The sequence below is a fragment of the Balaenoptera physalus genome (genome assembly GCF_965194825.1).
Source record: "Balaenoptera physalus genome assembly, chromosome: 4".
NCBI lineage: Eukaryota > Metazoa > Chordata > Mammalia > Artiodactyla > Balaenopteridae > Balaenoptera > Balaenoptera physalus.
In genome coordinates, this window is record NC_138891.1 from 134,558,149 (window position 1) to 134,674,590 (window position 116,442).

Below are 116,442 nucleotides of genomic sequence, written 5' to 3' on the forward strand. Positions count from 1 at the left end.
TTTGAAATGCTCCAACTAAAATTAGTCGCCAGCCAAATACAACAAAGGTTCTATTTAAAAATTAATTTAATGCTTGGCTAAAGCTTAATTACATATATAATTATCAAACAATAGTCCTTAATTTCCAAAAAGTTCCTCTTTTGAAAATCACAGAATCAGAAAGCATAAACTTTAAAACAAGTTCTCTGAATATTTACAACATGGTATAAACATTACAGAAGACCATGGATATTAAACTGCTTGGGTGTAGCTAATCAGCAAGGCGTGTTCTTTATTGCATATCATAACTCACATATGTGAGATTTAAAATATAATGCTAGATTACTAAAATTCAAATGCATGTATTTTTTTAAGCTGGTCAGGGAGTAAAATCATGAATGAGACAGGACAGTCAGCCCCAAACCATGCATTAGGTTGTGGGTCTATTATTTCCAAAAATGAAACTTCTACGTTCTTTTCAAAAACCTACGTTGCATATATTTATTTAGAGCTCACATTAAACGTACAGTTGACTGTAATGCTAATTCAAGGAAGAAAAGTTCACCATTCACCAATGACTAAGTCCACACTCAACTCTCAATTTTAAGGCAGCACAGCTACAGTGATAGCAACTGCTAACCAAAAGGTGACGAATACTTAGTCACTTGCCAGCCCTTTTGTTGCAACAGTGTAGTAATTTCCCTAAGACAATTTGCTATTGAATAATTTTCTGCTGTTAAAAGGCTTACTCTGTAGAAAAACACCACAAATTTCCAGTGTGAAAGTAACTCCATGGTGGTATAAATATATATATATATATATGCATAATTATACACTATACACTGCACACATTGTTTACAGAGAACAATTAGCTGAGAGGGTTAATTTAAATGACCATATAAAATACTTCTGTAAACAAAGTATGACAGGCAGTAAGGAAACCATTCACAGACTTCCTAGAAATGATCTGAATTCCTTTCATTCTGAAGAAATCGCATTTAAGGACACAGTATTGAATATTAATAATGTTCTTTGTATTAAAACAAGAGTCAATATTTTACAGTTTAAGAAACTTTACATATATACAAAATTTTTACATTGGGAATGGTATTAGAACAAATAGGCTTCTTTTCAATCTCATAGATCTATTTTCCTTCGATCAAAGACTTAAATTCTTTCACATTGTGGTCACTTGCAATAGATATAGCGTGATCCAGAGCTCGAACACTTGCAAGGAGTTTTACTATCTGTTTTATGTTTTCCCTAAAAGAGAAAAAAGGAAACACAGATCAGCAGGTTACAGCATGTGGAAAAAATGTCCATATTAAAAAAAAAAACCTGCCCATGTTTAAATGCCCAGAAACAGAGGACCCATTTTCAAAAATAAAAACACCCCAAAATCTCATTCAGGTCCATGATTTTCATTAATATCGAGAAAGGAGAGAAAGCACTCTATTGCCTAACTTAACTACTTCAGAGCCCTGCCTCCCATTCCTTCCCAAACCAGAGTCCTAGCTCTCCTAGAATACACCTGGAACACAAATTATATTCGTGGGTATTCATGACCAATCCATCAAGATCCAGAGTAATTTCCACTCCTCCAAAATTCACTAATAAAGTGTAACCTGGCTTCTTTTATCACCCAGCTAGAAGTCATTCTCAGTAATCCTCAAATTTTAGCATACATCAGGATTACCCAGAAGTGTTCTAAAACACAGATCACCAGGCCCCACCTTCAGAATTCTGTTCAGTGGGTCTGGAGCGGGGCCTGAGAATCTGCATTTCTAATACAGCTCCCAGGTGATGCTGCTAGGAACTACTTTTAACATTTACAATAGTTTGAACCACTTGTGAGAAACAACACACAATGTGACATTATTAGCTGTCTCTTCTCTACAAAATTGTAGTGGGGCTTCCCTGGTGGAGCAGTGGTTGAGAATCTGCCTGCCAATGCAGGGGACATGGGTTCGAGCCCTGGTCTGGGAAGATCCCACATGCCACGGAGCAACTGGGCCCGTGAGCCACAATTGCTGAGCCTGCGCGTCTGGAGCCTGTGCTCCACAACAAGAGAGGCCGCGATGGTGAGAGGCCCGCGCACCGCGATGAAGAGTGGTCCCCACTTGCCACAACTAGAGAAAGCCCTCGCACAGAAACGAAGACTCAACACAGTCATAAATAAATAAATAAATAAAAGAACGTGAATTTCTTTAAAAAAAAAAAAAAAATTGTAGTAAGCACCTTTTAGGGAAGGATTATAATTTTTAAGATTTTGTGACTCACGTGGAACCTACTTTATGTGCACTGCACACAGCAGGTGCTTAAACAGCTGCTGAAATTCTTTTCCATAGAAAAGTAAATACTGTTTGTTGATATTTACTCCCAAACAAAAACACTGTTACATATATAAATCAAAATTTTAAAAAAAGTGAAGTGAATAGGATTTATCTAGTAAAAAACAACACATTGAGAAGAAATATTAGTGCCAATAAATAACAACCAACACCAAAATGACATGTTAAGGACGAAATAAAAATATAAACCAGGGAATTCCCTGGTGGTCCAGAGGTTAGCACTCTGAGCTCTCACTGCCAAGGGCCTGGGTTCGATCACTGGTCGGGGAACTAAAACCCCACAAGCCACACAGTGTGGCCAAAAAAAACCCCCAAAATCACCTGGCAAAGATTTTTTTTAACCACTGAAGTATTTACTATCTACTTTGCTTTTAATTTTATTATAAAAGATAGCAAATTTTCTCTCATGAAAATAAGGTTCTTTTTCCTGGAAGGGGAACAGGGGAAAAGAAAAAGATTTTGTTATGGGGTATGACTAATGGTGTGATCAAAATGAAAATGAAACTCTGACATTAGGAAGAATATATGAAATGAAACTTTAAAAAATAAAATTCGTCTTTGGGAATTCCCTGGTGGTCCAGTGGTTAGGACTCGGCACTTTCACTGCGGTGGGCCTGGGTTCAATCCCTGGTCTGGGAACTAAGATCCCACAAGCCATGCAGCGTGCCCAAAAAAACAAATAACAAAAAACAAAACAAAAATAAAAATTCTTCCAAATGGTACTAGTTGTTATTATTACTATTACTTACTTTTTATGCTAGAGATCTACCCCCAAATTCCATGAACACCCAAGACAATGTACTGAAAATGGGGTAATGGTTTGTTTGTTCATTCCTTCCGTGAAACCTTGATAAAAAATATGTGTAAGCTGCTCCCCATAAATCATGAGTGATGACTTAGTCCATGAGACGGATACAGAAAAACTCAACACAGAGCACAAACATCTCAAAACTGAGATATAACCTTCAATATACTTTGGGTTTCAGTGGCTATCTTTTCTAGGGTTTGTATCTGTAAAATGAACCTCCAAAGACCAAGATCCATGACATTCTAAGAGCCTGAGATTTCCCCAATTATTCAAGGGAGGAGACAGAAAAAGCAATGATTCACTTACCGAAATCTTCCCTTAATATCTTCATAAATAACATATTGAAAAAAGATTAGGTAAAAGTTGCAAAAATGAAAAAAATAATGTGTATTTTTGGTAGGTTTATCAATACTAAGTCAATGTTTACAATTTAAAGTAAAATATAGGGCTTCCCCGGTGGCACAGTGATTAACAGTCTGCCTGCCAACGCAGGGGACATGGGTTCAAGCCCTGGACCGGGAAGATCCCACATGCCGCGGAGCAACTAAGCCTCTGCGTGCACCGCAACTACTGAGCCTGCGCTCTACAGCCTGCGAGCCACAACTACTGAAGGCCATGTGCCTTGAGCCCGTGCTCTGCAACAAGGGAAGCCACCACAGTGAGAAGCCTGCGCACGGCAACGAAGAGTAGCTGCCGCTCTCTGCAACTACAGAAAGGCCGCACGCAGCAACAAAGACCCAGAGCAGCCAAAAATAAATAAATAAATAAATTTAAAAAAAAAGAAAGAAAAGAATCAAAATAAAATAAAAATTAAAGTAAAATATAAACATGTCTCTACTGAAAACATTTTAATAATACTAAACCTAACAACTAAAGACTCTAGATCACTGTTTCATTCAATAATTACAAATAATTACCTTGCATTTCTTTTTTCCACATCAGAGCACCCGATACTGTTTCTGTAAATTGTATCTGCTAAGTGTACAAGGTATCGACAGAAGTTTTCTAACTGAGAAATAGTTCTTTCTCCTTTCAGATTCATGAACCACTGCTTGGGGAAACAACTGATTACCTATGAAGAAGAAGGATGTAAACAGTTAAAACAAAAATAAATTAAAGCATCTAAAAGCTGAGTCTAGATAATGCGTATCATGTATTTAACTAGAAGACTTGCTATTGAGCAACATATAACTAATTACTTAGAAGGGATATTCTTTTAAACCTGATTTTCTACATAAACCATACAAATACACCTAGATATACCCTAATTTTAAACTTCAATATATAGACACTCAAAGCAAAAGATAAATAATTTCTCCAATATTTAAGTAAATTAGGGACATAAAATTGATAACCAATTGCTTCATTTTCCAGTCTTCCAGAAAGCCCTAAATGAACTCAACTGTCCTTTGATCAGCAGCTTTTGATGTAAAAACATGTATAGCATAAGTACCAAACTGCAGCCTCTCCCCATGCTGAACAGTTCAGTAAGTAGGCATCCTTGCTGGCAGCAGGAGCCGTGCTGGCCCAGAATGGAGTGAAGAGAGCATCACATCGGAGGGGCACCCTAGGGCAAGAGCCCGAGCAGGACATGAACAGGGCATGGTGGCAACCTAGCATGGGGTACCAAAACCCGAGCAAGGGGAGGCTGTTTCCCACCCGGGAGAAAGCAGCCAGTGGGTAGAGATAGCTCCCCACCAAAGAACCCAGGGATGCTTGGAGAAACAACTGATGCCACAGCTGGGCCAAGCAGGTACAAGATAAGCCTGGAACATCGTGTGCCAGAAAGCAAGAAAGTGCTCCCCCCAAATTAGAGGACATGCCACAAGGTCGCAGAGGTCAACTTGAAGGGACTCACACTAATAAAGTCTAGGACAATTCCTGACAAAGATGCAAAATCTGAATCTATTCATGAGAGAATACCAGACATACCCAAATTGAGGGACATTCTACAAAATAACTGGCTTATCATCTTCAGAAGTGTCAAGGTATGAAGGTCAAGGAATGAAGCACTCTTCCAGATTAAAGAAGGCTAAAGAGACATGACAATTAAATGCAAAGGATGATCTGGGAATTTCTTTTGTCAGCTCCTTTGGATATTACTGAGATAGCTGATAAAACATGAAAAGGGGCCTAAGGATTAGGTGACAGTAATATATAAACGTTAATTTCCTGATGTTGATGGTCATATTGTAATCATGTACAAGAAAATCCATGTTTATAGGAAACAGACACAAAACTATTTGAGGGTGAGGGAGTATCATGTCAGAGAATTACTCTGATGTGGTTAGGTTGAAAAACTGTACTGTACTTGCACATTTTCTTTAATCATATGACTGTTTAAAAAATTATCAAAACTGTGTAACTCACGTATATGAAGTAAAAAAAATTAACTAAAATTATTTCTTAAATGAGAAAAGAGACCATTTCGTTAGTAACACTTAAAATAGCATTCATTCAATTGTTAAAAAATTATCCCCAAATTAAAACTTTTATTAATACCTATAAAAATATTGATATAGATAGACTGATAGAAGGACAAATATACACATATATAACAGTACAACTTTTTATGTAAAAAATGCTAAGGGGAGATTGTCAACATTACACCAACTTCGATAATCAAAGGGGTTTTCATGAAATTCTCAAATCTCTTCAAACAAAGAAAACTTAATCCATCTTAACTCGTATGCTTTAAAAACTACAATATGTGTCATTTAACTCACATTTTGGGCTTTTTTGATGCTGTCATCGCCATATTCTGAATTCTGAAAAGCCATGAGAATGTATCTATTTAATAAACCGTCTATTGATAATTCCTGAAGAGTTTTGTTTGAGAAAATGCCATACCATTGAAGAAAATTCCCTAAGAGCTAGAAAGAAGAAAAAAATTATTTTTTCCCCAGTTTTATTGAGATATAATTGACATGCAACATTGTGTAAGTTTAAGGCATACAACACAATGATTTAAATATATATTGTGAAATAATCACCATAAGTTAACATCCTTCCCCTCACAGTTACAAATCTTTTTTCTATTCTCTTAGCAACTTTCAAATATACAATACACTATTGTTAATTACAGTCATCATGTTGTACATTACACCCCCAGAACTTATCTTATCTTACAACTGGAAGTTTGTACCTTTTGATCCCCTTTATCCAATCTCCCCACAACTCCCCACAACTCCCCAACTGTGGCAACCACAAATCTGATTTCTGTTACTAAAAGTTTGGTTTTTTGAGAAGGAAAAAAAATTGAGAGGCAATGTAAAGCAATTAAATTAAGTACAAAGTAAATTACTTACACAATAAAACACCTTATGAAATACCCTGGACCATGTCTTGCCAAAGCACTAATAAGCAGTTTTGAAGGGTCTGAATATTTCTGATAATGACTGAGGTTAACTAAAACTTAAATAGCCACATGGAGCTAGTGGTTACTATACTGTCCAATGCAGATACAGAACATTTTCCATCATAACAGAAAGTTCTGGTGGGCAAATGATGGTTCTTAGATAAATGTCCTCCCTTGAAAATCATGCCTAAACCAGTCCTATGACCCTGCAAAAAGATGGAAATTCTCTTTTTGACTACCACATTGCATGTTCACCAGACTTCATGAATCTGGACATTGGAACTACTTAAGCTCAATACATATAAAATGGAAGCCCTCGCCCATTCCACCATAAAATTCTAAGTTCCCAGTATTTCTCATCCTAGGAAATGGCAACACTATCCAACAAGTCAATCAAGCCAGAGCCTACATGAGCCTTATCATTCTTGACCTCTCCCTCAAGTTGTTGAACCCCACCTCTTCCCATTCTGTACCCTTCTCTCAGTCCTTGCTGCCATGCCCCTGATCGAAGCTGCCGTCATCTCTTTGTGGACCCTGCAGTTATTCAACTGACTACGAGCAACAGCTCTGGTATAGTTTTTCTCAAGCAGGGCTCTGTGAGAAAACTAAAACCTACAGAAAATGATTTGAGTGACTCCTTACATAATTTTCCCAAGGATGGTACAAGCTAGTACCATTCTAGTTGCATACACAATGGAGGCCTTAGGGCATCAGGTTATTAATTCTTCCACAGAAACCCAGTTGAGAAGAGCCGCTCAGGAGTTTGAGTGGCTGAGTTAGACTCCCATCTCTACCACTTAACAAAGGGATGAGCCTGGGCAGGTTATTCTGTGCCTCCCTGTCCCACCAGCAGAGTCAAGCTCCTAGGGCTGCTGTGAGGATTCAATGAGATAATCTATGTAAGAGGGTGTGCTACAGTGCTTGGCACACAGTAAATATGTAATAAGTACTAATTTCCGTTTTCATTGTTACTATCTTCACCTACTTCATTTCACTATCCCCACACAGAAGCCAGAATATGTTAAAAAGGGCAATATTTTCATGTCACTTCCCTACTAAAAACCCTTCCACAACCCATATAAGAGCAAATGATTCTCAGCAAAGGTACAAAAGCAATTTAATTTTAAAAAGGATAGTCTTTTCAACAAACTGTGCTGGGACAAAGGAACTTCAAGGCCTCATGCCCTATATAAAAATTAACTCAAAATGGATCACAGACTTAAATGTAAAACCTAAAACTATGACATGTCTAGGAGAAAGGATAGGAAAAAAACTCTGTGGCCTTGTATTAGGCAAAGATTTCTTAGATGTGACACCTAAAGCACAACTCATAACCGGAAAAAATAATAAGTTGGACTTCTTCAAAATGAAGAACTTCTGCACTCTGAAAGACTGTTAAGACACAGACTGGGGGGGGAAACTCTTTGCAGATCACGTATCTGATAAAGTACTTGTATCAAGAATACAAAACTCAAAGCTCAATAATAAGAAAACCCAATTTTTAAAAATGGGCAAAAGATTTGAACACATACTTCATCGAAGAACATATACAAATGGCAAGTAAGCACATGAAAACATGCTTGGGCTTCCCTGGTGGCGCAGTGGTTAAGAATCCGCCTGTCAGTGCAGGGGACATGTGTTCAAGCCCTGGGCCAGGAAGATCTCACATGCCGCGGAGCAACTAAGCCCGTGCGCCACAACTACTGAAGCCCGCGCGCCTAGAGCCCATGCTCCACAACAAGAGAAGCCACTGCAATGAGAAACCCGCGTACCGCAACGAAGAGTAGCCCCCGCTAGCCGCAAGCAGCAACGAAGACCCAACACAGCCAAAAATAAATAAATAAAATAAATAAATTTATTAAAAAAAAAAGAGGGGAAAAAAAAGAAAACATGCTCAACATCATCAGCTGTTATGAAAATGCAAATTAAAACGATAACAAGACACAACTATACACCTAGGAGAATGACTTAAAAAAAATAAAAACCCTGAAGATACCAAGTGTGGTGAGTGGTGAGAAAGAATAACTAGAACGCTAATATATTGTTGGTTTAGAAAACAGCTTTGCCTAGGTATTTACCCAAGTGATGAAAACTTATATACCCAGAAAGACCTGTGTGCAAACAGGTTTATTCATAATTACTCCAAACTGGAAACAATCCAGTGTCCCTCAATTGGGGAATGGATAAAAAACCAAACAAAAACACCTGTGGTATATCCACCATACGATGGACTACTACTTGGCAATAAAAAGGAGTGAACACAAGACAACACTGATAAATCACGAATGCATTCTTTCAAGTGAATGAAGCCAGACTCAAAAGGCTAGTTAGTATATAATTCCATTCCTAAGACATTCTTACAAAGAAAACTACAGGACGATAAAAAGGGGTGGCCAGGCTGTAGGGGTGGGCTTGACTACAAATGGGCATGGGGAATTTGGGGGAGATGATGGAAGCGCTATACATCTTGATTTAGGGAGTGATTACACGTCTGCGTGTAAATGAGAGCTCCCATATCATCTGAACTGCTCATCTCTTCCCTAACTCTAGCCATCCTGGCCTTTTCTCCATTCTAGTGTACCCTGCTCTCCCTTACCTCAGGGCCAACTAATAACGTAAATATCACTTCCTCAGGGTGGAAGGGAATCTTCTGTGACTCATCCATCAAGGTATCTGTGCCCCTTGTCATACGCTCCCATACAACTTTGAATTTTTTTCAAAATTCATCACACCTGAGATTACTTATTTGCTACTGTCAATTGAGTTTGGTTATAAACACCATGAAGGGTCTACTTCTACCTTAATTCAGTGCTATATTTCCGCAACTTAGAAGAGTGTCTGGTACTCTATTTGCTGTGGCTTAGTAAGGCATTTTGTTGGCTAGTTTGGACCTTACTGGAACTCAGAATACATCTTCACCTCTGCAAACATCAAACCTGAATAAACTTTTGGAATAAAATTAGTTTGTATGAAGTCAAACAAAATCTGAAGTCTTTTAGACAGCCTACAGACACATACCTTAACTGAAGACCAAAACTGTCGTTGAAAAAACAAGTAAGGCCCAGAATTTTTATTTTCCAAGACACTAAGAAAAAAAGAGAAACACATCATGATCAAAGTTGTATGTTAAATGCCATCTGATTCCTAGAAGATTTCTGTAAGTAAAAGAGGTGAACATAAGAAGTTAACTAATTTTTCAAATTTTCAAACAACTGTATTCCAGAGGATAATTTTAAAAGGTAATGGCAATTTATTGTGAGATACTAAGGGAGGACTATTTGCGTTATGCTGCTTAAGGGAGCAATTTCCCCACTGAGCCACTCTCTTCGGGCTACAGGTTTACACTATGTAGGTAAAGCTTGTATTTCAAGCTATGCTTAGTTTTCCGGAGTTTAAGAAGTCTTCTCTGAAAGATAATGGAGAATATTACCATCTTTAATGTTCTCAGGAGTTACTTACTTTTTGGGATACAAGGGCATGAATACATCATCATCTAAAGTTCTCCTCATTCTCAATAGAAGCGCTTTTAGGTAAACCTAAAGAGTTAAAAATAGATCATGCATTTTAATAAGGGCTATGATAAAAGTTAAATTTTAGTAAATAAAAATAAGCAATATTCCAAATCATATAGAGTGTTCAATTTTGAGTGAACAGCATCTCAAATTTTTTAACTTTCCCCACTGAAGGTCCTAAGGTCTTTAATATTTACTACTTACTCTTCGTTCACCCCTCATCAATTACCAAGCAATAAAGCCATTTAGAAATCTTCCAACCTCTTAATCTACTATATAAAGATTTAAGATCAGACCTATAATCTGGTTCCTCTCAAAATGAGGTCAGTGAAAATAAAACAATGATAAGGAGTACTTTCTCATACCTAAATAGCTCATAAGAATGTTCAGTGCGGGCAGTGGCAATCTGAAGTTTTGAAACTTTATAAAACAATACCTAGTTATTTTACATGCTATTTAAATGTTTCAGCATTTAAATTATCAATTGTTATCCATTCCAGTAGTTTTTCTTTTCCCGAAAAAAATAGTTCTTCAAGGGATGTCTGATTAGTCCGATTGAGAATGGGGGTGGGTGGTGAGGAGGGTGAAAACAGTACAAATGAGAGGCTATCTAGACTAATTACATCATCCTTCCCAATCGATATTTTGAAACTAAAAACTACTATCTCATATTTTATATATTTCAGGCTATAAAGGACAGATGCCTCAAGTGGGAGAATCAGATTTTCTCGTTGGCTCAGAATATAACCACTCATTCTCTCAACTCTTGCTCATTTTCAAAGGGAAAGGAGAAGATAAAATAATACATTTTAAAAAATTTAAAAAACCTTTCATAGATAATAATTAAATTACCTGTGTATTTTTGTTTTCTGCATTCACTACTGAAGGATATCCATTTACTAATTTTAGGGTAACTCCAACCATTCTTGAAGTCTGTGTTGTAGAAAAGGGGTCCCACATATTTTCAGCTATCACTATTAAGAAAATAAAAAGTAGAATGTACTGAGATACAGAAGTAAATTGCTGCTGACTTAAATCTGATGTCAAGCAGTCCCCAACTTAGAAATGCCAATCATGATTTTTTTCTTCCTCTAGTGTAAGCTTCAGTCTTCTTTGTCCTCTTAACCGTGGGAATGTTGAGAAGATTAGGCACATGTGGCGAGGGGACAGATTCCTATTATTTTCTGCTGCTTGGTGAAAATAAAGATTGGGGAAAGCAGGATTTCTATATCCTAGGAGATGTTGTCCCAGCATCAAGAATTTCTAACTGAACTTGAGCTTTATTTTTAATATCAATATTTTAAATAGGTCCCTATGTCAATGATTCCTCATTTTTTTGTGAGAAATTGATGAAAGTAATGAAACTGCTCCCCAGAAAAATGCATATTCCCCCTGAAACTATGTATTCAGTTTTGCTTCAGGCGGTTCTTAAGAGCCTGAAATTTGCCTGTGGATCAATTACTGCCCCCAACTCCAGGCCCTCCCCAAGGTGGTCTTTAAGTCCCAAGTTAAGAGATAGGTACTCTTTAGCCATCTCTGGGTCTGGTGGTAGCTTTATTATTAATAATGTAATTTCTATGAGAAAATATGCTCTGATTAAAAACTCCTAAAAATAGATGTGAAAAACCCAATGTGTTTGAATGTTCAATTCAGTAATCTCTACCTGTTAGTTTAGGGAGAATCACCTTTTCCACAATGGTCGGTAACAGTGCAACATCTACATCATCTTTTTCTTGCTCTCGCTCTTCACAACCGTAAAACAGCAAAGATTCAAACCACAGCATATTCTCAAAGTCACGACATTTTGCCTAGAAAATATTTAAAAGGTTACCCAAACATTTAAAATAGTGGCTATTTCTGCTTCTAGCCATGAAAAGAGTAACAGGAACTGGATTTAGCCTTCAGTCATAAACTAAAAACTGGACAAAAATATGAAACATCTATTTTCAGACAATGGACCACAGGCAGTACAGGACCATGACCCTGAAAGAACGGAATCAAATGAGGTGAGCTCCTGGCCAGAAGAGGAGATGAGGGTAGGCAACTGCAAGCAAAGCAGTCCTGCTGAGTTAGGAGACAATCTAAGTTCAGGAAGGCTGGAACGCTAGAAGCTGTGGGGCAGAGGAAGGAGCTACACAGAAGGAGAGCTCCCAGATGCACACAAGTGTCCCCAAGCCTCTGCTGGACACTAAGAAACACATGCCCAGGGCGGGACTCCACAAGGTCTGGCAAAGAGCAATCGGGAGCTGGGAGCTGAATGGTTCCCGGAGCTTAGATTTTTTCCTCTTGTTTTCAGGGCTTCAACCTCAGCCTTCTTTTTGTTACAGTTTACATATTCAACCCAGCCCATCTCATTCATGCCCACGGCTCCGTCCATATGTTGGTAACTTCCAAAACCATATCTTAAACATGACCACTACATGTGTACAGACAATTTGAGTTTCCTCCCTTATGTAACAGGCAACGAGGTCCTATTGATTCCACCTCTTAAATCTATCAGTTTATCTCATCCTCCTGATTTCCATCACCACTGACTTAGTTCAGGGTCCCATTTCACATCTTCCTCATTGAGCTTTCCCATGATGTTCTGTTTTTCTGGAATCAAAGAACCAAGTTCTTATTCATTCATGTTCATATCTCAGCGTCACTACATGTAATTTTAGTTGACTGAGAAAGTGTATAAAAATCGAAAAGCAAGAGACAGTTCTCTTGAGAAGGGACAGAACATAAAAGGAAATATCATAAGATTATACCCAGTGATAATGTGTCAATTATAGCCCTGTGGGTGACCTATCTCTCCTGAAAAACACTTTGCTGAGGCTTACATCTCTAGCTTTGAGATTAAAATTGCCCAAGGCATCATGGTATATTGCTTTTTTTTTTTTTTTAAGAAGAAAGTGTTTTTTGTTTTTTTTTAATTAATTAATTAAATTTATGGCTGCATTGGGTCTTGCTGTGCGTGGGCTTTCTCTCGTTGCAGCGAGCGTGGGCTACTCTTCATTGTGGTGCGTGGGTTTCTCATTGTGGTGGCTTCTCTTGTTGCGGAGCACGGGCTCTAGGCACACGGGCTTCAGTAGTTGCGGCACGCGGGCTCAGTAGTTGTGGCTCGCGGGCTCTAGAGCGCAGGCTCAGCAGTTGTGGCGCATGGGCTTAGTAGCTCCGTGGCATGTGGGATCTTCCCGGACCAGGGCTCGAACCCATGTCCCCCACATTGGCAGGTGGATTCTTAACCACTGCGCCACCAGGGAAGTCCAGTGTATTGCTTTTCAACAGTGATAGAAGCCACTCACCTCAAGAGGAGTCCAAGTGAGAAGCTGCAGCCTTATGAGGGGATTGAACAACTTTGGCAAGCAAAGGCCGATGTAAGCATCCTTGTAGGATGTGTAGTATTTTGAACGCCATGCTTCAAACTGGGATTTAATACAATCGATTGAACAGAAACTTTCAAGGACATCTTCAAAAACCTTGCTGGACTCTTTTGAAATGCGATCTAAAAACAACAACAACAACAAAAAAACCCCACAGAGAATCAAAACTTAGTATGCAGTAGAAAAAACACAGTTCAAATATTTTCAGTGTTTTCTTTGTAGCTTGAGTATCAATAAGATAGGCTCATTAGCAAAGGAATAATTGTTAACTGCAACTTAAAAGAAAAGAACCAGAGGTAAGTTTAGGTTCCAAACGTCTATCATGCAAACCATAGTGCAGGTAGTCTCCGCTTTGCATAGTTCCAATATGTACTATTATCTGTCACCACAGTCTAAATAACACCTGTCCCCAAAAACTCAGTTTAAATTTCAAGCACCATGGAATAGTAACTGTGAGTAATTGCATAAAGTACAGACTCTGTATCTAGCTCTTCAGCCCACAAATCACCACGTAAATAACAGATGTGTATCATGATCAGTGACCAATCATTTCTCTTCTTTCAAAGTCTGTTGGTGATTGCAATAACTGACATAGACAAGAATCAGCAATGGATGCTAGGATTTTTAAGTAAAAGGTTATTTAATGCTCCATATGACTTGGAACAGCAGACTCTTTATAATGAAGAGACCTAGTCATGACAACCTACTTCTCAAGATCCATCTTAACACCACTAATAGTGGGCAACCTAACATTTGCCATCTGGTATCATGCTGGTAACAGCATCTTGTGTGAAGTATTCTTGCCAAAAAAGCTTTAACCTGAATCTAATCAAGACTTAACTTCCAGTTTACAAGAAATATAGTGACTGGAAGAACAAGTTAAAACCATGAGGAAACAGACAAATTTAGAATGTAGGACGTTTTACAAGATAAGTGGCCTGGTCTCTTCAGAAAGTTAATGCCTTAAACAAATAAAGAATACGGGTGTGTGTATGTGTATAAGGTATCATGACATTCACTAATTCTACATAAAAAGATGTAACAACCAAGTGCAATGCAGGAACCTTGTGTGGATCCAGGTTTAGAAAATACAGAGTAACAGAAACAGTCCCAAGAATTCTGGGCGGGGTGGCGGGGGGCTGTTACGGAGGAAAACTGAATGCAGACGTGATACTAAAAGTTCTAGGTAATTTTCACAGGTGTGAAAATAGTGTGGCAGTTAGGTAGAAAAGCATCCTTTTTTTTTTTTTTTTAAAGAAGACATTAAAGATGTTAAAGTTTTTAGAGGGAAGTGCCATGATGTCTGTAAGTTAATTTCAAATGTTTCAGCAAAACACACACATATCCAAAGCAAACTTGGCTAAATGATGGTTAGAATTGCTGAATTTGGGTGACAGGTGTATATGGGTGGTCACTGTGCTATTCTTTCCAATTTTCCGTACGTTTGGAAATGTTCACTGTAAAAAGAGTGGGAGAAAAAAATAAGCTTATCCAACTAAGTTCCAAAGGGCTCGCAGTCAATATAATTCCAAATAATCACAGCCAGTGGTGGGGAATAAAGACTTTTACTTGGGGATCCTTCTGGAAATGTCTTCATGTAACAGAACTAACTATTCCTTTTGATTGAATTATTCGGGGCTCCCCAAATCAGGAATTTCCTTTAGGGCTGAATGCCCTACTGCCAACCTTTACCTTTCTAGACCAGACAGGCTGCGTTACGGCTGCCCCTGGGATCTGAAACATTTTCTTGTCACTTTTAAAATTCTGTGATTCAAAGAGTAATATCATTTATAATGCAAGTACTAGATGAACCCCACAACAAAGTGTTACCACTAATTTTGAGAACTCATCAATAAAAATGGGTGCAAGTTTTTATAATTAAACCAAAGTGCCTAGTTCTAAAGCAGAGGCCACAAAACTTCAAATTATTTCATGGTAGAAACCACAGCCAAGGAGAAAGCACATTGACAATGAATCTCATTTCGAAATAAATGTCTAACCTTTTTCCAGATTGAAATTTGTAATATCTGTAGACGTTTCTTCATCATCACTGGAAAGGCCTTCAAGGTGATCTGCCATCTTACCGGTTTGCTCTCTGGCTTGTCTACGACGAGTCCTAAATAACAAATATCAAGTTCCCAAACCAGATAAAAGAGACTCCTCCCTTCACAAACAAACCAACAGCAAGCATCTGTAGAATTACCTTCTCGCCTCCCGTTCTGCAATCCGACGTTTTGCATGCTCTTGATACAGTGCCCGATCTCGTCCAAAGGAATCAAGATTTGGTGCCATCAGAGCTTTATCTGTAAAACAATGGTTAAAATTAAAAGCCTTCCTTCAACAATCTTGAGGAAAGAGTTTGCACAGAATAAGCCATAATGATAGACTGCTTTCTAATCTCAACAGCAGGATTCTGCAGTAACCGATAAACCAGCCAGTTTTCTAGTTTAGAGCAAATCTCAATATTAATCTGTGTTCCCACAAAAAGGAAGAGAAAAATAAATGGAGAGTTCAACAACACTACACAAATGCAAATGGGCTTAATCCCTGTTCTTATGCCTAAGTAACAGAACTAGTTTATGCTATCATGATGACCAAATAAATTAAAAATCTAAATTACTTGTGTAAAGGGAAAAATAATACATTACTTTTTTAAGGACGAACTTAGGCATCACATGTTAAATGATAGGACAGCAGAGACATAAGTAGGAAGGATGAAAAAACAGCTTTGTTGCAGGAGTTTAATCATTTATTCTATTTCATTCTAATTTTTCTTTGTAGAAATTTATTCTCTATTACTACTTTAAGAACAAGGGCAGAATCAACATATAGACTGAAAATCATACCTGACAGGACCAAGTTGTGCTTTCTCAAACCCTACTTTCAAAGCACAATTCCCTTATTTCTTTTTTCCCCTATTTTCCATCTCTCTTTTTTTAATTTCTAGGGCAATTTTCTAGCTTTAGCTTTCAACCTTCCTATTTAAATTTATATCTCAGTTACCGTATTTTTAGTTTCTGAGATACGGCTTTTCTTCTTAGAACATTCCTTTTCTATAGCATCCTCTACTTGTGCTACGTGTAGGATCCCTTCCAACATCTCCGAGGACAGCAATTATGTTTAAAATTTTCTACTGTCACCTGCATTGTCTTTGTTTCCTCAGTCCCTTTGGTTCTATTGCTTGTATTGTTCACCACGATCATTAACTACCTCCTATGTAAGAATGAGGTTGGAAATTTCGTGGATGTAGGTGGGAGCTGTCTAACAGAGGCATCTCCATCAGATCCCTGGGTACAAGTCAACTTTCTGTTGGGGCCCCCAGACGTTATAGTGTCTCATGGTCTTTTCGCTGGACCCACTCTCTTTCTCCAGAGAAGAATCTTCGAATCTCTTGCCTAGGGTAGAAGGAAGAGTGGGGGAAACATCTCTCTGTGATGCTTCCTCATGTCTACATTTAAGTTCTACACTATGGAGATATTCTGTATTACACGGGATAGTAATGAGAAGCACAAAACCCAAAGGGTGGTGGGGGGGGAGGGGGAGATCACGTGCAAAACGAAAGACATCAATTTAAGGCTTTTCCACAGTTTTTTTCCTGATATCAAAGATGTGTCACCGATAGCAGCAACAGGAAAAATAAAACCAAAACTGAGCTGGTATCCACTTCAGTGTATCCTAACTATCCTAGATCCTACTACTTTTAAAAGTTGACTCTTTTACTGAATTTTTCATTCATATTTCAAAATAGCTTGGATATTAGGAAGTATGTTCCCGAGTTCAAATTACAAAAAAAGATCAGTATAGTAAACAAGATGCCCCAGCTCTACCTCAACTGGAACTCCACTACACACCATAGATGAACTGGCTAAAAAGTCCTAAACTACAGAAATGATTCCTGCCTCTTTATAGAGCGACCCTTCATTAAAGAAATATTTTAAAGAAAATTCTCTACTATAATAAATACTTAAAACGTTATTATATTTACAGATTTTGTAAAATATATATTGAGGGAGATATAAAAGAGTAGATGACTCAAGAGATAGCCTCCTTCATCTCGGTAAGAATTATATGCAGTAACTCTGATAAGTGTTTACAAATCTAAACAAATGAATTTCTGGCTGTATTTTTGTTTCTTTAAAAAAAGATCAGAAAGAGAATTGATACTTCAGTACCCCATGCAATTTTTCTCAAATGTTCAGCAATTAATGAATACTCCCTCTAGGACAATACTTTGCACTTTCTCATTACCTTTCACTTCTTGCCAGCTATCAATCTAATTAACACCCATCATTCAATCCTTACTTCAAATTCCATATAAGTAAATACCTCCAAATTATAAAGAACAGATTATAGGCAGGAAAAAGTATTTGATGAAATGCATAGCTCACCCAACCATTTAACTTAAAAGGAAATTACTTCTCGTCATAGGTATAATGATTACCTGTAATTTGCCCCAGAAATCTGGTTCTGTCTGGATCAAAAGTGATTTGGGCGGGATGCATTAGTTATTTAGGTGCCCAAAATGGCATTAATCCAATTTAAACGTGTATGGCAAAAACAGAAGGTCAAAGCCATTCATGTGGCTTACATCTGAGTCTGACTCATCTGACGGCTATGTTACCACCTCTTTATGATGCTCCAAAACCCATCCAGCACACAGCAGAATGCTTTCTCAGGGATTCAATGTCTCTCTAATTTAGAGGACACACTATATGACAAAGCATGGTTTTCAGAAAGAATAACAGGGCCCTTTGCACTTGGAACACCTGGGGTGGTTGTTTAATATGCAGATTACTGGACACCATCCAAGACCTGGCAAGAATCTCTGGGGACAGGACCAAGAAATCCGCATTTTAAATTAATATCATGGGTAATTCTGATGTACACTTCCATTTAAGAACTGCTGACATAGGGCCCAAAGAGATGACAAAAGAAGCCACGAGAAATCCAACGTAGGAAAATTCCTATTACAGCACCCAAGAATATAGAGGGCAATGAAAAAGCGGAATTAAAATGTTTAAAACGTCTGGTTAAAGAATTTCAGCTCAACTATTTAATAAGATGTTTCCAATTAATTTTGGTTTTCCATAACACACATCATAATGAAAGGAATATAAATTCAATTTCCAAATTTTTACACTACAATTTCAAGAAGTGTAGGCACCAAATGACTTACTAAAAAAAAACCCACTATATGAGGCAAACTAGAAAATACAAAAAAATTTTAAATACAAAAAATTTTGCTTTATCTAAGGGGTGAAGCTCAAAACTCCCCTAATCTTGGAGTTGTATCATTTGTTATGTAATAAAGCCCCCTCCTCTCCCATACAAAATCTCCCAGCCCCTAACTCAAAACCTTTGTTGTGATCAACAACAGCATTTGTATTGGTGTTAAAATGGGGGAAAATCAATTAAGGCCAAATAGATATGGTTTTAAGATAAAATACTGATGATGTCTTTACTATAAAGAATGAAAGAATATGCCCAAAGAAGAATAAGATCGATAGAATATTATTAGTACATGATTTGAGTTCCTTTGCAAAGCTATATTTTCTTAAACACAATCCAAGCACATGCTAATTTTAGATCTACCTGACACAAGAGCAAGGAAATTTGTTTCTTTAAAAAAAAAAATGCTCTGAGACGTCTAATTTTCAATTAGGATGCACTAAGTAAACAAGGTTGTTTAATGAATAATAAAAACCTTCAAGATGGACTGACTTGAATGGCTTGAAAACTCCGAAGATTCATCTTTAATATCATCTTGTCGTCTTTGGACAAGGCGGGAAGCTCGCTGTTTGTACAGCTGATGTATTGCTGATTCAAGTTCATTAATCAGTGGCACCTGTAAAAATACAACACACTCCGTAACACCAAACTCCTCAGCTGCTTATATATTTGAGGGTTCCATATTATTTCCGGATTTCTGAAAAAGTACCCTCTGGACAGAATAATCATGAATTCTCAATGAAACACAAATAGTAATTCAGTTTTATGATTTCTGGGAAACACCACTTCTTCTTTTATTCCATATATGGAGCTATAATGTCCAGTGCCTAGTTATTGGAGCAAAAGTTTGGTTAGGTTAAACACTTTAACATTAGTAAAGAGAGCGAGTAAAGAATTGTCAGAAATTTCAGTGCTTCTTTTAGAATAAAGTACTTGAAAGTCCTTTTGAAAAGTCCATTTTTAACTTTCTAGCAGCATGATCTCCCTTGCCAATTTTTGTAGTTTAAAATAAACCATTATTGCTGTGTAATACCAAAAGATGCAATGGCATCTCTGTGGCTTTATTACACATTTAAAACGTGAACTGCATTCATTTACATTAATACAGTGAATAAAATTTCTAGCTATCACTAACCTGTCTAAAATCAATCTATCTAAAACTCAGAAAGTTCTTCTCTTCCTATCAAATGTTTAAATTTTTCCATATTTGTAAGTAAAATAATAAAATTCTTTGTATAAATTGTCAGCTTACAAAGTCAACAAATTTTTCCAGGTTAATAGCCACAGCTAAGCATTCACTTGGTTCATATGGAATACGAAAAGCTTACGGAATGAGACCTAACTTAAAAGGAAAAACCAGAAAACGTTCTCTTTATGCTATAACCAAATGCTATGAAACTTTCCCAAAACGCTAACAACCACTACACATACCTGAGGAAACCAGAAATTCTAGTTTCCTGACGGTTAGTGCAAATGAAAAAACACATTATTGAGAGTTTGGGAACACTGGCACCAAGTGTTATAGCAGCGTCCTGAACTGAACAGACTGTAAATGGAAAATAGAAAAAGGCAGGTGGAATACAAAGATGTCTGTAATAAAAGCAATTTTACACACTTGCATGATCCCATTGCAAAAGCAGCAAATGTTCACAGAAAGGTCAAACTGATGGAGTTATTTTATTTTTTAATATGCCACACCATGGGCAACAATGTCCCCAAATCTGCACTGATTATCTTGGTGATATGAGCTGAGCCCACAGACTCTAAAATTAACTAGAATCGATTTTTAAAGCAATTACTGTCATATTATTGTGACTTACACTTACCTACCCCCTCATTTTTTCAAACTGTGCAGGACTAAAGACAAATGTACCTAGGCATTCCTTTAGTCCTGGAGATTATTAACACTCCTCTACTGTAAGAGCTACACGCCTGAGGTTGCATCAGACAGAACCTTAATTATTCAATTTATAGTTAAAATTCCGATAACGTAATTTTCCTGTTTAGGTAATTAAAATGCCTTTTAACAAAGCCCAGAGAAAATTCTACTGAGAATAAAAGCCCTAAAACACATTTTCAGCTCTCATTCATGTTTCTTAACAATACTGATTTATCTCAAGAGTGCACAAGAGCGCACCATGACAATTTCTTTACCCTCTCCAAACTGGAAATTGTTATTGACTATCATTATTTCAAGGCCAAATTTAAGACAAAGAACACAAGAAGGAAGATGACTGCAGGAAAACAAAACAATGTAAAGTTAAAATAATCTGCAAAATAATTAAAAATCTAAGTTCAAAACCACTTAAACTTTTATAACAAAAGAGAAAAAAAAACAAAAGAATGTTTATATTTTGATGGTCTTACCCTGAAACAATATTTTTATAGTATAACTGGAATGAATATTCAAATCTATCCAATTATTCCTCAGTATTTCCAAAATGACAACTTATGACATTATTAACTCAGCAGCAGACTCAATAAAATCAAATGCATATGAAAATGTCAAAATAAAATACTCATACTTAAAAGGGAATTATCTACTTCTCTTTTAATTAAAATGTAGTCACTATATAATAGATACAGTTTAAGATCTGCTCCATAAACATTTATCTAAGTGACTCTGTAAAAACGTATTAGCACAGTCTGAGGGATACCTCCCTAGGAACAGGGTAATCAAGGAGAGAGAAAGTACACTACTAAGTGTTTTTAAAATTGTAAGCAATTGAAAACTTTATGAACTAGATATTCTACTAGTCTCTTTAACTCAAGAATGGTACAATCTAGTTGATCATATTACTGTCAATATTTTTTAAGAGTTCAGTTTGCAATTACAAGCGTGTAAGTTTACTCAGTAAGTTCCAAAGCAAAGACCCAGATACTTCAAGAAAAAGCTCCACAGGGACAAATCTCACAAAGTGTGGTTTAAGACAGAGATCCTTTCTCTAGTCACAAAAGGTTATTAGACCTGCTCCCAGCACCATGTCCCCTGGGCTCATAAGGGCTTTATTAGTAGGAAGGACACTACCGCCAGCTCCGACATTTATGTCCACTTCCCCTCTTGACTCTAGCCCCTCTGCAGAGTCAAACTTATGTTTCTTTCTCACCCCTGTACTTGTCACCCTAAGCCACAGATCTGCCACAAGGGATATCACAGCTTAGAATGTAGCTGCTTCTCCACAAATCAGGTGATAAGGACAAGAACATGAATTCTTCAGAGACTTGGTGGATCTGACCAGACTGGCTGGAACCATTAAGATCCACTTGGGAGACAGTTTGGCACTGTTCTTTAGCCAGCCTTTGGCCTTAAGATACTGAAGTAATCAACGGAGATAATAAAAAGTTAAAATACTGTATGCTTACTGATTCTATGCTAACTCATATGGCCAAGAATAACAGAAAATGTGCCTTCTAATCCTGTATCAGTTGAAAGTTTATGGAGACAGGATATTCAAAAGCACCATGATTCTACTTTTTTTTAAAGAAAAGGCTGTGAAGTCCACAAATGCCTATAAACCAATGCATCAAACAATAACATTTATCTTCAAGAAAAATCAATTAAAAGGCTGTTTCAGAAAAGGATTCTGTGTGCAGCTAACAAAAAACGCAAACAAATGGTACAATAGGATGCAAATAATTGTGCCAGCTGACTGTCATACTAAAAAAAATGAACTTGGAAGAAATGAGACCTTAACAGAAATTATGGCCAATGAATGGTTTCTGAAATGGATAAAGCACAGGCTTATTTAGATGAAAACTATTAGCAGCAATGGCAATCGACTTTATCTAGGGTAAAAAAAAAAAGCTAATAAAATATTGCAACTTTATATGCATATTTGGAATTACTTGTAGAAACAGTTTAAAGATAAGTTTAGATCTGAACCATAAAAAAGAAAATTTCATGAGTCCCTTATATTTTAATAATTCAGGACAGGCCAATAATCCACCATTAAATTAAGGCAGGATTTGCCAAAGTCTTATTTAAATATGCTTTGAATTATCTTTTTTTGTTTTCTACAAGGCACTAGATTACCCCAAGATAGAAGGTTGTTAATGAAGTGGAGAAAATGAAGCATGACTTTTCATCACTTCTAAAGTTGAATTCAGTGGATATTTTCTGAGAAATATAGAAATCTAGACCTCCTTAATTTTGCCTTATTCAAAGAGATTAATATTTTTGCATTCTTACCTTTTCACTGAAACACTCAAGCAAGTCTTGGACATACCCTCGCATTTCTTGCAAAAATTTATACCGTTCACCAATACCCCCAGAAGACCCTTCTAATCTTTCAATAGCCCTGGTGGAGTCCACTCGGCTTTGCAGATGTTTCTCATGCTGCTGTCGATTTGTTTTGTGCAGTTCTTTCATGGAGTCCAACCTTAAGAACAGAAAAGGATAAATATAACACATTTACATCTGGAAGTCTATGCTGTCAGGACTCTTGCAATATTTATAATAATGCATTTAGTTCCACTATTAGAATATAAAAATGCTTGGAGTGGATCTTTTCATCTGTACTGCTTTTTTCCTCAAAAAACGGCAGTTTACAGACTTCATATAAAGTTATTTGGTGGGCTAACCAAAATCTCACTGTTTTGTTTCTCCCCCCATATCTTGACTACACTTTTTCAGAGTCCAAGAGGTGCAAATTCAGAACTGTCTTCAACAAGATCATGGAGTGGTATTTTTAAAAACTTTTCGAGGCTTCCACAGAAGTAATCCAAGAAGGTAGCAGAACAAAGTATGAAGTCATCTTCTGTTTAGCTTTTGAAGATAGGCCAGTGAATCTTCTTTGCCGATATTCTGCATCTGCTACCCCAGACTACATGTTGCCTGAGGGAACGGAAAGCTAGAGGACAGGTCTTTAAGAAGTTGATCTGCCCTACCTGTCTTTAAGCTGTTTCTTTACCAAATCAATAGTAACGGGAGTCATCTCATTACTGGGAGTTTTGAAAGGGACTGTATTATCTGTTTTTTGAGATTTGGCATCGGATGATCCGTAGGCTGTGTAACTATAAGGAATGCCATAGGATGAACCGTAAGGCATCGTCTGGTAAGTGTTCTGGTAGTACATGTTCACTTCAGTGGGCTGACTTGCTTGAACCTAGAAAAGAAATGGGATGTATATTAAAACTAGTAGCTGAAACTATGAAAAGAAAAATCTCATGCCTTTAGTGTTAAACAAACAAACAAAAAAACCACTAACAATAAACATTATACTCATTTTCCAAATAGTATGTAATTAAAATAAGTAATTGCAGAGCTCCTCAAAATCAGGTAACAGTAGGGCTGGATTCATTTCTAATTCTTATGGGATTACTGGATTCATTTCTAGTAACTTTCGGGAAAACAATAACAAAGAAGTTTAGAGTTAGAAGGGACATTAAATTGTGTCAAAACACGAGCAACCAAAAAAATTTTATGTGATATTTCCACTGTACTACTTACTTCTATAAAATAAATTGTTATAACTATTTAGGAAGATATTTTTCATATACAATAAGATTTTTGCATTACTGAGAAGTTCATCTTCTACAAAATAATTTTTAAAGTCGGAAAAAAATAAGCTCTATAGGAAAGAAACACCTTATCTATACAGTGGTTCCCAAACTTTAGGAGCAACAGAATCACCCAGAGGACTTGTTAAACAGATGGCAGGGCCCCACCCTCAGGGCTTCTCATGCACTAGGTCTCACTCAGGAGGGTGAGAATTTGCATTTCTAACAAGCTTCCATATGATGCTGCTGCTGCTGGCTGAAGGACCACTTTGAGAAACACTTACCTAGGAAACCAGAAAGTCTCCCATCATTTGGATGGTAAAAAGCAAAATTTAATATAGTTTCCTCTAACAGCTTACTGGATACATAACTTTATATAATTTTCCTCATTATGTTACTTGAATGAATGACAAAGGATCAATTCAATGTGCAGTATGTTTTTACTTCAACAAGATAGGCTAAAAATGTTTTTAATTTCTTTTTTTAATTTTCGAAGTTTAATCCTTTGGTTCTTACCTGAGGGATATTAATTCCTTTTCTTATCTGCTCCTGTTCCCATCGGCTGAGCTCTTCATCTTGTTCTCCAGTTACCAAAGCCTCATCATCACTCCCCTCAATACCTACAGCCATAAGCAGCAAAGTAAATCATTCCAAAAAAACAGCGAGGGAAGAGATGCTACCCTGATATTTCACAAAAATCAAGCAAAACTATTGGCATTAACTCAATCGTACTAAAGTTAAAACGTCTATTATGATCTCTCTCGCATTTGATACTTCTGCTTTTGCTTGTCTTAACACACAGCATACCTTAAGCAAAAGGCAGTATCAATGTAACGATTAAAACCTTAGATAGGTTTCCTAACCTCTGGAAACCTAATGCCTCCTAAGAATGAAGAGCCAATTACATATATTTATGTACGTTAGGTGCTTAGCACAATACTGGTCACACAGTGCTCAATAAACACTAGCTGCCAAAATCATGCTACACTTTTCAAAAAGTTCCAATAAGACACTTACACCCAAGCAAGAACAGTTCTCTAACATTAAACACAGTTAAATAAGTATAGGTACTTTTTATTTGATTGTAGTATCAAATTATATTTAATCGCAATGAAACAGGCTCACTGTCCCATTAAATCAAGTTACCTATTTCCTCCGCGATTTTCTGTCTTTGTGATTTTTCTTTCACAGAAAAGACTATACGGCGTTTCTCATCATCATCTTCATCATCACTGGCATCATTCTCATCTTCTCTAACAAGGCGGCCTTTACCAGGCTCACTATCATGAGGAGTGAAATCTCCCAATTCCCGGGCCATCTGACGCTTTTTCCTTGCAGCATGTATAAAAGCTGCATCTGGAATTTCTCCTGGAAGCAAATGCAATATTAGGGAATAAAGTTTCTATTTTCTTGAAAATATGAAAGATAAGTGAATCTCGTCAAGACAACCTTGTCACGGTGATGTTCTAATGTTATCTGCTGGCATCCCCGCCCCCCTTCCCAAACTGTGCCTGCAAAACAACTGATTTATTTTCAATTTAGTTTAAATGAAAGTAAAAGTCGCTAGGGAAACTAAAAAATATGTATAATGGCAATATGTACAGGAAGGGGGGGAAGGGAAAATCCACCAAAGCAGTTTTATTTTAATGGTATATTTTTTCATTTTTAAGAAATAAACAAAAGCAATAAAATCACAATTATTACTAAACCAGAAAACAAATAAAAACAAAAAAGGAATCTACAATCTTACAACCTTAAAAAACACTATGAGATTTATAGTATATTTCTCTTGCAAATAGTTTTCAGTTGACGTGTAAGCACACTGAATATATAATTCTGTATCTAATTTTTTCTTCATATTAAAACATAAGCTTTACCCCATATTGTTTTGCATAAACATAATTTTTAGTGGTTTACAACATTCACTCAATAAAGCATAATCTACTACATAATCAAATTAATTGACATGTTCACCTACAGTAAAAATTAATGCCTTGCTACTTTTCTAATTGTTGTTTAAATAGCTATGTAATATCCCATCGTGTAAATGCACCTTAACTTACTAAGCCATTTCTCTCCTGCTAGACATTTTCTAAATGTTGCTCATTACAAATAACGTTGCAATAAAAACATTATTTCCTTGGATAAACTTCTAGCTATGGAATTACAGGGTCAAAGACTAAGAACTTTTGAAATCTACTGATTCATATTGTCCAACTGCTTCCCATAAAGACTGTACCAATTAGAATGCTACTAGATCTATGTACATAACTTTTCACAACTTTACAAACCCAGAGTAAGCATTTTTATTTTTTTTTAATTTATTATTATTATTTTTTGGCCACCCTGAGCAGCCTGTGGGATCTTAGTTCCCCGACCAGGGATTGAACCGCGGCCCACAGTAGTGAAAGCGCTAGGGAATTCCCATTGAGTAAGTATTTTTAGATTTTATAATGAGTTAAATGGTTTCTCTTCATAATTTAAATTTGGCTACTAAGCATTTATTTATTCAAAAGCTGATTAGCCAGTGAATAGATCTACAAATAATTTCCATAAAAAAGTTAAAGAAAAAAAAAAGTGTGAATATAAAACTAGCAGCAATTTTGCTTTTGGTAGCAGTTCTTAAAAAAGTTAAAATCTTAATCTGAAATACATAAAAAAAGGCCTTTAGTACCACTTACTTGAAGCCCTACGTTTGCTTTCATAATAAAACTGCCTGTCTGAGAATGAACTTGGAAAGTTGGGAAGTTTCTAGTTTTCTTACTTTCTGTATTTGCAAAACGAAACAACCTGGCTTCAAACAGGGATGTCATAAGAAACACCACTTAGCCAACTCCTTCCTTAATGACCATCTTTACAGACGGCTCATTCTTGAGGGCTTACTTCAGTTCTAAGGAGAATTTGCAACTACACACCTGGACGGAGAACATTCAAAGAAGATAAAGCATTTGAAAAGGCTCCGGCAGCCTTTGGCTTTTCTTCCTCCTTCTCGCTTTCCATATCCATTTCATCTTCCCCGTGTTCACTGATGATAACTCCATCTTCTTGACTGGTGTCCTTAACATGACCTGTTTTGTCCAAAGGAGGTTCATCTAATTTTTGAAAAAAGTAATAAAACAAGATCCATAAATTAAGGAGTCACTTCTAATGCAATTATGGGCTCAATTCATAAAAGCTTGAACTATTTTAATTGTTTATAAAAAACTAAAACCACTGATGTGTGAAAATGAATAATCACAATAAACACAATTGGGAGGTAACAACAATACAGGGGACGCAGGGATGCATGAGGCCCTTCCCAATCGCTATCTTTATCAAAATTTTACTAGTTTATCAAAACAGTTTCTCCCTCTAAACTCCCATAGGTTAACTGTTCAAACCTCTTGGAAGCATTATTTCACTTTACATGTCAGTGTTTCGTTAAACTCTAAGCCCATTTGAGGCAGCTTTCTATCAAGAACAAAGATTACAGACCAGATATACCTCTCTGTAATGAACACTTTATGCAACATCGTCTTAGTTCACAGCCATTTGTCACCCATCATCTGAGGGGTTGAGACCCAGAAGTCACATTTACACTGTGTAAGCCCCTGACCCCATTGCCATTACTGAACGTTTAAGAGTGGATGTGTGACTAAACTTGATTTTTCTGGCAATCTGGAATCGGGACACAGAGACAAGTCAGAGACTAGGTGGCACTAAAAACCACATGCAAACTAGGAAGGGAGTTGTGGAGTAGCCGTACTTGGCCACGTGGGCAGAGAAGAGAGCTCTCTAGTTCTCAGGCCATTCCCGAGGCCAGTTTCAAGACTACTTTCCTGCCACAGGGTTCCAGAAGGCACCACTGTTACAGTGGTTTACTTTGCACCAAACGGTTTACTTTACTTACAACTAAATAGTCCTATTACACCTTCCATCCCAGGCAAAACTCAGAAAATCAGTGTTTTCACCTTGAAGCACTGAACCTGGCAATGCACACAAGAGGCACCATGAATATAATGGAAGAGTAAAACAAAAGTTCATTCTAAATATGAAAGGTAAACTTCTGTTGTTTCCCTAGCATGTTCCCCTCCCTCCCCAAAACTGCTTCAAAAGTTCTTAATTCTTCTCAAACCATATTCTACTTCCCTAAAGAAGAGTGCTGGGGATAATGACTCCCCACCCCCCCAGCTTTACTGAGAAGATTTAGGTCATTCTGCTTTAAGGCTCTTTAATTTTTTAAATTTACCATCCTACCTCGTTAGCCACAGACTCCCTCTGAAGTGACTTCTGAGGCTGTGAGATTTTAAAACTCAGTTTAATCAGATATATAAAGATAGATGTAGTCAAGAACTACCCATTTCCTTCTGCTCTCAATCTACACTACATCAGTGGCTTTTTATAGACAAAACAGAACTACAAGAAGGTTTACTAGATCAGATATGCCCAGATAAAGATTTCTGCAGACTTCAAAAGGTTCAGTGTTTCAATAAGTTGTTAAGTATTTGCTTGTGATTGAGCAAATACAAGTCCAAAACATGGTTGACAGGTGAATTTTTGTTACTTGGTCATATATTATCCTTCCAGACAGCTTTATAAAAAGAGATGCTAAATAACCTTTTCTAGGCTCCTCTTGTGCCTCAACTTCTTTGACTACTACTTTAAGAAACTTGCTGTCACAAATATTCTCTCTACTTTGAATGTTTTTTGTTTTTAGATTTGCCGCTATTTTATTTATAAGTATACATTTAACACAAGGAAATAAACACTGATATATGGAAGTCTAGTTAATAGTAGTGTAACTATGTATCATTTGGATGATTACATGATTTTAAACAACAAACTACACTGAAAAATTAATGCGATAAAATTCTTGGTCATAATATTATTAAGAATATATAAATTGAAATTATGATTGCTCCAAATTTGAAAATGGAAGTGAACTCATTTGGACAGAGTCGGAGTTTAACATAATCTGAAAGGAGGAGGTGGGGGTCAGGCTCTCCCTCTCCTCTCTTCTGTCTACAAAGACACACAGGTTTCTCTTTAGCAAAAGAACTTCTACTTGATCCCAATTGTTTCTCTACTGTCCTTTCCTTCTCTCTCTGCCAAACTTCCCAAAGCAGCAGTGCAGACCTGCTACCCCCCCCCGCCCCCGCTTCCTCACCAATTTGCGTGCCTCAACCCTGGCAAACAGCCTTTGATCCCTCCCATTCCAAGCTCACCAACTAACCCAAAGGCTGCAGCCACAGCTAATTCATACAGTATCACTGAGCAATTTAGTAAAAGATGTTCCTTCCTCCAAACAGGCACAGAGCTTGGCAAGTAAACTAGTCTCTTTTGCCAGATGCCCTCCTCCAGAAAAAAACACAGCAACCCTGTCAATAGCCCTTCCTCAGCCCTTACTTTTCCTGACCCTTCTGATACTATTTCACACAACTGACAATCATCATCTTGAAACTCTCCCATCTTTTCTCCTTTGGACTTTATGATTCTTTTTATCTCTTCAGTAAACCCTCTTCTCTATGTGTATGCTTATTACAGGTAGAAGTCTTTGGTCCTCAGGAATTTTTCCTTTATGCTACTCCCTCATCAATTCCATTTACTCTTGGTTTTAATTATCACCTCAATGAGCACCATATCTAAATCTACATCTCCAACTCTTCACTGGCCATTTCCACTCAAATTCAAGTTTAAAGGTAAACTCATTATTTTAGGAATATCACAAAAGTAGATTGATACTACCCTTGTTTTCAAGTTAATGCACCTCTGCCTGTCTAAGGAGGGCTGGGGTAGGAAAAGTCTGGGATTGTGATTTGATGAATGAAAAGAGCTACAGAGCACCATCACTTCAGGGATGACGACCTATGTAACACAGAGGCTCCACCTTTGGGGAGGACATTAATTGAGTTATTGGGTGAGTAGGAAATCCGTTATATGAAAGTAGAAGATAGAAGAGGTCACAGAAGGTGGCTTCAAAAACCTTGTACTTGCTTCAATTTCTTAACCCAACAGTAAATGGTCCTTTCTCAGTTCTCACTTTTCCTGACCTTCCTTGTTCGATTTCATCGTACACAGTTGGTTCTCAAGAGATCTGGAAAAAATGAAGCAGCTTCCTAGAGTCCAAAATAATCAGTTCCCCTAAAAACCCTCCTCCTCCCACCTGCATTCCCTATTTCTGTATATCATACATAATTATTCTCTCAGTCACCTGGCACAAAAGCTCAAATCTGACTATTTCTTTTAAATCCAATAGCTGACTCATACATTAGGTCTACCAATTCTTCCCTTGCAATACTTCTCAAATAATCTTTTTCTATTTCTTTTCCCACACCCACAGCAAACATTGTTAACTCATCCACAGTTTCCCACCGACTCAGGAAAAGCCTCAGTCTTGCTCAACTGAGACCTTTTTAAACCCACTATTAATGGATCAAGGCTGGCCCTTGTATTTAAACTGCTTTAGGCCTCCAATCTCTCCCTGTGCCAATCCACGCTGCATGCTAATACCAGGTTAAGATTTCAAAAGGCATTCATCATGTTGGCATCTTGCAGGCCACTGAAACAGCTACCCTAAATCCCTTACTAGATACTAAACATCCTTCACAATCTGTCAGCAAGGTACCTTTCACCCTAAACCTCCGCTTCCTCCACAAATCGTCTACTTTGGCCTATCAGGCATACTTGCTCTTTTCGAAAACAGCCTAGGCCACATTAATCTTTAATATCCCCATACCTCCCTTAGCCTTTGGTATTTAAATTATCAAAAAGCTGGCTTCAAATTCCACTTTATCTATGAAGCATTCCTTCACCCACCTCTAAAAAAAAATGTAGTTAACCTTCATCGGACACTTTGCCAAATACTGGGTCCAGTTATACATTTAAGTGATGCTGTCTCCAAAATAAGATTGCAAATTTGAGATATAAGGACATACTTTTCCACATTAAGCCTATAGTGGAGAACTGGGAAATAATAATTCTATCTTTAATTCCATAAAATAAAAAGATTTCCCTAAAGCACTTGCATGAGAATAACTCATATTAGCATATTATAATGGAACCACTTTCCTAAGGACAAATAACTGCTTAAAAATTTTAACTTAGATTGTGAGAGGACATGAGAGATGCCTGTACAATGCAGGCAGGGGCCACACACTGAGGAGTCTTCATCTGTGTAGCCGACAAGGCTGCTGAATGGGAGTATTATCAACATTAGACTTAGGGCATTCCTAAAAGTTCTCTAAGAATTAACTAACTGTGTAAATAACACCAAAGGAATCAAAAACTTGTCTCTGCAAAATACAAGTACGGGAATTTGCACAGTACTCCTTCAAATAGGAATAAACCTGTATCTCAGGTTTAAGTCGGAAACCTCCCTTCTCTGTTCAACAGCAATTGGAAAACTAGTAGGAAAACTGGGAGACAATTTAGTCACTGCAGCAGAAACATTCCAGTGGCAATGGTTCTGTCTTTTTAAAAAATGCATTTACAATGCAACTGTGTTATAATTAAACAAAAGAACTGTATCGGTACTCAATTTGTACCCTTGACAACGACAAAGTCAACTGAACAAGTTCACTATATATACCAAATCCATTCAGTCCCTGTGAGAAAAGAGTTTCATTTTGTCATTTCAAAAGAATCGTATTCGTTTGGTACTTACTGTCAGCTGATGAGTTGATTTCTGTCTTAATCTTCGATTTTTCAAGATCTTCTTTATATTCTTTCTTAAGCAATTTTACTATCTTTTTGCTATAACTTGATTTCTTCACTTTGAAAACTTCTTCATTTTCTTAAGAAAAGAAATTAAACCAAGTCTGTAGTAACCATTTTCAGACAGTATTTTCCATTCTAACTTTCAAATTCTTCCAAATATATACTCATACACGCCAAATCATTACATAACTTGAAATTATTTCAAATCTGTAATAGGTTCTCAAAAACTGAGTCAACTTCATAAATTAATCTGGAATAAGGCCAATTTGAGACTTTTTAAAAGGCAAAACCCATGTAACTGCAAAAAATTTTCCTGTGTCCTACTGTCTTCCTTGAATCATCTATTTCAGGAGTAAAAAAAAAGTCATTGAAAAAGCACCTGATTATCATATTATTAAGGTATCTGAAACAAAATATCCAAAATCAAAAGGTGCTAGTTTACAGAGCTGTCAAATCTGAGTAACTCTATATCCATCACAAACTGGCATACTGTTATTTCAAGACTAAGCTGAGAGCTAATCACTTTTCAAAAATAAGTTTTGATAACGTATCCATCATCCTTGATTTGAAAACTTTAAAAGTCAAACGCAAACACTTTACCAAGTTGTCCCTGTATCATTAAAAACAAAAATGTGGCTGTACTCCTCTCAAACGTAAGATAAAAAACAACAGGAAAGCCAAAGAGAAACTGCTTATTACTGGAAACAAGAAAGCATCCCGCGTCGAGATGCCTCATAACATGGACTTAATTGGGTTATATAAACACACACTCAACAATTCGGGATGTAAACTGGTTTAAGATTTAAGGCTCATTTACGATCAGAAATCTAAATCCACTGCAGCCTGGCCCCTCACACCAGATTGGATAAACTGCCCTGAAATACCATTACATTGTCTCTCTTCATTGTCCAAATGTCAATGCGAGGAAGGCCGCACATCTGTACCCCTGTTTACTTTTATGGGTAAACTGAGGCTCCGCGATCGCAAGGGACTGGCCCAAGGTGACTCAGAACCAGAGCTTCAACTCCGGGCGTCTGTTCCCAGACCGAGTACTCCTCCTTACACACCCGGCCTTCCTGGTCAAGGATGTCTAACCAGGACGAGGATGGCAAAAGGCGTGGGCACGGTGACCTACAGAGGGCTCAGAGAACGTGCCAAGAGCAGTCTGGGGACCTGACTCGAGTTCTCCCTAAAACACACCCGCCAGTTAAAAGAGGCAGGACAGGGAACACTGAATTTTCACTTGAAAAACTCAGAATGACTGATCTGAGATCCAGGAATAGAAGATGCACGGGAGGACGATGAAGAGGAGGCGGTAGTTAAGAAAAGGCTGGTGGCGGCGCGGGAACACGTCCCCAGCCAGAGCAGAAGGCCGGAGGCGGGGACAGTGTGCAGCGGGTCGGGCGGGAAGGGGCTCCGTTCCCGGGGGCTGAGGCTGGGAGTCCAGGGAATGCGGGGACTCGAGGTGGATGCGCGGGGTAGGAATGTCGGGATCAGGGAGGTCGAAGCGCGGCGGTTACCTTCGTCCTCATCCTGGAAGCTGAGCAGGCTGGCCCGGGGCACCTCTTTGTTCTCTCGTGGCCTCTTGCGAGGCTTCAGCCCGTTACCGGGCTCCGCGCCTCCCGGGAAGCAGCCCCCGGCTTCAATCCCGGGGCCCGAGGTCAGCGCGGCAGGAGGCGGCAGCCCCGGGCCCAGTAGCGACTCCCCCCCGGGGGCCCTGTCGCCGCCGCCGGGGCCCGGCTCTTCGCCGGTGCCCGGCGGCGGCAGCAACGGCGGCGGCTCCTGCTCCTCATCGCGCTCTCGCTCCTCCTCCTCCGAGTCATTCCGCTTACGCACGTTCACTCGCCGGGCCTTTCGGAACATTCCCGCGGCCCGCACGTCGGCCTCACACCGGCTCTCACACGGCGGCCCCTGCAGCGCAGGACTGGCGAAAGCGCACGCGCGCTCCCCCAAGCTTCAGCCGCGTCGCGTCTTCCCTCCAGCGACAGCGCACCCCCTGAGCCCTCTTGCGCTCACGCTCTCAGTACTTGGAGAGAACTCCGCGCCTCTCGCGAGAACGTCAGCTGTTTGCACTGTCCTCTGTCGGCGTGGAGGACTATCGGCACGGAACTCTGGGACTCCGGTGCTATCCGACGGGTCACAAAGAGGATCATAGAGATGAGAGGACAGAGTAAACCCTGCCGTCCCTCAGCCCAGGGAGCTGCAGTGCGCCTTCCGCACTTACGTAGTCACGCGAGGAAACCTCCCGCCAAGCGCTGGGAGGGGCAAATAGAGAAGGAGGAGGAGGGGAAGGAGGAGGAGGGGAAGGAGGAGGAGGGGAAGGAGGAGGAGGAGGGGAAGGAGGAGGAGGGGAAGGAGGAGGAGGGGAGGGAGGAGGGGAGGGAGGAGGGGAGGGAGGAGGGGAGGGAGGAGGGGAGGAGGGGAGGGAGGGAGGAGGGGCGGAGCCAGAAGGGGAAGCCAGGTTTGGCGAGGGAAAGTGCAATCCGGAGGGTGAGATGTTACTCTCGAGACTGAATTGAGGTGTGGTATGATAATTATGACTAATTCTACTGAGTAATACTTCGTATGTCTACAGCTTTATGGCTACCGAGCACTTTCAAAAACACTGAATCTCATTTAGGATGAAATGTTCCTTGGCCTGATATTTTAGCCACCTTCCCTCTGTTACAACGAAAGCAAAAGTGTTTTTGGTGTTTTCGAAAGAATGCCAGGTTTGCTAGCAGTTCCGAAACCTGTCTGATTTCAGAAACAAACGGAAGGAAAAATCGACTTGAGGGTTGGAGATGGTTGTGACACATTTCAGACTTGTGTCACAGAGTAACAATCTTAACTGCCAAGGGCGGAACCGGGTATTTGACTTTGAAGTGGAACTCACCTGCTTTCTCATTGTGCCACCAAACGTAGGGCCTTTTCCTTCACCTGTGTGCATATATGCGAATTTTCTTGTCTCACAATTCAAAAGGTAACAAGGGGCATTCATTCATATAGTGAAAAAAAGCCACCCATCCTTAGAAGCCTTCCAGTTTGCCGGCAATGTTAAAAGTTTCTTATGATCCTCCAGAGATATTCTATGAACATAAAAGCAAAGATGTATATTTTATGAATTACCCTTTTTACACAATGTGCAAACAGTGCATTTTTAGTCTAACATAAATTGGAGATCAGTTCATATCTGTTCTTAAAACGTTGTCTCTTCTAATACCCACCTGCATAGTGATCCATTATTAGATTGTACCATAATCTATTTAACCAGTCCCATTAAAAAATTGGTATTAATGTTATTTCCAGTCTTGCTGTAATAATCAATGCTGCAATGAGAAGCTTCGAAAAATGGTCACTAGTAGGATGAACTAGTAGTGGAATTGCTAGATCCAAAGGTGTGCGTTTGTAATTTGGCTAATTCTAAGTTGTTCTTTATAGCAGCTGTGCCAGTCTGTACTCCTACCAAAGTGCCTACTTGCCTACACCATCCTGTCAAAATTTCACTTGAGATTTAAGTTCCAAGTTGAAAAAGATCCCAAGCTCAAGAATTTCTATGTCATACACATCTGCCTCTGGTTTTCTTTGATTGGATTTGAGATCTGCCCACCCATGACTCACTTTTGGAAACTGGCAAGATGATCTAGGCTGAGAGCGTCCTCTGTAACATTTTCTTCCAGTTAATAGGGAAAGTTAATAACATCTAGCTTCCATTCTGCTCAAATTACTCTAAGTTCTTATATTCTGGCTATTCAGCATTGATTTAAGTTCTGATTCCAACAGTGTTTCGTTGGTGAAATTGAACTCCAATTCCTATCACAAAAGATTCAAATTGTGCCTGGTCAGCCTCTAGACACCAACTCCAGAGCCAAGAGACAGATTTGCAGTAACTTGATTAGGGTAGAGGTAACAAAGACAAGGTCCAGAGGACTTAAGGACTATTTAATATTTTGGCCTAAAACCTCAAAAAGATCTTCCACTGGACAAGTGGTGATTGAATATGGGGAGACCAGAGGAGAACACTGGTCGTTTTAAAGCAAGCTAACAAATTAAAAGACAACATGTATTTATAACTTTGACAATCTACCTATTCAGGTAATTGAAGGGCAAAGTTAAACTGTTAGAAGTTACCTTGCTGCCAAAGCAAGCCAAAGGTCCTTCTAGAGGTTATAGACCCTGTGGAAATTATATTCCTGAAACTGAGTAGCTGCTTTAATTGCCTGTCATCCAGTATGTTACCTGAAACTAATTATTTTATAAAATGCTCTGTGCTTTGAGTATTAAACTGACTAATTTGTTTATTGAATACAGTATGTCATCACTATGTTTTTTTTTTTTTGGCCATGCTGCATGGCACGTGGGATCTTAGTTCCTGCACCAGGGATCGAACCCGAGGCCCCTGCGGTGGAAGCTCGGAGTCTTAACCACTGGACCTCTAGGGAAGTCCCAAGTGTGTCATCACTGTTTAATGTTGGAGTGCTTTTAGTATCTGGGAAGACAAAGACTGCTTCCTTAGAACTCTTACATCCATCATTTTGTTTGAATCAATCAGTTAGTTCAGTGCTTTTTTAAAGTTATCTTTCCAAGCAATAATTCTGATTAGTTGGTGTTTTTTTTTTCAACCAAATTATGACTTTACATGGATTAACTGGCCCATAAATTCAGACAAAAAAGGCAAACCACTTTTGTTTTATTTGCCGACTCAGACTCTGTAGTCTGGAACGATAGTTACCAAATTCAGGTCTATGAACCTGTGAAGTTTTCCCTAGGCAGCTGCCAGATGAGAAGAGTAAGAACAGTCTGTTCATGTAGAGTAGCCGGATGTCCTTTCTTGGGGGGAAAAAATGGTCCTTTATTCAGAGATTGTCTTTCTCTTTCCATGTTAAGATACTGAAATCTCTTTCCTTATATGAAATAATGATGATAGTATATGGTAGTGTGTTTGTTTGTTTTTATACCCTTATTTGGCAAACTAAAGAGTAGTGAAAGCTGTGAGTCCTCCCAAATTGTTTATTTTATCTAAAAATTTTATTTGGCAGGCAAATAAATAGTCTAAATAATAGTCTAATCTAATAGTCTATGAATCCCTGATCTACAAAGTTTTCTTTTCTTCCTAAAACTATAACTCAATAATTCTGTTCTGGAAAAAAAAAAAAAAAGCTGAAGAAATCATTTAATTATTTAATTAAATTATGTTAGCCCTTGCCTTGGCAAAGACAGCTCTGCATTAACTTAAAGTAAAATGTAAGCTTCATGGGGGAGGAGATTTTATGTTTTGTTCACTGCTAGCTTCAGAGTACCTACCATAGTGCCTGGCACACAGTAGGCAATAAATATTTGTTGACTGAATGGTACTAGACATTATCTGTGTATTTGATTAGTGGTAAATGTTTTACCCTATGTTGGTATAAATCAATATTTTCAACAGTTTACATCTCTTTATTCTCAAAACAAGATCACAAGACATTTGTTATAAGTTACTGGGTAGATTAGTTCTTAAAGTAGTTATAGATACCTCCCCCTCTGCCTTTGGGAACTGCCTTCTCTGGGAGAAAGGCACCCCACCCAGCGAAGGCTGGAAGCCTGGTTACATTGTACTGACTAAGCAAAGGATGGGGACCTGATCCAAGGTAGGCCAATCACGTTCTCCCAAGATTTTGCACTTGAAACAGAGAAAGTGAGTCCCTGCTTGTGGCTGGACTTGCAGTGAACTCAGAAGCTGCAGGAAAGCCATAAATTACCATGTCAATTCAGGAGCTGAGAAAGCTAGTCTGTGTATCAGGAGAGAAGGATGAAGCAGATGTGCTAGAAAGCAGAAGAGGACAAAAAGGATAGCATATGGGATTCTCGTGCCTTTCCCGGTTCCTGTTCTCAACTCTTCTTAAAGCAGGACTGCACTCCTGTCTGTGGGTTCCCTTAGATACCCCCAGAATCCTTAGAATAAATGTCTTTTTGTTTTGTTTTGTCGTTGATGATGTTTTGTTTGTGTGCGTGTTTGCTTAAAGTAGTTCAAGTTTATTTCCATTAATTAAAAGCTAAGAACACTAGGACCAAAGAGTTCTAACGAAATAAACAAGAGTTATTTTAATTTTGTAGTAATGGTAATTTTATCCAACTTAATAACTCTTCAGTTATAGCTTTTGTTCAGAGAGGAGCTTTTCTTTCTTCCTTTTTTTCTTTTTTTAAGATATTCATAGAGGTATGCTCACTGACATTTAAGCAGTGGGTTAAAGTGAGGAAAGCTCTTTACCTTGCAAGTATATAGTTATTGTAAGTAAAGAGAGACAAGTATCTCCATCCAGAGCAGGTAAATGGTCCTCTTAAAAATGTTAGAAAATTTCTATACTCTCTGTCTCAAACTGCATTTAGCCATTGTATCTAATTCAGTAAGATTATCTTTTCAGTCAAACCATGATTATTGATGGGATCCAGATTTAAAAGATTCAGACTTTTAAAAGTTTTAAAAAATTGTTTTTTGCCATATTAGTATCCCCAGTGGAAAGCCACTCAACTTTTATAAATGTATTGGCAATTCAACTGTAATGGCTATTCCTTACATTTTCTGAAATGACAGTTTCTTCAACAAAAAGAAAGTTGGTGAAATTTCTCTTCATCCAAATTTAGAGTAACATAAAAGTAAACGATGTTTTATTTCCTTGCATGGAAATACTGAGCTTATTCAGTATTTTTAAAATACATCTTCTACTTAGACTGGGTAATTCTATTATCATCCATTCATTCAACAGTACTTATTGAGCAGCTGCTATGGTCTGGGTACTATGCTAGGCAATAGGAATCAATATGAACAAGGCAGATGTGTTGTTATAATGAACAGGAAAGGTGTGTTCTTTCGCCTTCTGGATCTTTAGTCAGGTGCTGAAGACAGATAAAACATGTAAAAAGCCAAAAATTTATTAGAGTTGCAGTTAATATTATGAAGAAGTCAATAGGATATTATTATGCAAAAACCACAGATATAAAATCATAAATTTCAATTTGATTCATTTTTTTCCTTTGTGCCAATGGCCATTTATTTATTTATTTAAAAAGACTTATTTATTTATTATTTATTTATTTTTGGCTGAATCAGGTCTTAGTTGCGGCACGCGGGATCTTCGTCGAGGCACGTGGGGTCTTTGATGTAGTGCTCGGGTTTCTCTCTAGTTGTGGTGCACGGGTTCCAAAGCGCGTGGGCTCTGCAGTTTGCGGCACCCGGGCTCTAGCTGAGGCTCGCGAGCTTAGTTGCCCCGCAGCATGTAGGATCTTATTTCCCCAACCAGGGATCGAACCCTCATCCCTGCATTGGAAGGCGGATTCTTTACCACTGGACCACCAGGGAAGTCCCTGGCCATTTAAATATCTTCACCATTAGTAAATGTGGAAAGATTTCTGGGATTGTGTAGAGCATTTTCCTTCAAGATGATTACAGTTAGTAGCTCCAGGATGTCTCTTTTAGTAAACTTTTCTTTGAATATTTCACGCAAAATGAGGAGCAGCTGAAATCATTTTATCTGTTTAGTATTTTATATCTTCTAGTGTTAAAATGTAAAAGAGTATATAATTCATAATCATAGTACCTATATGATATTTATATTACATTCACAATGGACACTTTATGAATACATCTAAGAACTATACAACCAATGCAAAAGCAAAACTAGTGATGCATCCTTTCTGAGAGAACTCACTTATCTCTGTTAGCGCAATATCATTTGTACATTACTGTCTTTCCTTCTTGGGGAAAAAGTCAAAAGCAGATACGTTATTAAAGACAACAGAGTTGGGGACTTTCCTGACGCTCCAGTGGGTAAGACTCCGCGCTCCCAATGCAGGGGGCCCGGGTTTGATCCCTGGTCAGGGAACTAGATCCCACATGCATGCCACAACTAAGAGTCCACATGTTGCAACTAAGAAGCCCACATGCTACAACTAAAAACAAAAACAAAAACAATAAAAAAGATCCTGCATGCCACAATGAAAATCCCGTGTTCCACAACTAAGACCTGGTGCAGCCAAAATACATAAATTTTTAAAAAAGACAACAGAGTTATAAGTATCTCTTCTGGGTATAAAGACAAAAGAATGTTTCTTTTTTCTGTGTTAGTTTTACTCTAGGGCAGCAAAACTATACAATAAATACACAGTAACATTATAGTATGATTACAGAGGGAAACATCAAATCAAGCTTTGAATTTTATTTTTAGTATTTATTTATTTATCTTTGGCTGCGTTGGGTCTTCGTTGCTGTGCACGGGCTTTCTCTAGTTGAGGCGAGCAGGGGCTACTCTTCGTTGCGGCGCGAGGGCTTCTCACTGTGGTGGCTTCTCTTGTTGCGGAGCATGGGCTCTAGGCACGCGGGCTTCAGTAGTTGTGGCTCGCGGGCTCTAGAGTGCAGGCTCAGCACTTGTGGCGCCCGGGCTTAGTTGCTCCGCAGTATGTGGGATCTTCCCGGACCAGGGCTCGAACCCGTGTTCCCTGCATTGGCAGGCGGATTCTTAACCACTGCGCCACCAGGGAAGCCTGAGCTTTGAATTTTTGAAAAAACTATTGAAAAAACTAAGTTGACTTTAAAAACTAACCTTTGTCTGATTTTAAGAGTACTACCTGCATTACTACATTTTAGAAATTTAGAAAATGTAGAACAATACAAAGAAGAAAATAAGAATCACTTATAACCTTAACAGTTAATTTTTGGTGAATTTCTTTCCAGAATTGTTTTATGAAAATTCCCTCATTCATTCTTAGTGGCTTCAACATTCCAGTGCAATATCTACTTGGAGTTAGTTCTCTAACCTCCTGACTCTAATCCTCCTATCATAATCATTGCATCTTGGACCTCCTCCAAGTTACTAGGGAGTTACTGGGAGTCTTCCCCAGTGAAAGCGTCACTTCCATCCTTCTAGTTTGCTTACTCTACCTCCGGTCCAATGAACCCATCACTTTTCACTGCCCATCCTCTTGCTCCTGCCCTTGTTTCCCTCCTTATCCAGATTGGATTTCATGGGGACAAGATTATAGTCACTCCCTTGCAACAACTTCAATTCCCTTTCCCCCTCCTGCTTTGTTGTACTCACCCAGTAAAACCCTAGTCATAGTTGAGCCAGACTGTGGCCTTCTCTTTATCTGTCCCTGAGTGGCTACTTTTCCTTATTTTCTCTTAAATTAACTACAGACTTCAAATGGACACTAAATACATTATTTTTCTTTGTAATACATTATTTGAATATGCTTCTCAGTCTCAGTCAGGCAGATGAAGTAGTCAAATAATGTGTAAGTTTATATGGGATTTTAATAATATAATCAGTGAGCTCAAATATATAGATAGATAGAATTTTGTACTCTCCAAACAGAGTCTATTTAATCACCTACGTCATCTGTGAGACATTTATAAATATCAGTCATTAACCTGGCTACCAAAAAACAAACAAACAAACCTGAACAAATTCCTCAAAATAGAGATTTTTATAGGGCACGTTTTCCAACCAGAGAAAAAGTTAAATGACAAACCAAATTCAAGAAGTTGAACGACACTTCCTAATTAAAAAAAAAAAAAAAAAAAAAAGCCTTCACTACGTTGGAATTAATAAACCGTCATCTAAATCTCTGAATCAAAGAGGAAATAAAATATACATTATCTAAAAACTCTAGAAATTAATAAAAATGTTATTTCCATATAAACATATATAGTACATAGCTAAAGGGGTACACAGAGAATAATGTATAACTTTAAGTTTATAATTACCAAAGTGAAAGCAGAAATAAAGTATTCAGCCTCAGAAATGACAAAGGAAAGAAAAACCCAGCAAAATAATTCAAAGAATGTGTGGAGTAGGAATAGTCAAAGATAAAACAGTAATTAATAAATTAGAAAATAATAAAATAAATCCCAAAACATAGGAATTACAAGAAAAACCCAAGCTTAATTAAGGAAGAATACAGAACACGCATACATATCCCCACAACTTTACATATAACCAGACACGAGGAAGAGCCAAATTAATTATGAGAAAATGTGATACGGAACCCAGTGACAATACGTTTGAAATTCTACAGAAAATGTGTATTCTAGCAAAATACAAATTTCACAACTGACTTAAGAAGAGCCTAATAGCTCTTAGCAAACCAATAAGCAAAGAAGAAGCAGGAAAGACTTTAAGTAAGAGGTAAATCGACTTTGAGTTAAAGATGTGGGAATAACCATAGGTTTTTATCATTTCCTTCTCCCATCACTCCAGTGAAACAACGGCAAAGGCTTAAGATGTGTAAACATATGGCAATGAAGAGATCATGAGAGAGTCATCTGCACCTTAGGGATTTCAACAAATTTATCTATCTCGTATTTTTAATGTTCCCGTGGTAAGTTTGCTTTTCCATACCAGGAGATTATTATGTACCTCTTCTCAAACCCTTCATGCTATCCCCAACTAATAACTACATAATTATTTACTGAAAAGAGAGAACCATCAGAGGGAACCACATCTACAAACCAGCTTGCATCTGTACTCCTCTTCCTTGCCTCCACTCATGAAAATGAAAAAAGTGGCCTTCTCCCTATCAAAGATGAATTCATCAACTTGTGCTCAGAATTCTATCCCCTTAAAGGTTTCACTCCTTTGGCCTTCCTATCTTCTGCCTCATCAACACTTTGTACTGTGTCATTCCCATCAGCATGCACACCTACATTAGTAAGTTCATCCTAAAATTTCTTTTGACCACTCTTTCCAGCCACTGCTCTGTTTCTCTGGTCTCCTTCACAGCCAGACTTCTCCATACATTTGTCTTCACTAACTCCAGCCCTTTCTCATGTCCCATTCATTCCTCAAACCTCTCCAATCTGACTTCTGTCCTTACAACTTTACTAACACTTCCATTATTGAGGTCACCAATGCCTTACCTCTCCCAAAGCCAGAGGACCCTCCTATGTTTACCTTATTTGACCCATCAACAGCCTTCAACGGAACTGACCCCACTCTCCTACTGAAAACACGGTCCTCTCTAAGGTGTGCTGGGGCTGGCTCGTCTAGATTACAGAGCTGATTCTGCACATCTCCTCCCAACTTCAAGTTCAGTGATGCCACATTGTAGCTTGAAATTGGCCATGGTAGGAGTATTTACACCATGGAAATCAGCAAATGCCTCAAATTGGACTCCTTTTTCCTTGAGAGCTGATTATTAAACGTTTACCAGAACACCATTCCTTCAAAAACATCCCAGGCTCATGTTATTTCCTTCCTCACTAACCTTGTCAACCCTTTATTGGCTCTCCTCTAAGTGATCCCTAAGTATTCAGGTGCTTTATTTTTTGATCCTGGGCCCTCTTTTTCACTCTCTTGTTAGGTGACCAAATTAAGTCCTGTGGCTTTAAATACTCTTATAGTAAGGAGAATCTTAGGCCTGTGACCAATATGGATCAGGTAGTAAGCTGAAGTTGAATTCAATTGAATGACAAATAAGTATTCCCCTTTTGAGAAATTGCTCCTGGCTTGATGTGAGCCCTAATAGAGACTGAATATTTAACCATGGGACACCAAGTGACCGTATGATCTTAGCTGCCCCAAATAAACTGAAGTTATCTGATCTACTAAAAATATAATGATGGGCATGCAGAACAGCCCTCTATAAATGAGTGGAAGTCGTATATATGTGACTGGATGCTAGCGATCTTGAAGACACAAGCAAGTTGAAAGAGTACTTACCTGTTCCCTGTGCTTTGTTGCTCTTACTCTTGATGCATTGCTACGTGTCCCTTGAGCCATACCTATGACCAATTGATTAAGGAAGAAACAATTCAAGTCTAGAACACATATGGTTCCACATGATGTGCTGGCATCATCTGAAGTGGGCTCAGTAGCATTATAGCCCCAATCAGGCAGGCATAGGCATGAGGGAAGCAGTGAAGGGAAACCTTCCCAGCAGCAGAACACCAAGCAGTTCATCTGGTTGTCTGCTTTGCCTGCAAAGAACACGGGTAAAACTACAGATCTATTCTGACTCATTGGTAGTAACTAATGGCTTGGCTGGATCACCACTTCTCAACTGGGGTTCCTAGAGGCAATTAGCCATAATGCCCTAAGGTAACCATTTTACGTAATAAATGAACTTACCTTGTATGCATCTAGGTGTGTTCCATCTTGGGAGAATTGAGAGAATAGTCATTCAAATCATTTTCTGTATGGTTTACTTCTCTCACAAAACCCAGAGGAAGAAAGGCTGGGGGGAATGTTACAGGACTCGGAAGGAATAAGACAAGGAGATGTGGGGAAGTGTTATAGGGACAGACTCAGAATAGGCACAGGTAAGAGGATGTTTGGGTCTGTGTGAATACTCCAAAATGCCCCCACCAAAAAGAGCGCTCCCAATAATAAGGTGGATGAGATGACTCATTCTATAGATACCAGTCTACCTCTTTCCCTAGCTATTCCTGTGCTTACCCAATGGGCTCATGAACAAAGTAGCCATGGTGTCAGGGATGAAGGCTCTGTATGGATTCAACATGGACCTCTGATCTGTTTAGCATCCAACCTGTCAACAGCAGAGACCAATCTTGATCTCCCAATATGGAACACTCCCTGGGAGGACCAGCCAGTTTCATTATACTAGACCCTTTCCATCATGAAGGAGACAGCAGTTTGTTCTCACTAGATAAAATGGATCCTTATTCTATGGAGTTGCCTTTTCCTGTCTGTGCCAGTTAATTTTATGTGTCAACTTGACTGGGCCAAGTGATGCTCAGACAGCTGATAAAACATTATTTCTGGGTGTGTCTGTGAGGGTGTCTGGTAGAGATAAGATCACCCTCACCAGTGCAGACGGGCATCATCCAATCCTTTGAGGGCCTGAATATAACCGAAAGTCAGAGAAAGAGAAATTTACTCTCTTTGCTTGAGACATCTATCTTCTCCTGCCCCTTTCTTTTTGTCCATGCCGCACAGCATGCAGGATCTTAGTTCCCCAACCAGGAATCAAACCCGCACCCCATGCAGTGGAAGCACAGGAGTCTTAACCACTGGACTGCCAGGGAAGTCCCATTCTCCTGTCTTTTATAGCTGTTGGTTTTTCCCAATTCAGGACCCAGTGAAGATTGCACATTATATTTAGTTGTCACTACTGGTTCGTCTCCTTCATTCTAGGACACCTCATCCCTTTTTTTTAAACTTTCATGACACTGATATTTTTGCAAAGTCCAGGCCAGTTTTTTTGGTTTGCTTATTTGTTGTTTTTGCAGAATGTCCCTCAATTTGGATTTGGATTAGATGCAGGTTTAACGTTTTAGGCAAGAATACTACATAGGTAATGTGTCCTTCTCAGTGTATCACATCAGGCAGCCCATGATGCCAATTTGTCCCATTAAGTTCAGTCCCTAAATAGGGACCTTTCTCCATCATAAAGGTACCATTTGTGGTTAATAACTAATCTGCAGGATGATAATACTTTTAGACAGTATTTCATCCAATCCTTTTAGCATCCATTAATGATTCTTTTCAGAATTAATTATTATTGTGGTGTTTGCAAAATGGTGATTTTGTTTTTCTATTATTCCTTCTATATATATTAGTTGCCATTCTTCTGTAAAGTAGTACTTTCCCTTCCCCATTCCCACTTCTTTCTTTTTCTCCCTCCCTCCCTCTCCTCCCCTCCCTTCCCTCCCTCCCTCCCTTCCTTCCTCCCTTCCTTCCTTCCTTCCTTTGTTTTGACAGTACTAACTCATGGCATTTTTTTCAAGTCAATATGCTAAAATCCACTCTGGTAATTGATCATATATATATTTTTTAAAAATAAATCTGTTGGTTTTTTTTTTTTAAGTTATACAATTTTTATTTATTTATTTATTTATTTATGGCTGTGTTGGGCCTTCGTTTCTGTGCGAGGGCTTTCTCTAGTTGCGGCAAGTGGGGGCCACTCTTCATCGCGGTGCGCGGGCCTCTCATTATCGCGGCCTCTCTTGTTGCGGAGCACAGGCTCCAGACGCGCAGGCTCAGTAATTGTGGCTCACGGGCCTAGTTGCTCCGCGGCATGTGGGATCTTCCCAGACCAGGGCTCTAACCCGTGTCCCCTGCATTGGCAGGTAGATTCTCAAACACTGCGCCACCAGGGAAGCCCCGGTAATTAATCATATTGATGCTCAGATGGTCCCTTTGTGATCAGTGGAATTCTTTAAGCTGACTCCTATATTTTTTTATATGTCCCCATCAATTTATTGAGCTTTTCTTACTTTCTGTCACATTAAGATGTTCCAGGCTCACCCTTAAATATTTGCTGCCCTAGCCCTGTGGAATGAGTTATTTCTTCAAGGCCCTATTTTCTTTTTAAAAAATATTTATTTATTTATTTATTTATTTAGGCTGCACCGGGTCTTAGTTGAGGCCTGCGCGATCTTTTAGTTGCAGCGTGCAGACTTAGTTGCAGCATGCGGACTCTTAGTGGTGGCATGCAGGATCTAATTCTCCGACCAGGGATCGAACCCGGGCTCCCTGTGTTGAAGTCCCGGGGTCCTATTTTCTTTGTTGTTGTTTTTTTGTTTGTTTTAATGGGGAATGGTTTTGAGGAACCAAAATGTAGGTATCGGTGTGCTTTTTGCTACAGGAGTGTCATTGCTTCTTGGCCCTCTCAGTGGATAAAGCTAAGAAATAGGTCTTTAAAATGTCTTTTAAAACACTACATATCAGGGTTTTATTTATTTTGTTGAGTGTGATGGGAAAAATGTTAACAGTGCAGACTAAACTTAAAAATGTATCATGTCTGTAGCCCTTACATTGTGACTAGTCCCCTAAATTGAGGAAAATTTCCTCCAGTATTTGAAACCTATTATTTGATTCAGCAAAGAAGTTGCTTACATCATTGACTAACAAGTGACATTCCCACATACATCTTTATTGTTTAACTTTCCTCTTACTCCTAACATAAATGAAAATATCAATGAACACTTATGCCAGAATTATACTTGCTCATCAATTGCCACCTTAGGTTGGCTTTGGATACAAGATTTTGGCAAAAATCAACTAAAGCATTCTTTGAGAGTTAATTGCGTACAGAGTTTATAATAAAGAGCATTACACATTTTATTATCATTTGTAAATTGTGTGCTGCACATCCTTTCTATCAATAAAATTTATAATAAACTTATGCACATTTATATCTATACACAGACTTTCGGGGGGAGAGCTGGCGGTTAAACTTTTACTAGCACACCACTGATCAGAGGTGACAAATGGCTAGTCCCAGACACCATGGGGACTACTGACATAGTCTGACCCACACAGTGGTATTTAAAGCAACAAATAAAAAACAGAATAATGTGCCAACATTTACAAATCACCTGGAGTTCCTAATTCCCTTGAAGGATCAGATCTGACCCTGCTGTATTCTCCCATGGCAGTGACACTCAGCCAGCTTGCACTGCTGTGGACCCTTCAGTTGGATGTGCATGCTCAGCTTGCCACAATCCCCACCACTCCCTATTGTCCTCCCAACCTTGTGATTGAGCACCAAATGCCATGTTTCCCCATGTATATGCTTATTTGTCCTCTGTCAGCACAACCTGAACCGCATTTCAGTCTAGAAACCTGGCAACCTCAGGCTTGATTTATAACTTAATTAGCTTTCCTCCTCTATTGATTTAAGTCCCATTGACCCACAATTATTTCTTATAAGAAGCACTTAAAACACATGTGAAATGGCTCTGAAACTATTAAAAGCCACCAAATGGAAGATATGCACATTAAGATGCTCATAATGTCTAACATCAGTTAATGTTATACTTTATTAATAAAAATCTATTAAAATTCAATTTGTTACATTTTCAGTAACTAATGACAGTAAATATATTTATTATTAATCTTTTCACTTGTATCCTTCTTGGCATTCTTTCTCGCTCTTTTTTTCTTCTTTGTCTTTTTCCATCACTTTAATCTTACCTCTCAAATACAATGTCAGTAATGAGGTCATTACATTTTTCTATTAAAATTCATATTTTGGTCTTAGTTTTGGCCTAATTTAAACACTGACATTATAGATGCATGCTAATTAGCCTGAATGGCCAAATCCCCCACCAATTAAGCTAATGTAGACATTTCAGGTTATTTCAGTTACCCTGTGTTAAAGTTAAGAGAAAAATGTGATGAATGTGATATAAAGTCATCAATTCCAAGACAGCCTGTCATTTCATAATAAAACTATTTCTTATTATGATATCATAAAGTCAGTAATGTTTCAAATTCTTTGCACTCTGAATTTAGACATTTATACCATAATTGCCATAGATTCTTTATATTCCACTTTAATGGTTAGTTGGGTCTCTGGGAGAGAAGATTTTCTTCGTACAATGATGAGTCAGTTTAATTAATTAACTAATTAATTTTAAAATGTATTTATTTTTTATTTTTTTGGCTGTGCCACATGGCTTGCAGGATCCTACTTCCCCAACCAGGGATTGAACCCGGGCCCTCAGGTGTGAGACTGCGGCATCCTAACCTGGACCACCAGGGAATCCCCAAGTCAATTTAATTAAAAAAGAAATATGTTGTGTTAGTTCCTTGTATCAATGCACATAAAACCATTCTGTGTTAACCCCATCATACAAACTGTCTTGACTTTCCAGTCTTAAACTTCCAAATGGACCGAGTGCTAGAAGTTCTTTCGTTAATTATCTATTAGTAATCTGGGCATATTTACCCATGGGAGTAATGTTATAAGGGACTATTACATTCCCAGGCTAGTCCCTAATGTAGTCAAACATAGTTCTACTGGTATTAATCTAAGTTCTGATTTCTGCAGCAGGAGAAGGAGGAGGAGGGAGATGAAGACAATGAGAGGAAAAATGGGGAAGTGGTACAGCGGGGCCGAAGATAGGAGGCAAGACAAGAGAAGGACCTGAAGGGCTAGAAGAGGAAAACTTTCCCTGGGTTTAGGCCTTGCTCTAAGGAAAGAACCCAATGCACTTGGTTTTTGTGACTTCCAATTTTTATTTCTGTATCCCTTCCTCAGGACCCTAGTGCCCTCATTTGGTCCTAAGGTCCCACCCTATCCTCCAAGCTTCAAACCTCCTTCACTAAACACACTCACAAGACTCCCCTTTCTCAATGTGAATATTCTTAACAAGATATTTGGAAAATACCAGTCTAAGAGAACCTAATCATTTTGTGGCGCTCACAGTCTCAGAATGCTGAAGTCCATCATTCTCTACTTAGGGGAATTCCAACCTATCTAACAAAATGAAGTAAAAAAAAAAAAAAAAAAATTAAGGCAATGTTTTGAAGGAAGTCGCCTTTCTTGGGGGTCATCCCCTCTGCTGAGCTCCACTAAGTGGTTCCTGGGGTGCACTGCTCTCTCCATTTCTGATCTGACATTTCTCCACCTGCCCCCAGTAGCAAGGACCTAGCCTCTAGCTGGCCCTCAAGGCACGTTTCTGGACTGAATCAAGTAGGTTTTTTGGCTCTTTTTATTTTGTTTTCCCATGGATGGGCATGGGCAGGGCATAGAGGGCCGGCAGAATGGGGGCTGGGGGTGAAGTGAAGTTGAGGATAGGAAAACCCATGACCTTGTTCACAGATTCCTGGCTGAAATGATCCATAATGTGCCAAAGGTCCCAAAGGTTGGACACAGCTACAATGTTAGTAAATGAATGTGACAACATAGCTTTTGTTGCTTAGAATTGGGAAGGTTTTAAAGTAGGAAAAGGAGGGGAAGTTGCCGGCCATGCCGGCAGAGTTTGCAATACTATATGATTTTAAGGATGACTCCCTGTTGAAAAGTGCCATATCTAAGAAGGAGATATACATACAGGTTTGCCAGCCTTGGTGTAACCACATGGGCTTCTCTCTGGATTCTCTCTCCCCACCATCGTGGATGAGTAAACTCTGCTCTGGGGAGGGATGCTTGGCCTCGGTGCTGATGCGAAGCCTCTTCAGACCACAGATAGCCAGGTACTCAGTGGGGAGAATGTTGGTACTGCACAGAGAAAGCTTCAGGTCCCGGACCAGCGTGAAGTTCAACAGGAGTCCCAGTGCAGACGTGTCTGTGAACCAGATGGTCAGATGGTCATTGTAGCTGCTTTGCTCGACTGCGAGAGGCAGGACGGTTTTACAGCTGCACATCAGGTTGGCCAAACTGTAATCACAATCCCGGATGTCCGCAGAGCAGCTGCACTTCCGAATGGTGTTTTCCTTCGTGAAAATCAGCGTGCTGTTCTGCTGAGCTCTCGCGAGGCAGTCAAGTGCAAAGACGCCCAGTGCACCGATCACAAGGAAGCTGCACCCAGAGGGGGGTGCCATTCTTGCCTCAGGGTGGGCCAGCGAGTTTCCCCTTCACGAGCCGATTCATTGGAACTCACCTGAAAGAAGATGTGCAGCTTTATCACAGCCTCTCGTTAGAAATGTGCAGCTTCCGGAAAAGGAGCCGCCTAAATAACCCGTCTTAAACTTTCTCTCTTGCAGTTCTAGCAAAGGCAGGCAATGCTAGGAGCCCAAGTGCAGGCCATGCTCTTTTCTCAGAACCTCCTGGGAGGCCTCAGCCAATCCCATGAACTCTGCTCACCTGAGCTGTAAAACTCCCCGTGATGTCTGTTGGTAGTGAGACTAACATGCCAACAAGTAAGCAAGAGCAGATGCCGGACAGGACACCTACCGCAGCCTGTCTGTGGGCAGGGATTTGGAGTGATCTGAGTGCACACATCCTCCAAACTTCCCGTTGCCAGTACTGAATGCCTGTCTACTCTCTAAACAGGCACATATCCGTCCCCCCGCCCCCAGTATCTGACTTCCTGGAATTCAGGAGACAAACAGTTCCTTGTCGGAATCAGCTACCCACGTGCTACCTGTTAACACAGCATGAATACCGGTGAAACAGTTAATGGTAAACTTCAATTTCTAACTAGACAAACATGCTCCCCTCAATCGTATTAATCTGTTTGTAGGAACATTCATACTTTTCCTGGTCTCCTAGTCCAGTATTAGAATCCACTTTAACTGTGTTACTCGACAATGAAAAGATTAATCACACACCAGTTAATCACAATGACCCTGATTTACCTACTCCTTTCCCAGAACAAATTTTATAAATTGACTTTATTAAATAACTTACTATAGGGCTCCAAAAGGAAGCAATATATAAGCACGGTTAAATGACCTAAATAAGGTAGGAATGGATGTTTAATTTAAAGAGCAACCCTGATGTCCAATTTGGGGGAAAACGCCCTACAGTGCCTGGCACATAATAGACGTGTGGTCTTCTTTTATGGTGTGATTGGAATAAGACTCACATTATGAAATAGGGCACCAGGTTTCAGTTTTGCAAAACTAAGGACATTTCTCCTGAGTTAGCTGATGACTGAACAGACAGACCAAACAATACAGTTCAGTGCATCTGTACATATGGTGGTAGGCATGGCAAGATACTGGGGATAAGACCTCTGAATAGGAGAGTCCAGAGCTAGTGACGGCCCCCTGCAGGAAGTGTGGTAAGGAAGGATTGATGGAAGGTCACTCCAGGGAGTTAAACATGTGTCCAAAGAGGATGGTGACAGCAGGAAAGAAGCTAGGCAGACCTGCACCCCTCAGGGAGCAAGATGAGGCTACAGGATGGCAGAGTAAGTCAATGTGAAATCTAAGGTGGGGGGCAGAGCTAAAAACGCTGGGGTCAGGTACACAGGCAGGCAGCACAAGTCCATTGTCAGGTTGGTGGAGTGAGTGCTGGGAGATTAAAAATCAGCTCAGCCAAGTAAACTTGAATGGAAGGTAAGACATTGGTTCACAGCAATCATAATACATTCATTCATTCAACAAATGCCCATTGGGAGTTTACTAGGTGGCAGGCACTTTGCTAGCCCAGGGGATACAGCCCAGAATAAGACAACGAGCTTATGTTCTAAGGGACTTGATTCTGCTTCCAGAGCCCAAGGTGGGTCAGGCCTGTGTGTGTGAGGACCAGAGGCTATGGAAGTAGGGAAGGGGAAGGAGGCAAAGGCAGGAGTCAGGTAAGGCCAAGCAGAAGAAACAAAAATGAACAAGCCCCGGACCCTGCCCCAAGGGCTCATGTGCAAAAGAGGAAGACAAGGAAGGCTGAACCGAGAAAGCTCTCCTGAATGTACACACAAATATAGGATCATAGGAGAGAGGTAGGCTAAAATCCATTCAGGAGACTGGATAAGGTGTTTGATAGTGTTTGTGTTTATTTTGAAGTTGGCACAGGGCTTTCTTCTTTTTTTTTTTTTTTTAAGTATAAGTAGTGTTTTTATTCTTTCTAAAAATGGATTTTTCAAATGGTTTTTTAAATTAATTTTTATTGGAGTATAGTTGATTTACAATGTTGTGTTAGTTTCAGGTGTACAGCAAAGTGAATCAGTTATACATATACATATATCCACTCTTTTTTAGATTCTATTCCCATATAGGTCATTACAGAGTACTGAGTAGAGTTCCCTGCGCTATGCAGTAGGCTCTTATTAGTTATCTATTTTACATATAGTAGTGTGTATCTGTCAATCCCAATCTCCCAATTTATCCCTCCCCCACCTTTCCCCTTGGTAACTGTAAGTTTGTTTTCTACATCTGTAACTCTATTTCTGTTTTGTAAATAGGTTCATTTGTACCATTTTTTTAGATTCCACATATAAACGATATCATATGATATTTGTCTTTCTGTGTCTGACTTACTTCACTCAGTATGACAATCTCTAGGTCCATGGCACAGGGTTTTCTTAAAGGATTTATTCATTAGTTCATTTTGTAGTAGAAGAAAGGGCTTTGAGAAACATGTAGATCCAGAATTCTCCCTGAATGAGAGGCTTAAGAGTTTTAAATTGTGTTAGAATGTGGTGGCAAGTACCCCACTTAGTAAGGAACAGTGCATAATTTATTAAATACAGATAATTTTAGATGATCACCTGTCCCAGATTCCACAGGAGGTTTCTAGGACTTCATGTCCCAGTAACCCCATCATCCCAGAACTAGGAATGCTGTCATCAGTATCAATGGCCTGCTCTGACCCCAGCCTTAGAGGGAAAGAGAGGGATGGGCATCTATACATCAGCTGGAACCTGGTGACAAAAGTGTCTACCTCATTCTTTTAGGTGCTGTTACCATTCAGAGGCGTGCATGGAAGAAGACAAGGGGTAAGAAGGGAAAAAGATATGGATTTCCTGGAGCTCTCCAGTGGAGCTGGAGATCCCCAAAGGGATTTGTGAGCAACTTCCTAGCAGTCAAGGTCCTGGCTGGGCCTCAGCAGCGGGGGCACTGCCTTCTGGACATCAGGGAACTTGAAGGCCAGAACAAGGAGGTCAGACGCCTGAAGCCTCATGAAGGGTTACAGAAGGGGACAAGTATCTCTGGTAACCAATTGATGGGGTTTCCACAGAGATGCTAGTTGGACATTTTTCTCCTTCAGTTTTTAAAAAAAATTTTTATTGGAATATAGTTGATTTACAATGTCGTGTTAGTTTCAGGTATACAGCAAACTGAATCAGCTATAGATATACATATATCCACTCTTTATTTAGATTCTTTTCCCGTATAGACCATTACAGAGTATTGAGTAGAGTTCCCTGTGCTATACAGTAGGTTCTTATTAGTTATCTATTTTATATATAGTAGTGTGTATATGTCAATCCCAAACTCCCAATTTATTCCCCCCCCCTTATCCCCTGGTAACCGTAAGTTTGTTTTCTATATCTGTGACTCTACTTCTGTTTTGTAAATAAGTTCATTTGTACCCTTTTTTTAGATTCCACATATAAACGATATCATATGATATTTGTCTTTGTCTGACTTACTTCACTCAATATGACAATCTCTAGGTCCATCCATGTTCCTGCAAATGGCATTATTTTGTTCTTTTTTATGGCTGAGTAATATTCCATTGTATATATGTACCACATCTTCTTTATCCATTTCTCTGTTGATGGACATTTAGGTTGCTCTCATGTCTTGGCTATTGAGAATAGTGCTGCAATGAACACTGGGGTGCATGTATCTTTTTGAATTATGGTTTTCTCCAGATATATGCCTAGGAGTGGGATTGCTGGATCATACAGTAGCTCTATTTTTAGTTTTTAAGGATCTCCTTCAGCTTTACCATGGATTTCTTTCTTTAGATTTGTTGAATGTGGATTATGAACACCCTACTTTCACTATGTATCTATTCATCTGTGGGCAAATTCCAGCCTGGCATAAGCAGAATGGGCACAGATACATCACATTGCCCCTGCCCCTTGACCTGCTTCTGCCCACAGTAGGAGGGGCACTGTTGGGAAAGACACTTTTTTCTCTGGGGGTTGCTCAGCTTGTAGATGGGAAATACAAATCTATTGGTAACTGCCTTGTGTCCAGAATGGGTAAGCTTGAGAATGAAGCCAACACAGAGGAAAACAGAGACAAGAAGTAGAGAGACATTCTTAACAATCTTTTTTTCAGCACCCAGATCAAGCCACACCTGACATTCTTCCTTGATTTTTTAAAAATATATGAGCCAAGATTTTTTCCCTACTCAAGCCAATCTGAACTGGGATATCTATAAAAAGCAATTAAAAGTGTCTTGGTACACTGACATTTGGTAAACTATGCTTTTTTCAGTCACTCGGTAAACATTTGTTGAGAGCTTGCTTTGTGCTAGGCACTGTGCTAGAAAATAAAGCTAGTAGGAGCTTCGTCAAGGGGTTATACCCCAGTCAAAGACACACTGGAACCAATGATCACAGAGTAATGTGATAATAATTATAATAACAATTTGTATGGGATATTAAGTCTGCACCTAGGACTGCCTGGGAGTGGCTAAGTTCATAATATCTGATTAGAGAAATATTTCTTGAGTGGGAAACCTAAAAGTAAAATTACCTATGTAATTAGCATAGAGTAACCAGAATTTTTTAAATCAAAAGTAGGATAGAGAGATTGACAGGATAGGAGGTTGGCAGGGGTGGCAGTGGGAAGGGGCAGTCGAGGGGTCCTGTGGGGCTGGAATCCTCTGACTTCGTCTGACAGATCATTTTCTCAGCATCCCAGCTTTTTGTGGGCTCCATCATTGAGATTTGCAGACTGTGTCCTAATATAAGCCCCCTCCACACCCCTAGGGTTGGGGCATAGGGAGGGCCAGAGGCATAGGGAGAGGCAGAGGGGCGTGGGTTTTATCTGTGGCCATTCTGCTTATGCCATGCTGCAGTCTGCCCACTAATGGACAAATGCACAGTGAAACTAGGGTAAAGGTTCATTCCTCCCTTACATGCAGTCTAATGCCATTAAAGGGGGGGTGGAGGTAGGGAGGGTGTGCTCCACTCCACACAGTCATTCAGCGACCCAGGCTTTATTTATTTATTTATTTATTTATTTATTTAGGCCAGCTTCTAGGGCCCTCAGGTCCTCCACAGTATTTTTTTTCTTTTTTCTTTTGGCCGCACTGCGCGGCAGGCGGGATCTTAGTTTCCTGACCAGGGATCGAACCCGCGCACCCTGCAGGGGAAGCGGGGAGTCTTAACCACTGGACCGGCAGGGGAGTCCCCTCCACAGTATTTTCTGCCCACATTTCATGGGCCAGAGCTCAGCCACATGGAGCCACGTGACTGCAAGCAGCTTGGAAATGAAGCCCAGCACTTTGCCAGGAGAGGAGAGGAGAATGTGGGTACTTGTGGGCACTAGAAGTTTCTGACATACCTAGGTTGTGAGATACAATGAACAGCTTTATGCAACCATGACAAAAGAAGCTCAGGTGGTATCAGTCCACCTAAACTTTTCAGGCAAGATGCTGAAAACAATGTATGGCCGCTAAATCTTTGATCATTGAATCACTGAACATGTTTAGAAACCGGAGCTCCTATTCAGACTCATTTGAAATATTATTTTTATATCTCAGTTGGAGAAATCCTGAGAGCAATTAATAGTAGCAGCTAGCTGCATGAAAGCAAAGACTCCTGAACTGAGCAGATACAGACATCAGTTACTTCAAAACAAATTCCACACAGATTCCTTCTCAATCTAGGATTACACCCAAAATGTAGATAATGTTTATACTTGGCTCCAAAAGGAATGTTTCAAACTGGACTAGTTTTGTTTATAAGAAGGTATTACTAGTAAGGAGATATTGTGTCAGCAGGAGGATAGCCTTTGGACCATTTGCCTGAAACAGATTTGAAATGTCATGAAGAATGATGCTTTGAATTCTATAGTCTTAACACAAAAGACAAGACATACGATTGTGGGAAAATAGAGTGACACTCTCCAAATCCTTACAGCAATCAAAACTCAAGTGATTTCAAATTTTAATTCAGATGTAAGTTTAATTTGAAATTAGAAGTGATTTTTTTAAAGTGCAAAGACAATTAAGGGAAAGACTCAATTGAAGAAACTGGAGAAGTAAGAGAAGCAGACACTGATGAGATGCTCCAGCAAGAAGCAGACAGTCTGAAATATAAATCTGAACGCAGCACGGGGAAGAAAGGGAGAAGAAATCCAGCATCTGGACATCCCAAGAAACCCACTTTGAAGCAGGACTTGCGGAGCTAAGTGAGGATGTCTCTCCCAAATGTAATCCCCGGAGTGTGTCCCTGCAAAAATCCTTGAAGATTTGGAGGTGGTGAAAATGAGAGGAATTCCTGAAAAGGAGACAATTTGGAATCTTAGGTGTATCCCACAAAGTGAGACGTGTACGCATACTCTTGGAGTGTATTTTATCAAAAGGGCGCACACTGGAGGGTTACTGGACTGAATGTCAATATTATGACATAGTATGAGTGTGTTTCGTGTTTGGTAATTGCAATCATTGTTGCTTTTGTTGTGGCCATCCATTTACAATGCTTGGTGTCAGTCTATTTATCTCTTGTAAAAATAAAATACAGTGTGTGTGTGTGAAAAAAAATGTAAACAATGCTTGATAGGATAATGAGATTAGAGATGGTCTTTTAAATTTTTCATTGTTATGCTAATACAATACCTTTATAAAACCTAAAAATCTTGAAACAACACATTTAAAAAAAATTGTGGTAAAATACACAAAACAGAAAATTTATCATTTCAACCATTTTAAAGTGGACAGTTCAGTGATACTATGTCAACAGATTTTTAAAACTTTCAGATGGCACCTGAATAAACTATGTGTTGTCCATTGGTGGTTTTAATATATCTGGTATATAACTAAAGTCACCACAAAACTTTTTCTGGGAAATTGGCAGATCATAAACATAAAAAAATTATTTTGCTTTATATTAAACCTTATTGTTTTACTGTTTCAAAATTCAAATTTACTCACAAGAAAGAGTCAGTTTCATATTAGATTTGGTTTAACAAATGCTGCTCCTGCTATTCATTCTTATCACCAAAAAATAAAAAGACTATTTGTGACTTAACGATAACATGTTCCAGAAAATTAAAAGTTAAGGTCTCTTAGAAACAATACAAACGTTATCAGTAGAAGTGAAGTATACCAAATTTATATATTCAGGAGAACGTAAAACTTATACCACTGATTGTTAAAGGGTTTTAAAAGCTTTTTATTACATTTGGTAACAAAATTCTAGGCTTGGTTGTAAAATCCTGGGTTAACTATCATTTGGAAATTTAAATATACATTACAGTAAACATTTAGAAAATGTTTTTCTAAAATGTTCCATCTAGGTCAATAAACTTGTCTGTAGAAGTCTTTTATAAGGATAAAAAAAAAAAAAAAAGGGTGCACACTGCCTGCTGACATGGACAGCAGTTAAGATGGCCTCGCTCACTGCTGGAGTCTAATGGGTTGCTCAAGGAACATCACATGTACTCTGGGAACAAACAACTGGGCAACTAACTATAAGGTGATGTGCATGGTGAGTGCTTATTAAAGACACAGACCAAGTGTTGGGCAGGAGGAAATGGGAAAGACTCCCAGAGATGGTGCTGTGTGGACTGAGAAGAGAGTGGATGGGGTGAGGAAAGCTGAGGTGCTGCATATAGAGGAGTTGCTTGAGCAAAATCTCAGACTAGAGTACTTGGCGTGTCTTGGGGCCATGAGGCCGGGACTGTGCCAGCCAAGCTAAGGGGTTTGATCTCCAAATGCTTCTGATCTTCACCCCACCAATATAACCCCTCCCCAGTAGATATAATTTTTAATTTCTAAAGGTATTAGAAATACCATAATTATACTATCTACATTGTAAACAATACACGAAGAGTAGAATTTTAAATACTTGAGACGAAAAATAAAAATGGAAGTTTGAACAGCCTCTTCAATAAGTGGTGCTGGGAAAATTGGACAGGTATATGTAAAAGTATGAAATTAGAACACTCCCTGACACCATACACAAAAATAAACTCAAAATGGATTAAAGACCTAAGTGTAAGGCCAGACACTATCAAACTCTTAGAGGAAAACATAGGCAGAACACTCTATGACATAAATCACAGCAAGATCCTTTTTGACCCAGCTCCTAGAGAAATGGAAATAAGAACACAAATAAACAAATGGGACCTAATGAAACTTAAAAGCTTTTGCACAGCAAAGGAAATCATAAACAAGACCAAAAGACAACCCTCAGAATGGGAGAAAATATTTGCAAATGAAGCAACTGACAAAGGATTAATCTCCAAGATTTACAAGCAGCTCATGCAGCTCAATAATAAAAAAATGAACAACCCAATCCAAAAATGGGCAGAAGACCTAAATAGACATTTCTCCAAAGAAGATATACAGATGGCCAACAGACACATGAAAGAATGCTCAACATCATTAATCATTAGAGAAATGCAAATCAAAACTACAATGAGGTATCATCTCACACCGGTCAGAATGGCCATCATCAAAAAATCTACAAACAATAAATGCTGGAGAGGGTGTGGAGAAAAGGGAACACTCTTGCACTGTTGGTGGGAATGTAAATTGATACAGCCACTATGGAGAACAGTATGGAGGTTCCTTAAAAAACTAAAACTAGAACTACCATATGACCCAGCAATCCCACTACTGGGCATATACCCTGAGAAAACCATAATTCAAAAAGAGTCATGTACCAAAATGTTCACTGCAGCTCTATTTACAATAGCCAGGACATGGAAGCAACCTAAGTGTCCATCATTGGATGAATGGATAAAGAAGATGTGGCACATATATACAATGGAATATTACTCAGCCATAAAAAGAAATGAAATGGAGGTACTTGTAATGAGGTGGATGGAGTTAGAGTCTGTCATACAGAGTGAAGTAAGTCAGAAAGAGAAAAACAAATACAGTATGCTAACACATATATATGGAATCTAAGGAAAAAAAAAAAAAAAAGGTCATGAAGAACCTAGTGGCAAGATGGGAATAAAGACACAGACCTACTAAAGAATGGACTTGAGGATATGGGGAGGGGGAGGGGTGAGATGTGACAGGATGAGAGAGTGGCATGGACATATATACACTACCAAATGTAAAATAGATAGCTAGTGGGAAGCAGCCGCATAGCACAGGGAGATCAGCTCGGTGCTTTGTGACCGCCTGGGGGGGTGGGATGGGGAGGGTGGGAGGGAGGGAGATGCGGGAGGGAGGAGATATGGGAACATGTGTATATCTGTAGCTGATTCACTTTGTTATAAAGCAGAAACTAACACACCATTGTGAAGCAATTATACTTCAATAAAGATGTTTTAAAAAAAAAAATGGAAGTTTGAGTATTGTCAGCTCTACCCCACTGGCTTGTGTACTCCCTTTGATGTACACACCCCCTTTGGAGGCCCCTGCAAGAGTCAAAAGTGAGGCGCTGAAGGTTTGTAAGCAGGGGAGACCCGTGTAGATCTGTGCTTAAGGAAGTTCATGGAGGTGCCAGGTGGAGATTGAATTAGAGGGGCAGAGACCAGAAAACAATGAGTTCTAAGTGAGAAAACGCTTTTCTTTTGTATTTTTTTGAAGGTTTATCTCTCTTCATTTGCTGACTCCTTCTAACTCCAGGCTCTCCAGATAAATTTATTTCACTATCTGGAATCCTTGAGGGGGTAGAGGGCACAAGAGAGTGGGATTGAGGAGGTGGGAATGAGGTCGAGGCTCCTGCCCTGCTGTCCCCTTGCTGTGCCTTCCTCTTAGTTCCTTGGTCATCCCCTCATCCACTCTTTACAGATGCCTGGTGCTGAAACCCCACTCATACAGGGGTCTAATATCACTTGGTTAAGCATTAATACAGACTTAAGTATACACATTCTTGCCCAAGGGGATTGCGCTTTAAGCCTTATCCCTACCTTGCCCCTTGTTAGAGGGATAGTGAGGGTTAAATAGAAATACAGGAGAAGTGTGGGGTGAGACTCCTTTCTAGGACCCAGAATTGTGTGGCCACCTGTTCTCAGGCCCAGTTCCCACTCGTTTGTGGCTGTGCAATCACCCTTCCCATGGAGGCCAGGGAGGAAATGTTGGCTACTCTGTGTTCTGTGGGTGAGAAGCTCCCAGAGATGCTGGATGAAGGCTTTAGGTGGAGGACCTTGAGAATGATTTTTTGAAAAAAAAAAGATTTTTAGCATTTTCCTTTTCCTTGGCTCTGCTCCACAAGTGCACTGCAGGAGACAGTTTAGAGAGAAGCACTACGTAAGATGGTATTGGAAACAGGAATAATGTTCTTATTGCTTAATATTTCAAAGCTTATAATGTTGAAAGCTAATTTGGGTTTCTCCCCCATGTTTTCTTACTAGGATAAGTGTTGTCTTTTCTTTCTTCTTCACATTCCACAACGGCACACTCCCATCCCTTGTACGAGCCACTGAATTTTCACACACCCTTCCAAGTGATTCTGAAGTCACCGCCTTGTAAAGTCTCTGTTGACAAAAATCACTTCCCCTTCATCGAAGTTCACATGGTTCATCGTGAGAGGCAGGAAACGGGGTTTGCTGTGATTCTGATGGGGTCAATTTCTCATTTGATTTATACAGTAAGACCTACACTCTTTGCTATCATCTGATAGATTTCCTCATCTAGAAAAAGAGGAAATACAAGTTCATGTCTCCATAAGTTGGAATTTAGGCCAAATTAGCTTCAAGCATGCAATTCGGGTCTTCAGGGGACACAATTTAAAGCATTTTTGTGATTGTTAAACTTACTGAATATTTTTGGGCCAAAGAGCTTTTCTGAGTCATTTTTCTCAATATGGCATGGGAATGATAATACCTACCACACAAGGCTATAATACGAGTAAAGCAAGGTGCATGTCATAATATATAGTCTATTAGTGCTGTTCATAAGTACTATTACTACTACTCATAAGCAACTATAATACACAGAGTACTATAGTACTATTCATAAACTATGGTATTTTGTAATGTCAGAATTATAGTGATAATAGGAATATATATATATTGGGGATATTAGGACATTCCAAAAGCCACCATCCCCAAAATCTAAAGTAATGGTTAATTTTTTTTTTTTTTAAGATATTCACCATGTATTTCTTCTTTAGGTCTTTTTTTTTTTTAATTTATTTTTATATTTATTTTTGGCTGTGTTGGGTCTTCGTTTCTGTGCGAGGGCTTTCTCTAGTTGCGGCGAGCGGGGGCCACTCTTCATCGCGGTGCGCAGGCCTCTCATTATCGCGGCCTCTCTTGTTGCGGAGCACAGGCTCCAGACGCACAGGCTCAGTAGTTGTGGCTCACGGGCCTAGTTGCTCCGCGGCATGTGGGATCTTCCCAGACCAGGGCTCGAACCCGTGTCCCCTGCATTGGCAGGCAGATTCTCAACCACTGCGCCACCAGGGAAGCCCTAGTACTAGTTAATTGAATGCACTGCTTGCATTGAAAATTGGAACAGCGAACAAGCTCAGCATAAAACAAAAAGATCTTTCTGTATCATTTTTTCTTGAACCTAATTTACAAATGTCCTCCTGTAAATTCTGGAGAATGCGAGGCCTTGAAATTATGAGTGAGCAAGTCTGGTAAATGGAAATAACTGTCCAATTCCCATTTCTACTAATTTAAATGTGTGTAAAATGTTTACAGAGACAGCAAGAGTATGGGATATGATCAAAACACTTTCTTTCTGATCTTCTCCTGTGCTTGCTGGATATTGTGGTGGGCTGAATAACGGCCCCTAAAGATATCCATATCCTTATCCTTAGAACCTATGAATATTACCTTACAAAGCAAGGAGGATTTTACATACGTGATTAAGTTAAAGATCTTGAGATGGGGAAATTATCCTGGATTATCTGGGTAGGCCCAACGTAATCACGAAGGTCCTTCTAAGAGGGATGCAGGAAGAGAGAGAGAAGAAAAAGTGACAACAGAAGCAGAGATTGGAGCGATGTGGCCATAAGCCAAGGAATGCCAGCAGCCTCTAGAAGCTGGAAGAGGCAAGAAATGGATTCTCCCTTGGAGTCTCCAGAAGGATTAGCCCTGCCAATACCTTGAATTTAGCCCAGTCAGACTGATTTTGGACTTCTGCCCTCCAGAAATGTGAAAGAATAAATGTGTGTTGTTTTAAGCCACTAAGTTTGTGGGAATTTGTTAGAATGGTGATAGGAAAGGAATACAGAAATTATGGGGAAACAAAACCACCCAATCCACTTTTGGATCAAACACACTAGCTCGTCTTTATTCACAGCCCTGCAGTATTCACTAGTTGTGTCACGTGTCTTATTACTCTCACTAGACTGGATCATAAGCTCTTAGGGTAACAATGTCCTAAACTCCTTTCCATTCTTCTGTAGTACCAAGCTCCGAGCTGTCGTAGAGTAGCCACCCTGTACTGGACCCAGCCCAGTCTGAACAGATGCATCTGGAAACGTCTCACGAGTTCAGGGGCTGACCGTATCCAGGTGGTTTTTTGCATATGTGGAATTGTTGAGAAAAAAGAAGGAAGAGTAAAGATGATGTGTGAGGGTCTGGGGCAGGAATGAGTGGAGGGACGGGACAGCACTTGCCTCTTCTTAACCCAGACTAATTAAAGCCTTGGGCTGAGTCCAGTGGAGTTGTAGGCAGATACTGCATGGACGGCTCTCAAGAACTTGGAGGTGCGGGTCACAGTGGCCCCTGCCCAGGTGAGAAAGTGTGACACTGAGCAGGGGACAGAGTCATTCTCCCCACTTCTGCACTGAGGGCAGCCCAGCTCTGGCACAGCGAGGGATGAGGGACAGATAGCATCATTTGGCCTCTCCTGGAGGACAGACTGGGATGTCTCCAGACACTGCTCTCCAGGCAACAAGTTAACAGGGAGCCCCATGGCAGCGGCATGTGGGGGGCAGTCAACATCCAATGGCGGCTGGGGACAGAGGCACATGAGAGGACCGTTTGTGAATACAGGTGAGGCACTCCTGGGGACCCCAAGAAATAATTAGAGGAGACTCTATTGTGTAGACACGGGGGTGGGAAGGAAGCAAGGACCTGTATCAGGTAGATGGGAGCACAAACCTACCAGATACAAGCGATTAGTGTTAATTAAACCTTATTTGTGCCCACTGGTTGGTGAAGCCAGGATCTCTTCAAGTATCAATTGGCTTACTGCTTTCAGATTAAACGTGGTTAATGATAGAAATGAACTAAAGTGCTCAAAAGCGTCTAGACTAAGATAATTAAGAACTAACTGGGGACTTCCCTGGTGGTCCAGTGGTAAAGAATCCGCCTTCCAATTCAGGGGACGCAGGTTTGATCCCTGTCGGGGAAATAAGATCCCACATGCTGCAGGGCACCTAAGCCCTCACGCCACAACTACTGAGTTCATGTGCCACAACTAGAGAGAAACCCGAGCACCGCAACAAAGATCCCACGTGCCACAACTCAGACCTGATGCAGCCAAGAAAATAAATAAATAAAAATAAATAAATGTTTTTTAAAAATAGCTTTATTTTTATATATATGTGTGTGTATGTATATATATATATATATATATATATATATATATATATATATATATATATATAAAGTTATTTTTTAAAAGAACTAACTGAAAAGCAGACGTTTTATGTTTTGAAAGCATTCAGCTTAATTGAATGTTGATTTCCCCCACTAGTTTGTCTATTGGATGCTGGAACAATTGCTGCTGGTATGTTGTGTCAGTCAGATTTCTGATGTGACACAGCCCTGGTCTTCACGTTGACCATGGTTTCCCCAGTCCTTAGCGCCTGACTCATAGAGGCACTCCGTAAATATTTATATTATCCAAATAAATCCCTATATTAGCTAAGTCAGAGAGGCATGTTATTGATCCTTTACTTCCTCTTTTACCTTTTACCTCCTGGAATTGTGGAGTGTATCATATCAAATTAGCAAGCAAAATCCATCTTCTTCTTTAGCAGGAATTTCAGCATGTGGCTCAGCCATGACAGAGGAAGTATAAGGAGATTTTGTGTACTGGTGAGAGGGTGGCAATTTAAGCTCAATATCTTATGCCTTGCCTGTGAATCTCCTTGAAGGTCATCGAATGACATCTGGCAAAAGACCCATGAGGCATCCCCAACCTCTTGTGACTTTACCAGTGAGCATCGTCTAAGTTTGCAGTTGCCTTGGAGCTTTTCTGTGAAACTGATGGGGACAAAGGGTGAAACACACTCACCTAGGATAGGGACCATGAGCCCCGAGTCAGGACCCCAGATCACCGTCCTTCTACCTCACTCCACATGGCTTCCCCAGGCTTAAGGCAAGCATGAGCTGAGTTAGTATATATTGATCTCACAGATATTTTTGGGCATCAGAAACCATTGCCTTAATTGCTCTCCATTGAGGGATTATAATAACCCCTGCTGCAAACTTCCCCACAATCTAACATTTAAGCATCCAGTCTTGTGAAACTAATTCAGGGAGAGCTTTGCTCAAATTACTGGGCCTGTATTATATGAGTGTGAGGTTGCCAAGGAAAATAAGTCAGAGTAATCCCTTTGCTAGGAGATGAGAAACAAAAAAATGCTGGCAGACCTTTAATATTTTAATTACCTGCTTCCAGAACAATAAAAAGGGATTCAGGTCCTCCACTTACAGTTGTACATTATTACAGCCCATAAAATACCTTAAACTATTTCCTTAAGATGTAAGCCTTAAGCTTTTTCCTTTCATCTGTATTTAACCATTAGATTTTAGACAAGTAAGAGTTAAATTTTTCCTTTAGTGGTTTTAGTTACAAATATTGGAACCAAAGGTAATTTGAACCTTGTTGCTTTCTTGGAAGATTTTTTAGGGTTTTACGTGCCTACAACTAAAGGTAATATGGGATCCTGGAACAGAAAAAGGACATTAGGTATCTAAGAAAATCTGAATAAAATATAGATATTAGTTAAAATAATAATAATGTATCAATATTGGTTCATTAATTGTGACACATGTATAATTCAGTAATGTAAGATGTTAATAATAGGGGACACTGGGTGCAGGGTATATGGGAACTCTCTGTGCTATCATCTTCACAATTTTTCTGTAAGCCTAAAACTACTCTAACATAAGAATTTTATTTGAAAGAATGCCTCTTGACCTCATCGATGACTCACTGAAGGTTATTTTTGTGACAAGAGCAGAACTCTAGTGGATAATATGGGCAACACAATTTGGGCTAAACTGAATACCCATGAAATGGTGACTAGGCATGACTCCAAAGGAATCCTGTAAAGCTCCTGGACACAGAGAAGATCCTGGCTTCCTAATGACCTTGGAGCCCAGGCAGTTCAGAAATGCAAATGAGAAGTGATCATTCTATGGGAAATGGATCAAAACTGGAATGGAAAGGCATCAGGGAATATTGTTAGAACAAGTCCTGATGGATGTGTGTGTGTGTGTGTGTGTGTGTGTGTATTGTCTTCTTGTGTGTGTGTGTGTGTGTGTGTGTGTGTGTGTGATGCCTCCCTCGTGCTGCTCATGTTGCCCCCTGTGTCAGGAGTGTTTTCTATTTCTCATCTGCTAAGAAGCCACCCTCATCTCTTAAACTGTCTTCACATCCTTCACGAATCTTTAGTAGGCTAGATTCATGGATGACAGTTCTTGCCTACCTCAGACCTCTTATAGGTCCACATCAGTTAACCATAAAAGAAATTAAAAACCAAGCTTTTGCAAGCAAATCTATAAGTATACAGAGAGCCCAGTGCCTGTTTTATGTTAGATTTTTCAAGCCCCTCTAAGCCGCCTGTTCTTAGGGTCGTTCCACTGGCGTGATTGTTATCAGACTCCCAGTGACTCCCACCCCCCAAAATGCGCCAAAATCAATGGTTAATGTCTCATCTCATCTTGCTTGACTTCTCACCAGCATTCAGCGTGGTTGCCAGCTCCCTCTTTCCTGAGCAAAGACCTTTCTGTTCCTCCTTGACACCACATGCTCCTGTTTTTTCTTGCTACCTCAACGCCGACACATTCTTAGTATCTGGCTGACATCTTCTCGTCTTCCCTGAGTGCTGCATGCCCCTGGCTTGGCGCCTGGCTCTCTTCTCTCTGTATGTCCACTCCCTTGGCGATTGCATGCTGACCCCTGGATTTCAGTATTATCTATATGCTGATGACTAACCAGCTCCCAAACCCTTCCCTGAGCTTCAGGCTCGTGTATCCAGCATCTCACTTGAATAGCTCTACCTGAATAGCTAACAGACACCTCAGACTTAACTTGTCAAATATACAACTCTTGACTCCCAAGAGAGTTCAGACTACTAGATAGAGAACAGATGTTATTGTATTCACATTTTACTACACACACCTTTATTGCCCCTCAGCCCTGTGTTCCCAGGGCTAAACTAGCTAACTATAGAAAACGGTCATCGATAAGAGGCAATGTACTTTCAAATAAGAAATGTGGGAGTTCCATGTGTGTTGAAAAATGACTGAAATTAGGAACTACACATATTTTTCAATGATTAATAATATTTAATAAGTGCTTCTTTTGTACCAGGTACTGTTTGAAGTATTTTACGTGTTTTATTTCATTTAATCCTTAACAATAATCGTAAAGGTAGATATTATGGCCCCATTTTCTTATCAGAAAATGAAGACACAGAGAGGTTAAATAGCTTGGTCAAAGTCACAGAGCCAGAAGGAAACAACTGAGACTTGAACCCAGACAGCCAAATATACTCTAAGGAGTCATGGTGGAAATTACAGTTTCATTTCCCACCCCAGGGTCAAGTTCCTACTCACATGACGTTCCATGCCTCGGATTCTATTACTAGACTCCGTGGCCTCTAACCTCAAGTGTGTATAGAAACCTCACGCTAGATGAACAGGAAACAAAAGGAGCGAAGTGAGTTCTATTATGCACAAGCATCAGAACACTTTTTTTTTTTTAAAAAAAGAAATGGCTTATAAATTAGATTTTAAAATAAGGACAACATTGGTTGAATGCTGCTGCTGTTAACATAGTCATGGAATGTGGAACAAAGACTCTCAGAGAGCAAGCCAGTGGGAAGTCTCAACTAAAATATGTAACTACTGCACCTTTCTACTCAACACAGGTTCTTGTGAGAGTTTATTAACCAATGGTTGCAAACCCTTCAAGCATTTCCTGTGAATGGCTTGCTATACGTTTAGCTAATTAGATCATTGGTGCTCCAACCCCCATCTCGGCAGGTCTGGCCCCCTTAATCACACACCCATGGAACTGTGTGGTTTGTCTCTTCTCTCCATTGACACAGAGACATGAGCCACTGGACCCTGAATTTTTTTTTTTTTCTTTTTTTTTGGCTGTGTTGCACGGCTTATGGGATCTTAGTTCCCTGACCAGGGATCGAACCCGGGCCCCTGGCAGTGAGCGTGCCAAGTCCTAACCACTGGACTGCCAGGGAATTCCATAGACCCTGAATTTTAAAAGTGGATCACATACTAGGTTCAAGTGATAAAAATATGGATGCGAAAAAGAAAATTGGGAGTGCTATGTCAACTGTTGAAAAGTATTCATTTCCATAGACACTGTATTGAATCTGTTATTTTCAGAAAATGCCCAATTTCTCTCAAAAACATGATGAGAAATCCTTTTTTCCTTTCAAACATTATTTTTAAATAATGCATTACATTGGATTGTTTGGTATAAAAATAAAAGTAAAAAACTTGCGAAATATCACCCTTTTCATTAAAAAACATTTCAAGCAAGCGAGGTCTGATATTTTTGGTAGTTTTTAAGGACAGGTTTTTATAAATATTATGCACAATTCTTTTGAAACATTTCCTTTCCTCAATATACACCAACACACTTATTGCTAAAAAACTGCCCCAAAACATATTTATTAAACAATGAATATATGCAGAACTGTGTAAGGATTACTGGTTTTGATTAAAACATCCCCATTACTGTTTTACTACAGTATTTATCGTGTTTGTTTCACTTTTGAAAACAAGAACCAGTTTTTTAAAAAGTTAACCAATCCAAATGTTGATGCTCATCTAAATTTGGTTTCTTCTTGTCTTCCTATGTTTTCTAATGACTAGTGTGTAAATAAACAGTAAATATAATACCATTAGATAAAATCAGAGCGAAGAAACAATAAAAGCCAATGTTTTGAGAGTTCCTAGTTTTACTGGTGATCACGGTAAGGAAAAGAGATATGACACAAATCTCTTTCATTTAATTGTTATTTAGCATTAAAGACCAACAGGAAAATATAGCCGGATTCTTTTGTTTTTCTTTTTTTTATTTTATTTTAGCCAGATTTAAAAATAGAAACAGGAAGCTCAGATTCCACGGCGATATTTGTTATATAATATTAACCTAAGTGAGTTTATCTATTTAGGGACTGAGAAGACCATTTCATTCTTTGCTTAATGTACTGAAAACATTTCCTTTTAAAGGCAGACTCTCAGTAAAGAGCAATTCATACGCCTGGAAGCTTCAAGGAGTGTTTCACGGTGAAAGTGACTTATAAGTATGCGTTATATTCAGGAAATGCAAACACGACAAGAAGAAGGTGGCGCCGATGGTGTTTCTTCAAACCATCACAGAACTTTCCTGCCATGCAGCAGAAATTGTGAAGCTATTAAAAACTGTTAAGCTAGACACGCTTTTCAAAAAAAAGAACAGAGAAATTACTTACATCTCAAGCTCCACTGCAAGGCTGGCTCCGCCACTCCCAGACCTCTGCCTGATCCTTCACTCTGGCTTGACAGCTGGTCTAATCTGCAAGGCAGGACGGACGGAATGCCTGTTCTTGCACTTGCTGTTCTTTTCCGTTTTCAGGGGGCCAGTGGCCCTGGTCATTTCCATGGCAACCAGAAGGAAGCTGCCCACCTGCCGATTTCATGAACCACGCAGTGGGAGACAACCCACCTTGGTGACTGCTGGCTACTCTTTTTGGGGGTTCCAAAGTGGAAAGTTTCCAGAAGAAATGAAGGAGACTGCTGCTCTGTGCTGACCTGAAGGGCTAACAGTAATGCAAGAAATTCTACTTTAGCAGGAAATTGAATGAATTAAGTGTAGAGCGTGGAGACTCCTTGATGCTTTCACTATCATGATTTGTTCCACTCATTTTGGCCCAATGAATTGTCACTTATGGCAAATGCCTGAACTAGTATAAAGATTGACCTATTGTGGTTGTTCCAGAGAGAAAGTGAACTCATTTCAACTCCAAAGATGTAGTCCTAGAGTTTATTACACTATGTGGAGTAAGTCAGACAGAGAAAGACAAAGATCATATGATATCACTTATCTGTGGAATCTAAAATATGATACAATTTTAGTATATGTGCTGCCAAAGCCAGCACTAAAATATGATACAAATGAACTTATTTGCAAAACAGAAACTGACTCACGCACACAGAAAATAAACTTATGGTTACCAGGGATTTCCCTGGTGGTCCAGTGATTAAGACTCCACGCTTCCAATGCAGGGGGGCGTGGGTTCGATCCTTGGTTGGGAAACTAAGATCCCGCAACCCCCCCCACCAACAAATAGCATCATACAACTATGGTTACCAAAGGGGAAAGGGGAGGAGGAGGGATAAATTAGGAGTTTGTGATTATCAGATACAAACTACTATATGTAAAACAGATGCAGAACAAGGTCCTACTGTATAACACAGGGAGCTGTACCCAATATCTTGTAATAACATAAAATTGAAAAGAATATGAAAAAGAACATACGTGTGTGTGTGTGTGTGTGTGTGTGTGTGTGTGTGTGTATAATTGAATCACTTTGCTCTACACCAGAAACTAATACAACATTGTAAATCAACTATACTTCAACAACAACAAAAAACAAAGATGTTGTCCTGTCCTCTCTTTTTTAGTTCCTTTTATAAAAATGTTAAAATCAAATAAATATGTAAAAAACATTCTGTTACATTAATTGATGAGGGCTCACTATGGAAGAAATCAGGTGGATGATGGTGATGGAGAAAAGTTTTTCTACTTAAAAACATTAGAAAACTAGAGCAATTGATTTATAATTACCCGGATACAGATTATCCAATACATTAAAGAAGAGAGCACCTCCCTAGGGAAATTTATTCATTTCTTTATTTTTCATCTAGTGAACCCTTTCTACACTCCGCATTGTGCCAGAAGCTTTAAAGGACAGTAGAGATAAATGTCATCATTCTTGTCTTCAAGGAAGTTATAATGTGAAAAGGGTGATTATATATGTTGAATGTGGGAAGTGTATGAAGGGAGGTACAAAGAAAATATGTAGGAGATTCGGAAAATGCAGGACTACATTTTGGCAGGGAGACTGGAGAAGTCTCTGTGGAAAGGTGCTTGATCTGGGCCTGAAAGGATGGCTGGATATGAGTAGTCGGATATGGGAGAAAAAGAGCAATAATGCCTCATGGGATGATTCTTTGGCCAATGGAGGATGTGAGTTGATGATGTTTCCTCCTTTTTCACCTCATACAGTCCTGACACATACATCATCAAGCTTCTCAGGTGGTCCATGGGATCAAGCAACACAGGCAATTAAGAAAATTGCTGGAGCAAAGGTTTCGAGATTGGAGAGCACCTACGAGTGTTCTTTGAAAGCCAGTGATTCATATTTAGAAGCAAGGGAATTAAGAATAGAGAGAATCCATTATTGTTGGTGTTTAGTTTCAGCAAAGCAAACATATTAACTTTACCACATGAGGATAGTGGAACATGGACTTTAGTTCAAATCTCGATTCTGCTACCAGCTAGAACATTATTACCTTTTAATTTTTTATTTATTGCAGTTAGTTGATTTACAGTATTGCATTAGTTTCAGGGGTATAACATAGTGATCCAGTTATTATTTTTTGCAGATTATATTCCACTGTAGGTTATGAAAGGATATTGAACATTATTATTTAAACTTTATAAGCCTCAGTTTCCTCATCTATAAAGTGGGGGTAACAATATGTCATTGAGAGGTTGAGGTGAGGATTAAATGAGATGATATGTGTGGCCGGGATGCCTAGGATGGAAGAAGGGAAGGATAACTGTCCATACACCAGCTTCCCCAACTTTCCAGAACAACTGTGGCTAATACAATGGCTTGGTGTACTCAGACTCTGTGCCAGCGCTTTTCTCTCTCGCTTGCCTCTGCTACAGAGATTGGAAAACCAAAATAGTCAATTTGCATAGTCCTCAACTGCCATGGCAGCTGGGGCTCCACACATGATTTAAGTTTTATTGATCCTTTATCCTTGAGTCGGAACTGAGTCACAATGAGAGAGGACCATGAGCGTTTGTTTGGGAACTGAGTTCAGTGGGGGGCAAGGGAAGGGTTATGAGCACCTCTGTTGCTGGCCTGGGTCTCGGCAGAACTGGCCTAGCCTGGGAGCTAGTGCTGTGGGGGATGTTTTCTGATTGACTTACTTCCAGGTTGTGGCAGATGCCTTGGAGCCGATGACTGTGGCGCTGGCTTCCTGTAGGAGAAGATGGCCTCTAAATTCAGCAACTGCCTGATTATGGAAGAGGCAGCAGCTCCCTTGATGACCCAATTCTATGGTGGCATTCTGAGTTCAACTAAAATCTTTTCAGCCCTCCCCAATGATTTAAGAACTCTCTGTATATCTTAAGGAACTCCTTGTGTTTAAACCAGCTAAAGTGGACTCTGTTGTCTCTAATCGACGTGATCCCTGAATGAAACACTAGTTCTGGCCAATACAAGGTAAGTTTGCTGGTACTGCCTCTTCTGCTGCTTCTTCCTGCTTGAACACAGACACAGATTGGGGGAGTAATTCCTATCACTGAGGGCAGAGCAGGAACGTGAAGGAGCCTGGTACCCTGAGGACATTGCTGAATCCCTACAGCAGCTCTGTACCACCCAGTCTTCAAGATAGAGTTAATATTATCTGCTCACAGTTATTTTAATGACTAACTGGGATAAACTACATAGAGTATTTAGCCTAAACTGTGCACAGAGGAGGCATTCAATCATGGTAGCTATTATAATCATTACTCTTTGTCACCATCTCTCTTTATGACATGAATGCTTTCCAGGACCTCTTGCCGAGTCAGGGGCTGGAATGAAGGCACAGAGGGCGTAGGGGTGGGTTCCTCCCTGGAAACTTGAAGTCAAAAAAAAAAAAAAAAAAAAGACAGCTGCCGATGAAATATGGCTGGATCTCTGTGTGTGGCATGTTAAACATTTACCACAGGTTATATATCTCTCCATCTTTCTGAAACACTCACTTCCATTTGCTCTTTGTGTTAATGGGGTCACATGGTTTAAGTTGATTTAGCAAAGATAAGTGTTTGGAAGACTAAAGAAACCATTCCACTGCCTGTTCTGTTCAGCTGCAGAGTCAAGGGGGTGGTGGAAAAGTGTTTGTTCCCTGTGGACTTGAATCCTACTTTTGTCCTTGACTAATTTTGTTTCTTTCATTTTTTATCATCACAAGAGCAATGCAGGCTCCTGCTAGCACATTCAAATGATACCCAGTGCATTAAGTAAGAGTGAAAATCTACACCTACCTCTCCAACACGTCCTGGAGAAATAGTGCTCGTGTAAGTCTTCATTGAGGCAAATCTTGCTTTGTCTTTAAACTTCAGCAGCTGCTTTGATTGTTCATTAACATGCTGGCTCCTTAAACTCTTTTATGATGAGGTCATACCCCATCGCTTCCAACAGGCTTTCTTCTATGTTTTATCATCTAGGTCTCTACTACCACTGGCTTAGCCACCTCCAAATCATCACCAGTATCATCTAATACTGTTTATTCTGTCCTGGACAACTTCGGGAACCATGTCAGTTTCCTTCTTTCCTTCTCAACTCCTTCTTGGTGATGTCAACAACCATATTACTCGATTCACTGCAGGATGAAGTGACACTCATGTCTTCACCTGGTAGCACTGAGTGTGCTGTAGACTTTGTCATCAGTGTACGGCTCTGTTCCACCTTCAAGATGCCACGTCTTCCTTTTTGATTCTTTCTCCCATGCTCCTGCTCTGCTCCTATTGTCACAGAAACCTCTATACATTGGGGCCTTGGTGTTACTTTGTCTGTTGTACCTACTCTTGATTCTCTGATCAGCTGCTTCCATGCTGCCCTCCCCACCACTCTGATGACCTTCCCACCCAACCATTGCTAGACGCCCCATACCACTCCACCCGACCCACAGAGTCTGCTTTCTCAGTTCCTACTCTTAGGGTGAAGGCACTCATGGAGAAAATGCAAAGAATTAGAAGTTCATAATGCTTGGCATCAGATGGACCCCTACCACTATCCCATCATCCTTTCAGTCTGCTTTTCCCAGTGGTTTTGACAACGCTTCCCTACTTATATCGAATACTCGTTCCAAACACAGCATCCTCATTCCTGTAAGGGCGCCTGGCATCTTTTTGCCCTGAGAGGAGCCAGGACCTGGTCTGAGTTTTCTTATCATCCTGCTCACACCAACACACGTCTGCTTAAACCACAAACATCTTGGATCAGGCACCTCTCATGTACCACTTCAGATCCTTTCAGCCACACTTATCTTTTGTTCCAGCCACCCAACCAACTGCACATGGAGGCATTCTGCCAGCACCTCCTGCCTCCCATCCTAGGACTTATCTGTTTTCACTGTGGCTTGGGACCCTGCAGGCACCCCTTGGCATCCTCATAAGTACAACCCAGAAGTGCTGGAGAGCTAATGCTTCCTGGAGTGTTCTTTGACTAGTGAGGGATGCGAGCTGCTGGATAAATGCTTCCTCCCTTCTCATCCCAGACTGGCAGTCCTGAGACAATGTCATATGGCTTCTCAAGAGGTCCATGGGATCAAGCAACTTAGTAACATATCTTGTGCATCTTCTCACTGCTTCACTCTCTTATACTCCTTCTTGAGATCACATGCTGATACAATAAAGGACATGCAGATACAATTTTTCTGATGTCTGCTCTCTGCGGAAAGAGTCTGAGACACATTCTTTATTCTTCTTTCCAAATTCTTCCTTCTCTGAGCTAAAAAACAGCCCCTCCCATTTCCTGAGAGAACTTTCTTCTACAGTGATGGCCTCACCTCTTCCAGTAAGTAGAATCTTAATAATTTTAAGAAATGTGTCTTGAGAGTTTCAAAAATCGCACTGTTTTGAGTATCTCTCATGTATGATTACCTCCAGAAAATGGAGAGAATATCCAAAACATCATGGTGATGTCTTCAGGCACTTCGGTGGCTTTGTAAAGTACAGTTGATCCTTAAACAGCATGGTTTGAACTGCGTGGGTCCACTTACATGCAGATTCTTTTTCATTAGTAAATACTATAGCACTACACGATCCATGGTTGGTTGAATCTACGGGTGGAACTGTGGAGGAGGAACTGTGGATGCAGGATATGGAGGAGCTGTGGATGCCAAGGGTCCACTTAAATTATATTAGGATTTTCTACTTCTAGGAGGGTCGGTGCCCCTAAACCCCACATTGTTCAAGCGTCGCCTGGACTAAAGTAATTTGTCATAGTACATCACCGTAATAGCAACATTATCCATGAGCTTGTCTGGATCTATGAAGAAGTAGAGTTCCTACCACTTCATGACAGTTACAGCATATTCAGAGATTAGTAGAAAATAACAAAGCCATGATATGATACAGATGTTGGGCAGCTGGCTAGGCTTGCTCTCCAAAAAAGTGACTCACTCCTGCACAGCACTTTCACAGCAGACATGATTCCAGTGTGTGCTTTGGCAACATTTAAAAATTACTACTTGCCTTGGATCGTGGGGTCATTGACAAACAGTAAGAACCATGAATATCAAAGTTACAAATGCCAGGGTCTATTGTACTTTCTATCTCTAAATCTGTATTGTCTGGACTTTGAACTTCGGATGTGCACAACCTCTTCAACAGGAAAAAATAAACCTTCACTTGACTTTACAGTGTCACTCAACTATGACTCTATTGTCAAATAGATCTACTGGACCTTCACTCGCCAGGTTGTCCTATGACTTTATTTTTGAATCTAGTGACTCTTTCTAAGCTTTACTAGAAAGTAAAGCTTACTACTTTACTTTCTAAGCCTCTCTGTTGTATTTGACTATTAGCCAGCCTTTCCTTGGTCCTCCATTATCATCCGTGGGTCTGTGATTTTTCTCTAGTGTTTACTTCATTGTTCGAATCATCTCTTTCTCTTCTTTTGTCTCTTCTTTCTTCTTCCTTTGAGCACTACCCAAAGCCCATCCTTGACTCTGATCTTCTTTTACGTTTCTTCTTCATAAATTCCAGTTCCTTGTTTCAATTATACTAAGGCCATTTGGAGAACAAGTAGTCAGCACAGACTATTAGAAATAGGAGGGCTGTCATCTTGATACTTGGTAATCCATCCTCATTTGAATGCCTCCGGAAATGAAGGGTTTACCTTCTCACACAGCAGCTTTTTTTTTTTTTTTTTTTTCATTTTTGGAGAGCTCTACTATGTAAAATGGTTTAGTATGTTTGGCCGAATCTATCTCCTCATAATTTTTAGACATTGACTGTTTTTCTGTCCTCCAAAGTAACATTGAAAAAATTTCCCTATTCTTTTTGATAGTCCTTAGCAATACTCTGTCGGCTTATATTAAGCTTCTCTTAGTCACTCAGACCCCGAATCTCAGAAACATTTTTGATTCTTCCTTTTCCTTTAGTTCATAGAGGAAAGAAGTCACTAAGTACTCAAGACTTGTTCTGAAGTTTCTCCTGCAGAAATTGCATGTTTCAAGGTAGAAGACTTAAATATTGTAAAAATAATAACATCTCAAATTAACTTATAGAGCTAATGCAATAGTGATAAAATCCCATTGGATTTTTTTTTCAAAGGAGTAAATACAAATTTTCTGAAGTTCAAACGACATAATAAACAAAGAATATTCCAAAAATGTAGGGTGATAAGGAGCGATTAGTAACATGCATTATTAAAACAAAGTTACAGTCTTTAAAATAATGTGGTATTGACTTGGACTGATCAATGGAACAGGATAAACAACTCAGAATTATCATTTATTAAATATAAAAATGTGATATATAAAAGAAGAGAATACATATCAAAGAGGAGATTAAAGATTACTCAGCAATGATTCTGGAATCACTGGTGAGGAATTTGGAGGAAAATCCAAACTTCAAATTTACTGAATGAAGTCCATATGCGATTAGTGAATTTAAAATATAGAATCATAGAAAAATAAGGAGAAAATTAATTGGATAGTGTGATTAAATCTCTGGAACACTGAGAAACTTTTTAGATACGAAGTAATTGATGGTGCAGCCACCTTGGAAAACAGTCTGAAAGTTCCTTGAAAGATTAGATGCAGAGTTACCATATGACCCAACAATTTCACTGTTAGGTATGTACCAAAGAAAAATGAAAATACACATTCACACAACAACTTGTACACAAAGGTTCATAGCAGCACTATTCATAATACCCCCAAAGTGAAGACAGCCCACGTTGTCTTCACCCATCAACTGACAAATGGATAAATAAAATGTGGTGTATTTATACCATGGAGTATTATTTGGCAATAAAAGGAATGAAGTACTGACACATGCTGCAATATGGATAAACCTTAAAAACATTACCTAAGTGAAAGAAGCCAGTCTGAAAATATTACATATGGTATAATTCCATTTATATAAAATACCCAGAGTAGGCAAATCTATAGAGACATAAAGTAGATTGGTGGTTGCCTAGGGCTGGCGGCTTGGGGTTAAATAGTGATGAATGCTAATGTGTGTGGGTTTCTTTTTGGGGTGATGAAAAGTTTCTAAAATTGACTATGGTGATGGATGCACAGTTCTGTGAATATACTAAAACCATTGAATTTTGCACTTTAAACAAGGGTATTGTATAGCATATGAATTATATTTCAATAAAGCTGTTAAAAAAGTAATTGAAAAAGTAAGAAAATATCAACCTATTATAATACATTCCAAAAATATTAACCTTATCCTAAATCTTTTCTCAAATGAGATAGGAATATATGGTGTTCAAAAGGGCAGAGAGATTAAATGAGGTAAGAGCTGAAAATTTTTCATTGGATTTCTTTTTTCCCTCCTATTAACTGTGGTAAAAGTCATTAAAATGTTCTGTAACCAGATTTCACTGTAGCTTATTTCAATTCAGTCTTTGGTTTTCTCTATGAAGACTCCACCTCATAACACATCCTCCCCAGAAATCATCCTTTACCAGGAGCACAAAGGAGAGCTCCCAAGATCAACCTCTTCATTTCTGAGGTGAACCTACTAGATGTTAATACTGTGCTGTAAGGAAAAATGATCCCAACTCAAACTAATTGGAAAAGAAATAACACTGCTGCAAAGGGCACTTTAAGAAGTGCTTTTTGCTTATGGAAAGAAACCGGCAAGTCCTCTAAGTATAATAAAGGAGAGTGTTTTACAGTTAAGCACGATTTGGAGTGAAGCATTCAGATGTTGCTGCTTTGCTGGTCCAGGCTGTTAATGCTCTGCGGGTCCTTCCCATGGGGCCCCTTCCTTAGGAATCACAAAGCTTCATCTGTGGCACAAAGACGCCACACTCCCAATACAGGGCAATCTTCTTCCTCATTCTCCTGGCAATCAGTTCAAAGTTCCTTAGCTTTCCAAAGTAGAAATCCTTTGCTTCTCCTATTTGTCAGCTGTTTCAATACATTGACCTGCAGCATTAATCTCACTGCTTCATAATACCCATTGCCTAAGCCAAGATCTTTTGTCCCAGCCAGAACCTGTATTAGTATTTGAGTCTAACTGGCCTCCAAGGAGCTGCACTGCTGGTTTGTTCAAACTCTAACAACAAGGGAAGATGCTCCTGATATATCTTGACCTTGTCTAGCAGCTACAGTAGGGTCGTAGTCTTTTCCATCGTACTCGCATAAAAGTTTTCTTGAACCACTGAGCAAATTAAAAAAGACTTGAAACTTTCCTTTCAATGATTTGTCCACAAGAATTATTTTGTCAACATCCATTCTCTTAAAACCTGCTTGTAGTATTTTAAAATTCTGGATATATTCATGATTTGGCTTAGTTTGGAATTTCCCTTTCTTCAAGGCAGTATAACCAGGGAACAGCATATCCATTAATTGACAGTCAGCAACCCCCATGCATAACTGTTCCATCTTTTTTGGGGCCGATTGCAGAGAATCATTCATTAAAACCAGTATCACCTCTTTTTACTGGAAGCGGACTTAAAATTGGAATATGATAATGGAAGGACACCCTTTATGCTGTGAGCATAGAGATATTTTAGAGATGCCACAGAAGTGGATGGCTGGTCATTTAGAAGATGATCATGGTTCAGGATCTAGTCTAATTTTGAGGCAACAGAAATTCCATTTTTTTCAGTGAACTTGGAAGTGATCGTGCTCTGAGGAACTGTCTCAAGCTACCTAAAGTCTTAGGAGACTAAAGTATAAACCTGGTGGGCATTTGACTGCCTGGGGCAGGGTACAGCTAATGAAGGGCAGGGGAAGGAAGGGAAGGCGAATGGACACCTATTAGCTTTTTTATTAACTTTGTACAGAGAGCCAGCTAGAAAAATCTACATCCATGAGGGAGGGGACTCTTAGGAGACCTGGGAGACGAATTGCCCAGGTATTTAAACAACCAGTGTAATGGTATCTGTAGGTTCATGTATCCCAGATTCGGGAACTTGCTGGGCCTAGTTCCTGAATCCCCACCAAGCCTGTGCCTTCAGCTAAGCTGGGGATCTGCTGGTTGCCTGCTGAAGGGCAGGTGGCTGGAATCCACCGACAGCTAGACGGAGAGAGTGCTGGCCCAGAGGACCAGAGACTGGGGCTCCATCGCCCAAGAGAGGGCGCCTGTAGCACTCAAAGTGGAGGGCTGCTCCAGTTTAGTGGGGCCATCCTTCACTTACATCCTACATTTTCAGTTAGTATTGTGCCTCACTTATTAAATACCCACTTCCTGATCTTTGCTAATCTATCTGGACCATGAGCATCTCTTCACTTTCTACTTCCAGCGTTTGTAGCTGTCTGTAACCTCCACACATCCCCACGGCCTATGGATTTCTGACCAGGTACGCCACCTATTGGTGACACTGGATTCTCACAGAATCAGCCCTTAAACCCTGCTGTCCCAAAGGTTTACCAGCAACACTTACCTTAACAAACTCTCTGTTAGAGGAGGTGCTCGCACCCGCTGGATCTCATTTCTTCCAGAACTTTCAAACTATTGACAAAAAGTTAATGTCTGTTAGAGATGCTATCCATGAAGCAATAAGAGATTAATTTTGATATAAACTAGACACTGATATGATGAAACCAGAAACAAAAAATCAGCTTCTTGTTTTGATGGGAGGGGGAGGGGGGCCCAGCTAGTCAAGAGGATGGGAAGAAAGGCCTACTGCACTAGTTATTCAACCTTGTACTAATTCTGATTGATTTCTCCTAATATGTAGCTCTCAAATGGTGATTTGGGTGCCTATTATAAACCCTTAAAGTTTATTGGGGAGGAATTAGCAAACACTGGATATTTCAGATCATAGAACTATCATTTGTGTGACTTGCCCAAAATAATGTTTTTATAAACTCATGGAAGCTGACTGGCTTTAGGTGACAAAGCAATGTTACTATTTGGTCAGTTAGAAATGAAATTTAGGGTTACGGTTCACAGAATTTTAAAAAAATCAGTTTTTCAGTATTTTAAATGTCACTTGCAAAAGCAGGAAATGCTGTGTTCAACTGGCTGATAGAATTAGGATGACAGTAATAAATCTTTTAATAAAAAGCATGGTATAACAGTAAAATTACTGCAGAAAAAACACACCCTTATAGTGGCAAAATCACAAAATGTAGTATCTGAGTAATGTCATTTGTTTGGGCAGGTGAGTCATAATTCTGTACATTGCAGTTTTTCTACGTTTTATGAACATGTAGTAAAAATACTGTGAAATTAAAGAACAAGTTAAAACACTCTAGGTAGTCATAAATATTTACTTGTTATAACAGATGAGCATAAAAAACTTACTGCAAAGTCTACTGGACCTCCAAGAAGATTCTGTTTTGCTATGTTTCTGATTTCTGCAGCATCTTACCAGAAAATGTGCCTCCAAATAGACAAAGAACACATTGTCCGGTTCATGTTTGCACCATCAAGGTTGGAGATTCTGTCCCCTTGATCAAATGATTTTTATTGGATTTCCACGATGCACTGTGCATTTCAGAATGTGGAAGTAGACAGAGAGAAGACAAAAATACACCCCCATGGAACTTATTCTTGGTGGGGGCAGTTTGGGGGTAAGTAGCAGGGATGCATACAGATAAAGATTAAATGAAATGATGAATAGAGTAATTCAACCCATTTACATATGTTTGGCTTTTGATAGGAGTGGATCATGAATTCTTAATTTGTCCTTTCTTTATTATGTTTTTCTGTTGCTTTTTCGTCTTCTTTGCTACCCTCCACTATTGAATATCCTTTTCTTCCCTTAGTTACTAAAATTTCTGAACTTTGTTAGGCATAGATCTGCCAAGTTGAGAATGCCTGTCCCTGAGTGTAACTACTTCTACAGCAACAACAAATAATAATAATGACAAAAGCGAGAACCTATATACCACTTAATAAGTGTTGGGCAGTGTTTTCAACACTTTTTGCATATTCCTCATGGAAACCTCTCAGCAACTCTATGTGGTGGGTGCTACAAGTATCCTTACTTTTCAGATGTGGAAACTAAAGAACAGGGAGTAACTTGCCCAGAATCTCACAGCTAGTGAATCCTAGGGCTGGGATCCTTAGGAGCCCTTCCTTAACCTGAAAGATATTTCTTAATATTTTCTCCTGAACATTTTAAAGTTTTGCTTTTCACATTTGAGTTATTAATCTATGTATAACGAATTTTGAGCATGATATGATGTAGGTATCCATTTTTATGTGAATAACTCATTTTCCCAGTTCCATTTATTGGTACGCAAACATAAAATTTCTATCTGTGTCTGAAATTGTTTCTGCTTTCTATACTAGTCTCCTGGCAAATTTGCGTATCCCTGTGCCAATATCAAATTGCCTTAATTGATTTAAATCTCAATAAATTCTTTATACCACTTTATTCCTCTTCTCCAGGAGTGTACTGGTTACCCTAGACCCATGCTCCTCTCTAAAAATTTTAGATCCAGCTTTTCTCATTTCCCAGAAAACCCCCTAAGGATTTTTAAAAATCAGGCTTGCAATAAAGCTGTAGATAAATTTGGAGAGAATTTGAATTTTGTGATAGTGACTTTCCCTATCTGTGAATATGACATACACTTCCATTATTTGAATATTCTTTAATGTCTTTTAATAGAGTTTGAGACATTTCCATAGAGATCTTGCACATCGTTCATTAGACTGATTAAGCAAATTTTTATTGGAATAAAGCCTCTTTGCAACAGAGTTCACGGGTCTTAATTGTGTATAAGCTCCATGAATTCTCACAAATTGAATATGCTTTTGTCACCAGCACTCAGATCAAGGAAGAGACCTTTACCAGACTCAGAAATCCCCTTCCAGTCTTTCCCCCTCCCCCAGATAACCACTACTCTGACTTATAACACCCTAGATTGATTTTATACCAGTTTTTGTACTTTATATATATGGAAATATTATTTTTGTATTTTATTTGTTTCTTGCACTCCACGTGATGGTTATAAGATCTATTCATTTGAATAGTTATGAATGACTCATTCCCACTGACTGCTTTATATTATTCCACTGTGTGAATATAACACAATATATTTATCCAGTCTCTCTGTTGATGGGCATTTGGCTTATACTATGATTTCAGCTATTACAAATAATGAGGCCATGAACATTCTTATGAATGTGTTTTGGTGACCATTTGTATACATCGCTGTTGAATACATGCCTAGGGGTGGAATTGCTGGGTCATAGAGTACACAAGTGTTTCAGCTTTAGTACATATTGTGAAGCAGTTTCCAAAGATGGTTGGACCGTTTTACACTCCCACGAGGAGTATATGAAGGTTCCAGGTTTTCCTTATCCTATCCATACTTGGTAGTGTCTTATTTATTTTTGTCATTCTAGTGGGTATATAGCAGTATAGAATTGTGGGCTTAGTTGACCTTTTTTCTTTTAAATTTTTAAAAAAACTTTTTATTTTATATTGGAGCATAGCCGATTAACAATGTTGTGATAGTTTCAAATGCACAGCAAAACAACTCAGCCATACATATACATGTAGCCATTCTCCCCCAAACTGCCCCCCATCCAGGTTGCCACATATTAGTTGACCTTTTCTTGATAACTATTTGATGGATATCTTCTTTTTGAAATGAATAATTGTCCATAATTTTGCCCATTGGGTTTTCTAGCTTCTAAAAAATCACTTTATAGGAGGTCTTTACTAATCTACATATAAGTCCTTTGTTGGGTACATGTATTTTAAATGTATTTTCCCACTCTGTGGCTTACCTCTTCACACTAAATGGTGTCTTTTTTTTGTATTATTAAGTGTTTTGGACTAGCATTCAATGATCTTATTTATTTATTCATTATTTTTTAAAAATTAATTTATTTTTGGCTGTGTTAGGTCTTTGTTGCTGCGTGTGCATGGGCTTTCTCTAGTTGCAGCGAGCAGGGGCTACTCTTTGTTGCAGTGTGTGGGCTTCTCATTGCGGTGGCTTCTCCTGTTGCGGAGCACGGGCTCTAGGTGCACAGGCTTCAGTAGTTGTGGCACGCGGGCTCAGTAGTTGTGGCTCGTGGGCTCTAGAGCACAGGCTCAGTAGTTGTGGCACATGGGCTTAGTTGCTCCGTGGCATGTGGGATATTCCTGGACCAGGGCTCGAACCCGCATCCCCTGCATTGGCAGGCGGGTTCTTAACCACTGTGCCACCAGGGAAGTCCCTAAATGGTGCCTTTTAAGAAACAAATTTCTTAGCGAAAAGGTTTTCTAATTCACTTATTTTATTTCTTTACTATTATCACATTTTATGTGTCAGTTTAATAAATCTCTGCCTACTTCAATACATGAAAATATCCTGCTATGTTCTATTTCAAAAGCTTTATTGTTTTACTGGGTTGCATTATATGAAATTACCAATAGTAAACCTACAAAACCGTCAGTTTCATGTGGTTCAACCAAACATATTCAACCTGCAATCGATCTGGAATTGATATTCATATCTGATGTGAGGTAGGGATCAACACTTTTTTTTATTCAACTGTCCCACTGTTAGCTTTTCATATATTAGATGACTGTATATAGGTGGGTGTCTTTATTGATTCATTATTCTGTTCCACAGGTTTATTTGTTTATTCTTGTGCCAGTACCATACTGTCTTAGTTACTATAGCCTTACAATAGGTCCTTTATAAATATGTCCCATTTTGCTCTTCTTCAAGATTGCTTGGCTCCCCTTAGCCTTTTGCGGTCCCATTTAATTTTAGAATCTCCTGTTTTCCAATGATTGCTTTATATATTTTGATGCTATTTTATGTGATGCCTTCAAGTTTAGAACTATGTTTTCTTAGTAAATTGAATTTTATATCAAAATGTTAGTTACCCTCTATATTGTTATTTTGTCTATAATTAATATGGCTATCTTAGATTTTTTTGGTCTGGCATATCTTTATTCATCATCACTATTCTCTTATCCATATGTTTTGGGTTTATCTTTTGTCAACAGAATATAGCTAAATTTTTAATCTAAACTGTTTTAACGTGATAATTTGAACCATTAATATTATTACTGTTATATTTAGAATTTGTTTTTATTATTATTCTCCATAAAGGATTTATTTATTTTTTTATCCCCATCACATCCTCTATTTTTATTCTAAACTTTCCAAGGTTTGCTTTGCCAAGGCCTACAGGTCACACCTGATAACGCTTATCATTCCCAATTTGGCTGTGATAAATCTTAAGTCTTTACTCTGAGTTTTGGATCATCAGTTCATCTCTATTTTTTAAATTAATTTTTATTGGAGTATAGTTGCTTTACAATGTTGTGTTAGTTCATCTCTATTTTGAAAGTCATTTCTTAATAGCATATTCCCAAAACGAGATTACCAAAGCAGACTATCACATCAGGAAGTTTTGCTGACATGAACACACATATGTAATCTTGAGTCCATGGGACTCGGTTAGGTGAAGCTTTCGACAAAAAATCAAAATATGTACACAAACAAGGGAAAGTAGCAGTAATAATGAGGGAAACGGCAAATTAATCATGAACTAAAGATACCTTTATTCTCTCCTCATTCCCTTTCCTGTCTAGCTCAGGTTTCTGGTGATTCTATAGGAAAGAAGTACCCAATTTCGTGTTTTCTCTTTCTTTTTTTTTTTTTTTAAATAAATGTATTTATTTAAGTTTTGGCTGTGTTGGATCTTCGTTGCTGCTACTCTTTGTTGCGGTGCGCGGGCTTCTCATTGCGGTGGCTTCTCTTTGTTGTGGAGCACAGGCTCTAGGCACGTGGTCTGCAGTAGCTGTGGCACGTGGACTCAGTAGTTGGTGCTCGCGGGGTCTAGAGCGCAGGCTCAGTAGTTGTGGCGCAGGGGCTTAGTTGCTCCGCCGCATGTGGGATCTTCCCAGACCAGGGCTCGAACCATTGTCTCCTGCATTGGCAGGCAGATTCTCAACCACTGCGCCACCAGGGAAGCCCCACGTACTTTTTCAATTCACTGAAATATACGTTTTAAGGTAGAAAGAAGTACAGACATTTTCCTGGGAAAGCTTAAATGTGATTCAGCTTAAAAGTGAGATTGTGCTATAAATATTTTATCCACCATTAGCTCAAGAAAATGAATGGAAACGTTGCTTTTTCTTGCACTAGATGGCAGTGTTTCTCTGCAAACCAAACCAGATTGACAGGCTAGCCAGCTTCCTCTAGGAGGTGCCCAAGCTCTCTCAGTAGCTTTCCGGACTCAGGAAGTCAATTTAGAAGTGGTACAAGCTTCTATTTACTGAGGAAGGAGTGATACTGACAGTCCCCTGAGGACTGAGACTGAGTTAGAAGTAGGGAAGGGAAGAGAATGAGTGAAAGAGAAGAGAGGGTATACTTAATTACAGCAAACACTTCAGTGAAAACACAGCAGGAAGCAGATACTTTTCTGAGGAAGTGTCTTTGGACCTAACTTTGGATTTGAGAATGAATCTTGCTTTCCTTCTTTCTGATGTTCTATATTCACAAGCTTTCTTTATCCGATTGTCTTGGAAAGAATCTGAATAATAGGCAGTGCAGCTTTAGGTCTTAATATGACTCAGCTAGGAATCAATTCACCTTATAAGATGCTTTATGTTACTGTGCCTCTTAATTAAAAAAAATTTTTTCCAGAACATTTCTTTTAGTATTGCCACTTTTCATCAATAGACATTTATGGAGATAATTCTATGTTCAAAATATTGTGCTAGTCAGGGATCTATAAATATCCTGTAATAAACCGTAATGGAAAAGAATATGAAAAAGTATATATATATATATATATATATATATATATATATATCTGAATCACTTTGCTGTACACCAGAAACTAACAATATTTTACATCAACTATACTTCAATAAAAAATAAATTTACAAAATTTAAAAAAAGAGAGATAAGGGAAAGTAATAAAAAATAATTGCGCTAGCACTTTGGTATACACAAAGAAGTACTTGGTAGGTACTGAAAAAGTGCTATTATCTTGCTGTATAAGCATATTGGGTTGTCAAAAATGGCACAGCCAGCCACCTCTCTATGAAGGGGCTGTATTTTCAAATTTTTTGGAACTCAAAATATACTTTCTAATTAAAATGTTCCTACTACATGGCTGTCAGTTTTCTGAATTAACCCATAATATTAATACTTCATATTTTTTTATCATTTTCCTTTATCATCAGAGTAATCTATGATTATTTTTAAAAATATAAATATAAATAAAAATATTGTAATCATCCCAAATTCCATCCCCAGAGATAACCACTGCTAACATTTTGATGTCAACATTCTTCTCTGTTCATTACAAAAAAATTGTCATAATTTTTAATTATCAGGAGCATTTCGCTTCATCAATTAAAATTCTTCAAACATGTGCACTCTGGAGAGAGACTGCCTGATTTGATTTCTGGAGCTAACATTGAGCTTGATCTCTTTATCTGTAAAGTGGGAGTAATGAGAATCCCTCCAACACAGGATTATCTATAAATGAGATAATACAGGTAATGTGCCTGGCGTGTAAGAAATGCCCAATAAACGTTAGCTTTTATGTTGTTATTACCATTATTACATAAAACTTTCTCCTATTATAAAATCGATTAAAAGTTTAGAAAAGTCAAAGGAGTATAAATAAGAACATAAAAATCACATATAGTCTCACTACACAGAGATGATCATTGTTAATCTTCCAATTCTTTTTTAACGGTTTTCTTAAAAAAATCCAAATAGGGATCCTACTGTATGGTTTTGTTTGCTGCTATTTGACTTATTATTATCTCACCAAAAAAAAAAAAAAAATCCTGATTTTATTGGCTGCAAGATAGTCTATTGTACGGAAGTATTGTAATTAACTATTTCCCTATTACTGGATGTTTGAGTGCCTTCCAGTTTTTTGCTATTATAAATAATGATGTGATGAATAGTTTAGATATAAAGCTTTGTTTGCATTTGGCTTATTTATCTAGATTAATGTCATAGAACTGGAATTATTAAGTTGATGTATATGAACTGTTTTTGTTTGTTTGTTTGTTTTTTTATTCTTTGGCTGCGTTGGGTCTTCGTTGCTGCGCGCGGGCTTTCTCTAGTTGCGGCAACTGGGGGCAACTCTTCGTTGCGGTGAGTGGGCTTCTCACTGCGGTGGCTTCTCTTGTTGCGGAGCACGGGCTCTAGGCGTGCAGGCTTCAGTAGTTGTGGCACATGGGCTCAATAGTTGTGGCGCACGGGCTTAGTTGCTCCGCAGCATGTGGGATCTTCCCAGACCAGGGCTCAAACCCATGTCCCCTGCATTGGCAGGCAGATTCTTAACGACTGCGCCACCAGGGAAGCCCTATGAACTGTTTTTCAATTCTTGATGTACACTGGCTAAATTCTTTTTAGAGCATTTCAACTGATTTATATTTCCTCCAGCCTCAGTGAGAGTGCCTGTTACTTTAAGTAGTCTCCCATTTCAAATTTTGGCTAATTTGAAAAGTAAAAAGTGCAATCTCGTTTCACTTGGCATGACTTTGATGAATGATGTGGCAATATTTTTTTTTCCTATTATCATATGTTCTGTGAAATATCTTTTTCTTTTGTCCATTTTCCTATTGTGATCTTATTTTTTAAAAGTCAATTTGTGTCAGTTTTTTATATAATACATACACTAACTCATTACCATATTCATAGTAGTTATTTTTTGAAATTTGAAGATTACTTTTTCTTAGGCTTACAGTGGAATTTTCTTGAGGGAAAGAAAATTTGAATTTGTGTGCAATCAGACTTGTTTAATTTGTATGTGTGTTGGTGGGGGGGTGGATTTTGTCTTTTGTTTCTATGCTTGAAAACATCCTTCCTCACCCAAAGATCAGGTTAAATTTTCTTCCACAATTAAAAAGTAATCTGTGGGGTGAAGCTTTGAGACTGTGTGACTCTCTTCTTCCCCCCCAAAACTCTCACTACTCGCTTTTTAAATCCATTGATAGCTCTTGCTTGAATCAATTATTTCATTGATGATTGCAATATATAATTAATTCTTAAAAATGTAACAATTTTAATCCATCTGGACTTTGGTTTGAATACAGTATGAGAGGAAAAGTTAAATTGACTTTATTCTTTCCAAGTGTGGTTATTTACTTTTTATTAATTAATTTTTTTTTAACTGAAAAAGTAACACTGTGTGATAAAAATGCAAACAGTAAAAAAGGAAATACAATAAAAGTAAGTTCTCCTCTTACAGTCTTGGTGGGAATGTAAATTGGTGGAACCTCTATGGAGAACAGTATAGAAGTTCCTTAAAAAACTTAAAATAGAGTTACCATATGATCCAGCAGTCCTACTCCTGGGCATATATCTGGAGAAAACTGTAATTCAAAAAGATATATACATCCAGTGTTCATTGCAGCACTATTTACAATAGCCAAGACATGGAAGCAACCTAAATGTCCATCAACAGATAAATGGATAAAGAAGATGAGGTGTATATATATATATATATATATATATATATATATATATATATATATATATATTACTCAGCCATAAAAAAGAAAGAAATAATGCCATTTGCAGCAACATGGATGGACCTAAAGATTATCATACTAAGTGAAGTAAGTCAGACAGAGAAAGACAAATATCATATGATAATCACGTATATGGAATCTAAAGTATGATACAAATGAACTTATTTGCAAAATGGAAACAAACTCACAGACATAGAGAACAAACTTATGGTTACCAAAGGGGATAGCTGGGGTGGGGGGATAAATTAGGGGTTTGGGATTAGCAGATCCAGACTCTTATATATAAAATAAATAAACAACAAGGTCCTACTGTATAGCACAGGGAACTATATTCAATATCTTGTAATAAACTATAATGGAAAAGAGTAGACATATACATATAACTGAATCACTTTGCTGTACACCTGAAACTAACACAACATTGTAAGTCAACTACACTCCAATTAAAAAAAAAGTTAAGTTCTCTTCTCACCTTGGTCCTTCAGTTCCCCTCTTCAGAGTCAATCAGTGTTGTCTGTTTCTTGTATAACTTTCCAGAATTATTCTAATACACAAGTTCGTGTGTGTGTAAGTCCAAGTGTGTGTGTATGTTCGCCCATTTTTACATAATGGAAGCATACTATACATACTGTTGTGTCCCTGGATTCTTTCTTAACATTCCTGAAATTCATTTCTTATCAGTACATAAAGGGCTACCTTAGTGTTTTTTTTTTGTTTTTTTTTTTTTTGATGACTGCAAGAGAGCTGTGTTTGAAAGACGTATGGTTTATTTGACCCATTTCTAACTTCAAAATAGACTTTCATGAGCTGGACTGGGAAAGTGCCATGCCTTATTTTTACTTTTCTGTGGGAATAGATGTACTGTCCCCAGTGGCCCCTGGAGCATCTCCAACCCCTACTAGTAGGTAAGCTCACTGAGGGCATTGGTTTGCTTCTTCTCTGTTGTATCCCCAGTGTCTATCACTGGGGTAGGTATAAGTTAGCCCCCTGTGCTCCCCTAATCTTCTGTTTTTCAGCCTTCATCCTCAACTTGCAGCCCTGAATCGACGAGCCCTTTGACCAATCTCCTTTCCCTTGTGCCGCTGGAGGCTACTAACTACTGAATAGTGAATGTGGTAACTTGGAGGTGCCCAAACAAGTGGGACAATTCGAGAATTGTTAATAACTAGCCTCTGAGGGATTGATCATAAGTGCAACTTAATAAGTGCCAGTTGAAGAGCAAACCACTGGATGTGACCCCTTGTCATGACTGCCATTCCTGCGCATTCCTATCTCCAACTATGACCACTTATCTTTGGAACACCCAACTCTCACGACTTTTGACCCAGCTTGGACCTGTAATCCATTGTTGCTATCGATTTGACACTACATTTTTTTTTTTTTTTTGGGCTGTGCTGTGCAGCGTGTGGGATCTTAGCTCCCCAACCAGGGATCAAACCCACATCCCCTGCGGTGGAAGCAAGCTTGGAGTCCTAACCACTGGACTGCCAGTGAAGTCCCTGTCACTACTTATCACTATCACATCCTCATGTCTTTCCTTGCCCAGCTGAACTCTCAATAGTTCCATCATGATATTCAGAGAAAGGGGAGAACAGGATAGACAAGAGCAGTCAGAGAATGTGGGACTCAGACGGATCCTTTGGTGAGTGGGTGACACTGATGTGTGAGTTCCGGGGCTGTGTAACAAAGTACCAGAGACTGGTGGGCATCGTCAACAGATATTATTTCCTCACAGTTCTGGAGACTAGGTCTTGGAACTCCAAGATCAAGGTATCAGCAAAATGGATGTCTTCTGAGGCCTCTCTCCTTGGCTTGTAGGCGGCTGTCTTCTCCTCACATCCTCACATGCTCTCCCCTCCGTGCACGTCTGTGTCCTCCTGTCCTCTTCTTATGAAGACACCAGTCATATTGGATTAGCCCCACCCATATGACCTCATTTTAACTTAATTATTCCTTTAAAACACAATCTCCAAGTAGAGTCAGATTCTGAGGTTCTGGGGTTAGGACTTTGGCATATGAATTTCGAGGGAACAGTTAAGCCCATAACACTTGGAAAGGTTGGAGAAGGGGAAAGATTTCTCAGGAAAAGAAACAGTGTGAACAAAGAGCTGATCAAGAGCGAGCAGGGTGTAGTGAGCTAGAGAGTGGAGTCCTGGAGGAGAGGGTTGATTGACATCAGGGAGGCGATAAGGAGTACAAGTGGGCAGGGGCGTAGGCCAGAACATGGGGAGGGGCGGTGCGCTGTGGAGCAAAGCAGTGACGTGATGGAGGTGACATTTTAGGCAGGCAAAGCTCGTCTCATATTAAGTACCTAAGAGTGGCCCTGACGTGTGGGGGAGGTGATAGGATGTGTGTGCAATAATATAACTGGAAGGAGAAGCTAAAGACTTGAGAAACAATTTGAAGGAGGAAATAATAAGACTTGGAGACAAGGGGCATAAGGGATGGAGGTGGTGATGGGGGATGGGGGTGGGGAAGCAGAGAATTTTCTAGCTAAGAAATTGGAATGTAGGTGGTGCCAGGGAGCAGGAAGCTAGATGGTGTTCTCGATTTAAAAGCAGGAAAAGACAACCCTCAGAATGGGAGACAATATTTGCAAATGAAGCAACTGACAAAGGATTAATCTCCAAAACATACAAGCAGCTCATGCAGCTCAATATCCAAAAAACAAACAACCCAATCCAAAAATAGGCAGAAGACCTAAACAGACATTTCTCCAAAGAAGCTATACAGATTGCCAACAAACACAGGAAAGGATGCTCAACATCATTAATCATTAGAGAATTCACATCAAAACTACAATGAGATATCATCTCACACCAGTCAGAATGGCCATCATCAAAAAATCTACAAACAATAAATGCTGGAGAGGGTGTGGAGAAAAGGGAACCCTCTTGCAGAGTTGGTGGGAATGTGAATTGATACAGCCACTATGGAGAACAGTATGGACGTTCCTTAAAAAACTAAAACTAGAACTACCATATGACCCAGCAATCCCACTACTGGGCATATACCCTGAGAAAACCATAATTCAAAAAGAGTCATGTACCAAAATGTTCATTGCAGCTCTGTTTACAATAGCCAGGACATGGAAGCAACCTAAGTGTCCATCATCGGATGAATGGATAAAGAAGATGTGGCACATATATACAATGGAATATTACTCAGCCATAAAAAGGAACGAAACTGGGTTATTTGTAGTGAGGTGGATGGACCTAGAGACTGTCATACAGAGCGAAGGAAGTCAGAAAGAGAAAAACAAATACCGTATGCTAACACATATATATGGAATCTAAAAAAGAAAAAAAAGAAAAAAAAATGGTCAGAAGAACCTAGGGGTAAGACGGGAATAAAGATGGGCTACTAGAGAATGGACTTGAGGATACGGGGAGGGGGAAGGGTAAGCTGGGACAAAGTGAGAGAGTGGCATGGACATATATACACTACCAAACGTAAAATAGATAGCTAGTGGGAGGCAGCCGCATAGCACAGGGAGATCAGCTCGGTGCTTTGTGACCACCTAGAGGGGTGGGATAGGGAGGGTGGGAGGGAGGGAGATGCAAGAGGGAAGAGATATGGGAACATATGTATATGTATAACTGATTCACTTTGTTATAAAGCAGAAACTAACACACCATTGTAAAGCAATTATACTCCAATAAAGATGTTAAAAAAATAAAAAAAATAAAAGCAGTCTTTGCCATAGAGAACAGACTTGGGGTTGCCAAGGCGGTGGGGGGGGGGCAGGGAGAGGGATGGACTGGGAGTTTGGGGTTAGCAGATGCAAACTATTGCATATAGGATGGATAAACAACAAGGTCCTACTGTAGAGCACAGGGAACTATATTCAACATCCTGTGATAAACCATAATGGAAAAGAATATTAAAAAAAGGATGTCTACATGTGTATAACTGAGTCACTTTGCTGTACAGCAGAGACTGGCACAACATTGTAAATCAACTATACTTTAATACAAATTTTAAAAAAGCAGTCTTTGCCCTAATTGTTATGAGTCTCAGAACTGGGGGCTCAGAGGACCTGAGAAGTCATTTCATCCATGCTCTTCATTTTGTCTACACGGACCTGGCCTGTTTGATTACAGCCTGTATGTAATCACCTGCTATTTTACTGTTTCCTCTCAGTGCCGCCACGGAAATTCTAGTCTTCACGAAACCCACGTAAAGTAAGTGCTGTGTAGCTCATTACAGGGAGGAGCTCACTCCAGCAGGGGGTGGGGCCGGTGTCGGGGGGCTGGCATTGCCCCGGTGCTACTCCCCCGTGCTACTCCCCCAGTGGTCCTCCCCCGGTGGACTGACAAACCTAGGCAGTCACCAGGCCCATCACCTTACCTGCCTCAAGGCTGAAAGCTGAAGACCCAACCAGATGGCCCCTGGGGGCCTTTGCAGCTTTGAGACCTGGGACGTTAGCAGGCCTGGTCACCAGGGCCCGTGGCTCTGCTACCCCATCTGTGTTCTCATAGTTTCATGAGTGAACTATAGCTTCAACCCCTTCCATCTATTTAAGAGATTCAGATTTAAATAGAAGAAGCAACCCCAATACTTAAAATGACAGGAGGGCATAAATGTGGATATCAGATCTTTAACCAAGAGCTGGGACTAAGAAGGGGTGCAAAGGATGAGAAAAGAGGCCACGGGCATTCAAGATAAACAGGAGAACTCACCCATGTTTGCCTGTTGCACGTGGTCTTTCAGCCCTGTGTTCCCAGCTCTGGAGCTGAACCAGGAAAGGTGGGCAAAGCCTAGTCCCCCTTGGCAGATGGGTGAAGGGCTCCAGGCTGAGGTGTCCTAATGAACCTGGCAGAGCTGGGGCCTGGCGCTGGGAGATTACCCTTCCTCGGGCTCGGATTTCTCCCCAGAGGCTTGCATAGCTCTCTTGTATTTTACTTATGTCACCAGCATTATGCTCTAATGCTGTCAATGTGGTTACAGGTAGCAAACAATCACAAATCATTATTCATTTTATTTTTCCTTCAGACATAGTCATCAGTCATACACGCGCACCGTAAACTGAGCCCAGCCAGTTAAATCTGACTGTAAGGTTTTTAAAAACTGTGTTCATACAAAAACCACACTTCTTTGCAGAATATTGTTATTATTCTCTTTGTAATTTCATGGCTGTTGAAATATGGGAAAAATATTTTGAAACTCAAGAAATCAATTGTTTCAAAAATCTAAAATATTTCTGTGCTTGTTCAATGGATTTGCAAGGGTGCTAAATAAAACTTACAAAGGGCCACAGTTTGCAGCTCCAGAGACCACAGTCCTATCCTCTGTGATTCATAAAAATCCTCTCCTGCTTGTAGTTGAAAATGCAGGAAATCTGTTTTAAAATTGTGCCATTAACATGTTTTTCCCAGGGCAAACTTAATTCTGTAAACTGTTCTCCACCACGTTCAACATATGCTAATCATCCACAGCTCAAGGTCAAACTGTGTTTTGTAACTTGCTCTATGAATGAAACAGCGAAACAAATTTTTGTTTCAATTTATTTCAAAATCATCTCTGGTTTTAACAGACTTTTTTTTTTTTTTTTTTGCATAAGATTCAACTAATGATAGACATGGAGAAATGGCATAATTAAAAAAAATTTCATTAAAGTATAGTTGATTCACCATGTTGTGTTAGTTTCAGGTGTACAGCAATGGCATAATTTTTTTTTAAAACATCTTTATTGAAGTATAATTGCTTTACAATGGTGTGTTAGTTTCTGCTTTATAACAAAGTGACTCAGTTATACATATACATATGTCCCCATATCTCTTCCCTCTTGCATCTCCCTCCCTTCCACCCTCCCTATCCCACCCCTCTAGGTGGTCACAAAGCACCGAGCTGATCTCCCTGTGCTATGCGGCTGCCTCCCACTAGCTATCTATTTTACGTTTGGTAGTGTATATATGTCCATGCCACTCTCTCACTTTGTCCCAGCTTACCCTTCCCCCTCTCCATATCCTCAAGTCCATTCTCTAGTAGGTCTGCATCTTTATTCCCATCTTACCCCTAGGTTCTTCATGACAATTTTTTTTTTTTTTAGATTCCATATATATGTGTTAGCATACGGTATTTGTTTTTCTCTTTCTGACTTCCTTCGCTCTGTATGACAGTCTCTAAGTCCATCCACCTCACTACAAATAACTCAGTTTCATTCCTTTTTATGGCTAAGTAATATTCCATTGTATATATGTGACACATCTTCTTTATCCATTCATCTGTTGATGGATACTTAGGTTGCTTCCATGTCCTGGCTATTGTAAACAGAGCTGCAATGAACATTTTGGTACATGACTCTTTTTGAATTATGGTTTCCTCAGGGTATATGCCCAGTAGTGGGATTGCTGGGTCATATGGTAGTTCTATTTTTAGTTTTTTAAGGAACGTCCATACTGTTCTCCATAGTGGCTGTATCAATTTACATTCCCACCAACAGTGCAAGAGGGTTCCCTTTTCTCCACACCCTCTCCAGCATTTATTGTTTGTAGATTTTTTTGGTGATGGCCATTCTGACTGGTGTGAGATGATATCTCATTGTAGTTTTGATTTGCATTTCTCTAATGATTAGTGATGTTGAGCATTCTTTCATGTGTCTGTCGGCAGCATAATTTTTTAAAGCCATCAAATTGTAAATAAAATGAAAACTGATAATACAAATAGATTTCAAGTTAATTTGCTATAATATGATATTAATTTAATATGACTTCCATTTCCCTTTGTAACTAACAATTATATTTTAACAGCATCTGTTTCAATATGGGAGGACTAACAGTTTAATTGTATTTTTTAAAAAAAGAAACCTTATGAAAAGATTTTGTTTTTAAAATATTAAATGTTTACCTACAGTCATTTGCAATGATTATAACTCAAGCATGGCCTTTCTAATATTTGTACTGGATGCTAAGGAATGAAATGAAAATCAATAACAAAGCATATTATATTTAATTCATATGATTAATACAATCACAATGTTGTTACATCTCCTGAAAAAGGAAGGAATGCAAATTAACATGGAATTTTGTGAGAATAATACAAAAATCCTTCTTAATAAACCACACATTTTATTTTTTTATTTAAAAAAATTGTTTTTAAAATAAAGTTATTTATTTATTTTTTGGCTGAGTTGGGTCTTTGTTGCTGCGCGTGGGCTTTCTCTAGTTGTGGCGAGTGGGGGCTACTCTTCATTGCGGTGCACGGGCTTCTCACTGCTGTGGCTTCTCTTGTTGTGGAGCATGGGCTCTAGGCGTGCAGGCTTCAGTAGTTGTGGTATGCAGGCTCAGTAGTTGTGGCATGAGGGCTCAGTAGTTGTGGCGCATTGGCTTAGTTGCTCAGCAGCATGTGGGATCTTCCCTGACCAGGGATCGAACCTGTGTCCCCTGCATTAGGCAGGTGGACTCTTAACCACTGCGCCACCAGGGAAGTCCGAAACCACACACTTTAAAAAGCAGAACCCTAAACCTGAAGAATAAACTTTCTCTATTTAAATGAGGTGAGAAGAACATTTTCATTTTTACTCGAAAATTTTTACTCCGTTAATTGTTACTTTACTTTGTTAGAGGTTTACAAAGTACACCGTAATCAGAAGACAAAAACCAAAGAAATAGAAACTTGCATTAAACCTATTTATCAACAAGCTAATAATGATAGTGCATTGTTTATTTGTGTGTGTCTTAAGGTTTAGGAAAAGAAAGAGATTCGTTACCTTGAGCAAGCAATCTGTTTTCAGTGATTAGCTCAAATTGCAAAGAATTTTTTGCTCACGTTTCATCTTCGTTGCCCGCCCCAAGCGAAATAATAAGTAGTGGGATTTTGGCTTCTTTTTCAATGATGTGCTGTGAAGATAGGAGCACACATTTCAGAACCAACCTGTTGCTTGGTCGAGCTAGAGCTAAAAGCTGTTGGCCTCTGTGGTCCCCAGCCCACTCAGCGTTTCTGCAGAAAGTCACAGTGCCTCTGCCTCATGTGGGTCCAGCAGCCTCCTGACTCTCTCCCCCAACCAAGATCCATCATCTTCTGGGGAGGCTGGTTGTGCCGTGGAATAAGCACAGCCTTTGGAGTCTCATGCTGCTCTGCCATCAACTCCCTGGGCGATTACATCTCCCTGAGCCTCAGTGTCATTCTATGAGCCAGGGCTAAGTAGGACTGACCACTCATCTGGAGAGGCTGGAGGGTTGCACGAGACAACATAAATAAATATAAGCTTGTCACATACTTAGGAGATACAAAATAAAATACCATTTGATGTAGACTTCTAGGCCTGGGTTTAATCTGGCTCCTGTAACCTTAGGAAATTCACATGACTCCTCTGAACCTCCGTGTTTTCATCTGTAAAATGAGTCCATAAGGCTCAATCAAGACCGGGTCATGAGAGTGCTTTGTAAATGGTAAAGCATTAAATAATATTACAAATACATCTTTCAACACACATTTTTCTCATGTTACCTTGAGAAAAAAATATCTTCCCACAGATGAGGAAATTGAGGCTCAAGTACATTAACGTGAAGTCCTCCAGCTAGGATACAGCCCAAATATTATAATTATAATGCTATTCTTAAACCTTATACTCAAATGTTATAATATTAATATTACACTCAAATACTAATACTCAAATGTTATAAGATTAATACCATACTCAAAGAATATACTATAGGACCAGTATTCACATATTATAATGCCATACTCAAATATTATTCTACTATACTAATACTAAAATATTGTAATTATAATACCGTACTCAAATATTATACCATTATATTTACACTCACATATTGTGATTATAATACTATCATTTGAGTTTTCTTATAGTTATCTCTTTGTTTTGTGTTTTGCCATTTATTTCCAAGTTTTGACTCTGTGAACACCCATCTCCTGGATGGAACAGAAGTTCCTCATAGACAGGACAGCTGAGCACTAAATGCTTTAGGTGGACCAGCTTCTCACATCTGTGTTCTGCTGTCATTGATCCGAGGCAGGGCAATTTTGCCTCCTCTCTCAAGATATTCCCGCTTGTTCCTTAAAAAACTAAAAATAGAATTACCATATGACCCAGCAATCCCACTACTGGGCATATACCCTGAGAAAACCATAATTCAAAAAGAGTCATGTGCCACAATGTTCATTGCAGCTCTATTTACAATAGCCAGGACATGGAAGCAACCTAAGTGTCCATCGACAGATGAATGGATAAAGATGTGGCACATATATACAATGGAATATTACTCAGCTGTAAAAAGAAACGAAATTGAATTATTTGTAGTGAGGCGGATGGACCTAGAGACTGTCATACAGAGTGAAGGAAGTCAGAAAGAGAAAAACAAATACTGTATGCAAACACATATATATGGAATCTAAAAAAAAAAAAAGGTTCTGAAGAACCTAGGGACAGGACAGGAATAAAGACGGAGATGTAGAGAATGGACTTGAGTACACGGGGAGGGGGAAGGGTAAGCTGGGATGAAGTGAGACAGTGACATGGACATATATACACTACCAAATGTAAAATAGATAGTTAGTGGGGAGCAGCTGTATGACACAAGGAAATCAGTTCGGTGCTTTGTGACCACCTAGAGGGGTGGGATAGGGAGGGTGAGAGGGAGATGCAAGAGGGAGGAGATATGGGGTTATATGTATATGTATAGCTGATTCACTTTGTTATAAAGCAGAAACTAACACACCATTGGAAAGCAATTATACTCCAATAAAGATGTTAAAAAAAAAAAAAAAAAGACTTTCCCACTCAATTCAGGCTACATGGTCTCCCAGTTTCCTGATCTCCTGGGATGCATAAAGGCAACACCATCGGATTACACCACACTACAGGAAAGGACCAAAGATTCAGGGTCAGGCATCAGATGTGGATAAACCATAGTGGAGGGAGGTATTTCAAGAAAAAAGTTGAGACTTGGGTTCTTGGTTTTTGAGAGCTCATTGACTACAGAATCCTGCAAATGTGTTTGTACGTAAGTGATGTTTTAAAGCTCATGTTGGTTTCTCTACATGCTGTAGTCTCTTTCTTGCTACCTTGGGGAATTTGTGTTCTTTTAAAAATGGTCTTAATACTGTATAAAAGCTCACTTAGTGACAAATAGATAAGCAATCACACACAAAAGGAATTATTTTTCATAAAGGAAGACATGAAAAATATTCAGACTTCACCAGTAGTCCAGCAACGGAAATGGCAGCAACTTATGTGATTAGCCAACATGTTTTAGGATGAAAATTTGCTGTGTCCCTGAGGCCTTGGCAAAAGGCTACATAGCCAGTTACAATGTACATTGGTTCAAAGCATTTGAAAATCAGGCAGCAATTCGGATTTAAGATCTAATAACATGAAATAAACGTTCGTAATTTTTGATCCAGTAATCAGACTTCTTGGAATTTGTCTTAGGCAAAGAATTCAAAAGAAGTTGAATACTATGTGTTTGAAAATGTTCACTATAACCTTTACTGTTAAGGTTGAACATTTGGAAACAAGCTAATAATAACTACCACTTGTATGGGCTCTGCAACTCAGAAACAGCTCTCATGCACATCATCTCTGATTTTATGGTGGCCCTGGGAGGTACAGCGCTGTTACCCTCACTTCATAGACGAAGAAACGCATGTTCAGAGTGGTTAAGGTACACAGATCACACTGTTGGAAAAAGGCAGCCCAGGGCTGAAGCTGTCTCGCCTATAGTATAACATCCCTTTATATATAAATATAAATATAAATATAAATATAAATATAAATATAAATATAAATATAAATATAAATATAAATATAAATATATATATAAATATATATATATATATCCAGCAGTAGGTTACAGGTTAACTATATGAGCTTGATGAAATAAATATCTAGGCACTAAAACAATCGTTACGAAAGCAGCATAGCAATATTCAACAACACGTGGCTGAAAAAACGCAAAATACAAAAATCCCATCTTTGCTGCGATTATTATATAGAATTAGATAGTCATAGCAGTTAAGGACTTAGAAGGAAAAGGAAGAGATTAAAATCACTGAGAAGTTTCCTTTTATTTTAGTGCCACTGGGTTTATAATTTCATATTGCTATGAAACCACCTGGCACCCTTAACTCTTTGGTGGAATCATAATTTTCTTAGGAAAATTAATATATGTCGAAAATAACTCCACTGGGTTGTACCTGCTTTGAGAACTTTAAATATAAAGGTGCCTGGAAATCGAAATAAAACTTTTCAGGGAAATATGGATCTATAGAGTAACAAAGGCCTGTGAAGGATGGGCTGGGGCTGGTCGCAAAGGCTGGGCCCCGCGGTCCTAAGTCCCACGGACTGGCTGTTTCATCTCAATGACACTTGTGAAGCGAATCTTGTGCTGAGCATGGGGAGGTGGGGCCTCCTTGGGAGGCTGACGAAAGAGGGCTGGTCTTGCCAAATGGAATTGGGCTCTGGGAGGCTGGAGGAGCCTCCATTGTCCTCAGCTCCAGTGATTAAATGCTGGATTAAAGAGGAAGCACTCCTTCCAACCCTCCCTGCCCCCCAACCTCGGCTCATCAGGCCCATTCACAAGGCTCCTTCCAAAAAATATTGACAGGGGTGCCTTCTATTCATCGCCCTCACAGCTGACACTGCCACACAGACAAAGGGGCTTCAGGAGGTTAATTAAAACCAGGTAATAGAAGGTATCAAGGACCAACACTTCAAAAATGCCACAGGGGCTCTGGGGCAGGGGAAAAGACATATGGTGTGAAAGCCACCTCCTGGCCACGGCTCCACTCTCAAGCTTTGTTTGGAGCTTGCACTCAGTGATTTTCTTGTGCTGATGGATGTGAGGAAGTACTTTCTCCCCGTTTTTTACCCTTCTCCCGACCAAGCACGCTGTGTCTTATGGCACATCTTAGCCTAGCTAGTTTTCTACCTTTTCCAGATAATACATGTTGTGTGGCAGCATCACCTGCAGCCTCTTTATCAAACTGATATTTGATGACATTTGGTATTTAGTTCTCCCTTGTCACCATGGGTACCCACACAGGATCTGCCAGGATGCCATCAGACTAAGCTAGTATCTTGGGCTAAACTTAATATTCCCTCAGTCTACATACTGGGTCTCAGTAGGCAGGACAGAAATATTAAAAGGTTGGGGAGAAGGATTTATGGAAATACTGCCTGGACTAAAGGGATATAAATATTAGATTCATTACATAGGCCTAAATATTCATTTGCTTATTTAAAGGCAAATGTATTGTGCAGTGCCTTCAAAATAGTAGGCACTCAGTAAGTACATGTTACAGTTGAATAAATGAGTGACTTAGGGAATAAAAGCATAAACTTTCATGGCAAATTGCCTGGACTTTGTCACTTACTACCTGTGTGACATTGAACATGTTACTTAAGCTCAGTTTCCTCATCTGAAAAACAAAGATGATGATGATGATGACAATGATAGTACTCTCTTTACAGGCTGCTCTGAGGATTGAAGGTATTAATACATGCAAAGCTGTTAGATTAGCATCTGTCACAGAATACATGCTATATAAGTGTAAACTACAATTATTATTATTATTTGCTTTCAGCAAAAATTTCTAGAGGTGTATTAACAGCATCCCCCTTTCTACAGTGCCAAAGAGAATAGAAACAGCAGTGTGGAGAGGGATAATACTATTTCTTTATATTGTATATCCTTAGGTACAGTTCTAAAAGAAAATATTAGCATATAGGATTCAGGAGTTTATTAAAATGCAAAAGTCATAGGAATGCAAGGATAGTTTGACAGTATGAAATCTGATATCAAAATTCACTATATTAATAGGTCACAGGGCAAAAACCCCATAAGTATATTTTTGGTGGCCAAAAGAACTTTTTATCAAAATTTAACAGCCATTTTTTATTTAAAAAGTTTTAATTAGGAATAGATCCTAGACACAATGGGAAAAAACATTTTCCTATTATCAAAGATAAGACAATATTGACCACTATGGAAACTATTATTTAATATTATTCTGGAAGTACTAGCCAATGCAATAAGAAAAGAGAAGACAAAAGAGAAGAGAAACAAACAAACAAAAAACCCCTATACATATGGGGTTAGGAATTATTTGCAGACGATATTATTATATATTTCTAAAATTCACAAAAGTCAATTGAAAAGCTGTTAGAAACAAGGTAACTAACTAAAGGGCCTGGTTACAAAGTTAGTTATACAAAAGTTAATAGGTTTTTCTATAAGTAGGTACAGTGGGATGAAATTGAACACTTCCAAGTCTGATAGGCTATATTATTTTTTGCCTCAGCAAACCAGGCTTCATTCTGCCTCTGAGCAGTGGGCTGTGACATGATGAATTTCTGTTGGATAAACTGAAGCGGTGCCTTGGACAACAAGGCAATTCCTCATCAAGAGACACTTTTTGTTGCCTCTGATTACCTGCTGGCAGGAACTAAGTTTGTCTGTTATATGTGTGCCATGTGTTTTAAATCAGAGTCTTTGAAGTTGTTCAAATAAAGAGGATTAGTCATAGTTCTAGGGAGATATAAAGACTAAGCCAAAAGAAGCAGAGTTCATATGGCTTCATGCATCTGTTAACCTGGCTTTGACACATTTCCTTGTTGTAGTATGGGTATTTCATGCACTGTTTGCCTTGAAATGGTCACAGATTTAATCAATTCTTTATGGTACTAGACCTCTTGTATCCACAAAGAAAGAAGATGTTCCATCAGTATCTTAATAGCACATCTAAAACAGAGTGGCAGTGCAACCCAATCAGAAAGTTATTTCTCAGACCATTACATTTGTACAGAAACTCCAAACACCATATATTGCTTTTAAGCTTACTTTCTGATCTCCTGCCATCAAACCTGACTTATTGCTTTATTATGATTAACTCTGTATAAGAGTTTACTGTTTCCTCTAAAATGTGTTTTAAGGGCTGAGGCTATTTTAATAACATTTTTGAAGTTATGTGATTTATTCTTATTTACTTGACACTGTCAAATATACATTTCAAAGATGTGTTATCATTTTCAAATGCTAACTAGTTAGGGAACATAAAACTTGGTAAGTGATATAAAGCTTCATTCATAAATCCCAAACCCTAATTTTGCATACCCACTTCATCCACAGTATCAGAGGAAACCTATATATAACATATATGCTGAAAAAACAGAGGTGCTTGTATATGTTTGTAGAAATTTTTAATTTTAAAAATGTTAATCATTTAGAAAAGATCCAAAGATTTACTTTAAAAATCGGCTTGAAAAATTCGGTTTATTTATTATTGTTTTGACAGTAGATACTTGATAAATATGCAAAAGGCAAAAATAATTATAAAATATCACACCATTCAGCTTTGTGCTCCCTATGTATATATCACTGTATAAACAAAGGGAAGTGAGACTTAACTTTACCATAAAATTTCATTTCTTTGTTTCATTATATGATCCCCACACACATAAAAAAATTGATTCATTTAAATAGCAATCTCCTTTAGTATAACTAAAATAGTTAATTTACAAAAATTAAAAATACACACATTTATTTAAGAGCCCATCCAATAATTTTTCGAGTAAAATTTTTCTGGCAGATACATCTTTGCTTCCCTAATTTCTACTTCCTCCTCTATTGAGCTTGTAATCAACTTTGAATACACTATAAAATAAAAATGTATAGCAAAAGTATTTAACTTTTCTATATGTCTAATTTTGAATTTCTTTCATTCATTCAACAAAGATGTACTGAAAACCTACTATGTGCCAGGTATATATGTTATAGCAGTGAACAAAATTCTTGTCCTCATTGAGTTTATATTCTGACTCTAGTAGAGATAAGAAACTGATGACATAAAAAATTTTAAAAGTCTATCATATACTGAGTTTCTCAGAAAAGAAAAGAAGAGAAAAGAAATGAAAGCTCAGGTCAATAAGTGTATCTTGCTAAGCTAAATCCTCCTTGGAAGTAGCAAGGTACTTATCCCTCAGTTATCAACCATTTGGGCGTTCTGTGATGATTGGGTTACCTCTCTGATTGCAGTGCACAAACAGAAAAAAATTCTTTTCCAACAGTCATTCCTATTTGATGAGTCGTTTGGTGGGAGCAATGGGCTCTTGGAATTTGCCTGCAGTTTCATACCAGTTAAGTGTCATTCTGGGAAGGATATTTACTTTGATGTCAAAACAGTCCACCTTCAAATCTCCCCTCTTACTATGACATTAGGCCAATTACTTGATTTCTCTGAATCCAATTTTTCATCTGGTAAATGGATAGATTAATCCTCCCTCAAAGAACTATCATTCAGATTCTGAAATAATCTGTGGAGAGTGCTTGGCAGGTGGGAATTATCTTATCCAAGGTCCCCATTTAGTGACAGAACTGGGATTAGAACCCACCTTCCTTTGAGCCTGTCCTTTGTCTTGTGCCATATTTGCATTTAGTAATCTCTGGTGATTTTACCCACGTGACAAGACAGTAGATCTATTCATCCTTTATTAAGAAGACCTGAGCCCCATGCTGTGCTGCTCATGGACCCCACTGGGCCTCAGTTTCCCTTTATATAAAATGAAGGAGTTGGATGAGATGGTCTTTGGGGTCTCTGTCCACTATGCACTTCTGTGACTCCAGGAAGGTGACCAATTGTCCTGGTCTGGGACTGAGAGGTTTCCCTGGGCACTGGACTTCTAGTGCTGAAACTGGCAGAGTTTCAGCTGAAACTGACAAACAGGGATGAGTTCACCCCAAATTCAGGCTTCCTCTCTCCTTGGTTTCCACCATCACCCTTCCCCATATTCCACTGCACACTTAAAATTGAACCTAATCCTACTAAAGAATTCAAGCATAAAGTTAGCAAACCAACCATGCTGCAGCCATGTGGCCTCTCCACCTCCTCACTCATCCTTTCTTCTCCCTTAGCTGTTTCCTAGCTGAAAGCTGGTTTGCAAACCTGTTTTTCATCATCTTCAGCTGTGGTTTTAGTTTTGGTAGCTAGTAGCTCTAAAGCGGCTGACTGGTTATCTCAGCTGACTAAGGAACAGTCCAAGAGACTTTCTTCTCTGCCAGGCTGATGTCCCCATTTACCTTGGGGGCAAGAAACCAGTATTTCCAAAATCCCACCACCCGGCCTCATCAGAAATGTTCGCTAGTGAGTGTAAAGGCAAGTTTTGTCTCCTGCGCCTCCCCTTCTTCTTTATTTTTATTCTCCTCAGTATTACTATCATTACTACCAAAAGGCAGTCACCTCTATGGGAACCACACCAGAAAGGGAGAGCTCAGAGCACGATGTTTTGATTCTGCACAGAGGCTGCACACCTTTCCGTTATTCCCTGGGGGTGACGCTGGCTCTGCCAGCCCCAGCTGAGATATCACTTAACAGTGAGAGCCTTCAGGGGCAGGGTCCACTCAACATGTTTACAAGATGTGTAGCTATTAGCAACATCTTAGAGCTCACGCTAATTAATGGGGAGAGCGGCTGATGCAGCCTGGCTCTAAAGAGGGCCAAATTGCATCAGTGTTTGGGCTTTAAACTGATACCAAAAAATAACTCATCACAGGTGTGTTTTGAGTAGCACCTTCCCCCAGCAGGTTGGTTGTTTGCTACGCTTCAGCTACAGCAGATCCCAGAGTGGCCAAAACACCAGGGTTACGAGTTTATTAAGGTCATTTAAATTGGCTAAGACTATCTATTATTTCAGCTGAGTGACAAAGGCTCTACATGCACACCAACCCCCATGAATCCCACACCAGAAGCAACTTGGTCGTTAGGTTCTGCCCCTGTCGTGGTTGAGGGCATAGATTTGTGTTATGTTCTGAGCCTTGTAATGGAGGGGCCATGCTCCACTCTAAGACACACAGGCCCCTGTTAATTCCAGCAGGAACACAATGTTTCGCTCACATTTATAATGATATCTCTTCACGCTGAATTTTCTTAATAGACCAGTAGATGAGTTTTATTCCTTATTAAAATCATCCTTTAACTTTACGAATAGCTTCTTTGGCAGATAACGACCTTAACGATTATTTATTCAACTTCTGCCTATTTAAATTTTTAAAGCTTTCATTGGGTTAAGGAAAACAACTTGGAATTTTGAGGTCACTAAAATTGCCACTGTCCTGGATTTTACTATCCTGGATACCTAGTTATTTATTGCTTCATAAAATGTCCATTTTATGAAGAGTAAAATAGTATCCCTATGATCCTACCAGAGTTTAAAAAATCAATCAATCAAGATAAAAATCAGTATCTCCCAACTTCCAGTGTAAAAGGCTAAGTTATGTGTGAGATATTCTCACCAGGGTGAAGTTACAGGGATATTTTCGCTCATTCTCAGCATCATAAAGAAGATTCCAATAACCATTGGGAAATTGATGAGGCACCATCTAAGATCCCTTTCAGAATACCTAACATACCCAGTAACAATGGTGTCCTTAGGCAGAAGGGAGAAGGATGATCAGAGGGGATGGTCAGTTGACAAAACTTTCACTTTTTATTTTATCCTCTACAGTATATTTAAAAAAATTAGAAAACAATCATATCTTCTTTTTCAATAATACAAAAAAAAAGAGATTTATTTTTTCAGGCTGTGATTCAAAGATTCCCTACCTGCTTGGTCGTGTTTGCCTCTGCATAGACACAGAAGGGGCTATGGACCTAGGGCTGCCCCCTACGGGTGGTGGCAACTGTTCCATAACATTTGACAAAGTGTTACACACAAACCAGAAGGTAGGAGGTAGCTCATGGCAAAATCTTTTTTCTTCCCCAGTTTTATTGAAATATAATTGACATACAGCTCCGTATAAATTTAAGGTGTGCCGCAGAATGACTTGACATACCCCGTGGCAATCTAAATCCCACACCCAGTTTGGTCAAGCCCTCTTATTTTGGGGGTGCTTTGAGGGGAGAGTGGGAAAAAGAGTTGCAACCAGAAGAAAGGAAGATGGCTTTGATGCCATCCCACTCTGGGCTCACAGGGGCTCTGTGAGGATTGCTGTTTGGTAATTATACTTTGGTGAGTGCTCATGCTACTTGGAGGAAAGGTCAGACACATAAATGCAAAATAACAACCAAACATTACTCCTAATATTGCCTAATGACTTTTCTCTTGAAATTCAGTCTTGGGCTGGTCTCACCTTTCAATGGCGTATAAACTGCCTCTAATAAACTCCGAAGGTTCCACTGGACCCAGCAGAGGCTGAAGAAGCTGCCTTGAGCCTGCCTCTTCCACAAGACACTGTCCTCTCTCTCTCCTGATCATTAAAGAAAATCTTCTCCCTTTCAGCAAGTCTTTTAATTGCATGTAATTATTCATATCTTGATTCTAAAACCTACGCCCTGTCTGCTATGCCTAATAGAGAGGGCAAAAAATAGATTTCTGAGAGCTCCACATCCATCCAAGTGGCAGTTCTGAGAACAGACATCTTTTCTCCTTTGATTGCTGCCACCGTGATGGTCTCCCAGGAAAAGATGAACCCCTCCTAACCTGGTTCCGTCTGCTCTCCTTCGCATCTCATATCCTGGCCGTACTTCCGACAACAGCAACCCTGCAATTAGAAGCAACTACTTTTATGAGACATTGTTTTGCAAAAGCAAATACCCTCAATGCATTGATTTAGAAGGTTTCAGGGAAGCCACGATGAGGCCACTTGTGCAATGTCAGGCTAACTACTTTTGAAAGAGGACCATATGTTGCCTTTACAACATCCCTCTGGTGTTTAATTTGATGAAACAATGTGCCATAATCAGCCGTGAGGACAGCAGTGGTGAGTGACGGAGAGAGACTCACGTGGTACAGCTCTGATTTCAGTATCGCCACGCTAATCCCATTAATCGCTTGAGTTGGCTTGTTTTGGGCTACCTTAAAAAAAGTTATTTCTTTAATGGTCAAATTGCCTTGATGTCTGGAAGATTCAATGTATCATAAAACTCATTAAATAACCAGCCTGGCAACCCCTACTGCTGGGTAGTGTTCTGGTGTATGGGGGATCCTAGTCGAAAACTCTAGCCTTCATTTATACACCACCCAGCCAAAGCCTCAAGGGATAAGTTGAGAGTGTAGAGGAAAGTGTATTCTAAGCCGGCGTTTCTCAAACTTTAACATGTGTGTGAATCATAGGAGTGTCTTATTAAAAAAGATTCTGATTCCGCAGGTGGAACGGGGCCTGAGATTCTGCATTGCTAAAAAGGTCGTGTGGATACTGCTGGTCCAAGGACCTCAGTTAGAAGAGCAGGGCACTGGAGGAGCTTGAGAATATCCAACGTCACCCCCACCTTATAGATGAAGAAACCATGCACAACCTAGTTAAATAACTTAAACAAGGTGCAGCCACTGCGGAAAACAGCATGGAGGTTCCTCAAAAAAATAAAAATAGAACTACCGTATGATCCAGCAATTCCACTCCTCGGCATATAGCCAGAAAAAAACAAAAACACTAATTTGAAAAGATTCACACACCCCAATGTTCATAGCAGGGCTCTTTACAATAGACAAGACAGGGAAGCAACCCAAGTGCCCATCAATAGGTGACTGGATTAAGAAGATGTGTTACATATACACAATGGAACATTACTCAGCCATAAAAAATAAAATAAAATTTTGCCATTTGCAGCAACGTGGATGGACCTAAAGAGTATTATGCTTAGTGAAATCAGACAAAAGCAAATGTATGGTATCACTTATATGTGGAATCTAAAAAATAATACAAATGAATGTATAGGCAAAAGAGAAACAGACTCACAGACATAGAAGACAAACTTGTGGTTACCAAAGGGGGAGGGAGGGGCAAATTAGGGGTATGGGATTAATAAGAGATACAATCTACTAAGTACAAAATAGATAAGCAATAAGGATATACTATATAGCATAGGGAATTATAGTCATTATCTTGTAATAACCAACAATGGAGTATTATCTGCAAAAATACTGAATCACTATGCTGTATACCTGAAATTAATACAATATTGTAAATCAACTACACTTCAACAAAAAATTAACTAAAAAAAAGTCTATACATGCAGAAAAAAATAACCAAGGTCAGATAGCTTTTGAGTAGTTGAAATAAAATTGAAAGGCTTGTCCTCTGACTGCACAGTCTATTTGTTTTTTGTTTTGCTTTTCAACCTCCTACACCGTGTTCCTTCTCACATGGGATTGAATATCCAGGTCCCATCTTTAGTTAAACAGTGGTGGCTCTCATATGCATCTTCTGTGAGCTGGTACTGAGAGAATTGATGAAATTCATCTTGGGGGATCTAGCTTTCTGTTTCTGTACCCCTTTCTCTAAAACATAATCTCTGCCCAACTGGTGTGCTGATAACACTTGAATTTTACAAGGAGTCTGTTGAATCAATGCAATATGTGGTCCAAGAGATCAGCTGCTAACAGTCTAACCTGAGCCCTGAGGGGTAGTTGTTTTAGCTTCTGTCCCTTCTTGTTGAGTTGGTGCTTGTGGCGAAGTTGGTCTGGCAGCCACCCCAGAAAGGGAATGGAAAGGAGAAAACAAAAACCTTTTAGAGGTTTCTAGGGGAACTGAGGGCATCTTAGAAAACCTGTGTAAGGTGAAGCAAGTACATTTCTCATAAAACCTGTTTTAATTGGCATTCCTGTTTGCCATTCATTTTTCCCTTGGGCCCAGGTTTAGGTACAGTTTTCTCAAATCAATAATTCTTTTATATGAAAAATGTATTTTCAATGTTAAATTTTTAAAAGATGTTAAGAAAAAAGAATAGATGTGTTTAGTTTGGTTTATTTGACTTCACAAGTAACAAGACAATAACCACCACTTCAGCATTTACCTGGAAAAATTAGACACTGTAATTAACTTCTAAAAATAGCTCTTACAGATCTGCACACACACTCAGAAGGCAAAAAGTGGCCAAACAGTGTCAATTAGAAAACGCACTGAGCTCACCCAAATGTCCCTTTTTATACAAATAAAATTAGAATTATGTACCCAAAAGATAAACCAGCTTACAGCATTTACAGTATTTCCTTTAAAATGAATGTGCTGCTGTTGGTGGGAATGTAAATTGATACAGCCACTATGGAGAACAGTATGGAGGTTCCTTAAAAAACTACAAATAGAACTACCATACGACCCAGCAATCCCACTACTGGGCATATACCCTGAGAAAACCATAGGTCAAAAAGAGTCATGTACCAAAATGTTCATTGCAGCTCTATTTACAATAGCCAGGACATGGAAGCAATCTAAATGTCCATCGACAGATGAATGGATAAAGAAGATGTGGCACATATATACAATGGAATATTACTCAGCCATAAAAAGAAATGAAATGGAGGTATTTGTAATGAGGTGGATGGAGTTAGAGTCTGTCATACAGAGTGAAGTAAGTCAGAAAGAGAAAAACAAATACAGTATGCTAACACATATATACGGAATCTAAGGGGAAAAAAAAAAAAAAAAAAAAAAGGCCATGAAGAACCTAGTGGCAAGACGGGAATAAAGACACAGACCTACTAGAGAATGGACTTGAGGATATGGGGAGGGGGTGGGGTGAGATGTGACAGGGTAAGAGAGTGTCATGGACATATATACACTACCAAATGTAAAATAGATAACTAGTGGGAAGCAGCCGCATAGCACAGGGAGATCAGCTCGGTGCTTTGTGACCACCTAGAGGGATGGGATGGGGAGGGTGGGAGGGAGGGAGATGCAAGAGGGAAGAGAAATGGGAACATATTGTATATGTATAACTGATTCACTTTGTTATAAAGCAGAAGCTAACACACCATTGTAAGGCAATTATACGTCAATAAAGATGTTAAAAAAAAAAAAAAAAATGAATGTGCTGAACACATTATTAGACTGGGGGTTAGAGGACCTGAGTTTTAACCCCATGTGAATTTGAACCTCGGTTTCCTCATCTGTGAAATGAGGGAGGCAGACATCCCGACCTGACATTTGATGAATTAAGTCTTACCTGGTAGTCTAGCACCCGAGTGGGGTTTACCAGTCGGGTTAGCTTATTAGGCTACAACCATGGCCCTGTGTTTTCCACGGGGTTTTTTGGATGCCTCAGAAGACACTAGTACTTTTCTACTTTAGCCTGTTGAGATTGCTCAAAAACCTCCTAAGGATAGATACAGATGTAGATATAGATACTGATCTTATATATATTTTTAATTGCTGGACCAGGCGACCAGGCATAGTGTTACACATAAATTATTCATCACAACAACAGTAGGAAGTACTGTTCTTCCCATATTGCAGGCCAAGGTAGCTCTTAGAGGGCTCCTCTTGCCACCCTGGAAGACCGTACATGTAGGTCAATGGCACTTCCTTCCACAGAGACCTGCATACAATGCCCATCCCCCACCCTGCTAATTGTGCCGTTTTCTTTAGCACCAGGTCTCCTTTCTTGAGCAGAAAAGCTTTGTATTTTAGTCTACCACTTGCTATTAAAAATGGCTTCCACCGGCAACTTTCGTATCTCATCAGTACTAAGGCAAATAGGCAAGCCTAAGTATTTATTCATTTTTCTTCAGTCTTTGCATGGAATTTGGATCAGCTTTGGTCTTACTCATCCCTGAGTTCTTTTTAATCCTAGTGGATTGTAAAGAGAAGCCTGCCCCAAACAGGTGACCGATTACTGAGGCCCTTGACTTTTCCAACAGCTTTCCACGATAAAGGAGTCATTCCATGGCAAAATTCATGCGGAAATGCCATTTTTTCTAAGCATAATTCTCTAAAAAGATTTCACTAAACATACGCGTTTCCTCAGCCCAAAGTTCTTCACAAGTCATGGCGTCTGTCTTTGAAATGCCTTAAAATGTCATGATGAAGTAGGAAAAAAATCTTAGGTTTGCTGAAAAAAGAATGGCCATTACGGGGAAATATTGGCAAAGTTTTGGAGGAGAGATGGAAAATGGAAAGAGACCCCCCCCCCCCGGGGATGGTTTTTGTGCAGCCCTAGTGTAGAGTTTGTTGTTGAGTTGTTTGAAACTTTCTTTCCTACTCCTGCCCCCAGATTTAAAGGACCAATGTTGACATCAGGGTTCACGTGTGCAGTATATACTTGGACAACATCATAGAAAATGATTTGACCACATCAGGGATGAAGGCTATCCCTTCTACCCTCTAGCAGCCTAATGTTTTTGCTCTATTCAGATTTCCAACGGCCAAATATCATTGACCTTGCACATTTATGAGTTAAGATTATACTTATTGTTTGGAACTCTAAATGCTGCAAGATAACAGTACAGGATTTAGACACTGATAAGGGTAAAGGTTTTAAGGGATGTTTGAACTAATTCATAATGGCTGCTTGCAAAGTTGCCAAAAGATCTGGTTTTTTAAAATTGTCTTTAGGGTACACAGAAACGTAATAACGAACTTACTAAAATATGAAGTGCTAACTCCTAGTATTACAGGGAATTTGGCCTTCCTGGGGCTGTATCTGATCAAGAAGGAAAGAGTGCTTAAGTCAAAAATGTTAGGTAGATCAAGCCTGAATTTGAAAAAAATCTTAGTTTGTTACCTTTGTTTGTTTCTCCTATAAAGTGATAGAAATACGTGATATTACTTTTGTCTGCTATTCTCCTGCATTTATAATAAATCAAAGAGTTATACTTAAGCCAATCCAGACTAAAAATTATCACCAAACTGATGATAAATCACATGGTAAAAATATTCACCTTATTACCTGTAAAGCATTCTGCCTCAATAAATTAGTTTAACGTAGTCACAAAACAATTGAAACGCCATAGAAAAATAAAATGGCTTTTATCTAATTTACACATAATTGCCTATGAGAAAGGTTCAGAAATCTAAATGACTCATTTTAAACGACCAATGCAATTAAAAGGAAGGGAAGTATTGTGACTACTTTTAAGCAACAGGTACTAAAATGAATAGAAATGAAAGTTTTTGATCTCCTCCCCGCCATCTTTTAAAATCACACATCTTAAATTAATTCCATTAGATTTTCAGCTGCTTTCTGGGAAGCAGGGTGCCTGAACAGAACAAAATGTTTCCTGCCAAACAATGGTCCTGCTTAATTTGATGTCTTAAGCAAAAACCCAACAATATTCCATGAGACCATTACACACTATTTTATCCTTTTCTTTTTTTTTAATGTTTCACTTGCAGGAGCGGGGAGGTTGGGGAAAGGCTAACACAAACTAATTTTTGGTCATTTTATTCCTTTTGCAAACAGTTTGAAGCCTAACCAATTTGTACTTACAAATCTGGGGCATTAGCAGGCGGGGACCCTAAATCCGCATGCATACAAGCAGTAACTGTTTGTATGCCAAGCTGTTTGTAAGCCTGATTTGACAGGAGAGAGCTATTCATTCTTTTGTCAACTGTCAGTCTAAAAACCTTAACCTGCCCGGGGCCCGGGGTATGGGAGCGCTAAATCTTCCGTCCTACAACTGTATAATGAACAGACTGTTTCATTAGTGGGACAATTCCCTCGACAAATCCAGCCCAAACAACTTATTTCACAATTTGTGAGCAGAATTAAATTTAGGGGGAGCCGCGAGAGGGGGGAGGCAAGGGAGGCGGGGGAGTAGGTGAGCGGCACACAATGTACCCAGGGAGCTGTATGTTGGGACAAGTGTTGCAGGCAGTTTGGCCGGCAGTTGGGGGCTGAGGCTTGCGAAGCCACGGCATGCAGATCAGCGGATTAGGGGGGCCAAAGCATTAGGTCAAGTGTCTCGAGGGGGGCTGATAAACACCCCAAACCTAACAACAGATTTTCCTTTCTTCCCGCACCACTTGTTAAGTGTCAGAGCAAATCTTTTGAATGGCAGTCGAGTTTACTTAGAGGCCCTTTCTTTAAGAAGACACTCTATCCATTTTCTGAAGCCCATTCCAGGCTGCCTCGGGAATAAATTTGCCCCGCATCTCGCACACAAAAAAACGTCTTTTTCACATCTTGACTATGAGCCTTTGTCTCAAGGTGTGTGAACCAGAACAAAAATCCACATGGAGAGCCCCGAAGGTTTCAGAGCCTCTGGATTTAGCTTTAATACAAATTAAACACTTTGAAGATTATACAGTCAAATACTTTTTTGTTTCTTTTTTGGTCTCACAAAAAAACTCATTTTTAACATTAGCCATGTATGGATTCTGCTAAATGGGAAAAATTTTAAGCGGTGAACAGCCAGAGAATAAGTTGATCTCAGTAATATCCTATAAATACATTGCTATTAATTCAAACCAAGTAAATAGGCAGCATGCTATATTTCTTATATCTTAAGAATTCCCAGTGGGAGAAGCCATGCTTCTTGTATTAGGTCGTATCTCTGTGTTAACTCAAAGTGCATGATAGAAAATCTGTGTTGTAACATCAAATATTTTCTAACTAGGTTTGAGCAGAGACGTTTTTCACTTTGAGATGTTCTAAAATGTTTAAAGAGGCTCAAATGTTTGAAGATTCTTTGTTGCAGCTTGGTTTTACTTTATGGTTTTATCTTTTATTTCTTTTGGCAGTTAAGTTTGAAAAGGATCAAATAGGAAAGCCCTCTGAAAATTAGGATGTCATTTTCCCAGACATTTAAATTGGAACTCTTTGGGGTAATAATTTTGGAGATATTTTCCTTTTAAATAAGTATTTTGGGTATATCTTTATGACACCTTCATGAATTTAGGTAATGGAAAATGTGTTATTGAAGTATTGAAGATTCTTTGAAAAGTGAATACTTTTAATTTCTGTTGCTAGCTCTACCCACTCTATAAGAAATCTCCAATCAGGCAAACTAGTAACCAGGACCAAAATGCTTCTCATTTACCCATCCAGAAAATTTTACCCATTAGAGCTCTTACACTTCTAGTAGATAACTACACACATCTTTGGTTTATGAGGATTTCAAAGCTAAATAGAATAGTTACAGGATATTCCATAATCACTGCTGGATTCCTGTCATAGTAAGAAATATACCCTTTGATCTCTTTTTTCATCCTTTTTTAGGAAAGAAAAACTTAGTATATCTCATAGTGCTGAATGCAACTGCCATTCAAGATAGTTTTGAGCCTATCCATGGACGTTGATGATTTAGTATGTTCCCTGGAACAATTTCTCCTCCACCTCGAAAGACGGTGGTATTTCTTGAGAAAGTTAACTTGGTATTTGTTTTTCCTGCACAGGCCCTAAGCTAACCCGGGAAATCTCGGTTAGCCAGGCTGTTGCAGTGGCCCACTGAGTCCTCTGATGGCAGGAATTCTATGAATAATAATGGGGACACGCAATCCCATGCAGACTTGAAGAGAATTCAGTCTAATCACCCGGAAATTCTGCTTCGTCACAGTCCTTCCTCTTGCCATAAACTGCCTTGGCTCTCTCTATGCTTCCACATCATTTAAGCCTTTCTGCCTACCCTCCAATCCAGCCACGGGGCCTCCCACTGACCGGTATCCCAGGGTTTCCCGGGACTTTCCAAGAGGCTCCAGCGGTGGTCCTTTCCCAGTCCTTCCAGGACTAGATGAGGAAATCCACACGTACTCTTTTAGAAGGTTGGAACAACACAGGACAGAATAAGAAACAAAGTAAAGGTTTTCCTAAATTCTCCGCCTAGAGATATCCACTGCCAATTGACTGGAGACCATTCTTCCAGATGTCTCACTATCATTTGTACATCTCATTGAATAAAAATGACACTATACCATGCATGTCATTTTATAAACTGCTTGTTTTTGCTCAACAGTATGTCATGGAGATATTTTTCATATCACTGATTTTATGTCTGTGTATTTCCTTTTAAAGGCAGCGTGAGTCCCTCATATAGCCCTTTTGTGGGACATTGAGGGCATGTCCATTTTTTTTCATGTTATAAAGAATGCTGAAATGAGCATCTTCTATGCAGACATTTTTGTGTACTTCTCTGATTAGCTCTTAAAGACTTAAAAGAGGAATTATTGGGTTGAAGGATATACATGTTTTTATATATGTAGTCAAGCTGTCCTCTGGGAATTTATTATATGGTACAAGTCCTGCCAGCTGACTTTTGCGGGCCAGAGCACACGGTGGCTGGGAAGCCATATTTGCCCCTATTGATTCAGCCTCATGTGGCCTGCAGCTCGGAACTGTGGCTTGTCCTGTGTCCTCTCTAGGTTCTCATCAGAGTGATTTATAATGCACCTCGACTGCCTTCCCCCTCTTTCTTTTTCTTACCTTAATAGCATATGACATTTTAGGGACCAATTTCCTAATGCTTACAAAAGTGTCTTGAATTATTTGAATGAATAGGTGATGTAAGAGAAAAAACTTAATCCTTGTATATCCCATGTTCTGTGACTTGGTTGACCTGTGGATAATCTCTCCATTGCTTTCTATGGCTTCGTCACCTTCCTTTGTCACTTTATGTGAAAGGGGGAACCTTAGCACATGCCTCTTCGAGCCCTAGTGGAGATTCACTCTATTTTATTTTTAGTAAACATTTATTGAAATTGTAAAACTAACATGGTCAAATTCCACAAAGATTGAAAAACAGAGAAACAAAGCATATCACCATTTCTCCAAATTGTGAAACTGTCACCTAGAAGGTTGCATAGTCTTTGCCCCATTAGTGAATTTAGCCGCTCCTTTGTGCCTGGAATGTGGTATTTTCACTTAAACCAAAGAACTACAGGATTGTATGAACTTGCAGAATATCAGCTTCTCAAAATAAAAATGTTTTTTTTCTTTATAAGATAGGATCAACATTTGGCTTTTAAGAATAACGATTTCTTTTGGGGCAGTAAATATGAGATTTCTTTAAAAAAGAAAAAAAAAACACAAAAAGAAAAAAGGGAGCTCTGCCTAAGTTTTCCTGATGTCATCATTGAGTAAATAAATGCACCTTGTACAGAATGAAGTAACAGCCACAGGCCTTGTATCCTATTAAAATGGATTTCCGAATGTCTGGGATAGTTTTCCATGACGGTACAGGAGACATGAACACAGGCCAGGTTCTGGTTGTGACATCAAGATTGGTTGGTCTTCTACATGGTCCAGGACCTCTCATTCCTGCGTCTCCTCATGAGCTCCATCTATCGTCCATTTCGACGCTGGGTGCGCCCAGGAGATTTGCTTCTTTGATGTGTGTGCATGGATTCTTACTTTTGCGTATTTTGACATCCTTCATTTCCAACAGCTGTGGGATAAACACTTGCAGGCAGTGAGTGGTTTCATCCTGCAAGCTGCCAGGATGCTTGCCAAAAGTTTCATGTTTTCTTACCCTGCATGGAAAGCCTTTAAAAATGCTTAGTTTTCTTTTCTCTTATTTCTAACAGTCTTGCCCTCTGTTTTAGGAGATACGGCTGGTGAATCTGGATGTCATATTGGAACATTGTTTTTTCATGGGGTTTAATTTCTCCTTTAAAAAATTGAACGTGCACTGCTTTCTTGTCTCTTTGTAAT

General features: G+C 39.1%; 2 protein-coding genes across 6 annotated transcripts; both read right to left on the reverse strand.

Annotated features, from left to right (window-relative positions):
• Positions 1–991: 991 nt before the first annotated feature.
• Positions 992–33,957, reverse strand: PAXBP1 (PAX3 and PAX7 binding protein 1). Of its 3 annotated transcripts, none has more exons than XM_082459759.1 (18): positions 33,320–33,942; positions 31,747–31,875; positions 27,020–27,172; positions 25,251–25,472; positions 24,621–24,724; positions 23,493–23,710; positions 22,795–22,984; positions 19,098–19,221; positions 15,580–15,679; positions 15,377–15,492; positions 13,299–13,498; positions 11,672–11,816; positions 10,861–10,982; positions 9,956–10,032; positions 9,515–9,581; positions 5,865–6,011; positions 4,056–4,210; positions 992–1,242 (listed from the first exon to the last, which is right to left on the reverse strand). In XM_082459759.1, exons 1-18 carry the CDS (start codon positions 33,660–33,662, stop codon positions 1,125–1,127), a joined length of 2,730 nt encoding a protein of 909 aa, XP_082315885.1. In that variant the 5' UTR covers positions 33,663–33,942; the 3' UTR covers positions 992–1,124. The 3 variants fall into 3 exon arrangements, with proteins under 3 accessions (XP_082315885.1, XP_082315884.1, XP_082315886.1); XM_082459758.1 differs by having other exon boundaries at positions 27,020–27,196; positions 33,320–33,940; XM_082459760.1 differs by lacking the exons at positions 992–1,242; positions 4,056–4,210; positions 5,865–6,011 and having other exon boundaries at positions 9,540–9,651; positions 27,020–27,196; positions 33,320–33,957.
• An 11,632-nt stretch (positions 33,958–45,589) lies between these two features.
• Positions 45,590–74,319, reverse strand: EPCIP (exosomal polycystin 1 interacting protein). Of its 3 annotated transcripts, XM_082459782.1 has the most exons (3): positions 72,507–74,319; positions 68,674–71,455; positions 45,590–50,106 (listed from the first exon to the last, which is right to left on the reverse strand). In XM_082459782.1, the coding sequence occupies exon 3, from the start codon at positions 50,045–50,047 to the stop codon at positions 49,388–49,390; it is 660 nt and encodes a 219-aa protein (XP_082315908.1). In that variant the 5' UTR covers positions 50,048–50,106; positions 68,674–71,455; positions 72,507–74,319; the 3' UTR covers positions 45,590–49,387. The 3 variants fall into 3 exon arrangements, with proteins under 3 accessions (XP_082315908.1, XP_082315910.1, XP_082315909.1); XM_082459784.1 differs by lacking the exons at positions 68,674–71,455; positions 72,507–74,319 and adding an exon at positions 50,400–60,287; XM_082459783.1 differs by lacking the exons at positions 68,674–71,455; positions 72,507–74,319 and adding an exon at positions 50,310–60,287.
• Between the last annotated feature and the right edge of the window lie 42,123 nt (positions 74,320–116,442).

What these genes read in the sequence shown, in the direction of transcription:
- PAXBP1 (XM_082459758.1), bottom strand. Translation starts at nt 33,662, where the DNA reads ATGTTCCGAAAGGCCCGGCGAGTGAACGTGCGTAAGCGGAATGACTCG. An exon ending in GAAAATCGCGGAGGAAATAG is followed by an intron (nt 24,725 to 25,250) that starts GTAACTTGATTT and finishes TTATGGCTGTAG; the next exon opens with GTATTGAGGGGAGTGATGAT. An exon ending in GTGGAAAAAAGAAATGCAAG is followed by an intron (nt 1,243 to 4,055) that starts GTAATTATTTGT and finishes TTTCTCTTTTAG; the next exon opens with GGAAAACATAAAACAGATAG.
- EPCIP (XM_082459782.1), bottom strand. Translation starts at nt 50,047, where the DNA reads ATGGCACCCCCCTCTGGGTGCAGCTTCCTTGTGATCGGTGCACTGGGC.